This window comes from Vigna unguiculata, chromosome 3, assembly GCF_037176805.1.
Source record: "Vigna unguiculata cultivar grain cowpea cultivar isolate G323 ecotype 2 chromosome 3, ASM3717680v1, whole genome shotgun sequence".
In the NCBI taxonomy this organism is placed as follows: domain Eukaryota; kingdom Viridiplantae; phylum Streptophyta; class Magnoliopsida; order Fabales; family Fabaceae; genus Vigna; species Vigna unguiculata.
The window spans coordinates 44,389,320-44,533,498 of NC_140794.1; the positions used below are offsets into that span (position 1 = coordinate 44,389,320).

General features: G+C 30.9%; 10 protein-coding genes across 15 annotated transcripts; 5 read left to right on the top strand and 5 right to left on the bottom strand.

Annotated features, from left to right (window-relative positions):
- Nucleotides 1-1,122: 1,122 nt before the first annotated feature.
- LOC114178330 (kinesin-like protein KIN-14E) lies at nucleotides 1,123-10,925 on the bottom strand. 2 transcript variants are annotated; one of them, XM_085671409.1, is made up of 24 exons: nucleotides 10,740-10,925; nucleotides 10,079-10,299; nucleotides 9,467-9,539; nucleotides 9,158-9,289; nucleotides 8,841-9,079; nucleotides 8,393-8,720; nucleotides 6,508-6,607; nucleotides 6,239-6,420; nucleotides 6,008-6,123; nucleotides 5,799-5,901; nucleotides 5,462-5,614; nucleotides 5,201-5,347; nucleotides 4,911-5,117; nucleotides 4,466-4,630; nucleotides 4,288-4,398; nucleotides 4,027-4,167; nucleotides 3,758-3,952; nucleotides 3,509-3,635; nucleotides 3,224-3,426; nucleotides 2,955-3,137; nucleotides 2,618-2,713; nucleotides 2,157-2,354; nucleotides 1,613-1,884; nucleotides 1,123-1,519 (listed from the first exon to the last, which is right to left on the bottom strand). In XM_085671409.1, the coding sequence occupies exons 2-24, from the start codon at nucleotides 10,234-10,236 to the stop codon at nucleotides 1,333-1,335; spliced, it is 3,816 nt and encodes a 1,271-aa protein (XP_085527535.1). In that variant the 5' UTR covers nucleotides 10,237-10,299; nucleotides 10,740-10,925; the 3' UTR covers nucleotides 1,123-1,332. The 2 variants fall into 2 exon arrangements, with proteins under 2 accessions (XP_085527535.1, XP_085527536.1); XM_085671410.1 differs by having other exon boundaries at nucleotides 4,288-4,395; nucleotides 10,740-10,924.
- A 17,700-nt stretch (nucleotides 10,926-28,625) lies between these two features.
- LOC114175891 (coiled-coil protein) lies at nucleotides 28,626-29,423 on the top strand. Its single transcript, XM_028060736.2, has one exon. It carries the CDS (start codon nucleotides 28,680-28,682, stop codon nucleotides 29,256-29,258), a length of 579 nt encoding a protein of 192 aa, XP_027916537.1. The 5' UTR covers nucleotides 28,626-28,679; the 3' UTR covers nucleotides 29,259-29,423.
- A 121-nt stretch (nucleotides 29,424-29,544) lies between these two features.
- On the top strand, nucleotides 29,545-34,294 carry LOC114175397 (WAT1-related protein At3g45870-like). Its single transcript, XM_085671596.1, has 5 exons — nucleotides 29,545-29,747; nucleotides 30,501-30,563; nucleotides 30,665-30,777; nucleotides 30,925-32,769; nucleotides 33,109-34,294. The coding sequence occupies exons 1-4, from the start codon at nucleotides 29,557-29,559 to the stop codon at nucleotides 30,936-30,938; spliced, it is 381 nt and encodes a 126-aa protein (XP_085527722.1). The 5' UTR covers nucleotides 29,545-29,556; the 3' UTR covers nucleotides 30,939-32,769; nucleotides 33,109-34,294.
- A 6,442-nt stretch (nucleotides 34,295-40,736) lies between these two features.
- Nucleotides 40,737-46,588, bottom strand: LOC114179955 (Phospholipid/glycerol acyltransferase family protein). The gene is made up of 5 exons (XM_028066474.2): nucleotides 46,212-46,588; nucleotides 45,999-46,126; nucleotides 45,318-45,403; nucleotides 43,524-43,661; nucleotides 40,737-41,366 (listed from the first exon to the last, which is right to left on the bottom strand). Exons 1-5 carry the CDS (start codon nucleotides 46,418-46,420, stop codon nucleotides 41,085-41,087), a joined length of 843 nt encoding a protein of 280 aa, XP_027922275.1. The 5' UTR covers nucleotides 46,421-46,588; the 3' UTR covers nucleotides 40,737-41,084.
- Nucleotides 46,589-49,473: 2,885 nt separating this feature from the next.
- On the top strand, nucleotides 49,474-57,410 carry LOC114178762 (Pentatricopeptide repeat (PPR) superfamily protein). 2 transcript variants are annotated; one of them, XM_028064839.2, is made up of 4 exons: nucleotides 49,474-49,742; nucleotides 50,384-50,474; nucleotides 53,601-53,857; nucleotides 54,557-57,410. In XM_028064839.2, exon 4 carries the CDS (start codon nucleotides 54,601-54,603, stop codon nucleotides 57,028-57,030), a length of 2,430 nt encoding a protein of 809 aa, XP_027920640.1. In that variant the 5' UTR covers nucleotides 49,474-49,742; nucleotides 50,384-50,474; nucleotides 53,601-53,857; nucleotides 54,557-54,600; the 3' UTR covers nucleotides 57,031-57,410. The 2 variants fall into 2 exon arrangements, with proteins under 2 accessions (XP_027920640.1, XP_027920641.1); XM_028064840.2 differs by having other exon boundaries at nucleotides 54,667-57,410.
- A 695-nt stretch (nucleotides 57,411-58,105) lies between these two features.
- Nucleotides 58,106-65,167, bottom strand: LOC114178763 (putative apyrase 7). Of its 3 annotated transcripts, none has more exons than XM_028064843.2 (3): nucleotides 63,123-65,167; nucleotides 58,885-59,215; nucleotides 58,106-58,573 (listed from the first exon to the last, which is right to left on the bottom strand). In XM_028064843.2, exons 1-2 carry the CDS (start codon nucleotides 64,942-64,944, stop codon nucleotides 58,908-58,910), a joined length of 2,130 nt encoding a protein of 709 aa, XP_027920644.1. In that variant the 5' UTR covers nucleotides 64,945-65,167; the 3' UTR covers nucleotides 58,106-58,573; nucleotides 58,885-58,907. The 3 variants fall into 3 exon arrangements, with proteins under 3 accessions (XP_027920644.1, XP_027920643.1, XP_085526348.1); XM_028064842.2 differs by having other exon boundaries at nucleotides 58,106-58,581; nucleotides 63,123-65,166; XM_085670222.1 differs by lacking the exon at nucleotides 58,106-58,573 and having other exon boundaries at nucleotides 58,631-59,215.
- Nucleotides 65,168-75,259: 10,092 nt separating this feature from the next.
- LOC114176073 (WAT1-related protein At4g19185-like) lies at nucleotides 75,260-85,912 on the bottom strand. Of its 2 annotated transcripts, none has more exons than XM_028060983.2 (7): nucleotides 85,664-85,912; nucleotides 79,159-79,221; nucleotides 78,941-79,057; nucleotides 78,508-78,793; nucleotides 75,954-76,109; nucleotides 75,690-75,841; nucleotides 75,260-75,561 (listed from the first exon to the last, which is right to left on the bottom strand). In XM_028060983.2, the coding sequence occupies exons 1-7, from the start codon at nucleotides 85,852-85,854 to the stop codon at nucleotides 75,399-75,401; spliced, it is 1,128 nt and encodes a 375-aa protein (XP_027916784.1). In that variant the 5' UTR covers nucleotides 85,855-85,912; the 3' UTR covers nucleotides 75,260-75,398. The 2 variants fall into 2 exon arrangements, with proteins under 2 accessions (XP_027916784.1, XP_027916783.1); XM_028060982.2 differs by lacking the exon at nucleotides 85,664-85,912 and adding an exon at nucleotides 79,993-80,409.
- An 18,660-nt stretch (nucleotides 85,913-104,572) lies between these two features.
- On the top strand, nucleotides 104,573-107,667 carry LOC114176662 (ABC transporter G family member 14-like). The gene is made up of 5 exons (XM_028061771.1): nucleotides 104,573-104,826; nucleotides 104,938-105,730; nucleotides 105,944-106,123; nucleotides 106,221-106,408; nucleotides 106,865-107,667. The coding sequence occupies exons 1-5, from the start codon at nucleotides 104,689-104,691 to the stop codon at nucleotides 107,507-107,509; spliced, it is 1,944 nt and encodes a 647-aa protein (XP_027917572.1). The 5' UTR covers nucleotides 104,573-104,688; the 3' UTR covers nucleotides 107,510-107,667.
- A 7,802-nt stretch (nucleotides 107,668-115,469) lies between these two features.
- On the top strand, nucleotides 115,470-117,367 carry LOC114178970 (uncharacterized). Its single transcript, XM_028065137.1, has 3 exons — nucleotides 115,470-115,699; nucleotides 116,016-116,286; nucleotides 116,877-117,367. The coding sequence occupies exons 2-3, from the start codon at nucleotides 116,034-116,036 to the stop codon at nucleotides 117,170-117,172; spliced, it is 549 nt and encodes a 182-aa protein (XP_027920938.1). The 5' UTR covers nucleotides 115,470-115,699; nucleotides 116,016-116,033; the 3' UTR covers nucleotides 117,173-117,367.
- A 992-nt stretch (nucleotides 117,368-118,359) lies between these two features.
- Nucleotides 118,360-124,721, bottom strand: LOC114178944 (arabinosyltransferase XEG113-like). The gene is made up of 13 exons (XM_028065099.2): nucleotides 124,284-124,721; nucleotides 123,588-123,884; nucleotides 123,259-123,464; nucleotides 122,756-122,861; nucleotides 121,859-122,115; nucleotides 121,566-121,701; nucleotides 121,211-121,305; nucleotides 121,070-121,123; nucleotides 119,784-119,897; nucleotides 119,458-119,556; nucleotides 119,244-119,366; nucleotides 118,973-119,059; nucleotides 118,360-118,883 (listed from the first exon to the last, which is right to left on the bottom strand). Exons 1-13 carry the CDS (start codon nucleotides 124,453-124,455, stop codon nucleotides 118,716-118,718), a joined length of 1,914 nt encoding a protein of 637 aa, XP_027920900.1. The 5' UTR covers nucleotides 124,456-124,721; the 3' UTR covers nucleotides 118,360-118,715.
- Between the last annotated feature and the right edge of the window lie 19,458 nt (nucleotides 124,722-144,179).

Below are 144,179 nucleotides of genomic sequence, written 5' to 3' on the forward strand. Positions count from 1 at the left end.
TCTGAATATATTTTGTTCACCAAAAATTAGTTTAAACTAGGGATGGCAAAGCGAGCCAGTCTAGCCCGTTTTGGCTCGTCCAGCGTTTTGGCCCGCAAAGTGTGGATCGGGTTAGCTCACACCGCAGGCTGACCAGCATTTGTGATTAGCAAAATATTTTTTTTTTGTGATGAGTAAAATAAAAACTTTTTTTAATTTTTTCATAATAATTTATATTCATTTCCTATCGAAATAATTTCAGTTTGTCTAACTAATCAAAGACAAACATTAGCAACGAAGATTATAGCTAAAGTACAATAATCACATACACCTTATAAGACAAATACAAATTTATTAACCTAAAATCATTATCTAATATATAATTATTATACATAACAATAATAATAATAATAATAATAAGAACTTACAAAAAATAGCATGATGAATTATGTGATAACTAAAAAAAAGAAGAATATTTAATTTTGTTAACATGCTAGCAGGTCAACTTACCTCGCCACACTTTTAACACACTCAGGCTTGTACTTGACAACGGGTTCAACATCACATTCCGCATTTTTTTCTGCGTGTTTGTGGCTCACTCCAAATTACCATCCTAATTTAAATCTCTCTCCAAATCTTTCCTTCCGAAAAAATTTATTAGACTCAAATATAACATATTATTAAACCCTCGTCTTGATAGCTCCTCTCAGTGACTAACATATTTCACTTAAGCAAAGTTGACATGCCTTCACGGCTTCACTTAAGGGATAGTTTCTTTTATATCTTGTTTGTAACATAATCAAATATTTAGGTTTAACCTAATTCTAACTATTTAATCTAACTTTTAAGAAATCATCAAAATTACTTCATTTATCAACAAAATACTATAAAAATATTTTTATGACAATAAAAATATCAAATATATAATTACAGTTAAATAATTAGAGTTAAATAGATAAAGCCGTAAACATTATATTGTATAAAATTGTTGAATGATATGAAAATATTGTAATTATCAGTATGAGGTGATATAAAAGAAGGCAGAAAATAACAGAAATGCAGAGGTGTAAAACAATGTAGTTCCCATTTAAGAACTCGAGAAAAATGGGGTTTGGTATTGAATCTTAACCAAAAACTGGTGCATTTTGAAGGTAACAAATATTCATTTAGAATAGTGAATATAGTTGTATGTGTATGAGTCGAAAGTATTAATACTATGTACATAAATTTCATCTATACAACCTACATGACTCCTCTAAAAAGATATACAAATTGATCATGGGAAATGATCGTTATGCATTCCAAAAGAAAACAGAGACACTATTCTCAATCCAATCTTTTGTGTGTGATCCTTTACCTATTGCCACTACCATTTTCTTTAGTTGGCCTTTCATCTTGAATTTCTTCTAAGTCTTCAAACTCAGGTCCTTTACCAGCTTGCTGTTTCCAATATGCAACCAACTTCTTCAGCCTTGCTATCTCCTTTGAAGAAACATTCTTGCTGGGGTCATTCACAATGGATCTGACTCGGGATGCATACCTAAAATAAGCATACAAGAATAGTGTTAGAAAAAAGAACAAGAGAAACATGAGTAAAATGAAAAATAATGGAAGAAAATGACAAAGAACATACATGAGAGAGTTATGTGTCTCATCCAAATTTGATTCTGCTGGAGAAACATTCACAAACATTAGAGTTTTGGCATTACCACCAAGTGAATCACTCATCAACATGGTTAACTTGTGATTCCTGTATGGTGTGTGTTGACCACCAGAAGACAAAGCACTGATAACATCTGCAAGTGCTGATAATGACTTGTTAATGCTTTGAGCTTCCTTCAGCTGACTCCCCGTAGAACCTGACTTTTTCACTCGTTCTGAACCAGCAAGATCCACAAAACTCAGCTGCATATTGAATTCCACATAAATAAGTAAAGCACTAGTTACAAGCACCAATGGCCAAATGCCCCACTAGAACCACGAAAATTTGTTTGATAACAATAGTTTTTGAAAACTGTAATAGAAATAATATCACTAAACTATTTTCGTTTTCTAATTTCATTCCTTTGCATCCTTCCCTCTTGATTTAGAATAGTGGAGAAGAGTATTTAAATAAAGATCATCTCTTTCTATGTCTTCTACTTTTTCAAGTCCAATTCCTGAAAAATGATATATACCTTTCCCCTTGCAACTGACTGACTTTGAAGGTTGGTACTTTCAATTACAATTGATAGAATGAGATGAGATCTTGAACTTTCATCATTCATTTGGGTTCCTGATATATGTCGCCGCTCAGATCCTCTTTGTATTATGGTATTCAATTCTTCAATTGTAGAAATTGACATAACTGTCACATTTTCCACAACTACCATTCCCTAATCATCAAAATAAAACAGTTACGATTGTTACTTTGAGATGTTTCCAAGCACGCTACCTGGACAATTGTTAGAAATAATGGCTAAATGGAATGTGAATTTTTTTAAACATAACCATTGGTCAGTAAATTTTCTTACTGAGCAATCAAAATCAAGCAAACATATAAGCACCTTTATATCCTTCTTAATAACCGGTTTTAAATATAATCCAAACAATAAAATTTCTAGAAGCTGAAATTAGCAATGACAACAGAGATGGTTACCGTCGAATCCTTCTTGATATCCAATTTTAAATGTTTTCCATTCTTTGGTGCCAAAAGATCTATGAGGGTATCTTGATACAATTCCACCATGTATGTCTGCATTAGTGGCATCAGAAGTCAGCATATGAGATAATAAGCAAAGTTTTGCAGAAATCTTAGACAAAGACAATACAAAAAGCCAGTGAAAACACTTTTACACCAACGATGCATTTAAATTAAACTCTAATCATTTACACGTTTGAAATATTTATTTGTACACTGACTAGAGTTAATGACAACAATTCTAAACGTAAAAAGATGAAAAAATTTTAGTTATCTCCATTGTAGAAATGTTTACCTTCAAGGAAAATGAGTACTTGTTATTATCTCTTCTTAAAATTCTAAAAAGTTCTGCAATTGCACGAGGGGTAAGCCCAGGGTTGTTGTCTGATCCATAGATTGTAAATGTCTTTCCAGAGCCGGTTTGACCATAAGCAAATATGCAAACATTATAACCATCTACAGCAGATTGCACCAAATACTGCATTGCAAATAAAAGAAAAATTGGTGATGAGTTTAAGTTATACATGTTTCCACAAGAAGAAATGACAATGATGTATGACTTGCCTTTGTATCCTCAAATACACTTTCTTGAGTTGCAACAGCATCAAAAACACGGTCATATATGTACTGCTTTGGCTTGTCATCTTTCCATGGATATTCCACTGTAAACTCATCTACTGCAGTGAGAGCTTTTCTTTCTTTCTCAGCGATCTCTTTCTCATTGAGAGGCCTTAGTCGACAGTAAACTCTAATCTTGCCTTTCATGTCTGAAATAATTGACAGTTGTTTGTAAGTCAATATAAATTCATATAAACTTAATTCCAAATATAAAGAGTTTCTATCACCCACCTTCTATTACATTAAAATAGCGCTTCCTTAAAACTTGTTCTTCCTTATAAAGTGTTTCCATTTCAGCTAATTGAGCTCCTTGCATTTTCAGTATGGCAGCTGTCTGTTCATTCTTTCTGTCAATATCCTGAATCATAAAACATGATCATATATTTTAAATTCACAATGAAGTGGAAATAAAGAAAACATTGAAACTCTGTTGGTATACAAATGGAGCAGTGAAATTAATGAATTAAAAGTATTTCAAACCTCTTTCATTTCTCTCAATTCTTCTAGTTCCTTCAAATTATTTTGCATTGAAACCAACTCAGAGTCCTTGGCTGAAATAGTTGCCTTAGCAGCCAATAATTCTTGTCTACACCCTTCTAGCTTTCTTTCAAGCTCGTATGCTTCAGACTTAACAGCTTTGCGTTCTTGCTCAAGTTTCCATTGAAGGGAACTAATCTGCAATACAACAACCACCGTCATCTAAAATTGATGATTTTTTTTAACAGCAATTTAAATTTTTTTTATGCTACCTCTCCGGCATTCCTCTTTTCAAGGGCAGACAAATTCTGTTCCAAAATCATTATTTCATTTTTCAAGCTTTTGATAGTCTCATTGGCTGCAAACAGCTCATATTTACAAACTTTTAGCTCATCTTCAAGCTTTTGAGTCACCTATTGGTACCATAGAAAGCCCATAGTTAATGTTTATACATCAACAATAAATAAAATCAGCAATGTTTATCAGAAAGATAGCTTTGAAGGCATGAATTACAGTTTCGTAGAATATCTTACTTGTCTACTTCCAGCATCAGCAAGATCCTTTTTGGCAGTTTTCTCTATCACCGCATTATTTAACTTGGCCATCCTGGATTCCATATTCCTTTTGTCTAGAATAGCAGCCTGCTAGATTGAACAATCAGTAAGACACATTGATCAATAACTTAGAGAGAAAAGATCAATTAATCTCTACCTGTAGTTCCTTATCTTTTGCATTGCATAATGATCTAAGTCTATCACGGTCACGTGTAACAGAATCTAGATTTTGCTTATCAGCTTTTAGGGATTCTTTCAAGCCATCCAATTCTTCTTGCATTTTCTCTTCTTGTCTTTGCTTCACACGTAATTCTTCAAGCAACTATTCAAGAACATTAAAGATTATCATTATTACCCCCGAAAGCATGTATTAGACATCGAATATGAAATGAAAATAAAACTTTTCCATTTATCTTCAGAACTTTAATCAGGTGCAAGCTTCTTTATTTTCTACCCAAAGGCAACCAGTATGAAAGAGAAGCAAATAGATTTATTTACTATGCAACAAGCCATAGAAACTGTCCTCTAGGTTTATTAGTTTAGTTTGGTGTTTGTTGTGAACCTGCACAGCACATTATATCATAAACTACGTTTAGACATACTTGATCAGCATTTTTCTGAGATTCTTCAATTAGTTTTGACAAGTCTTGGACACGCTTCTCATATAATTCCATATTTGGAGGTTTAGAAGAATTATTAGGAATAGCTCCATTCAAAGAACCAGCACCAGCAGCAGATCGTGCTTTCGAATAGCGGCGCAGCATTACATCATTTATATGAGTCTGAAGAGCTACACAAATTTCCTCTCCCTACAACAAGGAAATAAAATAGTGAGGGAAAATAATTCTAGATCAATTAGGTCTTGCGTGACATCAACAAAGGTGTTATATACCTGCTTGGTTTCAAACTGGAATATGTGGAGAACTCCTGCAACTCTCATTTTAAAAAAGACCGCAGTATTGCTGCTCCCAAATTGCATTATGTCTCTCAACTCAGCCGAGTGCAAATATTCCTTAGGAACTGGGCGGAAAAAATGAATCTACAGCCAATTGATTGAGAAAAAGCACACAATTAAAAGCACAATCAAATTCTTAATAACTGTACTAGTAAATTAAATAATAGAGTTAACTAGCTTCTTTTTTGTGTATCATACCCCTCTTTTATTAATTCCCAAAATTATCCGACCAGGTAAGAGTCCAATAGGGTCATCAATCTTGCGAACATTGAAGAAAACAGAATTTCCATAAGGAAGTGCTCTCAATATACGCAGAAATTGTTGCCGCGCATCATCTTTTGTCAGATTTTCCTATTAAAAGAGAAGAAAATCTTACATAAGTGGATATAAAGTATATGCTTGAAGAAAATATGAAAAATTATTTTAAAAACTAGCACAAAAGTGTATAACTAACAATACAAATTAAAAATTGACTTTCTCATAGTTGTCACTGGATGAAGATCAAAGACAAAATAAATAGATGGTTTTCTCATACCAACGAACGATAACGAGAAATAATGTCATACTCCCATTCCCGTTTTGCTCGTGTCATTGAAATCTGTCTTGGCAGGAAACGCTCAAGAAGTGAATTCCAGTCACTAAGAAATGCAGCAACTCCATCAGTGTCAACAAGGATATAGGATATAGAATTTGACAACTTCACTCACAAAACACTATTACAAATGCACACTGAAAATCACTTACGTGCATGATTCTGGTGTGCTAAGAAAACCAATCTCAGCCAAGATTTGTAGAGCAGAAAGCTGAGCGGCATCATCTCTTCCAATAGGGTAATTGCCCAAAATATAATCATGTTGCAGCTGTAGAGAACGTCCAGCATCAGCAAATCTATAACTTAAAGGTAATTGCAGCCTCGTACAAAAACTAGGTATACTTGTCATCACACATATAAGGTTTCATTACAAAAAGACATACTTGTACGTAAGACAATTGCACAAACATTGGTTCTGTCACAGCTTCATCTGACTCCCGAAATAACTTTTTCTTGAATATCAATTTACAGTGCAAGATTTCTCCTTTACTTCGATCCTTCGCAACTTTGAATTCTGCCAGCAGATCCCCAATATATTTGTTCTCATCTAACCCAATGTACTCCTCTGAGTAACAAAGAAAGGAGCCGTCAGATTACTGAGCTCAGTTAGATTATAACATAACAAAAACAAGTGAGAGGAAAAAAGACATGCCATTCCCAACATCAGGTGCTTTGGAGCCAGTAACAACTTTACGACATTCAAATAGACTAAAGCTGGAGTATGCTGATAGTTTAATGAGCCCTGCAAGTTCCTGAAGTAAATATGTTGAGTAAGGAAAAAAATTATATAAACTTAATAGTGTAAACACAAGTTTTTGAGGGTATGCAGAACTTCAATCCTAACCAGATAAACAGATGCTATATAGCACAAAATACGAAAAAAAGCAGAGCACATATCCATTAAACAATTTAAAGTGACATCATAATTAATGAATACCGCTGAAAAAAGAATCTCTTCTCATTGATAAAATCTGAATTAAAATTCACCAAATAAAATGAAACCCGTGCTCAATTAACAATAAAACTAATCCGTATTGTAAATAAGTAACTTTTACTGATGAGCCACACAATCCAAGAAAATGAAGAACGTTTCCCAACTTAATCAACATAAGGTACCTAGTCACATAATTTATTAGTGATTAAAGATTCCGTTTGTCTATTTTTTCCTCCAAAGGAAACATATCATATTAATCACTGCCGACAGAGGTGGTCATCAATTAGCAAGACCCGACTCTTAAAACTAACATTTTTAGTACCATTCTCAACTTAATCCTAAGAAATAAAAGGGATTTTCATACACCATATAGTTTATTTACTTCAACAAATTAGAAGAAAGGCTATTTGTGCATTTTAATGGTACTAATTATGATATCCATAAAAGGACAAGTGAATCATAGAGAAGCAACAAACAAGCACTAGCCCAAAGCTTTGATTCATCTAACTGAATGCAAACACCAATGTAAAATATTAAGTTAGAGAAAAGTAACAAGTAACAATCACGGGCGGGCTTATTTATTTGTTTTATTGACTGATACATTCTTGAAAATTTAAACCTCAAAAACTGTTAATTGAATCAATGAATCCTTCATCTGAAGCTAAGAGAAAGAAGAAAACAAAATATTTACTGGTTGTCATCCACCACCCTTATGAAATTTGAGCCGTAAGTGCCAACATAAAGGTAGTTTTATAGTTCATGTAATGCTGAACATCTAAAAACTTATACCCTTTTTGCTAGCTCAAGGTGTACAGCAACTGAAAGTTTTAGATCGACAATGTTTGAAATTACATGCATTCGGATTTCCTATTGAATATATTCCATCCAAAACAGTGTTTGGCTGGAGGTAAATAGAGGGGAGGGAAAGGGGAAGTTTTTTTTATACTTTTCTTGTTTGGTTCAACTTTGATAGAGGACGGAAATGGTGGGGAGCAAAATCTCTCCCCATCCCATTTTTGCTCCCTTTCAATTCAATATTGGAGGGGTTTGGAAGGGAGGGGAAAAGATTTAAAACATTTTAAATATAGTGACGAAAAATAACCTTATTTATATTTTGAAATCTAAAATTTTAAGGAAATAAAAGTAAATTAACTTTTAAAATCCCTCCCCTCCACTGAACCAAACACAATACCTAAATATTTTCTTGAACCTCTCCTTATCAATTTCCTTAAGCCATTCTCAGTCCTTTATCTATTTCGCATTCTGTAATTTCGAATATTCCATAATATATACTATACAATGACATTAGTTGAAATGCATGCAAATGCAAACAGAAGCAGATAGGAGTTAATGTCACATTTCAAGTTGTTGACTGAATGAAACCAAAGCCTATATAGAAAAGGAATGAAATTGATCTACCTTCATTAGATTTATCAGATTCTGTAAAGAGACTAAATTTTTCTCCAATCACTTTCAATCAAAGTATTTATCTATTCAAATTTCACCTTGATTTTCAATCTTCAATAGCATTTTATTACAAGGCATATTTACGCCAGTTAGGAAAGTATGCAAATGAAAAGAGATGTGTGAGAGTCTGAAGAACCTGAACAGCATCAGAAACTGTGGTTGACATGTCATATGCAATTTCTTCAAATGTTTCATCTAGAAAGAACACTATTGTTGTAAGCTTTCTCCCGGTCAACAGAGCTTCAATCTCCTCACGCCCAGGAATTATATGTCTGGGACCAGCCTTGACAGAATGCTTCAAAGCATTTAATGAATTTAATGCAAGGACTTGGATCTCGGAATCAGTAGCCACACCATTTGCTACGTTATGAATGTATTCTGATAGGTAACTGCTAATGTCTTTACTAGGAGACATTGAGGATGCACATAAATACATCAGCTCCCAAGCTTTAATCAAGTATTGCCTAATTTTGAGAAAAAAATGTTAATCACTAGCACAAAAATCACAGATGATATATCTCCAATGATTAAATGCCCAAAAAGACGAAGCATGTCATTCAATACTGAATCTAAAAGTTTCAAACCTCTCAGGGTTATTTCTTGTCTGCTTTGATATCTGAACAAAAAGTTCATCTCGTAGTTCTGGTCGTTTCAAATTTTGCTTGTATAGTTTCCCTACAAGTTCAACCCGTTCATCTAAGCTTATAGGAGTTACTCGATCAGATGCATCAATTCCCATGTATTTCAAAATTATTTGGAATAATTTTGTCGCCCGGCTTACTAAATCAACATTTAACTTGAGCAATGATGTTGGAATTGGATCCTGCAAAAAAGTTTGAGTTTTTGCTCTTCATACCACACATAGTTCGAGAAAACTAGTATTTGATTGAATGTCAATTACCTTTTGAAAACTCAACATATCCTCAAATGTAACTTTTTCTCGAACTTGAGGACCTACAGATCTTTTAGAAAAAAATCCACGTTTCCCAGCGGATTGAATTTGCTTCTGCATCAATTTTAAAAATCCATCCACCTATGACAAACATCAGAAACAGAAACATGGCTATATCAAATGCTCACGCACCAAAGCAAAAACTATAAACCATCAGTAGTTCAGGTAATTAGCTAGATTGAGACACAAAACTAGCAGGGAAGCTATAAAACTTCTAAGCACTTATATATGTATAAATTAAAATATAAATTATCTCACCTGGAATCTGTTGATCAAGGGTACAGCTCCAGCGAGCTCTGCAGGAACAGCCATTGAAGTAGTTGATGGCGTGCTACAACAAACAAATCAATACCAAGTTACAAAATGGATAATGCTGCAAACGGAAAATTCTCTTTCTTGACATAAAAGTAAGCACTCAGTTCAAGAGGCAAAAGAAAAAAAAAAAAACATGTTGCAAGGAGAGGAGTAAAAGATTGATCATTATCAAGAAGAACAGAATTCAACTATATAATGTTTTGAATGAATACAATGAAGGTCCATAAGTGCTTTGCCTAGAAGAGTTGATATAAAGTTTCAAGCAAGTACGAGTTGCAAATTCAAAAGTATTATCAAAATGTTGCAGACGAACCAAAAAGTGAAATAAGATTTTACGGGTTAACAAGTAAAATTTGTTTTCGATTTAAACCATAATTATTTTGCATCAAATTACAGTTTACCGAAGAAGAAAGATATGTGAGATTCCGATACATACCCAATAATTCAAAGAGAAAATAAACTAGATTTTGAGTCCAAATTAAGTTTTATCATCCTTTTAAAGAAAAAAAAAATCCAATTTTTCAATATATCTTCAAAAGAAAGGATGATACTTACGGTGGGGCAAAATTGGAGCTATCACTATCATAGTCATCAACATTGATAACAGCGGCACCGTTGTGTGCAGGGGTATCATCATTGCCATTGCTAGAGCCAAAGGAATATCTGCTTGACCTACCGTTTGGAACCATAGATGGGGGCACATCAGTGATCATCTTGCTTTCAGATTATCTTAAATCAACAAATTTTGTTCTCCTTTCCCCCTTCAAGCTCTTTCACTGAATAATACAAAGATCCGAACATAAGTCAGAACAACACACAATTAACTAAAAATAACAGCAACCATTTCAGCCATGCTGGTATGTAAGAATTCAAACTCAAAAAGAAAGAGAATAAGGGTCGTGATTGTTCTTGAAAACTGAAAAATCTTCTTCAAAGAAGAAAGGACAAAGCACAATGGAATCATCAGACCCATTTATCAAATTGGGCAAATTCACAAGAAAGAAGAAGGGAAAAGATAAACAGAGGCAGGAATGAAAAAGCTTCAAGCATCAAAGATAAGATCCACGAAAGTAACAAACTTCAAAAAACCAAACACCCATTTGCAGCAACATCCTTGCATTGACCAAAAAATGAGGGGGGAGAGGGATGAAAGCACCCCAGAAACTGAGCTGTGAAATTTTTTTGAAAAATGGAAAATTTAAAATAAAAAGGCAACCTTTGTGACAGCAATGAAGTGTCTGAGTTACAAAAACATCGGTGTCTTGTGTCTGAAAAAAAAAAAAAAAAAAAAAAAAAAGAGGTTGTGTGTAGCAGCAAACTCGCAATGAATGGAAGAGAGAGATGAGAGAGTGAGTAGAATTTGGTTACATGAGAGGAGAGAAGGCAATGTGGCAAAGTGAGTTTTTGGTGAAGGTTGAGGGAAGTCACGAGTGCATTATATGTGATGTGCGAAAAGGCTTTGAAAAAATCACTCATAAAAATTTCTCCTACTTTTCCTTCTCTTTCCTTTATCGCTAAGAATAAAATGGAGTTTGAGAAGAGCATCATTGTTATTCTTTCTTTACTCATTTTTTCAAAATGTTGAATTAGTTAACTTTTAACACTCCTGTCTGTTGGAGACAATACGACCCAACGGTAATACGTCCAAATGCAAAGCTTCAACCCTCTTTCCTTATTTATTTTACACATAAATAAATAATTGTACAAAATGGTATTTTTTTACTTTTCTATATTTATATGTTTACATGTATAAATATAAAGTTGTTTATATAAATTAATTTATACAAAACTATTAAATATTATATTTAGAAAATTAAATATAGTACAGATATTAGGGTTAAAATATAAAAAAAAATTACAAAAATAATATTTAAAACCATGTACAAAATGCATCCTCGCTGTAAGATAGAGATGGAATCGGATTAAGATTAATTATATTCAAAGAATATGATTTTTTTTTCTAATCTTTATTCCATTTAAAAGCGAACATGCTCGTGTCCATGCGTAATTGTCTTTTTTTTAATTTTAAATATTAATTAAATAATTTTTTATATAAAAAATACAAATCACAACGCTAAAAATATGATATTGTCAATTATTAACCGCGGAAATAATTTTTTCAATAAAATATTAAAAAAAATTATAATTGTAAAAATATTAAATAAAAATATCAGTATATATTCATACCTAATTTAAAGAATTATATATTACTATAATTATATCTTGTTTAATTAATAAAAAATTATCGTAAAAATTAGAATGAGTTCAAATATTATCTAAAAGAATTATAATAAATATTCATCTAAGTTTGTATATTAACGAGGGAAGTTTGACCGAGAATTACGAAATTTTAAGAGTATTATGGATGTTTGAAATTATTAAGAGATGCATTTGATGCGAATTTAATTTAATTGGGATGTGGAATTATAAAATTCTAAGAATATTATGAAGGTTGGAAAATTATTAGGAGTGATAAAAATATGAGAGATATCATATATATATATATATATATATATATATAAAAGAGGTGTTATATGGAAGAATTTATTATTTTATTTTATTCATATATATATATATAGTAAATATTCGTTTAGTTCTTATCTCGTCTAAATTCGTACTTAAAAAGAAAAAAAATTTGGATTAATAATTGTGACTTTATTTTTAGAAAAAATAACGTGAAGTCATCTGACAACTATTCTTTATTTGTTCACGTGCGATTGTTGATCTACCATTTTGTAAACTACAATGAAAAAAGAAAAACACACTCTTAACTTAATTTAACTTATCGATAAGCAATATTTCACATGGAGCGGTTTAGATTGTTTTATGACCTTTGTGTTTTGTATCTTCTTCATTGCTCATCATTTGCAATGAGGCTAATTATTTTTTTAGTTGCTTTTTTAGAAAATATAAGGTTTATTATATGACCAATTGTTGAAAATATTTACTTAATATATTTTTTATTTAAATTAGTTTTTAGGAAATATTTTTTGTTTTTAAAAATATATATATTTCTGTTTTTAAAAATATCTTTTAATTTGAGAAATATATTTTATAATCTCTAACATTCTCAACACCCATAATATTTCATACTATAATTATATGACTCTTAATATTTTATATTGTAATTATATTACTCTTAGAATTTCATAAGTCAGCATCTCGAGCATCAAATTCTCCAAATCAAAATGCACACTTAAACCAATGTTTACTGTATAACAAAATGTAGCAAAATATAAAATAAAATATTTAAATCTTGATTTCCTTTCTAAAGACTAAAAAAGATATTAAGTAAATAGTATCATAATGAGTCATATAATAAATCCCAAAAGAGATTGAGCAAATGTTGAATGAGGTCGCCTTACACGAGTCTACTATTAAATCTGATGAAAATGAATTTGAAATTGGTACCGATGAAGTCGAAGTTGACAAATGCGATGTTATATTCCAATCATTAGGAAGTATTATTGAACTTGATATCAATATGAGCGAGTTGAAAGATTCTTTTTCACCATTCATCCGATTTTACAAAAGGGCCAATCGATAATCACACGTGAATCGAATTGAAAATAATTGTTAAATGACTTTATGTGGATTTTTTTAAAATAAAGTTATAAAATTATTGATGCAAACATTTATTTTCCAAATGTGAGATGTGAACTTAAATAACTGTGGACTTAAATGAATATCTATTCTATTTATTATCATACTAAAATATAAACAATTTTAAATTAATAACACTCTCACTTGTAAACCTTATCATCTAATCTGAACGACATGTTTATATATTGAGTTTGGGTAATTTAGTTAACGAATTCTCAACAAATCTAATGTAATATAATATTAATGTTAAAATAATAACTATTTAGTTCTTCCTATATATCATGTATGCATCATAAATCCTAATAGAAATTAAAGGAGAACCAAAATTATAGTTATGTATTGAAATGATGTGGAATTTGGATATATGCGACTAAAAAAGACATGTACTATGCAAGAAGCACACAGTTTAATATTATCTTCGGTTATAGTTTTTTTTTTTTTATTATTATTATTTATTATTATTATTATTATTAACATAAATTAATATGTTAATTGCTAAACTCCATTGTTTATTTAGTATATTATCGAGAGTACAACTATTTTAGGACAATTATATAAAAAAGGTAAGTTTATTATTTTCATAAATGTATTTGTATAAATCTTAAACTAAACAAGTTTAGAAAGAAATTAGAAAAAAAAAATTATCAATCATATCAATGTTTCGAATTATCCGCACATCACGAATATTCTTCCCAATCACATTTTTTATCCATAAAACTTGAATTTGAAACATTATTTAAGATGACCAATGTCATTACCTGTTTTATAAAAAAAAAGTAGTATCTCATCATATACGTAATAATTAGGTACTTCCATTTTTATGAGCCAATTTATAAAATTTTAATTAAGAATTAGTTTTTGTTTGGATTGAAGTGAGCGTGAGAGGAAAAAAAATAAGAAAAAGTTAGGGTAAGAAAATTATACAGTCTAAACTAAAGAAAAATTAGTACATTTAAATAAAAAATTTGTTGTAAATGTGGTTAAGATGACTGAAAAAGAAGTTAATTTTTAATTTTTATTTTAATATAACAAATATGAATGCAAATATTAAAAAATTACAAGTAAATCAAGTTGAAGATATATAATCAATTATGTTTGGCAGCAATTTGAAGACATCTTCATTTTTAAATACATAATACTAGTTCGAATTTATTTGTTTAACAAAATAAAAAATATGTAACTTATATTCATGAGATTAGGTCTTAAATTAAGTTAAATTTAACTCAACTCATTTCATTTACACAAAAATATATATACATCTATTTAAAAATATTGTCTGCAGTAAATTATATATTATACCATAAAATATAAAATAATAAAAAATTCAGTTCTTAACATATTTAAATCTTTCGATACAGCCGTGCTCTACTTCTTTTACACCTTAGAAAGACGAGAAAAAACTGAGACAAGTCATTTCGATATTATGAGCTAATAATAAGAAAAGAGTTTGCAGCAAAACAGTAAAAATCATTGTGCCATTGTATATGATGTTGTTCTTTCTTCGGTTAAATATTATTTTATTAATCATAGCACTGTTATATCTTACTATTGTTTTTATTTTGCTTTTTGTAAACTTAAAATAATACAGACACAAATACAAAAAAAGTATTTGTGTTTCTCCTAATATATATAAAAGTTTATATAGTGAAAATAGTGAATAAAATGTGCTTTCAGAGTTTTAATTTCATTTTCTTGAATTTGTGACCGCGAAATAAACAAAATGTTAAAAAGCTGTAAACTCTAATTCTTTTCTCGTTAAACATGTTTAAATATTAATTAATTTTAAAAATAAAAAATAATTGATTAATATAATAATTAATTTATATATTAAATGATAAATTAAAATTCTTAATATATAAAATAGGTTTTATTATAAAAAAAATTAAATTATAAATTAATTTCTAATATTAACCATCAAAGTTTTTATTATAAAAAAAATAATCTTTAAATTAGCGATGATTAATTATTTTTTATCTTTTAAGTTCATTTTTATTTAGACATTTTATTGCAGTGATATAGGTACTATAAATATAAAGTGATTGTTTTACACATATTTTTGATCTTTTTTATTTGAATTTATGTTTCTTTTGTTTATTTCTGTTTATTTTTCTTCTATATGTAATTATTTAAGTATTTTTATAGTAATAAAGCAATTAATAAAAGATAAATTTCATAATAAAAAAGTTAAAAATGTAAAGAATTTTTTTAATACATGAAATTCAAAAAATTCAAGTAAAGTGTGAGATTTATATTTCTCTTATTTATTTGTATATTTTTTATATGAATTTATTTATGTAATTCTATATGACATAATAATTAGTAAAGAAAAAAATTTCATCATAGAAAAATTAAAATATAAAGAACTCTTTAAATTCCGGAAATATTTTCAAATTTTGTCATTTCATATTCTATAATTTTTTTAAAATTCAAATTACAAAAACTTTTGTGGTAAATATCTTTTAAAAAAGTCAAAAAGAAAATTCTGACAAACTCCATAAGTATTTTTATTTAAAAAATATTTTTAAATTTCAATTGAGTTACGATCTGTAGAAAAGACTAATGTAGCTAACATTTCACTTTCACACTCTAAACTAATGTCACAATCAAATATATATATATATATATATATATATATATATATATATATATATATATATATATATATATATATATATACATATATATATATATATATATTTATTGTAATCCCTTCTCTTATCTTATATTCTGTATTTGCTTATGATGTACGTCTTCTATTCTACTACTTACCCAACTGGTTAATCAACTCTCTTTTTCACTATTATCAACATTTTTCAACATGTATACTAATATTTAATTTTATAAATTATTAAATTTTAATTATACTGAACCCAAGTTATGCTATACCTAGTATTATATCATTTTTGGTGTCATTGTTAAAAAAATAAAAAAAGTTAAATATATTTTTTGTCCCTCAAATTTTAGTGAATTTTAGAATTAGTCTATCTTTGAAATTTGATATCAATTTAGTCCTTCATTTTTATAAATGCGTGAATTTAGTTCTTTTTACCAAATTTTGTTAAGTTTATTTAACATTTTAAACGCATCTTATAATAATATTAGAGTTAATATTGAAACGAAAATGTGTCAAACGGTGTAAACAATTAATATACTATCATGAACTATGCTTGAAACGTTAAATAAACTTAATAAAATTTAGTTAAAAAAACTAAATTCACGTATTTTTAAAAAATAAAAGACTAAATTAATAAAAAAAAATTAAAAAGAGACTAATTTTAAATTTTACTAAAACTCAAAAAATAAAAACAGATTTAATTCAATAAAAAAATAAATTAAGACTTGAGTGCGCAATCCATCGGAAAGAGCAAGGACAAAGATAAACCAGAAATCATGTGTACATAATTTGAAGCAGCTAACATTGGACCCACAACTTTTTGTCCCTCCAAACATTTAAGAAAAAACACATCCATTCCAATTCCAAATCATGCTAGATTTTTATTTGTGTTAATTTTTTTATATTTTCAAGGACACTATTTTAATATTTTAAAATATACCAAAATGGTTTTTAAAATACCAATGGGTCCCACTATAAAAACCCTAATTCTTTTACCAGCACTTATTTATCCCTCTCAATGTGCCTGTCATGTCAGCTTTGTTTCAAATCTCCTTTCAATTTTAAATTCTAACTTCTCTGACGTTGAAAGCTTCAAATTTTAAGTCAATTCTCATTTTTAATTGGCGGTTAAAAATACCTAATTTTCTTAAAATGTTTTTTTCTTCTGAATCCAGTAATACATAAGAATACCTGCATATTTTTCTATTTTCATATCACTCAGAATGCAAAATTATTAATTTTGGGATAAGTGACAGTGACAATCACACAACCTATCCAACTGTCGCATAAACTTTTTATTCCACAAAATTATATAAAAGAAAGAAAAAAAAAATCATACCATAACTTTTTTGTAACATTACACATGAGTTAATTGTGTTGTGGGGTTATGCGTGAGGTACTCAAAAATAATTATTGAAGAGTAACCAGTCCTCAGCATACCATAACTAACAATAAATGTCTTTCCAAACAAAATATATATATATAAACAAAATAAAACAAAAACCTGTTTATTCACAAACATGTAATTAACTTATGTAGATGTGTTAATCTTATAGGTTGACATATTTGATTTATTTTTTAATGTGCTGTTAATTAATTTTTTATATTAAAATATAATAATATTATATGGGGTTAAATATATTTGTAATTCTTAAAAAATCTAAAATTAGGATTTGTTTATGTTTCAAATTGTGTATTTATTTTATTTTTAATTTTGGAACAATTTTTTTATACCAATTCAAGCGTGTAGAACTTAAATTACACTTTTTGTTTTGCGAGAAAATTCCTTTTTCGCAATCAAATTCAATTTTTTTTCCACCAATCCCTCATTAATAGTATCAATTAGTTAACAGCTCAGCAACTACATCACTATTTACTCTTAATAATAAATGAAACATTAATACTTTTCCACATCCCAACAGCTAGCTTTTAGAAAACATATTTCAATTTTTTTTTCTTATAATCCCTAATCTTATATTCCCAAGCATTTATTTACGAAGTAGTCTTAGTTATACCCTATAGTAGTGACTGAAATGGTTAATCTACTACAATTTCTCATTGAATAATAGTAATGTTATAATAAAAGTGATGCATTGGTGCATAGAAGAAAGAGAATTGAAGTTGACTCATTCAGAAAAAGAAAGAACCAAAATGCATGCAAACACACAAAAAACAAGATTTGGAAGAGAGAGGAAAAAGATGGGTTTAATTAATGTGGATTTATAAGATTCACGAGAATGGTGACTTTGAATATTTCATAGGCATTGTGCAATGTTTGTTTAATTGTTTTTCCATTTTTTTTTCGTAGGTTTGAGAGTTTATGAAAAGCAAGCTTTGAAGTTACTTCAGTCCAACAACCAGAAGAGTGCTAGGTAGAAGAGTTTGCATTGGCAATTAAGAGAAGCGTGAGAAAGTTGGGTAGTCTTGAATTGAGTGGACCAATTGCAAAATGAGCGTAAAAAGAAGCTAAACTTGATTCAAATAATCACTGGTTGTTAGGAAACCCAACTTTAGTCTTTTGGTAACAACTTTCACAATTTTATATTGTTTAGAGATAAGTAAGATTAACAATGTTCAAGTAAAAGAATCTATAAATATAATTTAGAGATTTTAGATTGAAGATGAAGTGTACTCTTTAAAAGCATAAGTTTTTATAACCAACTCATACATTAAAGTAATAATGCTTTTAAAATTGAAGAACAAAGAGAAACCTAAAAAATAGAGTTAGGGTGCAAGATGATATCTCTAAATCGATGATCACAATTGTCAAAATGAAGATCCATGTGTTGTGAATCTATTGTCACAATTTCAGTCTAATCTAACGTTTAATGAATGAAGCGGGAACGATCATTTTCATGGAACAATCATCAACAAAAGTAACAAAGTGCACCACTTAATAACTTTAACTTCAATGAACCACAAACATTGAGGGATGATACTTCTTAAAGGATATACTTGGATTTGTTTACTAGTTATGTAATTACATTTTTCTAACTTGTGTTTGTTAATCTCAAAAGCACATCCTTTTTTAACTAAACACATCTTCAGGAATTTTTTGAGTTTTCTTTGTATTTTTTTATCTTTTAATTAAATATAGAAAATAATCATTTATATAATGAGGATTAAATGTAACATTAATATGGAATGTAAAAGGTCTTGTATAACTCATCCTATAAATTGATACACTTGTTTTATATATATATATATATATATATATATATATATATATATATATATATATATATATATATATATATATACACACTAGTGCTAAAAGTGTCCCTTAACTAGTGTCCTCAATGCTTATCACAAATTGTTTTTTTAATAAAATTTGTTTGATATATGGAGAGAAGACTAGAAGAGAATTTTGAGGAGAGAAGAAAGAAAGAAAAGAAAGAGCAAATATATAAAGATAAAAAGAAAATGTTTCATGAATATTGAAAAAGACATGCTCAGTAAAAACATAAAAAATAAAATTAATGAAGGAAAAAAATTAAAAACAATGAGTTGACAGAGAGAAAACAATTAAAGAAAAGGAGTGGAGAGAAAAAAAAATGGAAGAGAAGGAGTTGAGAGAGAAAGAAATGGAAGAGAAGAAGTTGAGAGAAAAAGAAATTGAAGAAAATGTATCAAGAGAAAAAGAATTGACAGGAAAAAAATCAAAAAAAAAATATAGAACAAGAAAAAAAGAGAAAGAATAGTGATAAAGATGGTGTTTTTATGTCAGATATTATTATTTTGTCTATTCAACAATTTGAGGAAAAAACATTTGGTGAGAAGTTGCAACGTCCTACTATTTAGTCTCTTAATTAATAGTTGTGTACACATACTCTAATATTAGATCAAAAGAACTGATAAAATGATGATTTTTTATCCTGGTATTATGTTTATGTGGGAAGGAGTGTACTCATGATATTCGAGGACGAACATGTCTTTTGATTTTTTTTAATTTTTATCTTTTAAATAAATATAGAAAATAATGTTGGTTTATGAAAAATAAAAGCAATAAACTCTGATTATAATAAATTAAGCAGTTCCTAATACTATAAAGAATTTGATTGTGGAAGGTACCTTATGGTTGGATTGAGAACAAAATATGGAGAAAGATGATACCTTGTCTTCCAACTCTAGAGCACCAAAAGGTTCTTTCTAGATTTTCTCTCTTGATGGGAGAGAGAGAAAGGAGCAGGAATAATGCATAAAGTAGTGTGTTCACATACGAGGACCATAATCCCCTTATGTAACTGCTATCAATTACTTACTTAATCTCAAATATTCCTAATTTGGCCCTTTCATCAAATTAGAATATTGTTGGCATCTACACATTTAATATATCACAACATATATATGCTTTTAACTATAGAATTAATTAATTAGATCACTTAAATACTCTGGTTAATAATATAATGGCCATAACACATTTAATTATTATAATATATATATATATATATATATATATATATATATATATATGACCCAAAATTGCTAACAAATAATCATTCACAAAATGAGGATTAAATGCAACATTAATGGATATGTGAGTATTAAATATTAGTTATGGAGAATCAATGTAGAATGTAAAGGGTCTTGTCTGATTCATCCTATGAAAGGATGGTTAAAATACTTTTTGGTCCTCTAATATACAAAATTCAATTATATCATTAGTTTTTATTTAGTTCAATTTAATTGTCTAGTTTTAAAAAAAATGATCAAATTATCTTTTTTTTTCGTTAGATTAGTGTTACATCCTTAAAATTAACACATTAAATCACTTCACCTAAAAAGGCTAAATACTCAAATTAATTTTATTTTGTAGGTGGAGTGATTTAATGTACAAGTTATAAAGGAAATTTAACATTCAATGTAATGAAGAACTGCCTAATTGAATCATTTTTTAACATTAGAGAACTAAATTATACCAAATGAAAATTAGGGATTGAATTTTTTATAAAAATTAGATGACCAAATTAGGATTTTAACCTAAAAAGATATACTTGTAATACAAATAAGATATATATGAATTTTTTCAGAAATTGAGTTTTCTTCTAGTGAGAGTTGTAAGGAGTTCTGATGTAGAAGAACCTCAATTTTGATCTTATATGGATAACTTGTGGTGATACTCATGAGTTATCACTCACCTTCTCATCTCTTTTGATTTCTTGAATGTGATGTCAATATCATTTTAGAAATTGAATATCATAACAATCCTCATTTGGTTTTTTATCAGAAGACTACTCTCCACTTAGATTAAGTGAGATAAAATAAGTTTGGCTAATTTAAAATTTTTAAATACATAATGAAAAGTATATATATATATATATATATATACCTTGCTAAAAAAAATCAAAGAATCCCACCATACTTTATTTATAACTCCAAATCCTTTTAGAAGATTTATATAACTTTTTTGAAAAACCTGGAATTTTGCTTAATTTATTAATTCATCGAACACTTAACTTTTCAACGCACTCAAAAATTTAATTCACTTGGAATTTCACAAAAATGCCTAAAGTTTAACTCAACAATTTGTCCAAATATTCAATTTACCATAATTCACTTGGCAACTAATACACTGGTACCTTGAATAACTCATATCTAATCACAAGTTAAGCACAACAATCTAACATAAACACATCAATTTCAAATATTTTACCAAATTATCACCATTCAAAATCAAAAAGAAAATATCTTCACAACATACAACAAGCATATTAGCAACTACTCAGTTTTTTTAAGTTTTAGATTCATCAATCATGTTTACTATAAGCTTTCATCAATCATAAGTATCCCTTTTAAATTAATTCACATAAAATACAAGTTCTTACAACTATGTTTGATGTTTGATGGTTTCATCAAGTTGTTTGAGACCTATTTACATCTGGATATAAATATTTTCATATCAGTCATTTTAAAACTGATGCAAATTTACATTTTATATTGATTTCTGTTGTCAAATTTATGATTGGATTCAAAATTATGGTCATGAATGTGTATGTCCTCTATAAGGCCCATTAAAATTGTTTTATTCCTTCCTGCCCTAAATTAAAGGGTTGCCCCTTGTGAGTGGGCCTAAGGGCAGACCCAACAGATACAACCAACCTAAGTCTACCCTAACTCTCATTTTTTTCCTCACTTCAGAGAACCTTGAGCCGCAGCCGTCTCCCGCTCAATTAGGGTTTGGTGTTACCTTGGTCAAGCGAGTCAAACCAATATTTCCTCTTCACGTAAGTATCTTTCCCCCCACTATGCTTGTTATTTTTTTGCTACTGTTACTCCGGGTAGCTCATGTCTCTGCTGCCTTTCCCTTTTCCAGCTCCTTAAGTCGTCCCTGAGCTAGCATCAGAGCTGCTGTGCTAAATCAGTTTGGTCTATGAGTCTTCTGCTAAACCCTTCCAGGTAAGGGAAGCTAGAACCCTCCTAATTGTTTGGGGTGATTGTGGTTATTTGGGTTGGTCTCGTGATTGATTGAGTTTTGCATGCTGTTATGGATGTATGAAATGGTTGGATCATTGTTTGGGTATGCCAATATGTTTGCTGCAGGTGAAAACAGTGGCGATAACTGATAAACTCGCCCAAGCAAGCATGTCTCGCCTAGGCGAGATTAACAGGGGCTCACCTAAGTTATTTTCCACGAATGGTTGCCAAGGCGACCCACTACGTTTTTGAGCGAGCGAACGTCTCGCTTAGGCGAGGAGAGTCTCGCCTAAGCGAGAATGCGTGCAAGGCCACTGTATTGGAAGTCGAGCTCTCGCCTAGGCGAGAGTCCGTCTCGCCTGAGCGAGACCTTTCTGCCTGAGCGAGAAGCTGGGCGAGAATGTGGTTGGCCCTGATGTTTTCCTTGATCTCAAATGTTGACAATATGCTTGTATGGGTATTATCTTTAAGAATATGAATCGAATGACCTTTATGAATGGGATGATGTATGAGTTGTGATTCATGAGTTTTAACATGATGTGAGTATGATGTTTGTATGAGATGATTCATGGAATTGTAATGATGAGTTTGGTATGAGTTCGACATGAGACATGAAAGGGTTGGTATCAATGTGGCATGGTAATGATATGAGATGGAGTTCCATATTCATGGTTCGAGAATAATGAGTTGGTATGGTTTGGCTGGGAATACGAAAGAGGTGAATTATGAGGAACTTGTATGTGATGTATATGTATATATGTGTGTATGCATGCTAAATCCGTTTGATTGATTAAGAATGATTGGTCTGTATTAGTGCGTAATTCTTTGGAGTCTCTAGGTGGGACTTTCAGGGTCGCGCTTCAATGGTCGGGACGTAATCTCATGGCCCTTGTTAGTGGGGGTCCATGGTGGTGCCCCATCTATATGGTTTGGTAAGGATTCAAGGTAAGGTTGCATCCTGACGCTCTAAGGAGTCAGTTAGTCTCACTTAGAGCGGACTGACTCCAACTGACTCCTGTGGTGAGAGTAGCAAGAGGCTTGAAACTCATTAAGGGTTAACCTTGTGTGTGAGGGAAATTGATTCATTATAACACTTGTAACACTTAGCTCATGGGTGAGCAGCTCGGGGGTGAACAGAGGTATCCACCACAAGTGCAAGCATCCGCTGAATCCGACCAGGCTATATGTATCTGGATGAGTCAAGTTGAGTCTTAGTGTATTGCTTGAAAGGTCATAACATGCTTGGGTGGTAAATGTATATTGTATATGTATATTGAACTATGATGGTACATTTGATTGCATGATAAAAATATTGTTGGCTCTAGCTTATCCTTTTCTTGTTGGTTGCTTTGTATGTTGTTCTTCTACCTTTGCGATGATCATCAATTTATTGATGGGAGCAGATGTGAGAGGTAACCGTGGTCAACAGGGGAGAGACGATTCCGCTGCTTAGTCTTCTTGGGCTATCTTTAGGGCTACGGTCCATGTACTTGTCCGTCTTTATATTTTTCTATGACTTCAGTAAACTGTTTAACATGTTTCCTTTATTTATGATGACATTGTGGTGTACTTTAGGTTGTAAGGCGTTATGATTAATTATAATTGTGTGACGCTTCTTTTAATTACACTCATTAATTAAATGAGAGGTTACATCTTCACCTAATAAATAAGTGTTCATTATTTATGAATTCATAAAAATATTTTTCTTGTGACATTTTTTATTTGTTTCACTGATTGTGATTTTGAAAAAGGATTTTTCAAGTGGACCTAGTTGTAGGGTTAAAAAAAAAAATATTCAAGATTCTTGTAAGGGTTTAAGGCAATTGCATGAGTATATTTGTCATTAGCCCAATATCATATTGGTTTAGTAAATTGATTCCTTAAAGAATACTCTAATGTAATTTTAAGATCACAAGAGGTCCCAGGATTAAAAGAAATTGGAAAAACCAATTAACACATTCTTAATTAACTGTCTTTTCCCATTTCTTTTTGGTCCATAAACTAATATTCTTAACAAAGTTTTTCAACCAATATTCTCACTTTTGCAAGTCAACTAAACCTAAGTATTATTTCAAAAGCATTTCTAGATTTCATTGCTATAAACTATTACAAACAATTTTTAGTATCAACAGGTGCACAAATTATCTAAAAAAAACAAATACAGAATAATTTAACTTATTTTTGTCAATAAATTTTAAAAAGGCAAACCATGCTAAAAAGAAACAAAAAAGAAACTGATATTTCCTAATATACAAGATTGTGAATATATCATGTCAATTCAAGGTGTGACAAATACTGACCTAACTCTGTAGTTTCAAGTTGCAAAATGCATAAACAAAAGAAGCTATGCTCTTTATTGAGCCACGTCAAACTAATAAAATTAGGAAAATGATTTATTTACGTAGAACCTATTTATAAGAAAAATGATAGATTTATAGATTCTTGTTTTATGAACACTTTCATAATTCTAATTCTACTCTTTATGATATTATTAACTTACTTTTTAATAATAATTGCTATATTGTTTTTTTTAAACTGTCATGAATTTTATTTTCTTTTTTATGACTTAATTATGTTTTGGATTTTTGATAAATTTTGAAATTTTTACTTGATTTCTTATTAAATTTTAATTTTTGTGGTCTACTGAGTCTTCGAAATTTTAAAAATTTTCAATTGAGTTCGTACCGTTAAATTATAGGTTAAATATATTTTTTATACCTTAACTTCCAATAAAAAAATAGAAATAGTCCCTTTTTGAAACTTTTGTCGGCCTAATTTAGTCTCCTTACCTTAAAATTGCGTAAATTTAGTCATTTTACTTAGATTTTATTAAATTTATTTAATATTTCAAATGTATTTCATAATAGTTTCTTAGCTAATATTGAAATGATAATGGTTCAAACTATGTAAACAAACTCAAATACCATTATGAAATGTGTTTGAAACGTTAAATAAACTTAACAAAAATTGGTTAGTTAGGTTGAATGAATAATTCACGCAGTTCTCAAGTTTGGAGGACTACATTGGGTCCAAGTTTTGAGGAGAAATTAATTCCAATTTTCTTTTATGGTCAAGGTACATAGAACAAATTTAACACGTATATAATGTGACAATTATCTTGCACTATCATTCCGGTCGCATATCGCCACATAATACATTGTTGCAAAGTACCATAATGACAAACTAGATCTCTCTCAAGGATTTGTTGTTATATTTACCTAAAATTATTCTTAAAATAATAAAAATTATAAATTTATAAAATATAAAATTAAAAAATACAACATTACAAAATAAAACATATAATTATAAAATAATGAAATATAAAATAAAAATATATAATTTTATGATTTTAAAATTTCAAAATTTTAAAAATTTTAAAATTTAAAATTTAATGATTTTATAATTTTATAATTTAGTAATTTTTTGATTTATAATTATATCATTTTATAATTATATCATTTTATAATTTTATAATTTTATAATTTTATATAAAAAGATATAGGTATAAATCATAAAATTACGAAAATTATAAAATTTTTAAAATCATAAAATTATATATTTTTATTTTATATTTCATACTTTTATAAATTTATAACTTATAATTTATATGTTGTTATATTATATATATATATATATATATATATATATATATATATTTTAATTTTATATTTTATTTTGTAACTTTTTAATTTTTATTACCTTTAGAAATAGTTTTAAGTAGATAAGAAGCAAATAGTTGGAGGAGATCTTGTCTCGTCATTATCGTAATCTGTAACTATGTATTATACAATACAAAATAATTGTCACATCATATTGATATCAAAAAATTCTAAAAGAAGAAACTTAGTTGAAAAATTTTAAGATCTTCAAAACTCGATATATCACAAAAATTTATTAGGAACTTAATTAAAAAGTTCACAACAATCCAAAATCCAAAACACAATGGAGTCTTCTTTTGTTTTTTTCTCTTTTATCATGTTTATAGTTTATACTTGATTCTCTTTTTTTTTTAACACATTTTATAATTTAATTTTATCTTTTATAATATTATTAACCATCTTTTTAATAATATTATTAACTGAGTTTTAATAGTAATTGTTGTGACATCCCATTTTAATAGATTACACTACTAAATAAAGTATCACACAGTTATAATAACGAGAAGCACTCAGATGAACAAAAACGATAGAAAAGTTAATTGTTACAGTCATCCAGAAATATACTGTGAAAACAAATTTAGGCATACCACCATGCCATAGGCAACCTAATAGAAAGTTAACAGTTCTAAAAAGGCGATGCTCCTCTAGAGCATGAGGTTACAAAAGGCACTTAAGACCATAGACCAACCCTGAGAATCACATAGACAGATCCCCTAAGCTGCACCACTGCCACCACCGGGCCTACTCCCAGAATTTCCTCCATCTGCTCCCACCAAGGGTGATCATCGCAAAAGAGAAAACACCACAAACACAAAACAGAAATGCAAGGGTAAGCTAGTGTAATTTAATTTTTATCATGATACAACGAACAAATACTTAAATATACTTTAGCATGCAACACAACAGGCACAGAACATCATGTTATAGCAAACAAGCAGGACACTATGACTCAATTATCCGGATAATTATACTAAGATCGGATTCACTGGACGCTTACACTTGTGGTGGCCTCTACTGCTCTGCAGAGCCATTGCCAATGGGTTTCACCCTACCACGCACAAGGTTAGCCTTTAAACGTCTAAGGCCATTATCCTGCCATAGACTAGGGCCTCCCGCTACTCTCACCACTTGGGTCAGTTTGCTCTACATGAGACTCATTGACCCTTTAGAGTTTCGGGATGCGGTCCTTACTTGAATCCATATCTCAATATACACACTACACGCCACCATAAAGTCTCCCCACGAGACTCATGGAATTACGCCTATTTCACACCAATCTCATGGTTCGTATCTCGTAACCACCACTTGTTATCCCAACATTCATTTCTCATGCATATTCTCAACCAACCAAACAAAATTTCATATATTACTCATGCTAACACACAGATTTCAGTGCATACAACTCATGAAATCACACCATAACCCTGCATGTTCGAGAGAAGTAGCCACACCCAAGGTAAATAGGAATCCAAAAACATAAAACCACACTATTCTCGCCTGGGCTAGAAGACCTCGCCTAAGCTGCAGCGACTGTCTCGCTTAAGCTAGGCCTTCTCGCCTAGGCGAGACCTGGAACAGTGGCACTCTGCGAGTCCTCGCTTGGGCGAGTCCAGCTCGCCTGGGCGAGATTGTCATTCGCCCAAAAATATAAAACCCCTCGCCTAAACGAGGAGGCAAGCAGAGTACACTGGCTTTCCTCAAGTACTCGCTTGGGCGAGCCATTCTCGCCTGAGCGAGACAACGCATCGCTCAAAACAAGCTTTGGTCGCCTGAGCGAGATGCTCGAGCAGCACCAGGGCAAGCTCTCTGCTATTCTCGCCTGAGCGAAACAAGCTCGTTTAGGCGAGAATACCAGTCTCCCCCACTGTTTCACACATGCAACACCACAAACAGACATATCCACACCACACAGTTCATTACCATACAAGCACCGCACTTTTAAACCATCTCATTCACGAAATAAGGCACAAATATATGGAAAAGCACTAAAATTTTACAAAACAGAAAAGACTAACTCCCCTTACCTTTTCTAGACTCGAGAAAAAGAACAGCAACCCAAGGAATGCAACCTGGCACAACAGCTCTACGGACCACAATGGTGAGCTGAAACGGAAACCCCAAAACCCACAACGAGAGTTAGAAATGGAACCCTAACCGCAACAAAACGCCAACTGGAAAAAGGTGGAAGGAGAGAAAGGAAAGACTATAATAGATCCGGGGTACTTACCAGAGAAGAAGAGCTTAGCTTGAAGATGGAGTTTTCTCTGTGCCCTAGCAGAGCTCCTTGCTTGAGTTGTGGGATGGAGAGGAGGGTTGTTTCTGAAAAGGTGACAAGAGTCAAATGAGACAACCAAGTGGGGTATGGGGTCCTACTGTAGGGCTGGCCTTGGACTTCCGAAAAGGCCAGGCCCAGAACTCTATAACACTGGAAAAAGAGGCTTACAATATTGATTTTTTTTAAGAAACTGCCATAAATTTTGTTTTGTTTTGTTTTATTATATTTATAATTTTTACACTAATATTCATGTATTTCTTACTACTATTTTTAATATTTTTTAAAACTTTAAAAATCAGCATTTGTTTGTGCTAATTTACGGTAATGAAAGTAAAACTAACATCAAATAGTTATCAAAATTAGTTAATTTTTTTATTAGTAGTCATAGATCGTTTGTATTAAAAGATAAATTAAACAATATGAGCTAATTTTCATCTCCATCAAATTATTTTATTTATTATTTGAATTAACTTTTTTTTTTTAACTTCATTTTGACCTTTTAAGTATAGTGAACTATAGTATAAATAGTGAGGAGAAAGCCAAGTATATTATAAACCCTAAAATCCATTAGGGTTTCGTAAACCTAGACTCATGGCCTGCACAATCGACTTTCGCTGCCTCGATGAGGGTTTCGGCGGCAAAACCTACAAGCGCAAGAGGGAGCAGCAGTCCCAAACGCACACTGATGACGTCATCACCGGCAAAGATGGCGTTTCTCTCATGGACACCGACGAGACCGTCCCGCCTCCGGCGAAGCGATCGGCGCTAACGTCGTCGGAGAATCCGGACAAGCCTGTGTACGGTCAGCCGAGCTACGACGGCGTGATTGCCGGTAAGGTATCCGGTCGGAAGTGGAAACAGGTGCGGCAGCGGAGGGCTTCGGCGACGCAGGTGAGCCGGAAAGGGACGACTTTCGAGCAGAGGGAGAGGGAGAAGATGATTAAGAAGGCGTACAAAGAGAGGATGATGGAGCTGAAGGAGGAGATTCGGTTGAACAAGGTGGAGAAGCGGAAGAAAAGAGAGGAAAGGGAGAAGAAGAAGAAAGAGAATATTCTCAAATCTGGAACCAAGTTCCAGAAGATTACCAACCCTAACACCTTGAAGAAGATTGCCAAATCGAAAAACCGGAAGCAGCTTAGGGTTGTTCCTGATGAATTGCTCAAGAAATAGATATCTGTATTTGATTTTTGTTTTTATTTAAGTTTTAATATATTGTTTTTTGGTGGAAAATTATTTAGTATTAATGCGTACTATGAGTGATTAATTAAGAATGCAAAATTGGGGCTCTTCCTGCCGCAATCAACAATGGCAATATAGTTTACTTCTATTACTTAATTTCGTTTGTGGCATCCATTTTCAACTTCAACGATTTCAGTTCAATTTTAATCAAACCCCAATCTTGAGCGTCAACTGTGTTCCTCTGTAGAGAGATTTGTATTGTAACCAAATAAATTGTAAGCTGATAATAATGGCAGCAGTGTCAGGTGGTGAGATTTGGAAGGCCCACACGGCCATGGCAATGGTGCAGTTATTCAACGGAGGCTATCACGTCATCACCAAAGTCGCCCTTAACGTTGGCATCAACCAAATCGTGTTCTGCGTCTTCCGCGATATCATTGCCCTCGCCATTCTCGCTCCCCTAGCTTTTATCCGTGAAAAGTACCTACTTTTCTTTCTCTCTCTCACACACACACGCTTCCAATGTGCAAGGGGAAGTGAATTGATTACTTTGCTTGTTATTTTCAACGCTTCGAATGTATCATTGGTTGTGTGTTCTACTGGTTCCCCGTTTATACGTCTGTCATCAATTCTACTTTTCTTTCATTACTTATTTTGTTAGGTGGGGAGCCGGCAGTACCATTTCTAATATCATCTCTGTAATCCACTTGCGACTATTGGTCAAAACTCATTGGAAACTACAAAGTTGCCCGTGAATTTCATTAATAAGAAGTGAAGTTCAAAAAACTGTAACTTTTCATAAATTTATACTGATAATAATAAAGGGTGTGTTATTTGTATCCCCACCCAATTGTCAATGTTATTGGTGTCTCTCTGTTTAATTGGATCAAATTGTACAGTTATGTATGCCTAAAATTTAGACCTATCTTCCATCTAGAGTTATAGTTTATAGTATGTTTCAGTAATTAACTAATAACCAAGGGTTATCATGATCGAGGTTTATTTGTTAACATCTCAAGTTTGATTCTGGAAATGCTCATACTTATGGTCAATTTTTTGCCTAGATGACATCTAATTTTATTATACTTTCTATGCTCTTTTAACTGTGCTATACTGCTATGTATTCAAACTTTAGAAATGAAATTTTAACTTGCTACGCTGTTTTATACCCATTTCTTATCGTCATTGCTTTACTGCTAATGCATCGTCATCCTAATCATGTCTGGTTTGTAGGCATACACGGCCACTAATAACTAAACGCCTTCTCATGTCATTCTTCTTTCTTGGATTAACTGGGTAACGTTCTGGATATAGTGACATATTCTCTGTATTGGTTATACGTGAACAATATTGTTTTATTCATGCAATGGTAATTCGGCTTCTTTGTTCATGTTTAGCATATTTGGCAACCATCTTTTGTTTCTTATTGGCTTAAGCTATACTAATCCAACTTATGCTGCTGCGGTTCAGCCAGCCCCGGTCTTTACTTTTCTATTGGTTGTGATGATGGGTCAGTTTCTCCACGTGTATTTTTTCAATTTATCTTTTTCTAGGACACACAATTCCCCACTATTGTTGCATTGAAATCTATACATTAGTTAAATCAAGATACACCAGTACATAGAGTAATGTGCACCTGATAAACTTGTTCATGCAGTACAGAAAGAGTGAACTTGCTAAGATATGAAGGTTTGGCCAAGGTTGGAGGAACTTTCTCTATTGTTTTAGGTGTTGTACTGATGGTTTTGTATCGTGATCCGGCATTGATAGGATATTCAGGAACAGACTTTGTAAAACAGTGAAATAAGTGCCAAAGGAAAACCAGAGCTTCTGGATGGTTAATTGGTTGTTTACTGGATCTCGGATTTGATCAATTTCATCTTGGAGTTTTGTGCTTCATAGGGAATTGCATGTGCATGGTTGCTTTTTTAACCATTCAGGTTCATCTCCTTTTTATATTCTTCAAATGATTGTTGACTACAGGAAGCATTAAGAAAAAAACTGGTAGTGATCACTGTCATATCTTGTCTCTATTAAGTGATACTTGTTTGTAGTGTCAATTCCATGCATTATACACGACATTATTCTCTAATAGTGTATGGAGTGAACCAGATGGTTCATCTGGAAAACCTGTGAGTGATCCTCTAAGCCATTTATGTTTAGAGATCTGGTCCAATTTTCAGGATCAACCTGGTGATACTGTCTTGACTTTGTTCAATCCTCTAGACCCGTTTTCATCTTATTAGCAGCGTGCAGCAACACCACGACAGTTGTGGAGACTGCTGGTGAGAATTGGTTCCTTACGTTGAGACCTTTGAAACGGATGTGAAAATTGAGTTTGATTGAAGAAGACAATCAAGCTTGGATGACAACTGAAAAAGTGGTTTTCGAAAGTAAATGAATGAATCAAAATAGTAGAGCGATGTGATGAAAAAAAATTGAATAAAAAAATGAGGTTGAGTTATTGGAATGGTAAGATACGAACAAGAACCAACATGACTAGATTCTTCATAAACAAGAACAAAGAGTATTTATTTTGTCAGAATTTTGTAAATATACTAAATGTGGATAGTATTTCATTTTTATGAAGATGTTGGTGGTGGTAGGGTCATGCATTCGCAATGCCTTGTCTTGTCCTTGAAAAATGGTGATTGAGTGTTCCTTGTTTCTTTTAAGAGGTTACCCCGTGGGTTTCTTGGGAACTGCGTCTCACATTGAGTCTCACATTGAAGTACAGGATTCTAGTATGGGGTTTATAAGGCCTCAGGATCTCTAACTATAACAACTACGTTTTGGAGTACAGTATGGTTCTCGAAAGTTCTGATCAATTTGTATCAAATCCTTCCACCATGTCTCTCTTTTGCTGGTGAGCTACATAAATGATGACACTGCCATTGCAGTGTTTGCCTTGGACTAGTCAAAGGGCTAGTGCACAGGCAGGGCAAGAAACATTGTGAGATTTAGGATCCATTGCAAGTTATTGGACTTGAGTCCTACATTGGAAGTATGGGATTCTATTATGGTGTCTGTGAGATCTTGAGCTCTCTAACTAGAACTGCTAGTTTTTCCTTAACAATCTCAATAAAAACTCCCCTTTCATCATCTCCATTAAAAATATTGTGAATTCACACATTTTTCATTATTGGATGCCTTCCCAAAGTTGTCATGCTTTCTGTCACACTGAATAATTTACTGCCAGAAAAGCCGCTCTTCAAGTTATGTCATTTAAAGTTTTTTGTTGATTAGATTAGCCCTGCTTACTCTGGTAATTGTTTTAACAATTTTACAATATTAGGTTCTATTATATGTGAAAAATGTGTAAATTATTGTTGTGAATTGTTTCCAGGCTCCACTATTAAAAAAGTATCCTGCAAACCTGTCTGTCACCGCTTATTCATACTTATTTGGAGCTATTTTGATGGTAACTACATCATTCTTTGCAACTAACGAGTTAACTGATTGGAGATTGACACAGTCTGAAACTATTGCTGTTATTTATGCAGTGAGTCACTAGAACTTCAATTCAACTTTCAATATTATGAGCCATTATTAGTTATCTCTGGTAATTTTAGTTCACCTTTTTTATTCGTCATTTGTGTGGTATCATTCCTGAACACCTCAAATTCCATTTTTTTAATGGTGTTTTGAGTATGTGGTTGTTTTTATGAGAGACATGAAAGTAATACTACAAGTCCTGTTTGTTCCAGAATTTTAGAAATAACTGATCTTCATTTATTTAATTTTGCTAAACATTGAACGATGTTTATATGAAGTTTTAATAAATATCTTGGGAGGATTTTTAGCATGTAGAGTGTTACAGGTGTTTCCCTTCTTTGTTCAGGGATTTATCGCATCTGCCCTTAATTATGGACTGATAACATGGTGCAACAAGATATTGGGGCCAGCCATGGTTGCTCTTTATAACCCCATTCAACCAGGAGCTTATGCTCTCATGTTGGAGTTGAAAGGGAAATAATTTAATCGGGAGAAGTAGAGATGGCAAATAAACCCGTCCCCGTGGGTATTGCCCGAACCCGTCCCCGTTTTGACGGGGAATCCCCGCATTGACTGTGTATGGATATGGGTATGGGGAATCCCCGACTTTTTCAGTTGGGTATGGGGATGGGTATGGGGATGTACATATACCCGCCATAATACCCGTCCCCGCCATATCTTCATTCTCGTTTAAATTATCAAAATATTCACAATTAATCAAGTAACCTATATATATATATATATTCTATTTTTTATTTCTTTTAATTATTTCATTTGTCATTAAACTCATTCTCATCTCCAATATATTTTTTATCTTATCATAACCTTTATGTAATTATGTTAAAATAATGTATGTTAATAAAAAAAATTATGCCTTACATTTGAATATTTATATTATTTTTTAATATTTTTATTTATTATAAATTTTCCTTTCACATGAGAATGTTTATACTCTCAATTTAAGGTAATATAAAAAAAATTCTTTACTTATTATTATTATTATTATTAATTTTTGTTTAATTTGAAGAACTCTTTTGTTTCATTAAAGTAATTTTCGTTATTTTTCAACCATTAAGTATATATGTTGATATTTGAAAAGTTTTCTTAGTTCTCTGAGATATTTTTCGTCTTATCATACCTTAGTTATACATTTGATTTCCTTTGTGTGATTTTTTTCGATAGTCTCTCAAATTATTTCTAAAACACACATTTGTTAGTTTTTTAATATTTTTATTTATTGTTTTTATTTTCATCATGTAGAATAATATATCATAATGTAATTGTTTCACTTTAAATTCTGTTTGAAGTGGTTAAAATTATATATATATATATATATATATATAATGATATTTAGGAATAGTATATGATAATTCACTACAAGAAAAAATGAAATGGTGACTGATTTAGTCAGTAACCCATATCAGTCACTATTTTTCGTCATTGGTGGTAGTAGTTGATTTATTGTCTAAATTAGTGACTGATTCAATGATCGAATCGGTACTTGATTTAGTGACCAATTTAATTACTAATTTATTTGTAATTTAATGATAATTTTTTTGGTCACTAATGATATTTCTATTTATTTTTAATCACTTCAAACATAATTTAATAATTAGTTCTCTAAGGTTTTTTTCATTTTATCATACCTTAATTATACATTTGATTTCCTTTGTGCGATTTCTTTCGATAGTCTCTCAAATTATTTCTAAAACACACATTTGTTAGTTTTTTAATATTTTTATTTATTGTTTATTTTCATCATGTAGAATAAAATATTTCGATATATTCTATCTAATTATTTGTTATTTTATAACTCACTATTAATCATACTGTAATTTTTTTTACTTTAATTGTATAAATAACTTTTATTTACTACAATATAAAAATTTAATGTAATTTCTATGAATATTTTTTTGTCACTATGCAACATATATTGAAGTTCAAAAGATACAAAATCTATGTCAAAATTTTATTATTATGTTTATTATTTGTTTTTTGTGTTATTTTGATCAAGTGATGTATTATAACTTTTTATTAGTGTATAAAAAAGAGATTCATTATAATTTAAAAAATTGAAGTAAACAAATATTTAAAATATATTTTAATTTGAATATTTGTTCTTTGTGTCATTTTGATCAAGTGATATATTATAACTTTTATTAGTGCATAAAAAAGAGATTCATTAGAATTTAAAAAATTGAAGTAAACAAACATTTAAAATATATTTTAATTTGAATATTTGTTTTCCTTTTATACTTTTTTGAAATATTTTTTAATTTTATCAACTAAGTTCATTAATGTTGTAGTTTGCAAATTTAATAAATGTTTTGGTTCACATGAAATTTTATTTGGTATTCTAATATAAAATATAAACAATTATAATTTATTTTAATGTATTTGGCATCGAAGAAAATCCTCCTAATATTGAATATTTCATAATATTATGTTTTCTTTACCGTAATTTTTTTCTTTTATAAAAATTAATATTGAAGTAGTTAGAACATGGGTACGGGTATGGGTACGAGATTATACCCGTTACCCGGTGGGGATGGGGATGGGAAAAAAGTTTGATACCCGTTGGGTTTGGGTATGGGGATGGGGATGAATTTTTTATGCGGGGATGGGTATGGGATAGTGAAACCCGTCCCCGCCCCGCCCCGTTGCCATCCCTAGGGAGAAGGAAAAAACAGAGCAAGTTAAAGTGTACAGTATAATGAGACTGATGTGAAGAAAATGCTCATTTGATTCAACGTAGCAGCAGTACATTTATAATAAAAGAATAAAACTGACAGTAACCACATAACCATGATTTCAGGAAACGTGAATAACAGACATACTTGCACCTAAAGTTTAGGAAGACCTATTGACTAATTAAAAAATTAAACAACGATCTGCAGTTACAAAAAGCAGATATTTAACACTCCTCCTTGCTTTAGGAACTGCTGCACACTCCAATTCTTTTTCTCAATAATTCAAATTTGCTGATAGGCAAAGGCTTTGTAAACATGTCAGCCAACTGATCTTCAGACTTGCAGTAAACTAAGTTCACTTCTCCATTTTGCTGCATCTCCCTCAAAAAATAGAGCTTGATGTTGAAATGTTTTGTTTTCCCATGGCATACTGGATTATTTGCAATTGCAATTGCTGCTTGGTTGTCAACCAAAACCTCAATTTTATTTTTCTGCTGAAAGTGTAAATCATATAGAATCTTTTTCAGCCATAAAACTTGATTTACAGTAGCTGTTGCTGCTATGAATTCAACCTCTGCAGTGGATTGTGCTACAATCTCTTGCTTCTTTGTGCACCATGAGAAAACTCCTGAACCTAAGTTGAAACAATACCCTGAAGTGCTTTTCATGTCATCATAAGATCCAGCCCAATCACTTAATATTCTTTTTGCTGCTCTTAAATGCACCTCACTAGCACAATGCATAAATCGAGATAAGAAACTTACAACAAATATAATGTCTGGCCTTGTTGCAGTTAGGTACATTAGACATCCAATCAAGCTCCTGTAGTATCCTTCATCAACTTTATCAGCACCATCTTCGTTGATGAATTTCTCTCTTTGATTCATTGGTGTGCTAACTGCTTTACATTCATCCATTTGAAATTTCCTCAATATTTCCTTTGCATATTTTCTTTTTGCATATTTTCTTTGGCAAATGAACACTTGATTTTCACCTTGTTTGATCTCAATTCCAAGAAAATAGGTCATGAGACCAAGATCTGTCATTTCAAATGCTTGCACCATTTCTTGCTTGAATTCGTCAATCAACTTTGTGTCATCTCCAGTTACTAAAAGATCATCAATATAGTGAAACTATGAGAAAACTATTTCCCTTATCTTTTACATAGAGAGTGAATTCAGATAAGCTTTTTGTAAAGCCTATGCTTAATAGGTGATCATTTATTTTACTGTACCAGGCCTTTGGAGCTTGCTTTAGGCCATATAGGGCCTTTCTTAGTAGATAAACTTTATCTTCTTCACCATGCTTCACGAATCCCTCTGGTTGCTCCACATATATTTCTTCTTCTAGAACTCCATTTAAAAATGTTGATTTGACATCCAACTAGAATATTTTCCAGCCCTTTTGCGCAGCTATAGTTAACACCAATCTGATTGTATCTAATCTAAACACAGGAGCAAAAGTGTCAGAATAATAAACACCAAAGATTTGTGCATACCCTTTAACCACGAGTCTGGCCTTGTATTTGTTGATTGAGCTATCTGCATTAAGCTTTATTTTGAAAACCCATTTGACTCCAATGACTTTTCTGTTTTCAGGCTTGTCAACCAACTCCCACGTTTTGTTTTTTTTTGAATCATAGACATCTCCTCCTCCATTGCATTTTTCCATTTTGGGAGTCTTAGTGCTTCCTCACAGCTAGCAGGTTCACAAATGGCTACATTGCATCTTTGATAGATGTCAAACAATAGCCTAGTTCCTCTGATTGGAGGATCATCTTCCAATTCATCTTGCAATAGTTATGTGGTTTGTTCTCCATGATGATTATCTTCTATAATTGGAAAGAATTCTGTTGTGCTTTGTGAGTTCTTCCAATCCCATTTCTGACCTTCGTTGAAATGTACATCTCTAGTGATAGTCATTTTTCCAGTTTGAGGATGATACACTTTGTAGGCTTTCGAAACAGAACTGTAACCCACAAAGATGCCTGGAGTAGCCTTCTTATCAAGTTTATCACGCTTAACCTGAGGAATATATACAAAACAGACACAACCAAATACTTTAAGGAAGGTTAGAAAAGGTTTATACCTATACCAAGCCTCAAATGGAGTTTTATCTTTCAAGGCCTTGGTTGGAAGCCGATTTTGCAAGAGAACTGTTGTATTAGCCGCTTCTGCCCAAAATGTTTTAGGCAGCTCCTTCTCATGCAACATGCATCTAGCCATCTCCATCACAGATTTGTTTCTCCTTTCACTTACCCTATTTTGTTGAGGAGTGTAAGGAGCTGTCAATTGATGCGCAATTCCTGCTTCTTCACAAAAATAGATTAAATTTTGTTGATGTATACTCCTTCCCATTGTCTGATCTTAGAAATTGAATCTTGTAGCCACTTTGAGTTTCCACCATTTTCTTGAACTTCATAAATACTCCAAGATGATTTGGGAAAAGACTGTTTTGTTTACCAAATTGACAAGCATTACAATTTGAAAGATTTTCAGAAAGTGTTGGTACACCTGAAAACATGTCATTCTTCTGTATTTTCAACATTCTTTCAAGATGACAATGACCTAGTCTCTTGTGCCAGAGTTCTGTGAGATTGGCTTGAGTGTAATAGGCTACATTCTTCTCCTCTGTTGGATCAAATGAGAAGCTTTTACCTCTCATTTTAACCCTTAGAACCTCCCGGCCAACAATGTCAGAGATAAGGCAGCTTTGATGTTCAAAGGACACTTTAAATCCCTTTTCCATCAACTGTCCTACACTTAGCAAATTTTGATCAATGTCAGGTACATAAAGAACATCGGAGATTATTTTTGTACCTGAGCTCGTTGAAATTGCTACAATTCCTTTTCCTTTTGCAGAAATATAGTCACCATTTCCTATTTCGACCTTTGAGACTTTAGTAGGCTTCAAGTGCTTGAATAGAGTTTTGTCATACGACATATGGTTGGTACAACCACTGTCAATCAACCAACATTCATAGTTACTCTTTGCTGAAAAAATTGAAGCAGAGAAAATATGATCTTTGTCATCTTGCTCAACAACTTGGGCATTGACTTCATGTTGTTTGCTTCCATAAATTACAGCTTCATGTCCAAGCTGATTACACTTGTTGCATTTTGCATCTGGTCTTTTCCAACACCTGAATGGTGAATGACCCAATTTTTCGCAGTGCTTACAAGGTGGGTAATTTTTCTTTTTGACCTTGCCTTTGTATGTAGTGTTTTCTTTTGTTTATGCTTCTTGAAGTTTTTCTTTCCACTGTGATGCTTTGCCGGTAACGCACCTTCAACCACTTGATCTTGTCTCATAAGCCTTCGTTGCTCTTGGGCCTGCAAGGCATGTAACACCTCTGCCAAGGTAATCTTGGACAGATCCTTTGTGCTTTCTAGGGTGGTTATGGATGCCTCATACCTTTCTGGCACAGTTACAAGAATTTTTTCGATAATTCTGCAATCCAAAAAATTTGTGCCAAGTAATCTTACCTTGTTAACAATGCCAAGCAATCTGTTTGAGTACTCTTTAATGGTCTCAGACTCCTTCATCTTTTGAAGTTCAAATTCTCTCATCATGTTCAACACTTGCATACCTCGAATCCTTTCATCCCCTGCATACTCCTTCTTTAGATACTCCCATATTTCTTTTGCTGTTTTTAAGGTCATGATTCGAGTAAAGAGGGTTGCCGAAACACCAGCAAAGAGACATGATTTCGCCTTTGCTTTCCAAGTTTTCTTCTCCTTGTAACTTTTCATCTGGGTCATGGTGGGATTTTCGGGCAGCGGAAGGATTTCGTAATCTTCTTCAATGGCTTTCCAAAGATCCAAAGCCTCTAGGTAAGCCCCCATTTTTCGCCCAGGCATCGTAGTTCTCTCCGTCAAAGACCAGAGGTGCTACTTGGGAGAAATTTGATTCAGCGTCCATTGTTTCACAGGCCCGTAAGAAAACAGCTCTGATACCAGATTGTTGGAGTTGAAAGGGAAATAATTTAATCGGGAGAAGGAAAAAACAGAGCAAGGTAAAGTGTACAGTATAATGAGACTGATGTGAAGAAAAGGCTCATTTTATTCAACGTAGCAACAGTACATTTATAATAAAAAAATAAAACTGACAGTAACCACATAACCATGATTTCAGGAAACGTGAATAACATACATACTTGCACCTAAAGTTTAGGAAGACCTGTTGAGTAATTAAAAAATCAAAAACAACGATCTGCAGTTAAAGAAAGCAGATATTTAACATCTCCTATCCAGAATTTTTCTTGGAAGTCATATTTACATGGGAAGGTATACGAAGCTTGTTTAAACTTATGAAATTGATTTACGATTCTTATACAGTGTCTTTTATTTATTAAAGTAAGCTTGTTTTGTAGTTAATTGAAATAAGTTTTTATTTGTTTATTGATGAAATCAGCATTGTAGGGGAATCTTTGATCATTATTGGTTTGTATGCGGTTACTTGGGCGTCTTACAGAGAAAGACACGCAGCTACAGCACTTATTTCTCATGATAAGAATTCTTATAGAGTTTACATTTTTTTCAGGCCCCTCCATCTCCCCTAAGCCTTCAGATTAACGCAATGTAAAAACTTCTCTCATAATTCTTTCTTCTTTTTATTTATATATAGTGTTTTCAACAATTCAGAGAATCAACATTACATTTTTTTTACCAGATTACAACTTAAAATCATTTCATCAGAATTGTTTTTATCAATAAATTTAAATCACCATTAGAGGTCGGATTACAAAGAAAAAGATGAACAAGTGTGGTTATTGTATTTTGAACGGGTCAATTCAACGTTTATTGGAGCAAATTCATTCCAATAAACCAAATTATTAGTTTGGGCTTATTGCAAATATTTCCTGCTCCTCCATATCTTCATCCTGCACTCATGAATATACAATTTTTCATTTTGTCTGTTTTGAATTGTGCAATCTAAAAATAAATAAAAAATGATTTTGAGATTATAATTTGAAAAGTTTATAAAATATAAAATTTGAAAGTTAATTTAGAATTCTTTTTAAAAAAAAAATCAGTTTGAAAGTTAAAATTAATTTTTGGATTGTATGATTGGATGTCATTCCAAATCATTAGTTCCTGAAGGCCCTACTGTTGTATAACAAAATTTCGAATTTCTTTAAAGCAGAACGATACTGTCTGCCCTTGTTTTCCGGTCTTAGCAGTAAATTTATTAGCCAAAGAGAAAATGATGGTGGGGACAACACAAGAAGGAAGCAAACCAAATAGGACCAGCACCATGTGGACAAATAAATACGAACACATCATATCAAATCAAACCATGGATTAGGATACAGTGCATTACAGAAACAAATGTCCTAGGTGATAATGACACTACTAAAATGCCGAGGATCAAAGTCCATGCATGTTATTATACGGAACCAAAAGTTACCATGGACTCCAAATTTTTATTCTTAGAATGAAACTATGGATTTTGAAATACAAGCCCATCTAATTCTGGGCTGTACATCTACCTTACAAAACTTGTCTATATTCTATTGAATGAATGAAACTTAATTTTAAGAAGCCGAATAGTTCTCGCTCAACCATCAATTACAACAACAAAGAATGATTAAATATCTAAAACACCTTAATCTATGACTCAAACTTACCTATCACTTCAGAAGACTTTTACCAAAACACCTTAATCTCTCCATTGCACCGTGGATTTGCTCTGAAATTGTGGCGTAGAAACATCTTTGTGCTGCTTCATCCAAACCATCACAAGTGCTGGGCCATCCAACAGTTGGGACTGACTCACTACGAGATTGGGAAATAGCCTTTTGCCTCATTGCTGGAAGGTCAAGTTCAATTGGATCGCCAACAATAATGTCAATTTTCTTATTCCACAACGGCAAAGGAGGTCGTCTACCAAACATATATTTCTCTGGCATCACCTAGAAATATAACCAGAACCCAGCATAAGCATACAACATAAAACATAATAACTGTTCAATTATTAAACTAGCAAGAACTATATAGACCAAAACCATGAGGAAAGTAAACCATGAGGAAGCTTGCCTATTTACTATTGGGACAAAAGACACAGCAATGTAAAAACTGTATAATAAAATAATTGCTGAAAGCAGTCTGTCAGAAATCTACAAAATCATTCAAATTTACAAATATGTATCACTAGTAATAATAAGACAGTTGCTTGATGCAGATCCAGTCTCCCGTAATGCAGAGATATTATTAGTGTCTTTCCGGCCAATATAATATTAAATTATGAAAATTTATCAATTATAGAAGGAATACAGAAATCTTCAACTTTATGAATTCTCACGACTTTAAACATAGCTATCAATCTTCATACAGTGGCGGTGTAGCAGCTGGCCCCAAAAATGCTATGCACATGATGTTCATCTATGGCCCCTGAAGACCGAACTATCGCCAATAGGTGGGACTGAATCCATTCTAGCCTAGCCCAAGAGACCAAAAGGTGAAGAAGATTACTTCCTTGCCCAACCTCTTTGGATTTATACCATGGGGGGCCGTTTATATCGTATTGAACAGAGAATAACAGGCTCATTTAAGTCTGAACTGATGGGAAACACTCTGCGACTTCCCAAATTTTGCGTAGTGCTTTATTGGTTGTAGAGTGGGCATCAAGGTGATAAAGGTTCTAGTGGTAAGGGAATCAGCACTTGGGCAAACAAGACATTAAAAGCAAAAACAGTAGATAAAAAAACTCAAAAATGATTTTATTGGGAGGAATTAACAATAAAGAGGCAGCAGTCTTGATGTGCCCAGAAAGCTAAAAGAAGAAAAGAGAACTAGACAGCTCTGGGTGGATAAGTAGAAACACCAAAACCTAAAGAAACCTAGTTGCATTCCTGCCGCACTCTAGAAATGGAGAACTGATAGTTATAAGAATGCAGTTAATTCACCACTAAGTAAGCACCCTTACTTTGGGTACAACTGCAATAAGCAATCTGAATAAACTACATGATACATCAAGCCTTAAGCAAAACATATGCATAGATAACAACAAAAGTAAACAAAATGATATAACTTAAAGTTTCAAATATTTAACAATAGTCACTTAACTATCATTCAGATGCTGGAGAACACAGGAACATTGCCAAAAAGAGACGCAAAGTGGCCACAAACAGAGACAATGTGTCTGAACCCAAAAGAGGTTACAGTCACACAACAAAGTTGCAGTTGCTAGAAAACTACTTTAGAGAAGACTTTATTTCGGTGATGGGGATGGGCGAGCTTCAAAGTTTAGAGAAAAATAGTGCGGGGAAACAGAGGTCACACTGGAGGGAAAGTAGGGAAAATCCTAAATTTTCAAACGTCAGAAAAGGGGGTGAAATTTCATTTTTACCTGAAAAATGGCATTGAAACAGGGCCAGAATGGGGACTTTTACCACCCATTGGCATTGTGCTGCAGTAGCATTGCATGAAAATTTGTGATGTCTGAAATTTCAGCACTGATCCCAAAACACTTTATGAAAGTTTTGTAGCAGACAAGGACCGCTACATGCTGCTACAGCACTATAACACCACTATTGCAAGTGATCAAGACAATAACTACAATTTTATGTATAAATACTTTTCTCTTGCTAATGATAATACAAGAATGCTTATATAATCAATAGGAGCAATTTATAAATATAGTCTAGTGAGAGCGTAGAGATGGAAGCAAGCATGAGAAAAGAAGTCTTGGACAGAGCAAACATAGAATGTGTAGATGTATAATTAGAGGGTGACAAGTCATGTTCTCCATTTATTTTTAACAATCACTTAGTCCTTGAAACATTGATGAATGCTCACTGCTATCTTCATAGTTCCAGTTCAATGGTTACTTTGCAACATATTCGCTAGTAATATAAAAACTGTTTTCCTAGCAAGAAAGTGTTGTTCATCTGGAGGATATAAATGCTTCAATCCCAAATATGTCTAACAACTGGAGACAGCTTATGACAGAGGCTTTTTTATTCCAACAGACTAGATAAATTGACAGTGCTGCAACTTTGGTAGAAAACATAGCTAGAAGTGTAGTAGGATATGTAATTTACAGGGAAAGCAGAGAAGTCCTGACTTACCTCATGAAAACCATGATGGACAATTGGCAATACAATCGGAGTTATACGTGCTCGAGCAATTAGACTAGCAGTTCCCCATTTCAACCGCCTTATAGGTGCCTCTTCTTGATTCACCTTTCCTTCTGGAAAAGTATGTAACTGCCATGACAAATTCATAAATGACATATTAGTTTTACTTCAGTAAAAAGAACTCCCCATTTGGGTGTGAAAGAGAGTGTGCCGGCATTTACATAATTAAAGCACAGTTTTAAAGAACTTCTGAACTAGTTCTCTTATGACTTTGGTATACCAATTTACAGTATTAACCTTATACATAATTGCATGTAAAAATTAAGTAAAACAGGTTCTGTTGATGATTGGTTTTTTGTTTTTCTTCTCTGCACAAAATAGAAAAGAAAGCTTATGTTTAATTTGGCTTAAAAGAAAATGTTTCATAATAAATGTTTTCCCTAAATCAGAGGCACAAGCATCTTTAGGCTTTTGTGACTTTATATTCATAAAAGTAAACACTCATTCTGAACACTGCTTACCAGAAATGAGGATCGGTGTTAATAATAAAATAAAAAGAAAAACAAGCACCGGCTTCCATCAACCAGTACTGATTTACAGTGACCCAGTTGGAAAATCAAGTAAATAGGAATATTCATCCCCTTTCTTACTCCTCCATCCCCTTCTTCAAATCAGCTAAAAAATGCATCAAGAATAGCATGAAAAGAAATAAGTCAATTTGCAGTCTAGAGCATTTCTTATGTGCTACAGCAGAGAATGGTTCCTGAAGCTTTGGTGATCCAGGAAATCACCAACAAGAAGTAGGTTTGGTTTAAGATTTGATCTTCAATGAAACAACTGAAAACTTCAATAGAAAAATAATCATAGAAGATAAAAAAGAAAATTAAAAGCTTTTCTCAATCCAGAAAACATCTACACAACCTTAGAATTCCTAACTCCTAAACCATTACTATTATTATTATTATCATGAATAAAATAATTTCTACCCTGTATATATGCATGTTCAAGGAAACATTAACTTCCTGTATATTGAAATTACAAGTTGCCGTCATGATTGCAGTGGGGATACTGCATTGCAGGCAAAAGCCAGCTGCAATTAATGTGATAAAACCCACACAAAATTTGGACCTGCCGATTATATGAAGGAAATTTCACCACAATACCAAACCTATCTAAACAAACTATCTTGGGATTTTGTTTTGATAAATCTGCAAGTCACTCGTCATAGGAAGCTGAATCACAAGTCACAACAACAATGGCCATCATGCAACAAAATAATATGCATGTAGAGCTTTATGTAAAGACAGACAGATATTTGTTGTGTTTTATGCAAGCTTCAGAGCATAAAAGGGTTAAAGAAGAAAAAAGAACAGAAAAGTATACATAGCTACTTCCTAACACTTTGCAAGAGAACAATCTTTACACCCTTTCTCCTCTAACTAACCTCCCAGTATAATTGTTCCCATTCTGCTATGGCATTTGGGTGCTATTCAGTAACTAACTCCCTATAGCCATCTCAACTACTTTCTTTGGCATTCTGTGTATACCATCTAAACATTTGAACCACAAGAGAATTGGTCCACCATCTGTCATTTAGGATCATGAATAACCATGACTTGGAAAGTTTGTAATCCATTTAAAATCATCATCCAAAATAATAAGAGTACAATAACAATCCTAGAAGGTCGTAATAACCAATAACTTAACATAAACTACCCAAAATATCATATAAAAGTGTTAAGTTTGAAAGGGAGGAAAGGAAAGTACTAAATGTTACATAGATACCCATTCTCCATCATTTAAACGCTCAAGAGCTTCATTCATGTGCTCTTGATAAATACCACCACCTCTTGTAATAGGTATGCATTTCCCTGTGCAAGTTACCATGTTAGAAACAGCAAAACAACCGTTTTTTTTTTCATAAAAAAAGCTAGATGGTGGTAAAGTATCACATTAACCTTCCAATTAATCCAAAAACTTTGTTAGCCTAGTGAAGTGATTGGGACTTAATTCAATGCAATTAAAGTACGGACAACAAGGCTATTTCTTCATACACCCTGAAAACTCACCTGCACCCCCAGTTTTAGATTCCTTAATACCCTTTCCGGAATGTAAAAAATGGTTGCATGTGAGTTTTGTGGAGTGTAAAAAGTTAAATCCAAACAACATACCAAAGGACTTCAACAGAGTCACCACAATTCGATTAGGCAGGGACTTTTAAATATCCAGCGATTATATTCGTTGATAAAACAAATTCGATATATTCAACAGTGCGTTCACCAATTTTGTTTTTCTTTTCTTTGTCAATTAAAAAAAAATTGATCAAATATACAAAGATTGGGGAAATGACAATAGCCTTTCAATGCAAGAGCAGCCCAGAAGAAATAAGAATTCAATAAATTGTCAATTAGCAGATGTCATTGTTACAGAAACACAATAAATAGGAAGTGAAATTAGTAAACTTACCAACCCGAAAAATATAGGAATAGAGGGCATTCCTGAAGCATATATCTTCGGCAGCAAGAACCCATCGAGCCAACTTAGTATCAAAGATGGGAAAACCCCTAAAACCCCACATAGCCGGATCATCCAAACTGCACCATTTGCATTCACAGATAAACATAAAAAATTAAAAAAACCGAAAGAGAAAAGAAAAAAATGAAGAGAGTGTGTGCTGACGTGGACATGTGATTGCTAACGGTGATGAGTGGGACACGGCGGGGTCTGGAGCGGACGAGGCGGAGGAGGGTGTCGGCGTTGTGAACGGAGGTGGTGTTGAGAACAGACGACACCGTTTTGGCGAAGGCGCCCACCACCGCAATCACAAGTTTTCTGGGAATGCCTCCGAAGTGCTCCGGCCTCGCCGCCCACTCCATGGTGCGTGACATTTTACGTTACCAAGAATTGAAATTGATATAGCAAAATGTCTCTTAGCTAATTTCTTGTTTTTTCATGGAACCTAATCAAAGAATTGACCCTTAGTTGAATTTTCTTTTTCTTTCGATTTTTCTGTCATTAATGATGATACATAACTTGTAATGGCTGAAGTGTTAATGTAATTAACTGTGTTAACTCTCGAGAACAAGAAAATTGGTTTTAGATCTGAAGTACAAATGGATCCATCTTAAATTGGACTTTATTAATTATTTCACCAGTAAGGTTATCTTTATAGTTTCTTAGATATACTTTACGAATACTAATTTTTTGGTAGTTAACAGCAAAATATATATATATATATATATATATATATATATATATATATAAACGAAAAAGTAAATTGTGTATTATTGAGTATATATAAAATGTTACAAAAAATATATGTCATATATATATATAAACAAAACTAATTATGAGAGTTATAAATAAATTCGCCTAAAACATGAATTTATGCTAAAATTTCCTTCAACTCACAATATTACAACTAAATGGATTGAGAGTTTATCAAATAAAAAATAAAAAGCGAAAGCATAGAAAAAACTGTTGCTATTTGGTAAATATATTTGTAATCTGTAAAGCCGAAAGAATAAATGGTAGAGATAGAGTACCAAGTTGAAGATGGTGACCAATAAAATGATAATTTGTTTCAATATGCTTGATTTGCTCATGAAAAATAAAGTTGCGAACAATACAAATAGCACTTTTATCGTCATAATGTAAAGGCGTAAGATCTTTCAAATAGGCACATATATGTAAGTAACCAACACAACCAAATAACCTCATAGGTAGTCAAAATCATAGCGCAATACTCAGTTTTTATGGACAATCGAGATGTAACATGTGTTTCTTATTCTTTCATGATATAAGTGAATCACAAAAAAAAATCATTCCGTAGTGAATTTTTCGATCATTAGGATTACCATTCCAATCTGCATCACAGTAGGAATGCAAGTTTAATAACAATGTAGAAAAAAAACAAAGAGAGACTGAAACTAAGTGCCCCGAAGATACATGAGATGAACTTTGTGGGAGCTGAAATAAACTTACTAACAAGAACAACATGTGAATGTTTAGACAAGTGAAAGTAAGATAAACCAGAGTCTCAACAATAGTTTAATATAAAGTAAAATTAGTTAAAGGAACACCATCATATGGAGAATATCGTACACTTGTCTCAAGAGGAATATAAACACAGTCTTGTTATCAGTAAGCCAATCACACTCAAATAAGTCACTAATATACTTGGATTGAGACATAAGATAACCTTTGGGAAAAGAAGTCACCTTAGTACCAAAAAGTAATGAAGTACACTCAAATCTTTCATAGCAAAACGATGGGATAATGCAGCTTTTAAATATGCAATTCCATTGAAATCATCACCGGTAATAATCATATCATTAACATATAAGGATAACAAAATATGTTATGTATTGGTTTTCCTAACAATTAATGCAGAATTATGATTATTAGCAACAAAACCAAGAGAGACAAACAATTATTGTACAAAACTTTTGAAACCAAGCACGAGGTACTTGTTTAAGATCATAGAGAGCTTTTTGAAGTTTGCAAACTCACCAGATTTTGTGAAAGACACCCGGTGGTGGAATCATCTAAACTTCCTCATGTAGATCTCCATTCAAAGAGACATTCTTTATATCCATTTAAAAAATCTTCCATTGAAAGATAGAAGCAATAACAGTCAAGGTACGAACCGTAATCATTTTTGTCATAGGAGCAAATATTTCCTCATAATCTATGCCATATTTTTGTGTATATCCTTTAGCAACAAATTTAGCTTTATATCTTTAACGAGATCTAATAAAATATTTTAGATAAAGTTTCAAAAAATGACTAATTTAAATTTTTAATAAAAGTTAAGAAAAAAAATTTTAATCTTTTATTCTAACATAGGATTTAGGCTCCTCCTCTCCACACATTCAAAAATGTGTCTTAAACTTGATGAATGTTACTTCTACTCAGCTATGTTCGAATAATTAAGCTTCCATTAACGCATTTCATATCTTGTGTAATTATTTTGAGAATGTGTAGACAACAAATAATTATCTTTTTTTAATTTTAAAATACAGCATTCGATAACGGTGTATCGAAATATATTAAGTTCTATACTAATCATACTACAAATTGTTTTTAAGGAAAATTTGTAAAAGTTACGTGTCTAACCGCCGAAGTCCATTAAAAAAATAACTATTCCCTATATCTAAAAAATTCACCTTGTAACTTCTCAAATACTTATAAATATTCATACATAACTATGGTTATTTTTTATTTTAAATGAGATTGTTAAAAGAAATTCTTTAAAATATCAACTTAAATAAAAAATAATCTTAAATTATAATTCAAATAAAATTACACTACCAATTATAAATTTAATCTCTTTAAAATAATTTAATTATATATTTCTAAATAAAAAAACATACATTTATAAATTAAACTATAAACAATTTGTACTTATTATTTTTTTCTCATCAACAACTTTACTTCAGTAACTTAATTATTAGAATAGTGTTTAAATAAAAAATTACCAACAACAAATAAAAAATATTTACTAGTTGAACACGACAATATATCACCACTCATATTTTTCAAACATTATGCCATTCTGCTATTATTTGTGACATTTTTCATTATAAAAATTAATAGGAAATAATTTTTGAGCTAAAAGCTCAGTTTTTTTTTATTAAAATGAAGCCTTTGAGTCCGGATGATGTATACTGATGAAAGTGTTTAGAAATAAACTTTTTTTTTTCTTATAATGAAAATATAGAGTAAATATTACCATAAATTTTTATATTAGTTTATACATAAACTTATTTTATTTATCTTTTACTGTAGTATTTATATAGAAGTTTCTTCAAACATATATAATATATATTATCGAATATTTATTAAACTTAAAAATGTATTAATTTTTTTAAATTCATTTTACAAATTTTAATTATTAAATAAAATGCTTAAATTGTGTTAGAATATCAACGTGTTAAACTGAAGGAGTACAATGGCAGTGGTGCGGCTGTGCCTAAACCTACCTATTCCTCATAAACTGTTACTTCTGCTTCCTCTTCGCTCTGCTTCGCCCAGCGCATCCCTATGCCTCAAGCTCTCCCTCTCATCTCATTTACTTCTTGAGATACATATTCGCACCTAGACCACCTTCATTCCTCAGTTCATAACAGGGACCACTGTGTGCTATTTGGGACTATCGTATGGTGTGTTGGAGCGCGCATGTCACCTGTTCGACACATTGACTGCGAGGTACTTTCAAACTCATTTCTCCTCTTATTTCGGTAATGCTCTTCTTTATAGATTTTCTTTTAGGCAACAAAACAAAGCAATTTGAAAACGGAAAACGGCAAATTAATACGCGTCAACATTATTTATTATAATAGACCTGTTTATTATTAATACTGATAATTCGGTTCTCAGGATTGAATGTTCAATCTGAAATAGTGTCACTAATCTTGGAAATTTTCAGTCGTTGTTTTTTTTCTTGAATTTTTTTTTTCTAAACTCTTTATCCTTTTTCATTAATATTTGAAAAAAAAATGAAAAATCTTACAGGAATTCGGCTATTGGAGCCTGAATTCTGAATGGGTTCGGGATGGTTTTGAATTCTTTATAGGATTTTTTATGTTGTAACCTGTTGTCTTTTTTAAAATATGTTGATTTATAGGAATTTTGATATTTTTAAATATATTAAAGATTAGTGATGCTATGCAAATTTAGTCTCCCGAAAATTGAATTTTCAGCGTAAATAGTAAACTGGTATCATCTGGTAAACAGTGTTGGGGCATATTCATTTGCAAAAAATTTTCTTTTGAAATGTCCGTATTCATCTGCAAGAAAATCTATACATGTATATGTTTATTTATTTGGTTATTTTTATTGTGTTCTAGGAAGGTGCAACTTTTGTTTTAATTGTCACAAATGACGACGTGAATTTCTTGGATGAAAGGACCAAAGATTGCAGGGAATGAAAGTTTAAAGGTTTGAAATGAAGGAAACTCAGCTTCTTGATTTGTCATGCCTATATGTTCAATATAATATGGCTTGTGCTTTGGGATTATTTAGTTTCAGGATTGAAACAAAAATTATGGATTTCATAAAACGAAATATTGAACATAGATTCGGAAAGTTGTGAATTCTAGGATAGGAGCCTAAGAAAATCGCCTAATAAAATAGAGTTCAGTTTTTACATATGTTCTGCATAAAGAGTTGTACACAGTCAATTAATGGAAAATTATAGAACTTTTTAAAACAGTAGTCATAATGTCTAGTTGTAAGAAAACCTTCACCATGCATATTAATTAAAATCATTTCATAGCAGCTAAATCAAAATAGTCCTTCGAACATCACCAAGAATGTATCTAATGTCTAGTTGTGTGAAAGGAATAAGTTCTTTAGGTGTAAATACAAGGACATAGGATAAAAAATTTGCGTTCACCCACCCTTCTGTAAATGAAGCTCTGGTGTGATCTTGGCTGGTGCAGTAAGTCATTTTACTGGTTGTAATCTTAAGAGGTTTCCTACGCAACTATCTATGATGGCAAACAAAGAAAAATCAAAGGGACAAGTTGGAATGTTTTTCTGCTTTCTCTTTTGAGCGGCTTTTCCCCCCTTCTGATTTAGTTCTTCCTCCTTTGGTTCTTCCTAATGCGGGCTATTGCCGATATCATTTGGGAGTAGCCCCGTCTCTTTTGTCTTGTTTTTCTTAGTTCTTTTCAAATAAATTCACAAGCATTTATTGGATTTGTTCATATTTTAAGTGATTTCTTATAGATAGATATGAGACGTTTGGTTAAGAATCTATAAATTAAGATAGCTTTTGTTTTGATAGATCTGAACCTCTTACTTGTAGTTTTCTTGTCTTGATTTTGTGTTTTGTCCTTACACAATTGTAAAAGACCTTTACACGTGTTTTGTAATGAGAATGGAATGTGTTTTACACATCTTGTAATGATGAATGAAAAGCAATACAGAGCTGAGGTGTACCTAAAAACATTCTTAAATACAAAATCTTACTACCTAAACTTTAAATTTTAGATCTTTAGTCCCTCGAATTTAGTGTGTGAAAACTAAAACCATATTTTGAAGGATTAAATTTCTTTTTTTTAAAATTTGGGAATCAAAACACTAATTGTTTCTACATTTCAAGGAATAAAAATATAATTAAACTTTTTTTTTCTCTTAACCTTGGATTTATTATTAGGAATTTATGGTGTGCGAACAGGTATATAGAGGAACGCAGATCTAGGGAAGAATCTACGTCCAAGTACACCTATATCCTATTTTGATGGTTAGTCTAGTAGGTTTGCCCGTGGATTTTTGGTAAAAGACCAGAGAAAAAAATCAGTTAAAAATTAAAGAATTTTATTAAGAAAAAATCAACATAGAATGAATACTTAACCTGCACCGAAGAGAATCGGACAAATGGTTCAGTTAGATGCTCACTTGATATGAAACACACCCCGAACCTAACGCCTTTCTATTTTCTGATTCCTGGGTGCAACATTTTAAGAGACTGTTTTGATGAAGTTAGAGATCCACTCTACCAATCCTATATTTTATGTAATAGATATAATAAACTCATCTCTACAAAGAAATAGAGTTAATTACATTTTAGTATTAGAATTTACCGACAATATAACTTTTTCATTTATCTAAATATGAATTATCATAGATAATTAGATTATAAATTTTTGTACATGTTTAGCATAACTTATAATTCGGTAGGAGTGTAAATTTATTCTGTTGACAAGCTCATTTGAATCTTTCTAGGAACTATACTTGTTAAAATTTCGTTGAAGTCTTGCATTCAAACTCGAGTCATAAATTGTATAATACAAATTTTCTATAAATTGTCAATGCATTAAAATTAAAGTCATAATAATTACATTTTTGAAGCAGCGATCATTGTATTACTAATTAACCATGCTTAATGTTACATTAAGTAGGAATCATGAATACTGCTACTCATCGTAGTGTGCTCCCCCTGTCAGATTCAGTCTAAATTGTTTTGTGCAGAAGATTCTTGATATACGAATAATTCTTATTTTTATTTTACTACAAATTTTACTAAGTTGAAGATGAATAAACAATTTTCTAAATGTAAAACAATTTCAAAAATATTCACAAAGATAGAGTTGGCTATCAATAAAATCAATGCTATATATGTTTTGGGATTAGAACATCTATAGCAATTCTAAACGTAATGAATGCTGTGTGCTGTATAAACATTCAAGCGGATGGCTTTGCTTCATATTGAAAGTAGCATAACGTCTTTAGGAAGAAAAGGGGTAAATAAGTAGGTTGCAGGGTGAAACTGGATTCAATAGCTTATTTGACTTATAAGATGTGAGCATTGTACTATATTACAACTTTTCTAAGAGATTTAACTTTTAGAGCTTCCCCAGTAACAAGTCCTCTTTGAAACATGGAGAGATTCTCTGTAGTAATGGAGGTTTAGTAGTCTAAAAAATGGTACGAGAACAGTCACAAATGAATTGATCTCAGCAGTTTGAATATATTCTCTCTGGCACACTTTGATGCTTCATTCATAATGAAAAGGCTTATGGTCACCGGAAAAGTGTACAGACAGCAGAACATGGACCCTCAGTAGCCACTAAAGGAGAGTGGTTAGGAATGATGGTATCAGAACTTGTTTGTTGTGCTATGCATCTCGTGGAAGAAATCAGTTTAGAAGTGTGATCCAGAAGATGTAAATTAGAATGGAATTAAACAATCTTGCCAACTCTTCTTTAGCTCCCTTGGTCATCTCCATGACAAAAACTGAAAGGCTGGGACATGTATCAATGTTCTACAATTTGCATGGAATTGTGAAGAAGTGTCATTACAGATGACAATTGACATGATGTTCAGGCAATGCCCAGAAAATTTTCATGAGCAATCCAATTTAATTTGTTGCTCGTGAACAACAGCATTATTTACAAACATAAGAGAAATGCGTGGAAATCTTAATTAGTATGGTTAAGAAATTTGTATCAATAACTTCAAATTTGTGTATCTCCTTTCCATTATTTGAAGAATATTTCCTATAATCTTCAGTTTAAGATATGATGCGTTTAATGTAAACTACTTTATATTCTTCCACAGGTAGTTTTTGATTCTCTAAGGAAGTTTCATGGCAAGGAATTTAGGCAGCTACTATCAGGAGAATATACTCAAATGGCTGGTCGTGCTGGCAGAAGAGGACTTGACAAGATTGGTACTGTTATTCTGTATGTCGTGATGAACTCCCAGAAGAGAGTGATTTAAAGCGTGTTATTGTTGGAAGTGCAACTAAACTTGAATCTCAATTTTGGCTAACCTATATTATGATTGTACATCTTCTTCGGGTTGAGGAATTAAAGGTGCACATGACAATCCAAGTCTTTTATTTAAAATGTTATAGTAATGATGGTGAAGATACCTATAATTAGTAGTGTTCACAAAAAGAATTTTAGTTTGCTTCTTTCTCCACCCCATGTTTTCTTCTCCACCGCATAACATTAGTGAAATGCTTTAATACTTTTTATTAAATATATATTAAAGACCCAAATCTTCTCCTTCTCATAGCTGGTCATGCCCTGCACCTCCTGGCCATCTCCTTCACCCCTCCCTTTAGACTGAAATAATTTATTTGGATAAAGTAATTAAAAAGAACCAAATAAATTATTTCACTAATGTTATGGGGGCGGAGAAAGAAGCATCTTAAAATTCTTTTTGAATGCTTTATTTTTATAAGCCAAAAACAGAATATTGTAAATTCAAAACAAACAAGTTTTTTGAAGAAAATTTATCTAAATCTTTAATATTTTGTTATTCATAAAAATTTTGTGATATTATAGATTTTTTTTTTTCAGTGAAAGGATATCAACAGCTCGAAAGATAAAAAGTCCAATCCTTTAGAGTTTAGTAAATTTAATTTGAAACAGTTGATGGAATTAATACATTTGAGTTTGAAAGATGTTCTTTTATTACTATAAAATTTGATTTCCTAAAAGTTTAAAGTTTAAACATTCAATTAATTTTACACCGGAAAGTTCAATACATCTTTACAATCTCTGCAGAATTTGGCGCAAAGAACGAGCTTTCCATTTTCCGTTTGTCTTCCATGAATTACATCAAAGCATGTACGAGGAAAAAGGGAAATTTGACATTTCAAAAACGACACTTTCAGGTCGATGCTTCCATCATCAAGACAGGCTTCGATCCTAACACGTATCGTTTGAACTTCCAAGTAAAGAGTCATCTCCTACATGGGGATTTGGTTGCAGCACGCAAACTGTTCGACGAAATTCCTCACAAGAACATCATCTCCACCAACACTATGATCACGGGTTACTTAAACTCTGGCAATCTTTCCACTGCTAGGAGCTTGTTTGACGGCATGGTCGAACGCTCGGTTGTTACCTGGACAATGCTCATTGGTGGCTACGCTCAGAACAATAAGTTCCGCGAAGCTTTCGGTCTCTTCGCTGATATGTGTAGGCACGGCATGATTCCGGATCATGTCACCTTGACGACTCTCTTATCTGGGTTCACTGAGTTTGATAGTGTCAATGAAGTCGAACAAGTGCATGCCCATGTTGTCAAAATGGGGTATGATTCCACCCTCACGGTTTGCAACTCGTTGCTTGATTCTTACTGTAAGACTCGTAGCCTTGGTTTGGCTTGTCACCTCTTCAAGCATATGCCAGAGAAAGATAATGTAACTTTCAATGTGTTGTTGACGGGGTACTCCAAAGAGGGCTTCAATCATGATGCTATCAATCTGTTTTTCAAGATGCAGAATTTGGGGTTCAAGCCTACGGACTTTACTTTTGCTGCGGTTTTAACTGCAGGCATACAGTTGGATGATATAGAATTTGGCCAACAAGTTCACAGTTTTGTGGTGAAGTGTAACTTTGTGTGGAATGTGTTTGTGGCTAATGCTTTGCTTGATTTCTACTCGAAGCATGACCGTGTTGTTGAAGTGAGGAAGCTTTTTTATGAGATGCCGGAGGTGGATGGTATCTCTTACAATGTGATCATCACGAGTTGTGCATGGAATGAAAGAGTGGAGGAATCGCTTGAACTTTTCAGGGAGTTACAGTTTACAAGATTTGATCGGCGGCAATTCCCATTTGCAACCTTGTTGAGCATTGCTGCAAATGCTTTGAACCTGGAAATGGGTAGGCAAATCCATTCCCAGGCTATTGTAACAGATGCCATTTCAGAAATTCTGGTTGGGAATTCTTTGGTTGACATGTATGCTAAATGTGACAAATTTGGGGAAGCAAATAGGATTTTTGCTGATCTGGCTCATCAAAGTTCAGTTCCATGGACAGCCCTGATCTCCGGTTATGTTCAGAAGGGGCTCCATGAAGACGGCCTAAAGCTATTTATTGAGATGCAAAGAGCCAAAATACGTGCTGACTCAGCCACTTACGCCAGTATCTTAAGAGCCTGCGCAAATCTAGCTTCACTGACACTGGGAAAACAGTTACACTCGCATATCATCAGATCTGGATGCATTTCAAATGTATTTTCTGGGAGTGCACTGGTTGACATGTATGCAAAATGTGGATCCATAAAAGAAGCACTTCATATGTTTCAAGAGATGCCTACAAGGAACTGTGTCTCTTGGAATGCACTGATTTCAGCTTATGCACAAAACGGAGACGGTGCCCATGCTCTTAGATCATTTGAACAAATGGTTCATTCAGGTCTGCAACCAAATTCGGTTAGCTTCCTTAGCATTTTGTGTGCCTGCAGCCACTGTGGTCTAGTTGAAGAAGGATTACAATACTTCAACTCCATGACTCAAGTGTATAAATTTGTACCCAAAAAAGAGCATTACGCATCAATGGTTGATATGCTATGTCGCAGTGGACGATTTGATGAGGCTGAGAAATTGATGGCTCGGATGCCGTTTGAACCAGATGAGATAATGTGGACATCGATTCTCAACTCATGCAGGATCCATAAGAATCAAGAGATGGCAAAGAGAGCAGCAGATCAACTATTCAATATGAAGATCCTTAGAGATGCTGCTCCATATGTTAGCCTTTCCAATATATATGCAGCAGCTGGTGAATGGGAGAATGTGGGAAAGGTGAAGAAGGCCATGAGAGAGCGAGGGGTCAGAAAGGTCCCAGCATACAGTTGGGTTGAAATTCAACAGAGGACTCATGTTTTCTCAGCGAATGACATGTCTCACCCACAGATGAAAGAGATAACAAGGATGCTTGATGAGTTGGAAGAGCAAATGGAGAAACAAGGGTATAAACCTGACTCAAACTGTGCGCTGCACAATGTGGATGAGGAAGTCAAGGTAGAGTCCCTTAAGTATCACAGTGAACGCATTGCCATTGCGTTTGCACTTATTAGCACCCCAAAAGGGTCACCCATATTGGTGATGAAGAACCTACGAGCTTGTAACGATTGCCACGCTGCCATCAAGGTAATCTCCAAGATAGTAAACCGGGAAATCACAGTCAGGGATTCAAGTAGATTCCATCATTTCAGAGATGGATCTTGCTCCTGTAAGGACTACTGGTAATTTGCCTTTATTTCATCTACATATTCATCAATTTTACTTACAAAGAAAAGGCATTAACCTTGACAAAGAGTTCGTGTCCATTGTGAAATTCATCTTCATTTATACCCTTGTTTATTTATACCAATTTTCTACCCTACTGGTTATAGGAGAAAACATACTATTCCTTCCAAGCAAGAAAAAAAAAAATCCTTGATAGAGTTTGCTTCCACTATCATATCACACATTTTTCTGTTTTTATTTGTACCATTATTTATACCAAGAGAAACATGATTTCACACAACAAATTGTCTCACAAATTACTCATCCAGAAATTGGTGTCTCTTTAATAGTCCATTACATTATAATAAAAGACAATCTTATTCATAGCTTTCTAATTTGAATGCTCAGCCTGTTTTTGTTGGGAATTCACAGTAGAGCTTTACACAATACTCCTCCAGCGTATTCTGAAATCTAGTTGCATTTATCACTGGCAATAATATTTCCCATAGATTACTTTTTATTAAAAAGTTAACTTTTACTATTTATTAATGTAGTTCAAATATGTATTTGTATATATTTCCCTAATTAATGTCATATAAGCCATTTGCAGTTTGACTATATCTTTGATTTGACAAATCTTTCACATAAATGAGGGCACTATTCAAAATTTCAAATATAGAGAAAATTATGCTGTGGTGTTTATAGATCTATAATTTTTTTTGATTTTGGTTTCGTTGCATTTGTTTATATATAGATATTAATTTGTTTTGTGCAGAAGATTGTTTTCTTTTGAGGGATCTGTGCAGAAGATTCTTGATATACGAATAATTTTTATTTTTATTTTACTACAAATTTTACTAAGTTGAAGATGAATAAACAATTTTCTAAATGTAAAATAATTTCAAAAATATTCACAAAGATAGAGTTGGCTATCAATAAAATCAATGCTATTTGTTTTGGGATTAGAACGTCTATAGCAATTCTAAACGTAATGAATGCTGTATGCTGTATAAACATTCAAGGGGATGGCTTTGCTTCATATGGAAAGTAGCATAACGTCTTTAGGAAGAAAAGGGAGTAGGTCGCAAGGTGAAACTGGACTCAATAGCTTATTTGACATATAAGATGTGAGCATTGTACTATATTACAACTTTTCTAAGAGATTTAACTTTTAGAGCTTCCCCAGTCAAAAGTCCTCTTTGAAACATGGGGATATTCTCTGTAGTAATGGAGGTTTATTAGTGTCTAAAAAATGATACGAGAGCAGTCACAAATGAATTGATCTCAGCAGTTTGAATATATTCTCTCTGGCACACTTTGATGCTTCATTCATAATGAAAAGGCTTATGGTCACCGGAAAAGTGTACAGACAGCAGAACATGGACCCTCAGTAGCCACTAAAGGAGAGTGGTTAGGAATGATGGTATCAGAACTTGTTTGTTGTGCTATGCATCTCGTGGAAGAAATCAGTTTAGAAGTGTGATCCAGAAGATGTAAATTAGAATGGAATTAAACAATCTTGCCAACTCTTCTTTAGCTCCCTTGGTCATCTCCATGACAAAAACTGAAATGCTGGGACATGTATCAATGTTTTACAATTTGTTGTCCATGAACAACAGCATTTACAAACATAAGAGAAATGCGTGGAAATCATAATTAGTATGGTTAAGAAATTTGTATCCATAGCTTCAAAAATATAGAAAGGACAATCAACAAAAAAGAATATGCATGTGTGTGCCTTACTATAATTTACCTATAACTATTCTTATGTTACAAAAAAGAATTCCTATGAAGAATTGGTAGATAAACCAAAAGGAAAAAATGTTTTGTTTTATGAAAACTGTAACTTTGAAGAAGATATCAGTGTAAGCATACCAAAGTTTTCAGCAGATCACCCCTTAAACCTTCACCATATGCGTCTCAGCCAATGAAGAATGCAGGTCCTCTCGAGATTGAGATCTCCTACTCTGCAGACGCGTCTGACTTCTGTGGGATGACCAGAACGCCCCTATACTACTGCTGTCAACCTGCAACTGCCCTAAATTGTTTGAAGAATAACTATGCAAGAAATTACCAGCTGATGGATGAAAGGGAGACTCCATCAGCTGGATGTTGTCACTGTTATCACCAAGACCCTGCCCCAGGTTAGATGGTCTACCCTGTGAATCTGCGGCTCTTGGGCTGAGTGGGGTTTTTATTCTATCCCCTGCAATACCATAGGTACATACAATCACTTCAAAGCTCGCTCAATCACAAAGAATTATCACCAACACAGTACACAGGCTACACAGACATTCAAAATATCCAAAACCAGAATCTTAACAATCATTTGTAAAGAATCGGAAACCAAGCTCAGCATCTGTGGAAGTACATGATGCACGGTTGTGACAATTGCAAATGCTACATAACTAGAACATATAGTAGTATAAATTACAGTTTTTCAATCAATATCATTTACGGAGGGACTGTTCAGTACATAAGTTTATATCCATAGCATCTACCAAAGATTTACTCCAAAGATTAATAACACAGATTATTCACTTCAAGGACTCCCAAATCAACTTGCGAAGCATTATACTTTTCCCTATTATAATAACTCACAAAATAATACTAGTATACTAGAGTATCATCTTTTTTTGTGTTTTATGCTGATTTTTTCAGAGTTAAAATAGTAAATTGATTTTTACATAATAACTGTCGTTGAAGTGTCTAGTTATGATTAAGCCTAGTGTCCAAGTCATGTAGCTGACAAGAAAAAGAAGTAATCAGGCGTGCGATGGTGTTGGAAGCATTATGACACTCCAACATCTCATGGAGGAGCAAAGAAGCATCAACACCGACATGGCTAATGTGTAAAACATACAGCACCGCATAGTATATATAGTATGTATATATATATATATATATATATATATATATATATATATATATATATATATATATATAGTATTTATAAATTCATTCAGAATTTAACTGAGAATATTCATATATTCATCACCTAAGATATCAACCTTTATAAAAACAATATTAAAAAGGAACAAGAGATCATTTCACAATGCAACTCTTGCAAAAAATTCCAAGATAAAAGATGAAACATGTCATAATATTTCATCATATAAGAATGAGTCTCACGAAAATAAATGCATAATCATAATATTTCTTGTTGTCCCTAACATTAAAAGATATAATCTAGATTTGGTGTCCTCCTCGATCATCATCTTTGAAAAACAGAGCCTCTAGTTCCAGTTCATCAAGTGACAAATTAGCAGCTTCACAATTATACACAAGTTTCTAATGTCGTGGTATAACTTCATAAATACAGTAAAAAGGAGTTGGCTTTATAACTAAAAAACCAAAACATTTTATTAGTGCCTTGTAGTAGAAAGCACAAACAGGGGAATAAGCACAATGAATGACATGCCCCTGTTTTGCCAAACCATCGGATACTAAAAAACAAAAAGGATAAGAAGAAGGAAGCAAATCTAAAGGCCACGGCACAATAAGCCACACAGAGGATGCGGCACGAGTTGACAATGAAGCAAACAGCCACCAACAGCGCATTCACTAGAGAAGGAGGATGGATGAAGGAGAAGAACAGAGCACTGCGGAACTAATGAAGAAGGATTTTGTCCCTAAATTGTTTCCTATTTTTTGACTTAATCAACACAATCTCAATGAAAAATAAGATAAGATTTTAAATTTAAGTTGACAATTCAGAAAAAATGGCCTCGCTACAGTTGGATCTTGACAGATGCATCCAACGTGAGTCGAAGAAGTTTAGGATGTTTTGGGCAGCGTTTATGTCAGACAGTGTGACACGCCCTTCATATGTTTTTCAGTGCAGGATTAGTTCACAGCGTACTCAACAAAATAAAAATGATCAGAGACTGGTGAGCAAGTTGTCAATCACAAATCAGAACAGCGCATATCAGCAGACCTGCATGACAAGAGACGAGTATGCAGGCAGGTACACAGATCAGAAGAGGGTGCCTGCGAGCACTCGGTCTGCCAGAAAAACACCAGGCATGACAAAAAAAACTGCCAACGAGCAGGGGTCCAAGGGTTGCTTGTGTTTGTATGGAACAGAAATCAGTGTTGGCGTTGAATGAGGAAGGTTTGAAACCCTATAGGAATCTTCAGATAAAATAAAAAAGAAGCATCATGAAAGCATATGGACTGGAAAACTCAGAAAAAGGGGCAAAGATGATCTTTCATCCCTGTGCTCCAATAGTTGCTACAATTTTCCATAATATTGGGGCAGCAAACGTGGACACACAACACAAAAACATGAGGTGATTAACTTCTTGTAGGGACAATCTAGAAAGGTTGGGGCAATGTTCTTCTCAGATGAGGGATCAAGTAAAGATATCAAAAGTTCTTGAATTTGAGCTAGGCTTAACTCAGCTCAAAAAGCTATCTCATGACAATCATACAAGAATTGTCCAAGCCATTGTAAACTATACTCTAGTCATATTTATAGTTGATGTGGGATATCAACACATCTCACACTTAGGATTAACATTTGGAGAATGGATATTGTAGGATTGAATTTTTCTATATTGCCCTGGGAAAACCCAAAAACCAGGTAGATTGCACTGGGAAAGCAGTAGGAACGGGTGGTTAGATTTCTTTTTTGGATAATTAAGTGTAGCTCAATATTGGATCCAGGCTCTAATATCATCTTGCATTCGACCTAAGCCTAATTCAACCCCAAAGCTAATTCATGAGGTGAGGATTGCCTAAGCCTTTATAAGCTCTACTTAGTAGCCATATCTATGATCAATACAGAATTTCAAGAAAAGGCAATTTTGTTTCACATACTAGAATGCTAAGGTGCATAAAGCATAATTGGATTTGCATTAATCTATGTTAACCTGAAAAGGAAGAAAACTTAACACAAATGTCTATTCTTAACAGTCAATTATCAAGTGTACACCCCATCCACAAGATAATCATACCAAGAATCATACTATGAAAATCTGATAAAGATAATTCATGCATAAAACACATTTTGTTTCTACATGTTTGTTTAAGTTGCAGAAATTTCATGCTATTATGTTAAATACATTTATGGTGTCATCAGAAATTATCAAGTCGCAAAAATGGGGTCCATAACGCTAACAAGGAAGAATGCTATAAGATTCATCTATTTTGTTGCGTTTTCACAAAAAATAACCTAATTATGTTTCCTAAGCACAAGCATGGACTCTAATATAGGCACAAGGCACAACAAGAACATGGACATAACTCCAACTCAATTAAGGTCCAAAATATAGTACGCTAGCAAAGTGCATCTGTATGTCTAGTGAAACTAAGCATAACCAACAGAACAAAATATTTAAATTGATAATTAAGATTTGATTGAAAATACGCCTCACAAAATATTTTTAGCTGAATGTTCAAAAAATAGAACATCTAGATTTTGTATAATACTAGCATCATAAAAAGTCTATCCATAAGAAGATGTGGACTGACTCCATACAAACGTCCAAGCTATTCAGATGCTGGCTTAAGTGTCTGAGCCAAAAAAAATATGTTTTTACTTAGATGCCTAACGAAGAAAGTCGGTTTTGGGTCAGAGAGAGGTTAGTGTCAAAAATATGTCGAACACTCTGACACCTCGAGCAGGAGAAATGCATGTCAGATTATTAAGAGAAAAAAAAAAGGCATTTAGGTCAAGAGACTGTGAATTTGCTGTTTAGTGATACCAGATAAAAGAGGAGAATAATTAGCAAAGGAATCAATAGGTTGTGGAAGTTCTGAAGAAACATTAATTGCTACCTTCTTTGACTTGTACCTGGATGGAATTTGTGCTTAAGAATGGTAATTTGATCCATCAAGAATGAAGGAAATGAGAACCCAAAAAGGGCTCTCATTTGGATGGATATAATACGGACTGGATGTTCAAGAATGGCAGAAGAAGCAATGACCAAAGAAGGAAAAAGAAGAAGATGATCGTGGAACAGGTGTGAAGAAGAGAAAACTACCAAAATCAATCTGAAACTATATGAATGTGCTTTCTTCCATGTGTTCAACTTATTTGTATTGTAAGTGCAGAAAATGAATTTATTGGATCATCAAAAAATCAGATATCAGTCGTGCAATTAGCTTACCAGAATTGATAGGACTCCACCGCTGAAACCGAAATGGAGATGGGATATTAAGGACAGATGCACTGGACCCACTGTTATGCCTGAAAAGTGGAAGATATTGTCTCCGGAAAAATCTTGGCATCCAATTGACAACCCATGATAAAGCACAAAGCAGAATAATAAACGAAAGTATCAAGATGGGAACAAGAAAAGGTATATTCATCTTCATCTGAAGCAAGCCAAAACCACGAAGGCCAAACCTAACAGAATACGCCCTCCCAGCTTCCAACAAAGCCACTCCAAGTGTCCAAGTGATACCTCCAGAACCAACAGTTATACTCTTATCAGTAATGTGCAAACCCTCTCTAAGCAACGATGCAATATACGGTGCCCGAAAGCAGTACTGCTCAATAAAGGGCTGAGGAGCAACACTGTTCTTGGCAACATCCCATCTCTTATCACAGAATTCCCTACCCTTCTCCAACACATCCTCAAGCGTGGCCTCTGAACTCAAGTTGAAAAACCTATAGACCACAAAAAATCCAGAAATCACATAAAAGTGACCCATAGGGCGAGTCAAGTTATCACGAAGAGCACAGGGTTGAATCTCACAATCCAGCCCAGGACTAACATCACTCCATTCAGACAAATTCACAGCAACCTTGGCCAGCGCGCTACACTCCTGCCAGTTGGGCACGCCAACAAGAGTCACCGTGGTCTTCAATCCTTCCTTCTTCTCCAACACATTCTCATTCCCCTCAACCTTAGGACTCTCCCCTCCTTTCTCCAAAGCAGCACAATGCGAGCACGTGTAGCGCTCCTTGTACCCAGACTGCAAACACGGATGCTTAACCTCCACATCCCCCTTCACAGCATCCGCAACACTATGCCCAAACTCCTTGAAAACACGCGCAACAGACTTATCAAAGGCCTCATTCAGGCCATAACCAGCAAGAGAATACGCAGTCAAATGATGGTTCACAGACCCAATCCTAACATACAAACTAGTCTCACTATTGAAATCCTGTTGATTATAACCCTCAAACGTCACCTGCAAAGAAGAACCGCCCAAATCAAGAGCACCGTAGGTTTCCTTACGGGGCTTAACCCCGATATTGCCACTGTCATAATTAAGCGCAATCCAGCCAAAGTAAGCTTCCTCAGTGCCGGAAATGATCTTCACCCAATTCCTCCGACACACAAAAGGCGAACCTTTCAGAACCTTCCACGCATTATCGAGCAGCCACTTGGAGTCATCGAAGGGGAGTCTCCGGACCCCGGCGGTGGCGTAGAGGAACAAGGAAGTGGAACTGTGGGAAGCTTCTGGAATCTGAGTCTGCGCCCATACTAGAAGCGGATTGAGCGCGGTTTTCAAACCGGTTACGTTGCGGACGAGTTTATCGAGGCCCGGTTCGGTCTCCATCCGGTCGTAGGCGCGACCACTGGCGGGGTTCTTGCGGAGGCCGTCTTTTAGGGATTGGATGGCGATGGGGAGGTTAGTGGAGTGCGGTTGTTGGACTTCGGCCTTGTAGACGTAGACACGTGTCCCGGTGCTGCCGGAGTCGAGAACGACGTAGTATTTGGGGGAGGCTTGGTGGGAGTAGAAGGTGTAGAGAAGGATAAAGATGAGGAGGAGGAGGAAGGCCACGATCGCGATCGGAGCGATGCATTTGCGGCGAACCGGGTTCGGGAGCTGGAGCGGTTTGGTCTTGGAGAAACTTGCGTTGAGGGCATCTCGGAGAAGGCCATGTTCCGGGTCGATGTTCCGGTACGAGGATAGATCCTGGAGGGAGGCGGAGATTCGGAGGTTGTTCTTCACGCCCTGGAGTTTGCCAAAGACCATGTCTCTGGGACGGTGTTGAATTGGATCTGGTTGGGTCGGGTCGGGCTTATTGGTGCATGTTGGTTGAGTTGAATGAGATCGGAGTGAAGAATTAGTTGTGTCGGGTAGTGTCAGTTTGAAGATGAAAGTGCAGTGAAGACGGAAATAGAATATACGCAGATCTCTGCATAGAACTGCGTCGTTGGTGAGTGCAAAACACACACCACAACAACCAAAACTGGTTTTTTCTTCCTCTTTCTTTTCTTAGTTTTGGCGTTTACTTTACTTGTTGGGCCCTATGGGCTTAACTGCCCCCACTTCAAGGCCCATTTGTGTGATCCATTTTATAGGTATGTGTTGTTGATGTTGAAACAACTTGTTTTGGTTTTTCTCGGTATTTTTGGTCTGAATTTAAGGATATTTATTATGTATGTATATGAAAGCTTAAGGCAGACTCAGAAGACTGAGTCAAAGCATTATTATGTGAAAGAGTAAAACAACGTTTTCATCATAGGTTTCAACCATTAAAACATCGATTCCAAGGGACTTTGGGTCTTTCGAATACAATAAAAAATGTAAGAAAAATAAATCAATTGTATTTGAATGTAATAAGACAATAATGAAAGAAGACATGTATAGGAAAAGGTGGCAAATTAATGATTATAAGTTACCATTTTTATATCGTGTCGTGTGCTAAAGTTTTTTTGTTTGAAAGTTTGTTGAAACATGATATTTAGTAATGGTTTTATTTTGTTTCATTGATAGCCAAATGCGTCCAGTAATAGTTAGTTGTACTTTTTGGTCCCCAATGATTCAACAATTACCAATTTAATCATTAATGAAGTGTTTGGGAAAGTTTAATAAATAGTGTAGTCCATTAAAGTAAAATACTCATTAAAATGTTATAAATATGTTATTATCAATTGATTACCTTATTATTTACGGAACTAGCTTCAGGATCTATTCACATACACATTCACTTCCCAAACAGTAAAAGTTGTATAAAGTACATTTCTTTTGTATGGATGAAAAAAGAAAAACGTGTATAAAGTGTTTCTGTAAAAATAATTGCCAAAAGGTGAAAAAAAAAAATGTAAGAGTGAAATGTATTAATTAAAAAAACGGTAAGTGATTACTTTCGCTTACTTTTAAAAAGATATATATTATAGTTTACATGTTTGTTTGAATGTTTAAAATAAATAAAAGTTAAAAACATCTTAAAATTTGTTTATTTTGACATTCTACTGTAAATTGCTCATCGTGAAACACAATGGGGATTTAATGAATATTGTTTACATAATTACTCTTATCTTTTAAGATTTTATTGATTAATAATGTTCGGAAACCATAAAATAACTAACGTGTCCATAAACGAGCTGTATAGCAGGATAAAATGAGAAAATTATGTATAAAAAATATTAAGAATTGATTTTAAGTAATACATAAGATATAAATAATTATAACAGTTATGCGAATTTTTTGACATGTTTTTGTCGAGAAAAAAAATTACAAAGTGTTACAAATCATTAAAACAGTTTGTGTAAAAAATGTTTTGGAAACATTACATTTAAATCATTTTTATCCATTACATGTTAGTTTAAATATAAAAGTTCAACAGTTATATTTATTATAAAAAAAAATTAAAAGCTGAATTAATTGTGTAACATTCTGATTAATAGTATAAACTACTAAAACAATATATTTCATATTTAATAATCCTTAACAACCAATAACTAATATCATATGATATATCTGTTAAGAATTAATTGACGAATTAATTCTATTAGTGACTCATTTGAAATATTATATGATGGGCCCAATTGTGATTTAATAAAATATAAATATTTATTGGTTATTATTATGGGAATTGATAATGAAATAAGAAAAAAAGATAAAGATAAAATAAAACCAACTTGATGGACGTTGGTTTATAAAAAGAATTGGAGTTCTATCTCTGGTCATAAGGTTCTTTTCACTGTAACCCATCAAGAACGTGTGAGAAGAGAAAGAGAGGCAAAGAGATAGATTGGGAAACGGTGATTGAAGAGCACACAAGATTACAAATTTGAAGAACGCATATTCACAGGATCTCTCATGGATCAAGGTTAGTGCTCTATTATGTTTTATCGAGTAAGAATCATAAATCTTAAAGATCCTTAATTAGTTTTGCATGTGGTATCAGAGCCAGGTTGTAGGATTTATGATTTTCCCTAATGTTATAAGCCCTAATTTAATTTTATGAATGATGATGATGCCATGGATCAAGTGCATCCGTTGCTGCCATTAAAATGCCATTAATTAGAATTTATGCGTGCGCGTGCTTTACTGTAATGGAGAGTTTTGTTTTTAATTGGAATAAAGGAATGAATGAAAGTTAAGAACTGTAAGTTAAGAACTGTTACCTGTGCAAATAATATGGCATTGATTGAAAATAAAAAACCGTTACTGTTGAAATGAAGCAAAGTGAATGACATATTGTTAATTGTGTGAATCGTGTACAATTGGAAGTTTCAGTTTTCCAATTTTGGTTTTTCTCCTGACTCACGAACACGAATGTAAATGGGTTGTAGTTTATTAAGATTAAAGTCTAATGTTTTTATTGGATTATGTTATCAATAAAATTAATATTAATTATTTTTATCTATATAATAATTAATAATTTTATTTTAATTTGTAATAATATTTATGTTTGTTATTGTTAAATTAAAATTAATGAAGATGCTATATAAAGTTTATAGCAATTAAATATTTATTTATTTATTTGAAATCAAGTATGATAAATTTTGTTAGTCACCAAAGTGGCCAAAATTTTAAAGTTTATATGATTTCAAATTATTAATGTTTTTTATTTTAATTACCCATAATATGGATGCTAAATTATGAATAATTAAATTTATGGGTTAATTAAAATTCATTAATTATAAGACATTTAAGGATCGTCCAAAGGTTGATTAATTGTTCTCATAATTAATGAACATGATTGTAGATAATTTTGTATGCGTCACTAGTTTTATTTATATACCCAAAGGTAGTAGGTGATTCTAGTTGATGCATATTTTAATTATCAATAATGTTATAATATGATTAGCATCATTATGTTTATGTTTGTGTATTAGTGGATCTCCCAAAGGAGAACATTAGTATGCATAGAATGATTGTTTATATCTGAATCTGTTTTTACGTTTAGTTTTATGACTCAAAGCATTAATGTTAGGCATGTGTTAATTGCAGTCTTTGTTCCGGTATCTTTACATGCGCATGCTTCGTCTGTTCCAGTCTTTAATGGGTTGAGTTTCCCTGACTGAAGTGAGCAAGTCCAATTTCACTTAGGTGTGTTGGATCTTGATCTAGCTCTTCTAGTTGAAAAGTCGCCTGCTATCACGGATGCTAGTAGCAATGAAGAGAAAGCCCATTATAAAGCCTGGGTAAGATCAAATAGACTTAGCTTAATGTTTATGAGAATGAGCATAGCAAGTAATATAAAGTCAGCTCTTCCCAAAACTGATGACGCAAAAGAATTTATGAAATTTGTGGAAGAGCGCTCCCAAACTGCTGATAAGTCTCTCGCTGGGACACTGATGAGTACGTTGACCACTATGAAGTTTGACGGTTCGCGTACTATGCATGAGCATGTGATCGAGATGACAAATATCGCAGCAAGACTCAAGTCTTTAGGAATGGCAGTGGATGAAGGTTTTCTCGTACAGTTCATTCTGAACTCATTACCGTCTGAATATAGTCCGTTCCAGATGAACTATAACACCATGAAAGACAAGTGGAATGTGCATGAATTGCACAGTATGCTAGTTCAGGAGGAGACCCGACTGAAGAATTTAGGAAGCCACTCTATTCAGTATGTGAAGAATCAAGGAGCTGTTGGAAAGAAAGTTGCTAAGAAACATGGAAAGGGTAAAGGACCACTAAAGATTGACGAGTCCTCAACCAAAATCCATAAGAAAAATGACAAATGTCATTTCTGCGGAAAGTCTGGACATTTCCAGAAGGACTGCATAAAGCGTAAGGCTTGGTTCGAAAAGAAAGGTGAGCATAATGCTTACGTATGTTTTGAATCAAACTTAACTGAAGTTCCCCATAATACGTGGTGGATTGATTCTGGATGTACGACTCATGTTTCTAATGTGATGTAGGGATTTCTTACAACCCGAACCATAAACCCAAATGAGAAGTTTGTCTTCATGGGCAATAAAGAGAAAGTTCCAGTGGAAGCGGTCGGGACTTATCGTCTAATCCTCGACACTAGATATCACTTAGACCTTATGGATACTTTTTATGTACCTAGTATCACTAGAAATTTAATTTCTTTGTCTAAGCTTGATATTGCTGGATATTCTTTTAAGTTTGGGAATGGTTGTTTCAGTTTGTTTAAGCGTACTTTTATGATTGGATCTCGTACACTTTATGATGGTTTATATAAATTGAATTTAGATAATTTATATGTTGAAACTCTTATGACTTTGCATCACAATGTTGGCACTAAACGTAGTTTAGTGGATGAACGATCTGCTTACTTGTGGCATAAACGTTTGGGACATATTTCCAAAGAAAGAATGCAAAGATTAGTAAAGAATGAAATCCTTCCGGATTTAGATTTTACTGATCTGAATGTGTGTGTGGATTGTATTAAAGGCAAACAAACTAAACACACAAAGAAAGGAGCCATGAGAAGCACTCAGCTTCTTGAAATCATACACACCGATATATGTGGTCCGTTTGATGTAAATTCTTTTAATAAAGAGAAGTACTTCATCACCTTTATTGATGATTTTTCGCGTTATGGACATGTCTATCTACTGCATGAGAAATCTCAGTCAGTAAATGTCTTGGAAGTTTATATAAGTGAAGTGGAAAGGCAATTAGACAGAAAGGTGAAAATCGTAAGGTCTGATAGAGGTGGTGAGTATTATGGAAGATATGATGAAAGTGGACAACACCCTGGTCCGTTCGCTAAGTTCCTTGAGAAACGTGGTATTTGTGCTCAAGACACAATGCCAGGCACACCACAACAAAATGGTGTATCAGAAAGGCGTAATCGAACCTTAATGAATATGGTTAGGAGTATGTTAAGTAATTCATGTTTACCTGTATCATTGTGGATGTATGCTTTAAAGACTGCCATGTATTTGTTGAACAAGGTTCCTAGTAAAGTTGTTTAAAAGACTCCTTTTGAGTTATGGACGAATAGGAAACCCAGTTTGAGACACCTGCATGTTTGGGGTTGTCAGGCAGAAGTAAGAATATACAATCCGCAAGAAAAGAAACTGGATGAAAGAACAATCAGTGGATTTTTCATTGGTTATCCAGAAAAATCAAAGGGGTATATGTTTTATTGTCCTACCCATAGTACTAGAATCGTTGAAACTGGAAATGCTTGGTTCATTGAAAATGGTGAAACCAGTGGGAGTGAAGCTTCACGAAATATGGAGATTAAGGAAGTTAGAGTACAAGTTCCTATAACTAGTACTTCTTTATCAAGAGTTGTTGTTCCACATGTTGTAGAAACTCACAACAATCAAGAAGAACAACAAATTAATGATCCCGAGGTTAATAATGAACCGATAGTAGAACAACCACAAGAAATAATATTAAGAAGATCTCACAGAGATAGAAAGTCTGCTATTTCGAATGATTATGTGGTTTATCTACAAGAGTCAGAAAATGACTTAAGCATTGATAATGATCCAATTTCTTTTTCAGAAGCTATTAATGGTGATAATTCTGATAAGTGGTTAGATGCCATGAAAGATGAGCTTAAATCAATGGCACATAATGACGTATGGGACCTTGTGGAATTGCCAGAAGGATGCAAAAGAGTTGGGTGTAAATGGGTCTTTAAGACTAAGCGTGACTCTCAAGGCAATATTGAACGTTACAAGGCCCGTCTTGTTGCCAAAGGTTTTACTCAGAAAGATGGCATTGACTATAAGGAAACATTTTTGCCTGTTTCTAAGAAAGATTCTTTTAGAATTATCATGGCATTAGTAGCTCATTATGATCTTGAGTTGCATCAAATGGATGTTAAAACTGCTTTTCTGAATGGGGATTTAGAAGAGGATGTCTATATGGACCAACCGGTGGGGTTCGCTGAAGAAGGAAAGGAGCACATGGTGTGTAAACTTAAGAGATCAATATATGGACTTAAACAAGCTTCTCGGCAATGGTATCTTAAGTTCAATGATACTATTGTGTCCTTTGGATTTAAGGAAAACACCGTTGATCGGTGTATATATCTGAAGGTCAGTGGGAGTAAGTTTATATTTCTGATTCTGTATGTTGATGATATCTTGCTTGCGACTAATGATCTTGGTCTATTAAGTGAGACTAAGAGGTTTCTCTCTAATAACTTTGAAATGAAAGATATGGGTGAGGCATACTATGTGATTGGAATAGAAATATTCCGTGATAGATCACAAGGACTATTAGGTTTGTCTCAGAATGCATATATTAATAAAGTTTTAGAGAGATTCAAAATGGATAAATGTTCAGCATCTCCTGTTCCAATACAGAAAGGAGACAAGTTTAGTCTCATGCAATGTCCAAAGAATGATTTGGAACGGAAACAGATGGAAAATATCCCTTATGCATCTGTTGTTGGGAGTTTGATGTATGCTCAAACCTGTACGAGACCAGATATTAGCTTTGCAGTTGGTATGCTTGGTAGATACCAAAGTAATCCAGGTATGGAGCATTGAAAAGCTGCAAAGAAAGTTTTAAGATACCTACAAGGAACAAAGAATCACATGCTTACTTATAGAAAATCTGATCACCTTGAGGTGATAGGTTATATAGATTCAGACTTTGCCGGCTGTGTGGATACAAGAAAGTCTACATTTGGTTATGTGTATCTTTTAGCCGGAGGAGCGATTTCATGGAAAAGTGCGAAGCAGTCTGTCATTGCTGCATCCACCATGGAAGCTGAATTTGTGGCATGCTTTGAGGCCACAGTTCAGGCTAATTGGTTGCGGAACTTTATTTCAGGACTTGGAGTAGTCGACAGTATTTCCAAGCCGCTGAAAATTTATTGTGATAATTCCGCAGCAGTCTTCTTTTCTAAAAACGACAAGTATTCTAAAGGTGCTAAACATATGGAGTTGAAATACTTTGCCGTTAAAGAAGAAGTTCAGAAACGTAAAGTGTCAATAGAACATATTAGCACAGATCTTATGATTGCTGACCCTTTAATAAAAGGGTTACCGCCCAAATTGTATGCTGGTCATGTAAATGATATGGGCATTATGTCTACTAGTGAATGTTAAATGTTGAATGTTAATGTTTTTAATGTTTATGTGACACTTTGAGCTCCCTAATGTATAAATTTCTGAAATATGTGTTTTCTTCTTTATGTTTATGCATGCAAATTATGATGAAGAAAACAAATTATGTTATGTTATTGCTTTGTAAAATGACATTATGTTTGAACCCATTATGGACTTCTCATTTTTTAAGGTCGTGTTAAGGAGAAAGGGATGATATAATAGTACATGGAAGGGATCATGTCGATCAAATGATGTGTGACCGCCATGACTCTTATTATTTCTGTATCTTTAATTATGAATAATGATGGAACCAATTTATGCAAGATCTTTTATTGCGCATTATGTTTATGTATTAAATCACATAATGTTATGACATCATATGAGTCAAGTGGGAGAATGTTAGAATTAATTGACGAATTAATTCTATTAGTGACTCATTTGAAATATTATGATGGGCCCAATTGTGATTTAATAAAATATAAATACTTATTGGTTATTATTATGGGAATTGATAATGAAATAAAAAAAAGATAAAGATAAAATAAAACCAACTTGATGGACGTTGGTTTATAAAAAGAATTGGGGTTCTGTCTCTGGTCATAAGGTTCTTTTCACTGTAACCCATCAAGAACGTGTGAGAAGAGAAAGAAAGGCAAAGAGATAGATTGGGAAACGGTGATTGAAGAGCACACAAGATTACAAATTTGAAGAACGCATATTCACAGGATCTCTCATGGATCAAGGTTAGTGCTTTATTATGTTTTATCGAGTGAGAATCATAAATCTTAAAGATCCTTAATTAGTTTTACAATATCATCATAATTACTCAAAAGATATAACCATATTAATATAGGATATTAGTTCCAAGGACCTATAGACTACAATATTAACTCCAAAATCTATACATGACAAAAAGGAAATAATAAAAACACTGAAAGACTAAGTTGTTCATCAACAAGGGATGCCTCTAACTTTGCATCTCTATTTGTTCACTCCAATTAAGGTGATAATTGCAAAAGAAGAAAATAAACACAACATCTCTATTTGTTCACTCCAATTAAGGTGATAATTTCAAAAGAAGAAAATAAACACATATCAGAACAACACAACAAAAGGATAAGCTTATTTGCAAAAAAAGCTTTCATATAATAGAATTTAAGTTAAAATCACATAAATTTCATTCATAAAGACAAATACGTTACAAGTAAAGACCATACGAGACTCAATTATCTGGATACATGTATTGATGTTAGATTTTGGCAAGTTATGCACTTGTGGTGGTCTTTATTGTTCTATATAGTCATTGTCAATGAGTTTTCCTACCAGTTAATCCCTTTACGTCTTAGGTCAAGGTAAAACCCTTAGACTATGATCTCTTGCTACTCTCACCACATATCATCCTCCTCTACATGAGCCTAGATGATTATTACAATGTTAGGATAACCTTCAATATTGAATCTGACATCAATGAATACACTAAACAAAATTCAACAAATTTATGGATGTCCAAACCACCTTCATACGGACATGATGTTCTATCTACACCTAAGAACAACACAAAAGCGATTAGGTCACACCAAAAGGACCATTGGTTAACAAAGACTAGATGGTTATTACAGTGTTAGGATAACCTTCAATATTGAATCCGACATCAATGAATACACTAAACAAAATTCAACAAATTTATGGATGTCCAAACCACCTTCATATGGACATGATGTTCTATCTACACCTAAGAACAACACAAAAACGATTAGGTCACACCAAAAGGACCATTGGTTAACAGAGACTCCTAAAAAATGCTCAAAGAACACATGCAAATCAAAAATAATGCACACAAGAAGAAGTTAGATTTGACCTAGGAACGAGCTACTCTATTAAGGAAACCAATCAATTAGATTAGAAGATCTTGTTGATTGGACTACTCATACAATTCTTGATTTTCAAAGAGATGATCACAAATTGAGATAATATAGGAATAAGTGAGAAAACTCTAGAAAAAATGATTTCTAGAGATGTAATATATTTTAAAATAATTAAATTCATTTATAAAATTTATATTTATACACGTTAATATTAAAATACTTTAGTTTCACTATCTAAAAACACTATCAATTCTAAAATATTATTTTCTATATTCTTACAAGTTAACTATTTTGTGAAAAATAATTACTATAAATAATTTATAAAATTGAAAATATTTCCGGAGTTTCGTTAAAAACATGTAGTTTTTGTTGTAATATTAGTTTGGTAGAAAACTACTCCGAATATTTAATATAATTATATCCTAACAAAATTTTGTACATTGATATACTCTATATTTATTTGCTTTTCTAAATCATGGCGAAGGAAACAATTAGCAATCACTCTTTTTGGGTCAACCAACACCTTATCTATCTCTCAATTACAAGTCCATCCACACAGAGATTGCTCGTGCTTTTACAACTTTAAACTAAGCCATATTTTTGTTCTCTAATCTTCATGAACCTTACCCCATAAATATTAAAATTCCTGTTTTATCCCTTTTTAAATTGTACAGTCTAAAAGTAAAAAATAATTTTCAAATTATATAATCTAAAAACTATTTTTTCTTAACATTCTTCAACTTCTCAAAGTCATTTTTTATTTTCGAATGATAAATTTGAAAATTGAAAATGACATCCAAATCGTACAATCCAAAAAATAATTTTAACTTTCGAACTGATTTTTTTTAAAGAATTCTAAACATAAAAAACAACTTTCAAAATTTATATTTTATAAAATTTTCAAACTATAATCTCAAAATCATTTTTCATTTATTTTTAAATTGCACAATTGAAAACAGACAAAATGAAAAATTTTATATTCATGAGTGCAGGATGAAGAATAATTTGGAGGAATAGGAAATATTTGCAATAAGTCCAAACTAATAATTTGGTTTATTGGAATAAATTTGGAAAAATAAACGTTAAATTGAGCCGTACACAATTTATTTTAATAAGCCTATTATTCTTACAAAATACAATAACCACACTTGTTCATCTTTTTTCTTTGTAATCCGATCTCCAATGGTGATTTAAATATATCGATAAAAACAATTGTGATGAAAGGATTTGAAGTTGTAACCTAGTAAAAAAATTGAACGTTGATTCTCTGAGTTCTTGAAAACACTATATATAAATAAAAAGAAGAAAGAATTATGAGAGAAGTTTTTACATTCCGTTAATCTGAAGACTTAGGGGAGATGGTGGAGGGACCTGAAAAAATGTTAACTCTAAAAGAATTCTTATCAGGAGAAATAAGTGCAGCAGCTGCGTGTCTTTCTCTGTAAGACGCCCAAGTAACCGCATACAAACCAATAATGATCAAAGATCCCCCTACAATGCTGTTGTCATCAATAAACAAATAAAAACTTATTTCAATAAACTACAAAACAAGCTTACTTTTAATAAACAAAAAACAGTTTATAGGAATCGTAAATCAATTTCTTAAGTTTAAACAAGCATCGTATACCTTCCCATGTAAATAGGACTTCCAAGAAAAATTCTGGATAGGAGAGCAGAAGCTCCTGGTTGAAGTGGGTTATAAAGAGCAACCATGGCTGGCCCCAATATCTTGTTGCACCATGTTATCAGTCCATAATTAAGGGCAGATGCGATAAATCCCTGGACAAACAAGGGAAACACCTGTAACACTCTACATGCTAAAAATCCTCCTAAGAGACAACTAATAATGGCTCATAATATTGAAAGTTGATTTGAAGTTCTAGCGACTCACTGCATAAATAACAGCAATAGTTTCAGACTGTGTCAATCTCCAGTCAGTTGACTCGTTAGTTGCAAAGAATGATGTAGTTACCATCAAAACAGCTCCAAAGAAGTATGAATAAGCGGTGACAGACAGGTTTGCAGGATACTTTTTTAATAGTGGAGCCTGGAAACAATTCACAACAATAATTAACACATTTTTCACATATAATAGAACCTAATATCGTAAAATTGTTAAAACAATTAGCAGAGTAAGCAGGGCTAATCTAATCACCTAAAAACTTTAAATGACATAACTTGAAGAGCGGCTTTTCTGGCAGTAAATTATTCAGTGTGACAGAAAGCATGACAACTTTGGGAAGGCATCCAATAATGAAAAATGTGTGAATTCACAATATTTTTAATTGAGATGGTGAAAGGGAAGTTTTTATTGACATTGTTAAGGAAAAACTAGCAGTTCTAGTTAGAGAGCCCAAGATCTCACAGACACCATAATAGAATTCCATACTTCCAATGTAGGACTCAAGTTCAATAACTTGCAATGGATCCTAAATCTCACAATGTTTCTTGCCCTGCCTGTGCACTAGCCCTTTGACTAGTCCTAGACAAACACTGCAATGGCAGTGTCATCATTTATGTGGCTCACCAGCAAATGAGAGACATGGTGGAAGGATTTGATACAAATTGATCAGAACTTTCGAGAACCATACTGTACTCCAAAAGGTAGTTGTTGTAGTTAGAGATCCTGAGGCCTTATAAACCCCATACTAGAATCCTGTACTTCAATGTGAAACTCAAGTGTCATACCTGGAAACTGGATCCTAACAAGTATAATCCCATTTTGTTAGAGAGAAGAGCTGCCCACAATTTTATTTCCAAAAAAATTGTGGCATGCATGGGTTAGCAAGTTACGGATACCAAATATAAAAGGATTAAACTTGGTGATGGTTATAAGGCAGTTGCTCAAGGCTCAAGTAGCATCGTTAAACTTGAGGTGGTGGTAGCTTTTTTTTTTTTCTTATATGGATGGTATAGAGGTCTTACATGACTGGCTACAATTGGGGAAACATTGGTTGATTGCGAAGTTTCAACTTAATGGGGGAAGAGGGTCAACTTCTGCGGGGGGACGTGGGGAGGTAAAGATATCATTTGATTACACTAAATAAGGAGATACGATATAATTTGACAGAGAAATGTCTTATTAAATATTTTTCATTAAAAGATATTGATTTTGTTCGTTAGAATTGTATTTCTTCTTCATTATAAATAAGAATAATCATGTGTGTATACAACACACATAATTCATTATTTTCCTTAGTTTTTCTCTTCTCAACAACATGGTATTAGAATGATACTATCCCATGTGACTTGTTTTGCACACTAATCCTTTCAACACTATCCAACATGCAACTTTTCAAAAGTTTACTTCAGTTAGAAATCTCACATCGTCATACATGTTGACTATACATGTCGACTATGTGAGATTCAGTTAGATTTAAAGTTCATTTTCTAATATGACATTAAATCTTATCCTAACTAATTTTATTGGACTTATCATATTATTGCTATCGAACCACCTATAAATATCTAGTTTATGCTCAAGATGTCTATTTCTCGACTTAAAGTTCATTTTCTAATAACTTTGAAAGCTTAAATGAATGGTTGAATGAATATTCCTTTCAACAGAGGTGAATTTTGCTAGTAGTAGCCCCAGGTAAGGTGTTTCTGCTAAGGAGATTAGTACAAAAAGCACTCGTTGTATAAGTTTCTGTTGACAACATATGCTGCAGTTTCCAAGAAACCCACGGGGTTACCTCTTAAAAGAAACAAGGAACACTCAATCACCATTTTTCAAGGACAAGACAAGGCATTGCGAATGCATGACCCTACCACCACTCACATCTTCATAAAAATGAAATACAATCCACCATGTAGTTTATTTGCAAAATTCTAACAAAATTAATAAATACTCTTTGTTCTTGTTTATGAAGAACCTAGTCATGTTGGTTCTTGTTCGTATCTTACCATTCCAATAACTCAACCTCATTTTTTGATTCACTTTTTTTTCATCACATCGCTCTACTATTTTGATTCATTCATTTACTTTCGAAAACCACATTTTCAGTTGTCATCCAAGATTGATTTTCTTGTTCAATCAAACTCAACTGTCACATCCGTTTCAAAGTTCTCAACGTAAGGAACCACTTCTCACCAGCAGTCTCCACAACTGTCGTGGTGTTGCTGCATGCTGCTAATAAGATGAAAACAGGTCTAGATGATTGAACAAAGTCAAGACAGTATCACCAGGCTGATCCTGAAAATTGGACCAGATCTCTAAACATAAATGGCTTAGGGGATCACTCAGAGGTTTTCCAGATGAACCATCTGGTTCACTCCATACACTATGACTATTAGAATAATGCCATGTGTATAATGCATGGAATTGGCACTTAACAAACAAGTATCAGTTAATAGAGACAAGAAATGACAGTGATCACTACCAGTTTTTTCTTAATGCTTCCTGTAGTCAACAATCATTTGAAGAATATAAAAAGGAGACGAACCTGAATGGTTAGAAAAGCAGCCATGCACATGCAATTCCCTATGAAGCACAAAACTCCGAGATGAAATTGATCAACTCCGAGATCCAGTAAACCACCAATTAACCATCCAGAAGGCTCTGGTTGACCTTTGGCACTTATTTCACTGTGTGTTACAAAGTCTGTTTCTGAATATCCTATCAATGCCGGACCACGATACAATACCATCAGAACAGCACCTAAAACACAGGAGAAAGTTCCTCCAACCTTGGCCAAACCTTCATATCTTAGCAAGTTCACTCTTTCTGTACTGCATGAATAAGTTTATCAGGTGCACGTTGCTCTATATACTGGTGTATCTTGATTTAATTAATGTATAAATTTCAATGCAACAATAGTGGGGAATTGTGTGTCCTAGAAAAAGATAAATTGACAAAATACACGTGGAGAAACTGACCCCATCATCACAGCCAATAGAAAAGTAAAGACCGGAGTGGCTGGCTGAACCGCAGCAGCATAAGTTGGATTAGTATAGCTTAAGCCAATAAGAAACAAAAGATGGTTGCCAAATATCCTGAACATGAACAAAGAAGCCAAATTACCATTCCATGAATAAAACAATATTGTTCACACATAACCAATACAGAGAATATGTCACTATATCCAGAACCTTACCCAGTTAATCCAAGAAAGAAGAATGACATGAGAAGGCGTTTAGTTATTGGTGGCCGTGTATGCCTACAAACCAGACATGATTAGGATGACGATGGATTAGAAGTAAAGCAATGGCGATGAGAAATGGGTATAAAACAGTGTAGCAAGTTAAAATTTCATTTCTAAAGTTTGAATACATAGCAGTATAGCACAGTTAAATGAGCAAAGAAAGTATAATAAAATTAGATTAGGCAAAAAATTGACCATAAGTGTGAGCATTTCCAGAATCAAACTTGAGATGTTAACAAATAAACCTCGATCATGATAACCCTTTGGTTATTAGTTAATTACTGAAGCATACTATAACCGATAACTCTAGATGGAAGATAGGTCTAAATTTTAGGCATACATAACTGTACAATTTGATCCAATTAAACACAGAGAGACACCAATAACACTGACAATTGGGTGGGGACACCAATAACACACCATTTATTATTATCAGTATAAATTTATGAAAAATTACAGTTTCTTGAATTTCACTTCTTATTAATGAAATTCACCGGCAACTTTGTAGTTTCCAATGAGTTTTGACCAATAGTCGCAAGTGGATTACAGAGATGATGTTAGAAATGGTACTGCCGGCTCCCCACCTAACAAAATAAGAAGTAATGAAAGAAAAGTAGAATTGATGACAGACGTATAAACGGGGAACCAATAGAACACACAACCAATGATACATTCGAAGCGTTGAAAACAACAAACAAAGTAATCAATTCACTTCCCCTTGCACATTCGAAGCGTGTGTGTTTGTGTGTGTGAGAGAGAGAGAGAGAGAGAAAGAAAGGTAGGTACTTTTCACGGATAAAAGCTAGGGGAGCGAGAATGGCGAGGGCAATGATATCGCGGAAGACGCAGAACACGATTTGGTTGATGCCAACGTTAAGGGCGACTTTGGTGATGACGTGATAGCCTCCGTTGAATAACTGCACCATTGCCATGGCCGTGTGGGCCTTCCAAATCTCACCCCCTGACACTGCTGCCATTATTATTAGCTTACAATTTATTTGATTACAATACAAATCTCTCTACAGAGGGACACAGTTGACGTTCAAGATTGGGGTTTGATTGAAACTGAATAGAAAGCGTTGAAGTTGAAAATGGATGCCACAAACGAAATTAAGTAATAGAAGTAAACTATGTTGCCATTGTTGATTGCTGCGGAAAGAGCCCCAATCTCTAACCAATCCCGTTTCGACCCCATTTTCTCTGTTATTCTGGTCTAAATCAATTTTCCATGACCAGTAGTACAGTTTTTTTATGGTAATAAATATTAAAATTAATTATTATAATCATTATCAACTTATTGTGATATTTATTATACTAATTATTAAATAAAAATATTATTAAAATTATCATAAGATTTTTGACAGTTACAAAAATAAATTATATGTATTGATAATATAGATTATTATTTTAATTTGTAAATGTGAAGTTCAGAAAGCGAAAAGAAAAGTTAATGAATTTTTAATATTTAATTTAAATAATTTAACGCAACACGTTAAGGAAGAGTTATTTACATAAAATTAAATTTGTAGTGTCTATTACAAAATTAAAAAAAATATTTAGAATAAACTTAAAATAGAAGGTATGTGGTATTTATAAACGAGATGGAGTATAATATAAGGATGGATTAATGCAAACTTAAATTTAAATGTCTATTTAAGGAGAAAAAGTTGTAAAAGGTTAAATATAATTTTTAGAAAAAGGAGTTAATTTTTTTTACTTTTCAGTATTAAATTTTAAAATATATTAATTTTTTTAATATATATTTTTAAATGTCAAAATTAATATAATTTTAAAGTTTAATAAAGTTTAAAAAAAAACATAAAAAGTCCAATACAATATTTAACTTTAGAATTAAATTTTTTTTGTCCTGAATATTAGAATTAATTTATCTTTAAATTTTTGATTCATCCAATTTAGTCTTTCAATTTTAAAACTTTGTAAACTTAGTTATTTTAACTAAATGCTATTAATTTTATTTAATGTTTTAAACACGTCTTATGATAATATTTGAGTTGTTTACATTGTTTGACACATCTTTACTTTCATTTTAGCTTATAAACGTTTTTTAAATCTCAAATAAACTTAATAAAATTTGATTAAAAGGATTGAATCCACGTATCTCTAACATATGACACTAAATTGATCCAAAATTTTAAAAAATTATTAATTTTACTATAAATAGCTACTTACATTCACATCCAAGTAAAACTAAGAACAAACCTATTAAATGTAATGTGCACTGATAATCAACCTAACATACATTGGCTATAGTTTAAATTATCAACAAACATAAAAGTTAAGCAGAAGAGTTAGAGAAGCACACATCAACCATTAATCACTATGGCCCATATCCAGTCTTGAGCTATATATGCTTAAAACCTTCTCCGGTGTCTTGACCGTTTTTATAGAAAAATAACACCTTCACAAACAAAAATGTTCTCATGCTAATAAGTTGGAAAAATAAAGTTAGTTTAATAATATTTAAAAAAAAGTAAGAGAAATTGTGGGTTTAATTCCTTCCTTAAAAAAAAGTAACAACTAATTGACAAAAAAAAAGTAACAACTAATATTCTTCAATATACTTATTTCCTTTATGGTTAGAGTATTTGGTATTCGTCATTAAAAAATGTTGCATATTGCTTACAGTGCTAACACACCCCCATACTTAGAACATTGTCCTCTTGGGCAGAGGAAAACAAAACAGAGTCTAAGCACAAGGGGTTATCACCCTATCAATCACAAGGTAAATCTCAATTCACTCTCTCACCACATAATCCTTCTACTTTACGTGAGTGTGAGTGATTATTAGAGTTCATAATATCTTTCTTATCATCAACATTCCACATGTTATCTGAGAATAATTATCATCCCATTTTGCAGTGTTTTGCCTTTCTAAAAGTTTAGTTTTAGTCACTACAACAAAAATGACTTTAGACAACGACATAAAATTATGATATAAATTATAAAAACCGTGGTCTAAAGATTAGACCACAATTTTTTAGGCGTGGTATAGGTGAGTGTAGCTATAGGTAATAGACAACGGTTTTTAGTATGACAATATTTTTAAAACCGTTGCTTAAAATTCTTACAATAGACAACAATTTTACATGTTGATTTTATACTTTACCTATGTTTTTAGACCACATTTTTACTAGTTTTGCCCACATAGTTTAAAGCAACAATTATATAATCATGGACTTTCATTATATTCATACATCATTTATAAAAATGTTGTTTATTATATGTTTATGCTACATTTATTTAGTCGTTGTCTATTTTAGTGTGGTCTAAATTATAAATTGTTGTAGTGAGTTTAAAAAAATGTGTTTGTGTCTTTAATTAATTAGTTTTAGTTGATTGTCTAGAAAAATAGTGTTTTTATTAAAAAGTGTTTAAAAGGCGAGTTTTAATAGCATTTTGTTCAGTTTAGTTTGTCCTTGTTAGATCTCCCTTTTTAATAAAACATTGTTTGCCAGGAAGTCCTTTACTTTTGTTGAAATTGCATGAGAACCCCTAATCCAATTTTTTTCTTTTTACAGGGAGGCCCCTAGTCAACTTTGAGTTTAGAAATCAACACAGGTGCATGCTTCCTTAGAATTCTATATTAAATGCATAATCTGGATAACGAGTCAACAGTTAGTTAAGTGTTTAATTGAGTGAAAACTCTGAGTTAATGCTTGTTTTTTGCATGTATGTGTTTCTTGGTGATGTACTTATATAACTATATTTATGATTTATGTATCAATGCTTAAATACACTAACGTACCCTTCTTTCTTTTTGTGTTTGTTTCCTTGTTGTGTTTTTCATTTTGCAATGATCACCAAATATTGGTGTGAGCAGATGCGGAGACCCCATAGTAATCATCAAGACAATGAAGATGTTGCTGTATAGGTTAGACATGTTGGTTATTGCTCTTGTGAGCAATTTTTGAAAAACTGGTCTTATGTAACCCCTTTGAACAATCTTGTGTCAATTTGTTTTATGTTTTAAGACATGTTTATGGCATTGTTTTGTGCTCATGATACTTCTGTTTTAAGTATATTTTGGGATAACTGTAATGATTAAATTATAATATACTTTTTGCTATTTGCTCTACTTTATTATGATATATGATGTTTTATTTATTAAAATTATTCTATATCAAAATCATAGAAGATGTTATAAATTCATTTCTACGGCTCTTATTTATACATTTTATTTAATTTTATTATTTCCAATTTAAAAACTTTAATTAATGTAAAAAGTTTAACTGAGAATGTAAATTAATAACACGAGGCGGTGTGTAAAAAGAAACACAATGACAAATCAATAAATATAATAATTTTTTTACGACGATTACATGAAAACTGTTGTTCAAAATCGAAAATAAAGATGATTCCATGTTCAACTATAGTTAAAAGTCAAAAAGAAAAAAAAAACAATAAATATTGAGAGGATCATTAAAAGCCAGAAATAAAAAAGAAACAACGACGATTAGTCATAGAATTGTGGTTGTTTGTGTTATTATATGTTTCGTTTTCCACTTTCTCTTTCCTTCTTGTGTGTCACTCATCTCCTTTCACATAAACGTTTTTTCTTCTCTTTCAATTTGTTCTCTCCTTTCCCACCATTCTTCGACCGCCTCTGTGGTTGTTTCATACCGACAAAGACTTCAACAAAAACGCCAACAAAGAATCCACAAACTCACACCTCTCTGTGTTATCGTTACTTGCCCGCTAGTTTCTATGACTATATGTTTTCACCTTCCCCTCATCGCCACCCTCATCAACTGTCGACCCTCCCTCCTGCAATTGCCGCCTCCATCTTTGAATTGTTGCCCCTCTCCTTTCCATTGTGTGTTAGTTTTCCATTTTTTTTTAAATTCTCATTTATTTTTTTATTATATTTATTCAATTGTAAATTAGATAGAATTTGAAGTTATATTATATTGTGTCTATTATATTAGAATATATTCTAAAATATTAGAAAATTTTTGTTGTCTTTTTGTTTTTCAAACAATGACAAGGATCAAGATCTAATTTAAAGTTTATCTCCACTAACTTCGATTTCCTTAACATTGATTATAAGCTACAATATGCTATTCTGGAACATAATACAAGGATCAAGATCTTATTTAAAGTTTATTTAACATCAAGTCAAAACAACACTTCCTACATGGACCAAGCTGCCTAATTATTAGGAAGTATATGACAATTTTATAGATTTGTTTTTTCGAATAAAACTCCTTTGAAAAGAAAACACAACTTACACAAATAAATTAGTATCAAATATTACGTACCTACCTATTCACTGCATCAGACTAAAAACAGACTCATAAAGCTGATTTTGTGAGGCACAATGGTTTTCTGATAAGATAAAACAGGTCGGAATTCGACGTATATATAAAATTAATTTAAAATATGTATATAAACTGTTAAAGCATATTAATTTATATTATTAAAAAGTTTGTACTATTATATTTAATTTAAAAATTATTAATTAATTTTTATCATTTTACATAGAATTTAAAAAGTAATCATTATTAAATTAAATAAATGTTAAAAAATAAATAAACGTAAAGTATTAATATTAAATTTAAGTTTTTAACTTAAAATTATTAATAAAATTAATAGTTATTTTATTTTATTTTTAATGGTATATAGTATAACTATAAAAAAAATTATTATTATTATTAATTGAAAAAAATCGTAAATGACTATTATTATTAATTAAAATTTACTATTGTTACTAATTTTATAAATTAGCATTAATTAGAAAAAAATATTAGATTTATTAATATATATATATATATATATATATATATGTATATATATATATGTATATATATATATATATATATATATATATATATATATATTCATAAATATATTACAAAAGTGAAATTATAAATTTATTGTCATCAACAGACTCATTTGAAAATTCTTTTGGAAAATAATTTATTAGAAAAAATAATTCTAAATCTATATTTCCTTTTCTATCAAGATAAGTGTATACGGATTACTCGGGAGCTCAACTCATCTAACTGAATTTAAATTTGCTATAGAGTATTGGATTGATTGAATTTACTTTGACTAATCCAATTAGTTTTGAGTTACAATAAAGTTTAACGAGTTCTTGATTGGATTAATCTTATTCAGCCATACCTACAATTAGTAATAAAATAATTGATATGGTAATTTAAAAAATGTGTAATGCTATCTATGACAGGCAATTAAAAAAAAAAGGCAACAGAATAGTCTAACAAATTTCACTGGAGTTGGTGGAAATGGATCATCACAGGTATTATGATAATGCACACATCTAACGATTCGATTTGAGAGAAGAATAATCGACGATTTTGTTGTTGTTATCGATCACTCCGAAACGAAAATTGAAGCAAATAGTGGAATATGAAATCGCAATCAGTTTCAGATGTTGAAATGCATAAAAAAAGTGAGTGAGATGGAGAAGAAGAACCTTTCGTGGATATAAGCGATGGGAGCGAGAATGAGGAAGGCGATGAGATCGCGGAAGACGCAGTAGACGATTTGGTTGATCCCAACGTCAAGAACCAATTTGGAGATAACGTGATAGCCTCCGCTCAACACCTGCACCATCACCAACGACGTGTGTGCTTTCCATATTTTACTTCCTGAAACTGTTTCCATTATCACAAAATTCTGGGTTTGAAACTCCGTTGATGGATGCACAAATATCTATAAATAATAAACTAATTAATTAATTAAATAATGAAATAAAAGTAAATAGCGTTGTCATTTCTGTTTCTGAGGCGGCCGAAACATAGCTCAGTTCCGTGTCTGCACGGTTGCACCACCTATTCTTCTAACAACTTTTCTTTATTTGTATAATTATATTTTTATTCTATTATTACTATAGTGGTATATTAAAAATACAAGTCTTTCAAAATTTAGTAAATAAAATAAAATTTAAATATAAAGTTCTTCTGTCCAAAAATCACTAAAAATAAATTAACTTAAACCGATATGCATGAGTGAAATTCGTGATGACCAAAAGGTATTTTTAATTTAATGAATATGTTGACAATATATTTGCAGTTTAATTACACATATTTATTGATGACGGTAAGTATCATAGTATCTAATATAATGTGTATACATATTGTGTTGTTAGGAATATTTATTTTAATTCTTTTTAATTATTAAAAGATGGGAATACAATTATAAATGAAATTTTTGTTTTTATATTTGTATTCAAAGTTACTTTTAGAATACATTAGTTTATTTATATGAATATTTTATTATGTAATTTTATTGGTAGGTATTATACTTTGAATTAATTTTTTATTTTAATTTATTTTAGTTACTCTTATTTAAAATTTCAAAAATATAAATCAAGCATATTAATGGACATTTGTGAGTTTCAATTGATATAAAAGAATGCAGATACTTAATAAATAATAAATAGGAGATGAATCTTTTATTACACAATATATTGAATAAGCAGCGTAAATGGAAATATATTTAGTGCTAATAAATGTAGTGTCCACCTGCCTAATTTTATGTTGACAATTATTCAAATTTATTAATAAATAGAATTCAATTATTTTTTTCAGTTGACTTTTATATATGAATTTTTCTTTTACTTTAGTTGTTCTTACAAGGTTTGATTTTATAAAACTATTCACGGGAACAGTCGAAGTTTCGAATCTAATGTTGGTATTTTCGATTTCCGATTCATTCACACTTCAAAGTTAGTTAACCCAGTTTTCACAGCTTCATTCGCTACGAGTCCAATTAAAAATGAATGAGTCTAATCTAACTTACTTATTTTATAGTGAGTTATAAATTTCACAACCCGGCTCAATCAATTAGGGATTGGTGGATTAAGTGGATTGATTCACCAATCTACATAAAAAAGAAAAAAATATTTATTTATTTTTAAGTATTCAAATATTTGAATAATTTTTTAAGTAACTCATGATATGACAATCATAGTAAAATCAAGAACCAATATATGATATCCAAGAAAGTGTTTATATAGTCTAAGAAAACATGACTAAAAATTACATAATTTTTCTCATATTATTCAACAAAATATAAATGAAAAAACTACACACTTTTGTCATGCTAATTTAAAAAAATTGTTTATAAAACAGTTATTTGAGTAATTTATTATAAAGATAATAATTAAAGATTAAAGTAGTGTATATAACTTTTGTCAACTCACCTTTAACTCGTTTAACCTGTGAGTTAAGTGAGTCGGATTGAGTTCAACCCACTTTAAAAAAAAAAAAACTTAATTTTTTCAACATAACATGACTCAAACTCATGATGAGTCAAATTGCCTGGAGTTCAAACTCATTTTGACATCTCTAATTTTTAATGAAATAAGTGTAATGATACTTTATGTTAAAGTTAGTGTTTAAAAAATAAAATAATATTTATTTGAGATATTCAACTATTTATACTATCTCTATTTCGTTCATAATTCTGATACCCTTACCTCAAACAAAACCGGAAATGAGATATAATGAGTCTTGAAAGAAAATTTCTCAAGCTATTCTCCATTAGGCATACTGTAAGGTGTTTAGTACCGATTGATGTTAACAAATTTTGTCTCTATTTTACTTTTTAAGGAGAATAATATTTTGACAATTGATAATTTTCTCTTATAACATGAGATATATTTTTTAAGTGATTTTAAAATAAAAAATAGAAAAATGAAAAATTACTTAGAAGATGTTACCTAACATTATAAGAAAAAATGGTTAAAATTTAATAGTCAAAATTATTTTCCATTTTTTAAACACTTGAAAAGTTAGAATTTGTAGATATAGCAATGAACATTATGTGCATTCAATTCTTCAATTGGGAATTAGCTTTTTAATTGATTTAAAGAATTGAAATTATGATAACACCTCACAGTCTAGTCAAAGAATGCAAATTATAATTATAGTCTCCCGATATTTATATGGGTGGTTCAATTCGCATTAGAGAAAAGGATTAGAATCAAATTTGTAGTCAAAACAGAAAAGAAAATTAGGGTAAGAGAATAACAAAAATGCGCGTGACAATAATAAAAGCCTTTCCAAGCTGGGTCTTTCTTCCTAACCTCCAAGCATTTCTTTTGCACTTCCAAATTTTTTTTAAATTCTCCACATACCTTTTGACCATTTAAGAAAATTCACGGACATGACACCTCCAAAAATGCTTCCAAAAGTTAAAATATATGACTTCCGAAAATCAAAATATTACCGGAAGTCGACTTCCGAAAGTCAAAAATCATTACCGGAAATCGACTTCCAGAAATAAAAAAACATTACCGGAAGTCGACTTCCAAAAATCAAAAAACATTATGGAAGTCGACTTCCGTAAGTAAAATTAAATTAATTTTAAATATTTTTAATTTTTTTTAAAATTTGTATTTTCTAAGTTTTATTTTATTTCAATTTTTGAAAAACACGTATTAAAAATTATAAAACATATAAATTTTAAAAAAAATTACTTTAAAAAATAAAAAAATATTAAATAAAAAATTGAAAAATAATTTAAATTAAAATAAGACAACTTTTAAAGTTTAAAAAAATGAAAAAAAAAATATAAATTTATATATATATATATATATATATATTTCTTTTTTTTCTCATTTTTCTAAACTTTAAAGTTTTGTTATTTTAAACATTTTAAAATTTTTTCAATTATATATTTTTTTATATTTTTAAATTTAAATTTATTTTTATATAATTTATTAAAAATATAATAAAAATAAAAAACAAATAAAAAATCATATTTAAAATAATATATATAAATAATATATAAATAATAACATTTAAAATTTAAAAAAAACGAATATATATATATATATATATTTATATTGTATATATATTTTCTTTTTTATTTTTTTTTAATTTAAAGTTTTATTATTTTAAAATAAATTTAAATATTAAATAAAATTAAATGAAGCAGAATTTTTTTTTATTTTTTTGTTTTTTTAATTTAAAGTTTAATATTATTTTAATTTTACTTATATTTATATTTATATTTATTTTTTATTATATTAAATAAAAATAAAATTATATATATAGATATTAATATTTTTTATATTTTAAGAAATATGAAAACATAAAAAATAAATATAATAATAAACTAAAAAAATTATTAAAAGTTAAAAAATATAAATTCTAAAAGGAATTAAAAATATTAAAAAAAAAAATTTACCTTGGAGAATTTTTCTTTCACTTCCCGGAAGTCAAATATTTTTTTGACTTTCGGAAGTCGACTTCCGGTGATACATTTTGACTTCCGAAAATCGACTTCCGGTGATATATTTTGACTTCCAGAAGTCATATATTTTGACTTCCGGAAGTCGACATAATTTTGGGGGTGTGGTGTCTGCGGATTTTCTTAAATGGTCAAAGGGTTTTTTGAGAATTTAAAAAAAGTTTGGAGGTGTAGAAGAAATTTTGGTGGTGCAGGAAGAAAGACCCTTCCAAGCTCAGTTCACATGGCATGTTAAAAGCTCAAAGCCCAAACACTGATACCGAGTCTCACAATTTTCATATGGGTAAAATAATTGTGGCTTTTGCTTCCTGCACCCCCTATCACTCTCTTTCTGCACTCAATCATGTTATTTAACTCCTGTATTGTCCTTTAGTTTTAGTTTTATTTGAAAGTTGTCAGCGAAGAAACTTCACATTGAAAAATATATTCAGTGCGTGTAATTTTGAATATATTTTTTTTTTCTATTTTATATTTTCCAATGTATATTATAGACTATAAATTTTTACATTTTGTATTATTTATTCTAAAATAAAAAAATACAAAATATTTTTGAATTTATATATTAAAACAAATAATTTAAAATGTAAGTTTTTATATTTTAGAATGTAGAATTTGAAATACAAAATTTCTATTTTGGAATGTATATTATAAAATATTTTTAAATTATATATTTTGAAACTCAAAATGAAAATTCTAAATTAAAAGATAAAATAAAATTTTCAAGTATATTGAAATGCTGGGATGAAATTATGGAGGTGCAGAAATAATCAACCAAAATAAGATTTTAAAATTATATGCGTTCCTTCATCCATATTAGTATGACTAAGTTCAGGGTCTATCTTCAAAAAACATGATGTGACTGAGAGCAAATCAAATACTTTATGCAAAAGGATTACATACAATGCAATATCTAAAGTTCTTATGCAAATATTTTTTTAAGTGCAAAAAATGACTACTGCAAACTACTTATCATACTCTGAATGTAAGAGGCTTCACAAAGAAAGGTACCAATTAAGTTGACATTGAGGTAAAATGTACATAAACAAACTAAATATATGTACTTGTCAATTACATTATAATGTTCGAGATTGCATTGTAATGAAATTATCTTTAAATGCCTATAATACAATCAATATGTAAAAATATTTCAACATCAACACAAACATTACTTCTACGAAAATCAGCATATGCATTATTGTTGGTTTTAAGTGAGAATTTACTAAAATTCAATATTGAATAATTTGAAAAAAAAAAACTATTATAATATATTAGTAGAGAGTTGAGTTAAGTTTTGTCACTATAACTCAATAAATCTTATGAGAAGACTTGGATATTATGTGTCATTGCAAATTTTGCCACATAAACCGCATGATTTCAAATTTTGTCAAAAAAAACTTATATGAAAATTTTGATGTTTTTATCAGAAAGTTATACGAGAAAGTTTGACTTTTTTTTAAAAAAAAAATTACATGTTAAATAATAATACTTTTATATTGAGTACCGGTGAAGGTAGATAGAAATAAAAACGAAGTTTGAATAAATTTTATTATCTTATTTATTCAAAGTAAAGATCGCATCACATATCCAATAGGTGTAAAATTGTTTGTCAGATAACATGTATATTGATACTCTTGTTCCTAATTGTTTTCGTACTATTTTAATATCAATTAATAAATTTTTTAAAACATAACAAATCATGGTAAAAAAAATGTGTTATTATCAAATATTCAATATTAAAATGACGTATTCTTATTTTTTCATTATCAAATTTTTAAAAAAAAAATATAATGATATAAATTTCAAATAACAGTACCAAATAAAAATTTGATAAAAGTGAAAGATACGAAAAATGTATAATTAAGGATATGATAAAATAGAAAGTACATTGAAAATTTGAAAAAAAAAACTTTACAGAAATCGAACTAATCAAACTGTTGATAGAGACAATGAAAATTATTTTAGCAAGGATCAAAGACAATAAAATAAAATAAATTTTTTATATTATTTAGAACATGAAGGGTTTATACAATTAAAAACTTAAAATTTAGAGTCAAATATTCTGATGTAAAAAAAATAATAAATAAAATGTTAAAAAGTGTAGAAATAATCACACGTGAGACCTAAACATTATTTACTTCATTAAAATTGATAATATGAATTTTATACGGTATTCTAATATAAAATGTAAACAATTATAATTTATTTCAAATACTTTGATATCGAAGAAGCAATCATCCACCTAATATTGAATATTTGATAATATTATATTTCCTTTACAGTAATTTTTTATTATTTTATAAAAATTAATTAAAATTAATATTGACATAGTAAGAAAACATGTACAAGTATGAGTATGAGATTATACTCGTTACCTGGTGAGGATGAAGATGAGACAAAAGTTTGATACCCATTAAGTTTGGGTATGGGGATGTTGATGATTTTTTTTCTACGAAAATGTGTATGAGATAGCGAAACTTGTCCCTCTCCCTAGTTTGAAGGTTAAAATTAGGAAAAAATATGTTTTTGCCCTCAAGTTTGACCTAAATTCGGAAGTGGTCCCTAGTTGAAATTTGATCACTGTTTGATTCCTGTACTTACAAAATAATTGTTTTTAGTTCCTATTTTTGAACGGCGTTACAAATAACAAACATCGTGCCACATGTTATTTAATTTGTTGTATAGAAAAAAAACTAGCATCGGCTAAGCGGATGCTTTTCAAGAAAACTGAAAAAAAAAAGTTTTTGATCATTGAAGTTTGAATTTAATTTAAAAATGATCCTTAGTTGAAACTTGGTCACTGTTTAGTTCTTCTACATTGAATAACAATTATATAATAATAATATTATACTAATAATAATAATATATAATTATTAATAATATTAAAATAAATAATAATATTATAACTATTATTGATATTAATAATAATAATTATATAATAATATATTAGTAATAATATAAATAATAAATAATAATATTAATATATTAATAATACTATTATTTATTATTAATATTATTATTAATAATATATAATAATTAATCATATTATTATTTATTATTAAGAACATATAATAATAATTATAATAATAATAATTATTATTATATTATTATTAATAATATTATTATTTCTTTCTAATATTTTTTTAATATTAGTAATATTAGTAATTAATAAGATTATATATTATTAATAATATATTTATATTACTGATATATAACTATTAATAGTATTATTAATATTATTATTAATATATTAGTATTATTAATTATTATTAATATATGATAATATTATTATTAATAATTATATAATAATAATAATATTATTATATAATGTTATTATTATTAATAGTAGTATTTTTATTATATTTTAACAATGATTTTGCATGTGTAGAGGCCAAATAGTGATCAAGTTTCAACCATTGACCATTTTCAAATTAAATTCAAATTTTAGGGACCAAAAACATTTTTTTTCTAGTTTTTGTGAAAAGCGTCGGCCAAGACCGACCGACGTAAGTATTTTTGATAAAAAGATTAAATAACACGTGGCACGCCGTTTGTTATTTGTAATGCCGTACAAAAATAGGAACTAAAAACAATCATTTTGAAAGTATAGGGACCAAACAGTGACCAAGTTTCGACCAAGGATCATTTCCAAATTTAGGTCAAATTTGAGGGATAAAAACATATTTTTACCTGAAAAATATTACCTTTATAAATGAGATTCGAAAAATACAAATATTGCTTATTTATACATCTACTATGTTCTTAAGAAAAGTGAAAGGAAGAAATGAATAAGCCACTTCTTTATTGTTAACGTATGTACAAATAATAAAATTACGAGTAAGAACTAATATGTGAAGAGTTACAGAATTTTATGGTTTAAGATAAATTTGAATCAATGATGAAAAAAAAAAAGTGTTTCAAAGCATGTTGATATCAATTTTTAAAAAATGGCTACTTTTATTTGTTGGAGATATACAATGCATCGATACTTCAATTTGGGTGACATATTTGTACTCGATATTTTACCGATACTTATTAATGTAATTTATAAAGCAATAATACTTTTATGATGACAATAATTTAAATTTTTTTATGTTCACAACTTTAATACATATGGTTTTAATTTGGATTTACACAATAACAATCATATATTTATCATGTTTTTAAGAATTATATTCTACATTTCTCGATATGCATATATCACATATCGTATCATATTATTATTTTCAAAATAAACATTTCGACATATCGAATACGTTTGGTATCCAATACACGTATCATAACTGTGCATCATAGTTCGAGATCTTACATTAACTATATATAAGATGAATTTACTATATATAAGTGAGTACAAATCTTACCTTACAAGTCGATTTTTGAGGTTGAGTAAGACTTGAAGTTAACTTTTTAATATGGTATCAAAGTTATGAGTTAGATTTATACTAACAAGATTTATTGTTTGTTAGGCCTAATGTTCTACATGTTATCATAAGTTTTGTTTTCTTGTTGGATTTATCGTGTCACTCGCTATTAAACTACAAATTAATTTCTAGTCTCACACACGAGATATATATGTTCGATATGAGGTGAGAGAGACGTGATATACTTTTTCTTTGATATACTAGGGGAAGATATGAATTGTACCCAAAAACCATAACATGATATACAACATCATTGAATCCACATGTAGGATAAGGTTTGTACGCGCCATCGATATCTGGGAAAGATAATTACACTGCTCACAACAAAGCTAATGAATCTTAATAGCCAAAATGAAATCATTTAAAGTGAGGTTATTAAAATTCGGAGTTGAATGAGTAGAGAATTATGCTATAGGTCATTAGGGGCTGCGAATGCAATTATGGGATGAATTAAGATATGGAAAGCTGCGCAATCTTTCTTTCCAATGGCCAAATATCATGTCATGTGCCACCCCACTCATGAACTACTTGCAAGTTTTACTTTTTCTATCTCTCTCTCTTTTTCAATAGCTATAGCACACTGACATTGAATATAATGGACGTTAACATCTCCAAGATTCGTGAATGAAATGTTGTGCATACCAATTGATTAATTGATCAATGATAGCCAAAATCAAAACATTCCCTTTGGCATGGGTGGTGGTGGAGGAGGATCCAAATCACCTCATTCCAACAACAACAATAGCAAAAAGAAGGGAAAAGAAAAAGGAAAATCCGAGGAGGAAACATTTGAATAAGATGAAACAAAACGCACACGCGTGTTTCTGTGGGTTCTACTTTGTGAAACTTTTGCAGTGGTACCTGGGATTTGCCCCTCATTATTATCTGGTGTGAGTCCCTTTAGTTATTATCTTCTCCTTCATTCCACACATGCATGGGCCAAGTGAAGGTGTGCTAAACATGTGTAATACACGTTCAAAAAGAGGGCAAGTAGATTGGTGAGGGCACGTGAACACGTCTATCAAATATCTATTGCTCCAACATTACAGGGACCAAATGTCACAACATATATCTCTCTCTCCCGATTCACATTAATCCAAGTACCATAATGCATCAGTTTGTGCCTCCATCGATTGCATCTGTTGAACATAACTCAACGCACTACACAAACATACCACTATCCCTTTCCTCTCCTCAACTTTACCATTGTACGATAGTGCCCCATGTTCATCAACCTCCATTATAAAATACCAGTTCCTTTTCTCCTCTTTATATGCATCATTAATGGTTAACTTTGTCAAGAGATCTCACATTAACCAAAGATAAGGTCATTTCATATTATATAAGTGGATTCAAACCTCAATTTACAAGCTAATTTTGTGAGGTTAGACTAGATTTAAAATTCATTTCTTAACGATGATATCAGAGTTACGAGTAAGTAGAGTCTATCCTAACAAAATTTTAATATATATATAGATATTGCAAATTTCATTTGTTGTTTGTTGTACTTAAATCTCATTAGTGTTTTATCACTGTAGTTATCTATTTGGGAAGATTCATATTTCACCAGAAACGCTTCTAGACAAATTTAAATCGTCTTTATATCTCACTTGAAATTGTCTATAATTTTCTAATTTTTGTACTGAGCTGGTTCAACTCTTAAGATTTCATTATTCATGAATAAATGAATGCTCTGAAATTGTTAAGCGACATCTTGTATTCTAATATTCTACAAATCTCATTGCCAATTAGTGATGTGTAGTCCTCACAAAGCTGATTAACTTACTATCACATTATTTGATTATATCTATTTGTATATATATATATATATATATATTGAAATTGCAGTTGAGACTATTAATTAAATGAATTTAAGAGTTTGAAAGAGTTTAGTGGTGGTGCAATGAGCTTGGGTTGGCCCCGTCATTTGCATTATTAAAGAAAGTGGGTGTTCTTTAGCCACTACATATATAAATTACTAGATCTCCACGAAACCTATCATAAACGATGTAACCCTTAAAAGGGACGCTTTCATTAATTTCACCCTAAGCATCGATCGATATTTTTCGCAATAGATAACTCCACTTATGTTATCAATAATCTTTTTTTATTATTATGATATACTTATTTAATGATTGTATTAGTTGTTAAAGTATATGTTTTTTTTCATATTTGCGAACTTTTTCATGTGAAGCATTAAATTGGTCGCACGTGCCAAGAGTCTTCATTGAACTGGCACGTTTGACCATAGAAGAGACAAAATATAAAGTATGTATATATTATGTGATAGAATTTTAAAGATATATATTAAGATCATTGCTGATAGATTTAATATGATTGAACTGGCGAGTAGATTCTGTGAAATTATCAAGAAGAAAAAAAAATCCACTTGTCACAATCATGGGCTTCAGGTTTCAACTTCCACTATAGAATTATACCATTGCGCTTAAAAGAATTTATCATCTTTCTATATAAAGCAGTAATAATAATGGGTGTAAGACCAATTTTTTTAAAGTTAAATGAAAAATTATAAAATAAATCAAGAATTAAATTTTTCATATTTTAAGTTGAGAAGTCATATTATATATAACTAGTTATATTTATTTATTTAAAAAATTTATTTTTCTGAACTTAACTTTTGTGTGAAATTTTTTTATAAGTTTCTTGATTTACTTATTCTTTTTCTAGATCTGTTCGCGAATTTTATTTGGAGTTTGTTAAATTTAGTCAATCAAATTTTCAATTAGAATAATTTCATTAAAATAATTATTATTTGTATGGTATATTGTGTGTATGAAGTTGAAATGGTAAGTAAGTGTATGTGTAATTTTATAAAAAAGGAAGAAGATAATTAGAGTAGTTAAGTTTGTAGTGATATTGTTTTACTTTTGAATGGAATATTTAGAAGTTAATTAGTTTTTATAAACCTATATTTGTGTTTATAAAGGAGTTTTGAAGTGAGTGGTAAATGGTAAGAAAACTATAATTAAATTCATAATTTAAAGTTGAGATGGATTGCGAATACTAAGATGCAGTAAATGAATTAGTAGAAAATTTATTGTATTTTACAATGTATTGTTTTAATGAATTAAAATATCTATTCGAACCCTTGAATTTGATAAGAAAATTGAATTGAATATATTGTAGTTATGTTGATGAATAAATATTTATACATGATTATATTATTGGTATTGAAGTATTCATGATGCTATAAAGGAGATTATTTTGTGTGATGTTTATAAGGAGGATTAGATAGGGCTTCTAATTGAGCATTCATGAGTAAAGTTGATATAAAATGTTAAAAATATATTATTGAATAAACTAAATATTTATGTTTATAAAATGAGAAAAAAAATTAGGTCACCACAAGAAAACTATCAAATAGTGACCAATTTTATGAAAAAAAATATATTTAGAAACCAATTTCTTAATTAAAGACTAACATAGAGATCAATTTAGACACAAATTATAATTTTTTGAAACTATCTTAGTTATCAATAATTTTTAGTTTATAAATTGATATCTAAATTGGTCACTATAATGATTAATTATTTTTAGTGGCTAAAATTAATCATTAATCAAGGATTTACTTATAGTGGGTCATGTCACTTTGATGAAAATATTGTCCAAAAAATAACATTAAATGCATGAATCATATTGAGTTTGACTCACATTAAATTTCTTTTAATAAAACTTATGAAAGCCTACTTTATCAAAGCAAAAAAGAGACCAAGAAAATATAAGTTGATATATTTTAAATCATGAAGAGAAAGTAAAAAATAACCTTTTAAATCAATAACAAGAAATAAAGTTGTCCTTTTATAAACATCATCACTCAATGTTATTCTAAAATTATGTGTATATATATATATATATATATATATATATATATATATATATATATATATATGTATATATGTATATATATATATATATATATATACATATATATATATATATATATATATATAAGAATACAAAATATTTGGTCCATAAAAAAAGTAAAAGACAAACTTTGCTTGCCTACCTTATGAAATGAGTGTTGGTATGTTTGGCAAGAGTCTAGATGAAGAATGATAAATAAATGAAAGTTCTCTCTTATGATGTTAGGGATTGGGGAGGTGGAATATTAGAAGATTGTGGTAATTTGGTGAGGAGGCAAAACATTATTTTTGTTGTTGTGCTTAACGTTTGTATATATGTTTATAAACTAAATGACATGAAATAAGAAACCACAAATAAATCAAATGTTATTGTTGTTCAAATATGTTTTGGTTGTCTTCAGGATAGATGTCCTTTATTGAAAAAATATATATTATATAATTTTATTATATATTACAAGAAAATTCTTAAATAATGACAGATTTTAGTGACTAAAAATAATTAATTATTATACTGATCAATTTAGATATTAATTTATAAACTAAAAATTATTGATAATTAAAATAGTTTAAAAAAATTATAATTGGTCTCAAAATTCGTAACAAAAATATTTTTTTATAATGAATTGATCTCTAAATTGAACACTAACATTAGTTATCAAAATTTTGATTACCAAAGAAATTAATTTCTAAATTGACCTCTAATTAGAAAATTGGTTTCTAAATTAGTCTCCAAACATATTTTGGTGACTAAAATTAATTGTTATTTAAAAAATTTATTATCGTGTATATTATACATTAATTAAATTAAAAAATAAAATATAATTAAATATTATCTTCCAACCCACATTCAGATAACCTCATTTAATTCATACTCACTTAATAATTCAATAAAAATTAGCTAATTATTTAAATAAATATATATTAATGAGTAATTGATTTTAAAATAATACAACTAATTCGATAAATTTGACATGTGGGTTTTGATCAATTTGTTTGTGAAGTGCATCTTGGCTGCGACTTTGACACTCGAAGCGTACTACACATGTATTTTTCATAGGGAAACAAAAATTGGTGGTGAAACATGATAGCTATTATCTGAAGTCCAAAAAATTCTCGGTGAAAGGTACAACACAATACACTTCCATATCCATATTCTTCCACAATAGTAGAGTCTTAATTTATGTCAGGGATTAGACCTAGTCAAATGGCATAAGTAGTGAATCAATTTAGTTATCCATCATATTGCAACAAGAGAATAATACTAGTTTCTAGAATTTAACGGATTGATGTTAAATTAAACACCAAACCTCCCCGTTCAAAAGAGAGTTGTAGATGACATGTGTCTTATAAATGGATGTTTCTTTTATAGCTAATTACTTTTACATGAATTGTAATTCATCTTAAAAGGAAATGTTTGTCTGACTCTCTGATAAGAAAACTTTTGAATAAGTACACATTTGAATTAAACACTAAGACTAACCATTGACTTTCGAAATAGGATTCATCAAGTAAATACAATATTAATGATATATGAACATACCAAATAAGAGATTAATACAATTTTCAACCTAGAACCTTAAGATAATGAATTTATAAGTCTTTTTTCTTAGGATTAAATATGTTTTAGTCCTTAAATTTGGACGCTAAATTGAAATCCAACTTTATCCTAAACTTTAACATAATTTGGTTCTAAAACTTTAAAAATGAATAAATATAGTCATTCTAACTCAACAACATGAAATTTTTTTGATGTGTTAAAGGCGTTTTAGATTGACGTTTGAGTTGTTTATACTATTTGACATGTTTTAATTCAAATGTCAGTCTAAAACACGATTTAGCATGTAAGAAAATGTTAATGCTATAGGTTAAAATAACTATATTTATTCATTTTAAAAGTTTGATAACTGAAATATATCAAAATTTAGGACATACCAAATTCTAATTTCGCGTTTAAATTTAAGACTAAAAACATATTTAACTATTTTTCTTATACTCAACTTTCTCATTTAAACTTAGTGTTTAACTTAAACCGGCATTTATATTACCAACATGAATCTTATAAAGTAACCCCTTTGAAATCTTGATGTAAAAAGGACATCACACATCGAAAATCATCCGTATTCCACATTATATGGTTCTCAACATTTATTTGTTTGAGGTTGGAATTAATGGTCTTGACTAGATTATAGGTTAGGATATTAGATATACCCTAACCTCAACAAAACAAAGAGAACCCGTGGGTGTGGTGATAGAAGATAAAAATATGGAAGTAAGAGAATATGATGAAAAGAAAAAGGTTGTTGAATAGTGGAAGAAAAGGAGGAAATCGCTCTAATGATGCATCTATAATTAATACACAAGTTGATATAATAATGGAAAATACATTTGCGCACTTAGCATCATCAATAACCCTGCAAAAAGTAAGGATGAATTAATTAATTAATTAATTTTATGGACAGAAATGGGAATCTTATTCATAAATTTATGCCTTCAATCATTCTTTCTTCCCCTATTCAGCTAACTTCCATACTAAAAATGTAAAATAAAAGAGGGAATGAAAAAGGTAGAAGAGAGGAATAGTATAGTGTAGAGCTTGGGCGGTGTAGCATCTTATTTATTTCCCTTTTGTGTTTGGAAGGAATGTTGAAAATTATAGATCATAGCACGTAACTCTTAAGGGGATATATAATAAGAATCGCATATCTATATCAGAAAAAGCAGCATCGTTAAGTTCTTCTTCACATCTTACAAAGTCTCTATACATTATTAGTATATAATATCCACGGATCCGACCACTACTTTACTGTTGGAAAGCTTTTTGCATATCAAGTTTTTCAGAAATAATCAAATTGTTTATGCCGTAACTCAAAATGGAAATGCTGTGTTAAACATGTGCTTTTTCCTGTCTTCTTCACTCTTTCGAATTTCTCTTCCTCCCTGTTATATATTATCTATTTTAATGTATTATAAGGTCTCAAATTGATTTCGTAGTGATATACTTAAAATTTGATTTAGTAAAAGCGTTCTCAATATGAAGTTGCTTGAGATGTTTGTTTGGAAAATCAGTATTAAAGGAGTGAAGCTGAAATTTAACTTAATATTAAATTAACTTAGTAGAGTGAAATTTGTCTCTTTATATACAATATTTTGAGATCTTGGATACATATTTTGGAACAAGAATATTAAACATGAAAATTGAGGTAGATCTACGATATAGGAGACTACCAAACTCGATTAAGTAGATAAACCTTTAATGCATTATTAGAAAATTCTTAAATAGCAATCAATTTTAGAGATAAAAAATAATTGGTCACTACTAGGATATCAACGGAGCGGGTAGAATACGGGTAGTAGTTCCCCCATACCCTATCTGTTGGATAAATATCTACTCCGTACCTCGTACGCATATTCGTCAGGTATTCGTTATGCAGATACCCACATGATTTTTTAATATCCACATATATCCATGGGTACCTGCGGATATTTACAAAAAAATAAAATAAATATTTAACAACATATTTTAATCGTAAATTTAAATAAAAAAATACATAACATTCATAAATTATAAACAAAGACCACATAACTCATTTAAATAGTGTTGAATGACAGTTTACAAATAAATGATTTTTTTTAAAACTAATTGATAAAATAATAACTCATTTAAAATTAATATGTTAATATTTTAATCATATTTTTTTATTGTTTTAATTTAAATTAGAGTATAGTGATTACGAGTATCCACGAGTACGAATACTATGATACCCGTACTTGCCCCGTTAATATGCGAGTATTAAAAATACCCGTACCCGTTACCCGCAGGTATCCATTTACAATATCCTTTTTTACCCGTTGCGGGTTTTATCTGCGGATACCCTCGAATACGGATTATTTTGACATTCCTGGTCACTATAGTGATTAATTTAGATACTAATTTATAAATTACAAATTTTTGGTCTTTAAGATAATAATTATTATTATTATGAATACAAAATTATAATTAGTTTGTGAATTAGACTTCAAATTAGTGACCAATTTAGATACTAATTTCTTTGGTAATTAAAACTTTGATAGTTAATGTTCATGACCAATTTAGAGTCTAATTGGTTACTAAATATAATTGTTTATTCATAATAATGACCATTCTAGAGACCAATAATTTTTTAGTTTATAAATTAGTATCTAAATTAGTGACTATAGTGGTCAATTATTTCTTATGTCTAAAATTTATTGTTATTTAAAGATTTTTCTATAGTGATAACTCTTGGTAATACATTGAAATTTAAACATAACTAAACTTCATTAAATTTAATAAAACAAGTTTTGTCCCTCTTGGAAGTTCTACACTGGCTAGGGATAAGGTGATTTCGTATATAAGTAGGTACAAACCTTATCTTACAAGTCAATTTTGTGAGATTGAGTTAGGTTTAAAGTTCACTTCTTGGCATAGTATCAAAATCATGAGTAGAGTCTATCCTAGCAAAATTTGTTATTTGTTGGATGTATTTTCCACCCACTATTAGGTCCTTATCGGAGCACCCATTGATATCTAGTCTTACGCTTGAGATGTATATACCTCCTCTACACGAGGGGATGTGTTGGAAGTCTCACATTAACTACAAACAAAGTGATTTCATATTATACATGTGAGTGCAAGCCTTACTTTATTACGAACATGTTTTGTGGAATTGAGTTACATTTAACTTCACCTCTTAACTGTCACAATTTATAAATTAAATTTAAAGTTATTTTTCAATTACTATACGGTGTAAATTGAATTGATATTTGTTAACCCTTTGGCTAAATCGCGTTTTAGGTGATAATTCTTTACTATTCTCTTTCTTTATTTACTTCTTATATCAATTATACTACAATTTCTTTTTCATCGTCATAATTTTGTGTGTAGAACAGGAGGTTTTTGAAACAAAACTTGTGGGGGAAAGAAGAGGTGAAGAGAAGAGTAATAGGAACGAGGAATAGGAGAAAGTGTGTGGTCTCTTTCTCTTTCTCTAAAGCGCCGCGATTACCTATCTTTGATTTTTTAAAATTTCGTACCAAAGTTTTGGTACCTACCTAATAATACATAGTAAAGCTGTTTAATTTTAATTATTATTATTTTTTTTAATGAATGGCTACCACACATAGTAAAGAGGGAGAGAGAATATAATGCTTTTAGACACTGTTTGGCCATATTATCAGCTCAAAAGCACAAAGGAAAAGACAAAATCATGGTATGTAGTAAGACATAACGAATCATCATCACCATCACCATGTGTGTGAGAATTCAAAATCTAATTTCTTAAACATTGGTTTTTCAAAAAGGGTTTTAGTACTTTAGTTCCATTACTATTTATATGCAACTGTGCTGGTGTAGCAGTGGAAAATGACAAACCAACCACACACGTCACAGTCTCCAATTAAAATTTTCTCTCCCTCAATTTTCACTCACAGTATGTATGTAGCAATGTTCTCTGTGCCTATTCCACCACAGAAAAACCTCAGAATGGTTAAGGAATTATTAGGCAGATACCAAAATGCATGATAATTATTCAAATGCAATAGGTATCGAGAATAACAAAGGTAATTTCACCCTACTTTATTTCGAACCAGAATGAATTCAATAATATTTGACATTCTTCTCATACAATAAAGTCTTAATAGTCAAGTTCTACAACCATAAATTTTCCTTTAACTAAAAGTTAATCCAGATTCTACTTCTCACATCTTTTACTGTTACCAAATTGTTTATTCCAACTCATTGTAATCTTCACCTCTCAATTAAGCTGTCAAGTTTCATAACTTTTTCATAAACTAAAAATCTTGATTATTAAAGATTCATCCCAACTAACATGCAATACTTTATAGTGACATTTTGTTTTCTTTATTTAGAAAACATGTTTAGTCTTTATATTTTAAAAGTAACTAAACATATGAACAAGTATAATCTTTTTAGTTATTAGACGTATATTCTTATATTTACTCTGTGATTTATACTCACTAAACAACAAGGAAGATTGAAAGAGAAGGAAGTGGTGGGTGAATAAAGAAGACTTATCCTCAGAAGAGATATTATGTCTTGTAAGATAAATTCGATTATTGGAAGAAGATAATATGTGTTTATTTTGGACTTCAAAGTAGTGGAATAGCCAAAAAGTTTTAATAGAGAAGATATTATAAAGTTTGGCCCCACTTATTACATTATAAAATTTTATTAATAAGAAGGACACAGAGATACCAAAGTTTTTTGCATGCATGTCTCTTTAAGAGAACTATTATGTTAATACTCAAAAACTATTTTGTAACTGAAATGTTGTAATTAAAAAAAACATTATAACATTTCAATCATATTTATCATGTGTTATATGCGTTCTTTTGACATTTGTGTAGTCTCCAAATCACTGTTCCTTAGGCACCTTGTCACTGTACGTATAAATGATGTCTTTAATATTAATGGAGCATGTTGCGCTAAAGTGGTAGTTATAATAATACTCAGCGACTTGTCTTAGTTTCAGAAATATTATATGCACCCTTGCTCAGCAAGGAAAGCAGATTAAAAGAAAACTGTGATACGATGTAATAAAGGTGACTTGAGGAAAAACGTTTGGTTATTGCTACACTCCCTCTCTCTTTACAAAAGATAAAACGAGAAAAAGCAAACAAGACCGAGATCATAAGCAATGGTTCAGAATTCATAGTTTTTAGGTGTGAATGGTTCTGTTGGAATAATTCTGAGATTAAATGGTGGTGGACTCCACCATTCATGCGAGTCCTGAAACAGTATCATAGTTAGTGCACAGTAACATCTTAGCTTGTGCTGTATATATATATATAGAGAGAGAGAGATGTGTTCTTCTCATCCACAACAAGAAGCAAAGTTAAAAGGAGCTTCTTAACTTCTCTCACACCACCAAAACATTACAAACCTCTCACTTTCTTTAGCCATGACAGAACTCAGACCAGACCACAGCAACAGTCACCCTCAGGAAGGACCCCCCAAGATCACGACCGAGACTGTCCTTCCCATACAAACAAACGACCAATCTTTTCTTAAACTCGCCATGTACCCCATAACTTTGAAGGTCATTCATTCATTCCCTTAGTATATACCATTACATTGATTCTACACCATTCATGTGGGGCATTATTATTTAACTTCTTTTTGGCATATTTGTTCCGTTTTCCATTTGCAGTTTGAGGAGTTGGTGTACAAGGTTAAAGTGGAGCAGAAGGGTATGTGTTCGGGGAGCACAGGGAGTTCTAGAGAGAAGACCATACTGAAAGGAGTCACGGGTATGGTTTTTCCGGGAGAAATAATGGCTATGTTGGGGCCTTCTGGGAGTGGCAAAACCACACTTCTCACAGCACTTGGAGGAAGGCTTAGTGGAAAACTTTCTGGAAAGGTCACGTACAACAACCAGCCTTTTTCAGGAGCCATGAAAAGAAGAACAGGTTTTGTGGCTCAGGATGATGTGTTATACCCTCATCTCACTGTCACTGAAACTCTACTCTTCACAGCACTTCTCAGGCTCCCCAACACCTTGACCAAGGAAGAAAAAGTTCAGCATGTAGAGCATGTTATCAGTGAGCTAGGACTTAGCAGGTGCAGGGGTAGCATGATTGGAGGGCCTCTATTCAGAGGGATATCAGGAGGGGAGAGAAAAAGGGTGAGCATAGGCCAAGAAATGTTGATCAATCCAAGCCTGTTGCTGCTGGATGAACCCACTTCTGGTTTGGACTCTACCACAGCACAAAGGATCATAACCACAATCAAACGCTTGGCTAGTGGAGGAAGAACTGTTGTCACCACCATTCATCAACCCTCCAGTCGCCTCTATCACATGTTTGATAAAGTGGTCTTGCTCTCTGAAGGATCCCCCATCTACTATGGCCCAGCTTCAACTGCAATGGCCTACTTTTCTTCTGTTGGTTTTTCCACATCCATGATTGTCAATCCTGCTGACTTGTTGCTTGATCTTGCCAATGGTAATGTTCTTTCGTTTCAATTCAATCCAATCCAATCACTGTTTTACATTTTATTGTGGATTAAATTATTAGTAGTAGAACTAAATTTTATATATGTGTATATAATATTGTAGAACTTTCAATTGTCTAAGTTTAATGAATTGACTTGTTTGAAGAGAACCAGATTCGTGTGTTGTTAAATACATACAGAGTTTTGACAATGAGAAACTGCAGGAATTGCTCCGGAGTCCTCCAAGCTTGCAAGTGAACAAAGTGAAAGCCAGGAGGCAGAAAATAAGTTGGTTAGAGAAGCCTTAATCTCTGCTTATGAGAAAAATATAGCTACTAAGCTGAAAGATGAGTTATGCAGCTTGGAAGTGAATAACTACGAAGTCATTAGGAATGGTTCCACAAGTAAGTGTTCTAACTTATCAGTGAAAAACATTCAGAGGCATATGCTTCAAATGTTAATTTGGTTAGATAAGTCTTATTTGTTGCTGAATTGATGCAGGAAATCACATAAAACCGGAGCGGTGGTGCACAAGTTGGTGGCATCAGTTCAAAGTGCTGTTGCAAAGGGGGCTGAAGGAGAGAAGGTTTGAAGCCTTCAACAGGCTGAGAATTTTCCAAGTCATAAGTGTCGCTTTCCTTGGAGGACTTCTGTGGTGGCACACCCCAGAATCACACATTGGAGACCGGGTAAGAGTTCTTTTAAGTTCAGTAACTTGATCATTATTGATTACTAAGAACAGAACATCATCAACTAACTCAAGTGCTGTTAACATATCATTGGTCCTTTATTTTCAGAGTAATCTTTCCTTTCCACATTCAGGAAACATTGTATTCATGTCCAAATCACATCATTTCAGACCAATAATAAAATGTTTCTTCCCCTCAAGTCTAAAATATGATTTAAGTTCTTTTGTCTTCATGTTGGCGTTTAGCGTCAATTTTTATCACGTTTGTTGTTGAAACAAAATTCTATATCTGATGGAAGAGTAACATAAATATCTCAGCAACTTCATCTAACTAAGGGATTTGTTGATACAAAGAATCTTGCAATAAATAATATGTTTGAAGTGGAATAAGACTATTGTTATTATTGTTGTTACTTAAAATCATTGGATCTGAATGGAGGTGTATTTGAGAATGCAGATAGCCCTGCTGTTTTTCTTCTCTGTCTTCTGGGGATTCTACCCTCTCTACAATGCTGTTTTCACATTTCCACAAGAGAGAAGAATGCTGATCAAGGAACGTTCATCTGGGATGTACCGTCTCTCATCCTACTTTCTAGCAAGAACAGTAGGAGACTTGCCAATAGAGCTTGCACTGCCAACTGCATTTGTGTTCATAATCTATTGGATGGGAGGGCTTAATCCTCATCCAGTGACCTTTCTCCTTTCCCTCCTAGTGGTCCTTTACAGTGTCCTTGTCTCTCAAAGCCTTGGCTTAGCCCTTGGTGCCCTTTTGATGGAGGTCAAACAGGCCACTACATTAGCTTCTGTGACAACCCTTGTGTTCCTCATTGCTGGAGGCTACTATATACAACAGATTCCACCCTTCATAGAGTGGCTCAAGTACCTGAGCTATAGCTATTACTGTTACAAGCTTCTTGTTGGTGTGCAGTACCTGGATGATGATTATTATGAGTGCTCAAAAGGGGTGTTGTGCAAGGTTGGAGAATTTGGTCCAATCAAATCAGTGGGTTTGAATCACTTGTGGGTGGATGTGTCTATAATGGCCATGATGTTGGTAGGTTACAGACTAGTTGCTTATTTAGCACTGCAGAGAGTGAGGTAGAGTTAATTAACGTTTGGCTGAGCTACTGTTATACACATAACAACAGAACTTGGAAGAGTTTTGTCCTAATTCAACTAAGCCTGGAATAACACTAGAATATTGTACTTCATCTTATGGGACTTATGTAATGAAATTTTGATAAACTTTTTGAGTTGGAACTTGGAGTGTATTTTCTATGCACTAATGGTGTTAAAGATTTAGAAAGTGAATGAATCAGAAATCATGATCGGTAGGACTGTTATCTTACATGCCAAATTGAGATCAGATAATTACTTTAGAATAAAACTTAGTGCCTGAAAACAAGGGATAAGTCATAAGATAAGAGGCAAAGATAAGAACATATGCATTTAATCTGCAGGATAGGTCAAGGATTGCGACCAGACGCTAGGGTTCAGCAACTCTACTGTTGATCATTATTAGGCTTTTGAAACCAAATTGTTGTTTCATATTTTCCTGCATAAACTACATGAGAGAATAATAATTATCAGAATAATATTTCTCCCCACTTCACAAACACATATTTCTAATTTCTAATGGAACGAAAGAAAACCTTGAAACAGTTCAGAACCATTTTCTGCTGAAAATTTCTTTGGTGAGAAAGTTGGAGGTATGAGTATAGCTACGAAAATGGAGGCAACCAATCCAAATATGCGGAAATGATATGAAGATTTGGAGCTTGATCATTGTTATGATTAAGCGTAGTTAATGCACATAATGAAAAGTCAAATTAAATAATTGGCGATTGAGTTTGAAAGTGGGAGCATGACCACGTTTTAAGAATCTAAATACCCAAGCATAGTGCACTTTCCACTCTAATATCGTATTAATGTCCTTTTCGCAATATAATTAACAAAAAAAGTTAAAATATGTTTTTTTTTTATTTGTAATTAATTCTGTCCCATTAAATATGCAACTCTTGTCGCTTCCTTATGCTGCCACGTGGACAATGAAATTAATAAATAAACTATTTGTCGATAGTATCAGCATCATATTGAATAAAAAAAAAAGGTAACCATTAGATATCGCGACATAACATTGAACTATCTTTTTACAAAGTACAAAAAATTACATAAAATTTATAAATATTTCAAAAATAAAATGACATAATATTGATAAAAAAATATTTATTTCAATAAAACATGAAATTTAATGTTAGGTAAAAGAATAATTCTTTTATATATACGGTTGTTAAGATTACTTCAAGAATAACTTTAAAATATTTTATTATTTTTACCTTATATTTTCGTGTAATCTAACCACTACATGTGAATCATGTTATATAAATATATATATATATATATATATAAAGATAATTTAATTATTTTGCTTAAACGATGTGCTAAGAAAGTTGGAAACATGATTATATCTATGAAAGTTGAAGCCAACCAATCCAATGGAGAATAATGGATTGGAAGCTTAATCATCGTTACGATGATGATTAAGCTTTGTTAATGCACATGATAAAAATTCAAACTCAAATAATTAGTGAATAAGTTGAAAAGTGGGTGGATGGCCAATATGTAATAAGAATCTAAGTACGGAAGAATAGTACATTTTCCACTATAAATTACTTTTCAAAGATAGATAATTCATTGTATTCATGTCTTTAAAAAAAAAAAAAAACTATTTCCAAAATTTAGTGTTAAAAATTGTTTTGAACTTTTGTCACATCAGTCCAACTAGGGTTATAACATTAGGGCTATTTGTTTAAATATAATAGAGGAAAATAAATTCATTTACTCAACACATGAATAAAAACTGTAAAAAATAAATTATACAACTCTCCTAGAAATAAAACATACATGAAAAAAATAACCTTTTTTAACCTTATAAGTAATAGATAATATATATACATATTTTTACTATATTAATGAATTCCTGAAAATATAGAAAAAAAAATCCATGAAACAAACTCTTAGGAAACTTTACTTGCCATCTTTATAAACTTGGTGTTATTATTTTTTGAAAATATTTTTAAATTGGTGTAAAGTGTGGACTAAATGAGTGGTTGTTGGTATTTTATTTTTAACAAAAAAAAAAAATTGAACGTAGATGGAAAAAAAAATTCTCTTTGTTTACAGTGTTTTATTAAAAATTTAATTACAAAAAATGTAATATTATTTTTAACTAATGAAATTATCTAAATCAAAATAAAAAATTTTAAAGTGAAGAGTATAAAATATACAATATTTTAATTGTATCACAATTCATACTTCCCAAAGAAAAAGAAAAAAAATTATCCTACGTGTTATCCACCACTGCAGTACAAAGAGGATAAAACACTTATATGAATTTCAAACTACATTTTTAAATTTGATTTATATAAAATAAAGAAAAAAAATTATTGGTTCCATTGTTAAAATATTGGAAGTGAAACTTAGAATAGGTGTGTTAACGTTGTCCCATTTGACTCTGAGCAGGTCCATCTCCTTGCTCCTCCGTCCAAAATGAAGAAAAAGCAAAGCATAAAAAGAAGTTTTATTATATTCTTAGGAATATTGACTTTTCGCTGTTCACTTTTAAAATGTCGCAAACAAGAACACTCATCTTCTGCAATATTGGCGTAGCATTTGTGTTGAGATACAGAAGTTCTATTGAGGATTTTTTTAGAACTTGAAGTTTACGTAAAAATCTAAGAATGAAGTTACTTCAAACGTATCCATCATTATCCTCAGGTAAAGATTATCATATATGTTCCAAGATCAAGTATCCGAATCCAAGTTTGTTCACAAAACATTAACTGGAAACGAGATATTCTGTAAAATCTAGAATTCTATCACGGTTTTGATCTTAATAAATGCTTAAGAGAGTTAGAATATGAAAAAGTGTCAATATCTTTTATGACTTTAAGTTTATCAAAATACTTTGTTAAGATATATTTTATTTTAAACTCATAGTTTCATCCCAATTTTTTAGAAGACATCTTAAAAGAATGAAAAAAAGAAGAAGTGTATTTATATTATTCTTAATTTTGACTTCTAAGCACCGGCGGATCATACAAGAGAGGGGCCCCCAATTGTTTTAAAAAAAATTAAATTATATATATATATATATATATATATATATATATATTCAAAATTTCAATTATTTTTGAAAATTACTAAATTATAAACTGTGTATATTGAGAATTGATAAAAGTTAAATTAAATATTTTTTATTTTTTTTATAAAGCATAACATTTAATTTTAATAAACAATAAAACATAAAATCAAATACAATAAATAATAAAATATTTAGTAAGATATTTTTTATTTTTTTTTCATTATCTTTTAATTTTTTTTTTATAAATTGTATTTATCTCATTGTCTCACATGTTTTCTTTTTGTTTCTAAAGAAAATAGGGAAAATAGACACAAACTCATTATTTTTTTCTATCATTTCTAATTTTTTCTCTTCTATTCTTGGAAAAAAAATTAATTCTCTCTTGTCTCACTTGATACACTTAAATATTAATTTAATAGTTAGTATTATTTTTTTATTGCATGAACATTTGGTATATTCATTTTTTATGAGTATAGAAAAAAAATATATACTATGTGTTTTTTCCATAGTATATTGATGAAGAGATTAATTTAAAATTTTAACCCCAACATTTTATTGTTAATGTTCATAACCATTCAAATTTTAAAAAAATTATCAACTATTTTTGAATAATGTCAATCCTTGCCAAGAACAAATAAGTCAATAACATTACTTAATTGATAGTTTAATTCATCTTATCTTAACTCTTCTTGTTTTTACATCTAAATAGACATATCATTCTCTGCAATGAAAATTATCAAAACAAGATTACGAAATAAAATGAAAGATGAATTTCTTGCCAACAATATTGTTATTTGCATTGAAAAGGAATAACTGAAAATTTTAATTATGATTCAACTATTGATAAATTCAAAAATTTTAAGCGAATTGTTTTGACTCTCCCAAAATTCTCAACCAAGATCGGTTACTGCTTCTAAGTGATATAAGATTATAGAATAGATCGAAACAACACCAATACAAACAATCAAATTATTGTAAAATAGCTTAAACAAATTCACCACAAATTGTGTGGCATATAAACAAAAATGAGAAACTCAAAAAAGATTATCATAAGATCTCGAACGAACAAACAGTCTAAAGCAAAAGAGAAGATTTTAGTGAGTTAGGGTGTTCTAATATTCCTCAGGGTATTATTGGAATGATCTATTTTCTTGGTCGGTAATAACACAGAAAAAACATATGAATTGTGGATAGAATCAGTGCAGAAGGAGTGAAAGGACATACAATCCCAACCATAACATGAATGGACTTGATTAGTTATGAAACAAATGATATCAATGACTGAAAAGATAAATAACTAAAAACCGAAATAATTAGGGGCAATATGCCATCAATGTGACAAAAAATGTTGATGGGAATTTAGTTCATAGGTTGTCTAACACTCATGAAAACCAAGAAGAAAGCATCGAATAATTCGGGATCGTGTGAGAGGGACCTGAATTAGAGGAGTTTGATGTATGTGAGTCTGGGGAGTGAATGTTACCTATTGTACGTACAAATGCATATATTAAAAATAATTGACATATAGTTGCTCCAAGGGGTGTATATAGTATGATAGGTGTTCCATCCATCAAAACAAAAATTATATTCTTTTTCACAAATTCCTAACACCTGCGCCACTCGTCCAGATATCACACCATGTCTTTAACAGGCTTTTGTAAATTGATTTCATAATGTTCTCATCTACAATTTTGTAAATTAGTTAGAAAGTTTTATATTATTAATAAATAAATAAAATTGTAGGTGAGATTGTATTATGAACAAAAATATATATGCTTTTAGTTTGATGATAAACTACCAACTAAGTTTCTAATTTTAATGTACAACATTCATTTAAATGTAATACTTTGTCACGTACAATCTAGATTACTTTGCACTTATGTTTTTTTCTCGCTTCACAATTGTCTATAATGTCTAAGAAGATATAACTTGGTTTTTTTTATTTCATTTTTTAATTTGAAAAGTTGTTCACAACTTTCACCAAATCTCCTTTCAACTTTAAAATATAATTTCTTAACATTTTCTTGAATATAGATTTTCCAAACCTTCTGATTTTTTAACCATTATATTTGATCTATCTCACTTGCTTAGATAAGTCTTGACCGATACTTTTTTGAAATCAAAATAATATATTCAAAATTTATATATTTAATTATTGTCATTAATACAATAAAAAAGAATACATAATTTAATATAAAGATAATTATGAAAGAAGTCACACATATTGAAAGGATTATTCTTTTCTTGAGATTCTTAAACTCATTAATAATCAGAACTAAATTTTACTATTTCTTTGTCAATGTAAATAACCATATTGTTGGCAAAAATCTTAAGAGAGACTCCTCTGAATGAACAGTGAAATCATTATTATCATGATTCAGAATATGTAAATAAGTTGAATATATCATATTTTCATCTTCACGACTAACTTATCTTTTATCAGTTTAACAAAAATGATTCTACTAAATAATTTATCATAATCTAACCTAAAATTGAGAAACTTAAATACTAAAAGAAAAATTTATAATAATCAAGCCACTATTAAAAACACAGTACAATATTTTTTCTTCTATATTCATACAAAATAAATATATAAAGACTCATGAAATAAAAAATTTAATTATTAAACTAATATTTCACCATCAACAGTGGCGGAGTTCTTTAGGGGCAGGGAGGGCCCCCCCAAGATTTTTATTTTATATATATATATATATATATATATATATATATAAATATATTTATATTTTTTTAAATTTTTTAAATTATAGGAATATATATTAGAAATTAATAAAAATTAATTTTTTATTTTTTATTTTTTTATTTAAACATAAAATTTATGTAAATACATAATAAAATATAAAATTAAATATAATAAAAAATTAAAATATTTAGGTTTAATTTTTCTTTTGACTCCTAATTTTATTTAAAAATTGAGAGTAGGATTAAGTTAATTATACCAACAAAGCAAATCATCCATATTAAGAGTTTCAATTTTAATGAAAAGATCATTGGTATGTTTTGAGGAATTTAACGAAATTTACCATACAAGACGATCAGTTTTTCAAAAATTGAGACCAAATTCAGACTAAAAAAAAGTTGGAGGACGAACTTAACATTTTTAAATGAAAGCATGAATGAAAAGAGTAATTAAACCAAATATTTATTAACCTAATTTTTATTTTCCTTTTCATTGTCTTTTTAGTTTTTCACAAATTGTAATAATCTCTCACTCTCATAAGTTTTCTTTTTGTTTTTAAAGAAAAAAAAAAGTTAGACATAAACTCATTATATTTCTCATTTATCCTCTTCCTTTCCTGTCTTTTGTCTTATTTGATAATGAAAACATTATTATTTTTTATCTAATGAGCTTTTTGTATATTCTTTTTTTTTATGAATATAGAAAAAAAAATAGTGTATTATGTATTAAGAATAATGAATATATTTTTCTTTTAATAATTACATGTCTCAATTTTTTATTAGATTATGATCAATTATTTTTTAGTATTATTTTAAAAAAATATGTTGATAAAGAATGAAAGAATAAATTAATCGTTTAAGAGTGATGAAAAGAAAATTATTGACTAAAAGAAGATAGATTCTACCTCTTCACATATTTTAAAGCATTATACTAATGATAGAAAATGTTCAGTTAGAGAAGTCATTTTTTGAAGTATTATACTAATGATCGAATTTAATTATATCAAAATTATATTACTTTGGCCCCTCTGATAATTTTAGTCAAGATCTGCCACTGACTATCAAATAAGTTAGATAAGAGAGTTACTTTTTTTTTTCAAGAATGGAAGAGAATTAATAAGAAATGAAAAAAAAATGAATATTTTCCCCTTTAGAAACAATGAAAAAACATGTGAGAGTAACATAAGAGAATAATATATAAAAAAAAACTCAGAAGGTAATAAGGGTTAAAATAAAAAATATGAATACATTTTCTTTTTATTTTTTGTTAAATTTAATTTTGTATTTTTTATTTATTAACATGTTTTATAAAATAAATAAATATATAATTTAATTCTCGTCAATTCTAAATATATTAACATAATTTAAATAATTTAAAATTTTTTGACTATATTAATTTTAAAAAAATTCAAAATTTGGCCATTATATATAATTTAACAATTTTAAATTTTTTGTTACATAAAATTTAAAAAAATTTAAATTTTTTTAGGAACCATAACCATCCCTATCTCCTCTTAACATCCGCCGCTGCTCACTTGTTATTTTTGAATTTTTATCTCAATTTGAGTTATGCAAACTTGAATGTCGCCTAATAAATATAAACATCTTACTAGTTACTCTCACGTATTAACATACATAGTTCTTACTTCACTCGTGATCACCTATATCAACTATGTTCCAATAATTTCCCACAAGACTTCATTGTAATTTTGGTTTATATCATAATTTTAGTTTATATTTTTTTTCCACAATTTATCTCTTAATTTTTAACTGTCACTAATTTTGTTTCTTAAATTTTTTTAACAGAATTTTAATATTTTAATTTTAAATTATTTAATTTTCAATTCAATAGTCTTTAACTCTATTTACCGGGTGGGGGAAAATATATGAATATAATATGATGTAGCTCTTAACTTATTTTAGTGTGAATTAGCTACATTTGATCAAATCAAACTATTGAAGTTTTCCGGCCAACAACAATATAATTTTATTTTATTTTGGTGCTTCTTTATCTTAATCAGAAACAGTCCATGAAAGTAAAAGAAATTGCACAGTGGAAAGCAAATAGATATATCTAAATATTATTCTACCAATAACATTTTCATGAAAATTAATTGTTATTTTCTTAAGATCTAAGGCAACTCGAAGTTTGAAGAAGGAAAAAATGAAAACAATGGAAGAAAAAAAATCTGCGAAGCTACCGAGAAGATAAAAACACAATACCTTGAGCAATTAGGGTCTTCCACGTGGCATTCTGCACTGATGACAATGTCCCTGTTAATGACGCGTAAGAAAACGTTACGCGTTTTTTGGTTACCCTTCGTCTAAGCATTCAATTCAATTGTCAATACAAAAGCTGCTACTACTACAAGATCCCCAATTTCTCACACTTTTCATCCATTTCTATAGATATTTCTGAAGTACTACATCGAATTCTGCAAATTCGAAGAGGTGAGTTCCCTAATTGTTCACAATTATCAATTTTCAATTGTATAGTTTCTTAATCTCTAGGTGTAACTCTTCATGATGAAATCCTTGAATTATGTTAAGGTGATGATATGTAGATGTAGTCCTCTTTTGTCAGTGTTTTCCATGTTTGATCATTTCGATCACTGATGCTGACCAACACAAATTTCATTCATCATTGATATTCATCCAACTTTTTGAAACTTTAGTGCTGGATGGTTTGGATTGGAGATTCCGATTTTGGGTTTCTTTGATTTGACCTGACTGTGTTAGCATGATTTCTAATCAATCTCACCATCAGGGTCTTGGATTCTGAAAGATGGGAGGTGGCAAGGACAAGCATGATGAATCTGACAAAGGAATTTTTTCAAACCTTGCTCATGGGGTAGCTAATGCATCACATGGTGGACATGGGTACCCACCTGGGGCTTACCCACCCCCACCTGGGGCATACCCTCCACATCAAGGGTACCCTCCACAACAAGGCTATCCTCCAGCAGGGTACCCTCCTGGTGCCTACCCTCCTGCTGGTTACCCACCAGCTGGTTATCCTGCTTCATCACATGCTCCTGGTACATTGCCTTTTGTATTATTGTTTTTTCTTCATCACATCTTTAAGTCACTGATCATTATTTATCACAATGTATTTGTAGAACTTGTGATGATGCCTACACACAACTAGTGTCTTTTAGAGTAACATGAATGTTCTATCATGTCTTAAGTGAAAAAGTAGGGATATACTTACTTATACTGTCTTCTAGAATTGCATATTCCACCATCAAATATACTTACTATCGATTTTCAATCCAAGAGTCACTTACTTTAAATGAAGGGTAGATTACATTCTTTTTTTCTTACTTTGGTATATCTTCTCTTCAACCAAGGAGACAAATCCATACAAAGTTACTGAATGTTATGCTGCAGAAGCAAACTCATGGTTGAGAAATATTTAGTTAAATTGGAGTAGATTACATTATTGTTTGAATTCTAAACACTACTTAAGCAAATTTTTTATGTAATGTATGGTTTGGCTGTTTATTACTGTATTTCAAGCTTTTCGAAGTTGTCTTCAATTGTAATTTGATTACTGCATTGGTTATTGAAAAAGTTTTGTGGTGGTTCCTTGGAAATTTTCAATGAAGTTGTGTATTTATGTGAGCAGGGCAACATGGACATGGGCATGGCGGTATGGGAGCAATGCTTGCTGGGGGTGTAGCCGCTGCTGGTGCTGCTTACGGTGCTCACCATGTCGCTCATGGTTCTCATGGGTCTCATGGCCACTATGCACATGGTGGTCACATGCCCCATGGAAAATTCAAGCAGCAGGGACACGGGAAGTTCAAGCAGCATGGACATGGGAAGTTCAAGCATGGAAAACATGGTGGGAAGTTCAAGCATGGAAAAGGAAAACATGGAAAGTTTGGCAAGCATGGTGGTGGGTTCAAGAAGTGGAAGTGATGATTGTATATGCTAAACCGTGACCCTAGAATGCTGCTCTGTGTAGAGCTTTTTGCTTTTGCTTTATAATAAACCATACTTGGGATGATGATGTAACCAATCCATCTACGAAACTATGATTATACCTGGTTTCTTCTTTTGTTTTTTTCTTTTTCTTTTTACTCCTATTAATATTGTTGGCATTTTATGACTTAATACTCATGTGTTGTTTAAGAGTCTAGAAATTAACGTTTAAGATAACTTACATACCGGTTCTTTTTTCAACTCTTTAAAATGCTTTTTAATAATAAATTAAGAAATTTTAGCTTCTAAAGCAGGTGATAGATCTTAGATGTTATGTCAACAAAAATTTAAGATTATTGATATAACCAATACATAATCAATTAACATCGTTTAGATGGATTGTTTTTTGTATTTTTAAGTAAAATATGAAATTAATCAAATAAACAATTGAATTGAAAGAAATATTATAGATTTAGGTAAATTAAAAATTATCAGACACAAATAAATTTCCATAGTTGATTAAGAACACGGAATTTAAAATATAAAAAAACGTCACTTTAAAAATTAGTCCCATGGGATAATACAATTTATGTATTTCCCTTAAAAGGAGTTTAAGTTATACCAATTATCAAATTTTGCGAGTGAAATTGAACTAAAGGTAACATCTAAATACTTGAGAAAATCAAGTAAATTTTTTATCTTAATCTTTTATTATTATTATGCAAGAGCAAGATTTACTCCCGTCGCTTTTAAATAGAAAATGTCTCCCCGTGTGTACTTAACCCATTAATATATTTACACATCTTTTACAAAAAGTATCTTTAAATGTCAGTAATATAATAATATTAGTATTTTTCCAAATATTAATAAAAATATTTAAATAAAAGTCAAACTAAATATATTATTTTAAAACTTGAAATTAATCATGTTAGTCATTGAAATATTTGATTAATCATGTTGAATAAAATGAATTATATCGCTCCCCAAACAGTATATTTTTAAATTGTGTCACGACTATATAGTCACACTACAAAAAGTTGTCGCTGAAAGAAAAAATACATAGACAAAATAATGCCTAGTCTGTTCTTTTAATGACGGGAATGACTTAACAAAAACAAAATTACTAAGCATTGATCATTGGACAGCAGAAAAACAAACATTACTTATTTCAGTTCAAAACAAAATAATGTAGAAAAGAAGTTAAATTGAATGTCTCCAGTATTTAATTACAGCCAATACAATAATAACAACAAGAACATCACAGACCAAAATGTGAAGCCTCTGAGAAATTTATGGGCCTCCATTACTCCAGGTTCAATCTTAGTAACATGGTACAAACCAAAAAAATCTTAAATGTTACAAGAACCAATTGTCTAGTCTCTATGAATATCTTACATCCTCAGTATGGATACAGATTCCTCAGTTGTATACATTCTTGGTTTTGACAATTAGCTGGAAACAAAATCTCCTTTGGATTTATGTCTCTTATTTCCCCCATCCATTGCAGCAGTGTCATAATAAACACAAATATATGTTAATCTTACCAAGGGGGATGATCATCCTGAGAAGTTTGAGGAGGAATTGCTTTCCATCCTGGTTTCTCATCCCAGTACATATCATAATATATGTGGCCAAGGCTTTGATCTGGCACACAGCACCATATGCCCACATACCTCTTAACACGATTTCTGAACTTATCTTCCCTTTCCTGGAAAATCAATGCATGGTATCAGCTTTGTTAGTTTGGGTTACCTCAAAAAAGTAAAACTTCATGTGGAAAAAGAAAAATGTCTTCACCTTGTCAGTGAAACCTCTGAAAGCATCTTGCACTGAAGAGAACTTGATCACTTTTATATCCTTGAATGATGAGAATACTTTCATAAACTGTAAGTGCATGTAGAAACAACCGTGTTAAATGGATAGATTTGATAATATGAAATATGATCATTTGGACATTCTATGTAATCATATCAGTGTAGTTTATAGGGTTGATTTAGAAAAATTTTAACAGAAGTGGGTTTTAAATGGATAGATATGATAATAGATATAATGACATATAATCAGATACCGTTTCTTCATTGCTGTGCTTTGGAAATTTAAGTACTCCCCCTACACTGGTGGTGTCATTTGAGACATCACAGCCTTGGGTTCCTTGTTTACAGAGCTGAACATCAAGCCATGATTTTTTTACCTGAACTCATGAACCAAGGTAAAATAGGTTTAAACAAAGTGATATAAATCAAGAATCATGGCTTAAAATGGATGTAATTGACTTTTATTACCTCTGATGGCAGAGAGGGGTTATCAAGTATTGAGTACTCTCTAAAATCTATTTGAGGACCAAACTCTTCTTCAGAGAGCTTTTTCAGCATGACATTGACCTACAGTAGAATGCATTTACATAGCAGCATTAGGAAGTGACGTATAAAATGTTCTACTCCCACCAGAGGCTATTCACGTTCATTCAATATCATGCAGCATACACTGACACTAATTATAATATCTCTGTCAAATGAATTTCAATTCATTTCAAAGGTTAACCTGTTCATCCAAATCCATTTGGCAAATGAACAGTAAAATAATAAGGAATCACTTAAACAGGAAATACCTCAAATACATGGTCCAAAGGACAGAGAAAAGGTTGTCTAGTCATGGACCCTTCCAAAATACCAGGATGGCCATACCATAGCCGATCAATCCTGCACCATAGTGGAGGCATCACCTAAACAAAAAAAGAATCTAATTTAAGATAGACATATAGAATTTCTCAAGTAAAAATAGCAACAAAAAATGAAACCATCGATTATAAAAACCAAGACTACCCACAGTAGCTAATTCACCTTAGCCAGGTGCATATTTCAACTAAAACTGTCTTATCAGAAAACATTTTCAACTAAAACTGAAATGCAAAACCAGATACATAATTCAACATGTTAGCTCATAGTGCAACGTATTTCAATATTATATTTTGGATAGCAGCTTTTCCAGGAATGTTACTAATTAGAAGGGGGAGAGAAGAATCCAGTAACAGAATGATGCTAGCAGTTATTTTCCACTTACTGAATAATTGGAAATAAAAATATTAACAAACGGGAAGGAAAAGCACCTAGGAATCATGGAAAATATTTGATATTAAATTCTGTAATAATAGCTATAAATTATACTGACGACTTTACCAATAATGGCAATGAAAATCGAGCATCTTCAACTCAATCAAAATATGACAAAATACAGTTATAATCTAAGTTGTAGACTAGATTTTGGTAAAATGCTAGCAGCGTCTTTGTTTATAATTTGTTAATTTACATTTGAGAGCAATAATCAGAAAATGTAACTCCCTAGAATAGTGATGAGACACTATACAAACCTGCCTTCTTAGCTATCCTAAACATCAATTCCCCATGAATACAAACAACTTTCAAGAATCTAGAACAGTAGAACATATGAATATCTATGCAAAAATATAATGGGACACCAAGTAGAAACTAGTGCTCATCACAATAATGATTGTATGTGACATGAATGTATGTTTTCAATATGCAACACATCATAAATTTGTGGAAGTATAGAACATAAATCTGATTTACATGTTTTTTGTTTATATTAAATAACAACAATCTTATCCCACTAGGTGAGGTTAGTTACATAAATCGCATGATGCCACACTTTTGGTCTATGTTAAGCAAATAACGAAGTTACATTGCCCAGCATATTAAAGTAACAAGCTCTTTGTTAAGTCCAATATAAATAAGAATCTATTGGACTGTAAAACATATTTATTAAGCAGTAGCCCATAAAAACTGAGTGTAGTCCATCTTTCATCTAAATGTTAGTGGTTTATCACTTAATAGGATTCATAAAGAAGAGTGTAGGAACCCAAAAATTAGTTCTTACCAGTGTTCTGTTCAAAAGGGAAGCAATTGCAAGTGCTGTCCTGATCTGTTTAATCTGAAAAAAAAAATGTGCAACACATATTACAACACACAAATAATTTGCTTAAAATGTAAAAACAAGTTCAGGTCGATACATACATACTTGGTAATTGACAAGAGTAAAATGTGATTCAACATTGTGCTCCCCACTTAGCATCAAGCTTTTTGGAATATATGGCTTAAATGACAACAACCCCCCTGCAAAAGTTCATTTAAAAATCATGTTGCAGTAATTTAATGAAACAGAGTTGACTAATCAATCAGAAGGGGAAACTGTAACAATTCCTTCATATGCCAAAGCATAACACTTTCCAAATTCAGCATCACAGTATGATGCTAACTTAAATGCAGATAGAGTAAAGACAAATAGTGAAATGAGTATATTTTACACAAGTGCATTCAAAAATATTAAGTGAAGGTCTGCGTGCAAAATTGAATGAGGAACAACAACTAATCACCAGGAGGATTATAGTATTCTGGTGGATCAAGGAAGAGCATGGCTTCTCGTAGACGATGTCGCTTTCCTTCAGTTCCACCATATTGAAATGTTGTGTGCACTGCATATGGATCCAACCTTAGTTGTTGGTACATAGCCTGCAACCGTAATATGTAAATTAAATAGAAAGGTACAGAAATTTTTCTATAGTCCTCAAGGTATTTAGTTGTGAAGAAGAAAACAACGGTATAGCACATAAAAAATCGGAATTAAGTACTTCAAACAGTTGAAAATTGTTAGTTGGACGAACCCTACCTGGACAAAATATGTATGTCCACTACAGAAGATACTCGCAGGCAAAATCCCCATCTTCAGTTTTCCATCAAAAGCATAAACAAGCCTACTTTCGTCATCAACAGATGGACCTAACTGTTTGTGAAGAATATCATTAAACCCATTCTGATCCCATATCTTGTCATCAGCTAGAAGCATTTCCTTCCATTGCTTTGCCAATTTTTTTGCAGACTCTGTAGGTCTCCAATGGAAAATTCCAATGTTGTAGGCACCACTAACTATTAAAGGTGATAAAAATATCATCAACACAGTCAAAATAACAAGTGAAACATGTATAATACATGAGTGATAGAGAGAAGCAATAAGTAAGAGCAAGGGATCGGTTACACTGATTCTAAAACAACATAACCAGGGAGAGAAAAACTTGCTTCAAATTATGCCATTTAATTTTATAAGTTGGTTAAGAGGAAGAACATGTTACACAATGTGTGCTTCCATCAAAATGATTTTATCTTTATGAACAGGGAAGACCAATAACAATAACAAGGGGAGAATTTCCGAGTAGTAACCTGTCAATAGTTGTGTTAAATTCAATATGCTTACTTCAAATCTAAAGTCATGCCAAACTTATGGAAAACAAGACACTCTAAAGTCTAAAGTGATGCCTCGGAACTGTTTTTATTGACATAAAAGGTGACTATCAATCAAAAAAGAATAATTTGCATGTCCATAGATGCCCTTTGACTGGCAAATGCTTGGTTACATGATCAATACAACAACAACAAAGCCTTATCCACCAGGTGAGGTGGGCCATATAGAGCGCACGACACCATTAAACACAGTTACATTGCAGCAAAAAACTACGATAAAGAAACAACATAACTATAGTAAAAATAATGACAGTAAGTTATTATTCACCTTCTTGCCAAACTTCCAAGCTATCATCAACAACCGTTGGTATAACTTGATCACTTGAAGTCAAAATGTCTGCTTCTGGATAACGAGCAAGATATGGAAGTGGGTTCTGTTTAATAATAACACAATTGATGAACATACGTAATGTGAATAAATTACAACAATCACATCATTGGCTTGGAGATATTGTAAAAGATGATTGTACTTAATGAATGTACAAGGTTATAAGAAAACATAATAATTACATGGAAAAATGGAGGTAGATGATAAAAGCAAATGATACTAGGGGAATTATTGAATTTAAATGCCGTAACCGGCTCCAAAAGAAACTGAACAAAATCTCTTATAACTATATTTCATTCATTAAGGAGAAAGAAAGTGTCCTAACTAACAGAATTTTACGGCTTCACTTGGATCATTAATCAAAATCTAAGATAGCATATGAACCATTCTTATAATTAAAACAAATTGACTCATGAAAGAATCTATATAAAAATGAATATTACCTTCAACCAAACCATGTCAGTATCACACATCAACAGCTCAAATCCATAAGGAAGAATTGAGTCTATCAAAATAACTTTTTCTCTCCCCATTTTATGAAATGTTGGAGACCCCCATCCAACATCTACTGTGCTCATATGGCTGCCCATGTCAAAAACCGGTATCCCTTTCCAATACAGTGCCTCCAATAATTTGGTGTCCATTGCACCTAAGCAGCAGGTTTCAAAACTCAAACAATCAATGGTACAAAATAGAGGAAATGCATTTGTATCAAAACACCATCAGTGCATTTACAAGACAGATATAACAAGACTTAAACATAGCTGCTCACCAACAAGAAAATTAGAAACTTCCAGATTTCTCAATTGTTTAACCCACGTCAGAATAAAATCCATGAACGCGTAGTTACCAAAGGTCACAATTACCACATTATCTTTCACCCTTTGCTGAACCAGCGCCTTCGTCAGCCGGAAATCCGACAATGGTGGCATCCTTTTATTGGTCGGTGGAACATCCCATATAGACCTAGGCCGTTCATTTTGTGCCCCTGAGAAAGGTGTGGGCACAATAGGCACCATAGCTGACCGAGAAATATTTAGTGTTTGATCCGTAACACGAGTATCCTCACCTACAAAGCCATTACCAACTAGGTTTTAATATCTAACACATACATAATCGAAGAAAGCACGACTTTATATACATAAAAAGTGTCCTACACAGGCACCACCTTTAAACTGTCAATAGAATTCACATCTCACATACACAAAACATGTATCTCAACTTTACTTTTCTAACAAGAATTATGCACTTCCAGAAGAACAAGACAAGATTTAAGGATTTATCCGATGCTCCAAAACCCAAACACCTTCTAACATCCCACCACCACTACCCTTCTCTTCTATAACATAAAAAAGTAAATGTCATTTATCTAAGCAATAACAGCGATAATAGTTTAAATGGGCATTTGAAAATGAAACTAAAACTAGTGTGGAACAAGAAAAGGCGAGATTTTTATGGAAACACATACTCGAAATTGAAGAGAGCCATGCAGAAGATTGAACAGCAGATGGGTTGCTGGAGTATATAGCGGAGAAGACGTAGAAGGAGGAAACCACGATGCCAACGATGACAACAGTGTAGATCGTGAGGAACAGAGGCTTCGAATTAGCCACTTCTTCACACCCTTTTCTCCATGCCATCTTTAGCAATCAATTTTTCACAAATCAACAACAAAACATCGCCATCTTTCCCTGCTTCAGAACAAGAAGTAGAAGGTGCTGGTGAAAAAGAAACGGATTAAAAATCAAGATTTGATTCTCGTTGAGAAAGTGAGAGATGGAAGAAAGAAAGTTGATTGTTGGGTTCAGAATGGCACTTCCAAATTCTGTGAATGAGTAATGGTCAACTCATTCTGCTAATCTATTCAACATGACAGCATTTCTTTTGTTTTGTTATTTTGTAATTGTCTCTACGTGATCCAAATTCCAGACTTCTTTAATTACTCTATAATTACATGAATTTTGATTTTGGATCTGTTGACTTTTTTCCCTTTTGATCACAACTTTTGATCCCTTTCTCATTCAAAAAATCACAAAGGTGATATAAGAAGAATTTTGATAGAAAAATTTCATTCAAGATTGAAGTTTTGATTTAAAGCATGTTGCATTAGTATCACCTTAGTACTTCTTTTAACATTTTAAAAATTAAATTATTTATTTAATCCCTATAGTTTATTTATGTTTTTATAAAGAAAATGTGTATTTTAATCCTTATATTAAAAAAACTATAAATTACTGTCGTCCATATTTTCTAGATTAAATGTTAATTTATGTTTTTGTAATTTTAGGTTCCAACACATTAAGTTTTAAAAGTCTTAATATAGTATTTTATATTTAAAAGATGCTAACTTCATTTTTTTTAACAAAATATTAAATAATAGATTAATAGAGTTTATTTGTCTATTAGTTAACCTAGTTAAAAATTTTACTTAACAAATACTAACATAAACATTTTTAAAACATAAATAATGATACTTTTAAACAAACAACTATCTAAAATTAATGCAAATTAATGCAAACTAGATGATGAGTGGAGTTGGTAATTTAGTTTATTAATTAGTTTTTGTTACTTTCCTTCGATTCATTAAGTTGATAAGTTACACAAGGTGTAACCAATTTATTTATTAACTATTTCTTTTAAAATTAAAAGAATTTTTATTATATTATTTGAAATACATAAATATGTAATTATCATCTGAAGTATCATATTTTCTAATATTCGTTATTAATCAGATATCAGTTAAATTTATAATATATATAAATCTTATTTTACAAACTAATTTTATAAGATTGACTTAGATTTAAAATATATTTTTTAATATGATATTAGAGTTATGAGTTAAAATTTATTATAACAAAGTTTATTGTTTGTTAAGTCTATTTCCTATCAAACCATTGTGATACCACCTATTAATGTTAATTCTCAGGCTCAAAATTATATATATTTGTGAGATGAGGGTGTTGGAAGTCTCACATGAATTACAAATAAAGTAAATGTATGGATATAAATAGACGTAAACCTTATCTTATAAGTTGATGATATTGTGAAATTGAATTCGGTTTAAACGTCACTTATTAATGATAATTTAAATTTTTTTAATTTATTTAATCAAACACATTATTAATAAAATATTTACATATACTAAATAGAAAATTAATAAATTATTAAAAAGAAATTAGCATAGCATATTTCAGTCCATGACGGTGTTTTGTGTTTTGGGTAAGTCAAATTAAAATGAGTGAGAATATCAAGTAAGTTTCAAGTGTAATTTTAATTACGTTTAGTGACTTAAATTTACTAAGAGAATAAAAGAATAAATAAATATCTAGTATAAGTATGAAATTGAGAGCGGATTATATATAAAAATGTAATTATATTCATATAGGCATAAGTTATTTTATGTTTGTTTGAGACATAGGCCCATTCAGTTAGAGTAGAATTGGTTGACAACATAATACCTATTCATAATTCATCCAAGGATTACTTATGCATCAAGGTTCTTAAATACTATTTCATTCCAATGACTCCAAATATTTCACTCTATTACAAAGCACGTATTAGTCTGTCTTTAGTTACTTTTCTCATTTAATCATCTTACAACATTTTGTTGGAGATGTTTAAGTTTTTATTTTCTAATAATCTAATTTATAATTTTGTTTATTATCATTCAAAAAAAATTGAATTTCTTCGTTCAAAACAAATTGAATTTCAAAAGAAGAAAGATTTACATTCAAATTTGAATTATTATTAATTTAACATTTAGTGTATATATAATATTTATTAGTATATAAAAAATATATTTTATTAGAATTTAGATAAAGATAGTAAAAAGACATTTGAAATATTTTAAAACTTGAATATTTGTTTTTTTATAGTTTTAAAAAATATTTTTTAACTTTATCAACTTTGATTTTAAAAAATTAATAAATGTTTTGGTTAAACTTCATCACAACCAAATAATAGTTTATATATATATTTTTTTTTGTAATTGTTATTTAGTATTCTGATTTGAAACTTATACAATTATAATCTCTTTCAAAATATTTGATACTGAAAAAATGAATATATGTTCTTTCGATGTTGTAACTCGACTCACTAACTGATGTCACATGTAACAGATGTTGAATATTTGATAATATCATATTTTCTTTATCGTTATTTTTATTTTTTATAAAAAATAATTGACTATATAAAGAGGGATAAGAAAAGAATTTTATACCAATTGAGAATAAGAAGGGAGATATAAATAAATTTTTACTTCAAAAATGAAAATGCTCATTTATGTCCTAATGTAAATTGTTTCTCTATAAATCAAACAATGTGTGATTGTGCGTAATCATATCTTCACGATGAAATTGCGATTGTTATGCATAATTTTAACTTTTTTTTTTCTTGTGTTAAATTACTTAGTTACTTAGTTTTCGTTTGTTTATTTATTGACATTTTATTAATTATTTTCGTAATTTTTTATAAATATTTTCATAACTAGTTTTACTAATATGTTTTTAATTGCGTTAGTAATATTTTATTTAAATGTTTAATAGTTATTTATTTATCTTGTTTATGTTTTAGTAGCTTGTGCTACATATTTTAATAATTAGTTTTATTAATTTGTTATTAATATTTATTTAAATGCTTTATTATTAATTTGTGTTGTTTATGTTTAGTAATATGTTTAAATAGATAGGGCTTTAAGGTGACTTGAAGTTTACATCGTATATGCAACATCCTCTACATATTGTAATAAAAATCAAATATATTTTCTTTGTTTAAAAAAAAACTAATTAAATCTCCAAAACATATTGGTGTAGACTTAATATTTATAATAATAAAACAAGATACGGAAACATGTGCTAATGATTTCCTCATTTCATTAATCTCTTCGTTTGCTCAGGTATTAATTCCTAGATATGTATGAAAATTTGATATATATATATATATATATATATATATATATATATATATAAATGTAGGAATAACTTTTCTTATATTTGTTGATGAGATATGGTGCATAATTAGCAAATGAGAAAAGATAACATAAGGGTAAATGTGTCATTTGAAGTAACAAAAAGGGAAAGCTTATTAATATAAATAAATAGGAGAAAGCCAAGCCTTTTGTTAGTTTTCTTCCACAAGATAAAGAGTCTTCTTCTTCTACTATTTCAGTAGTTTCTTTATGAACTTTCATAATTGAAAAATACTAACTTTTCTCATAAATTAGATGATTTTTAGATTAAATAACCCATGCACATATTTTGAATTGTATACTCTAAAATTTTAAAATATATTTAGAATCTATAATAATATTTTAAATTGTATAACATATTATGCATTTTCATAATTTAGAATATGTTTTCAGTAGTCAAAATTCAAAATACGTTGGCGATCCGATGACAATACAAAATATATTTCTAAATTTAAAAATATTTAATTATAGTATAATTCAAAATATATTTTTGAATGGTGTCATCCCAAAATGTTTCCAAACTATGAACGGTTAGAACTATATGGGTGCTAAAAGAAAATATCCCAAAAGAAAAAAAAGCTCAACTTTCTGGGCTTTAACGAGCTTCTGTTAGGACAAAGGTAAGGCCCATTAAATAAGCTCTCATGTTTTTGTTAGTTTCTAATAAACAAAGGGTTGGAATTTCATATAATATGCTGACTTCAGTAGGAGATAACACGGTAATAATATGCTGGATTTCATATATCATTCCATTTTCTATGGTGCTTTTCTTTTATTTTCTCCTTATATACTTTGGGTAAATCATATTTACTTCCACCTCCACCATATATTCTTCTTCCATCTCCATCTTCTTCTTCAATATTCACTCTAAAAAACATTCAAAAGTATCTGTTAAAACAAATAAAAAAATCACAATAACATAAAGTATAAGAAAGAAGACCAGGATCAATGAGAAAAAAATGTGGAACGTAAGTTATGGATTTCATAATTCGTGTGCATTTTGAAGTACAATCCATAAAGCAAAATTATATTCTAGATCGTACAATCTAAAATATAAATTTGTATTACAAATTATACAACGCGAAATATAAATTTATATTAAGGATTATACAATTTAAAATATGTACGAATTATATGATTTAGAATATCTACGGATTACATAATTTAAAATATTTACAAATTATATAATCTAAAATTATAATTACAATAGAAATATAATAGGAACTTTAAAAACTATGGGAGAACAGGAAGAAAATACGGGGTGCAAAAAGAAATTTCTGAAGACAAGTTATTTCCCCTATCTTTAGACAGGCCTTGTGTCAAGAAAAAAAAATAAAGGCCATGTATCAATCTAAGAGTGATGCTTATAGTTTTGGGGTGTCATTGCTTTGGTTCTTTAACCCAAAATCAAGGGTTTGTGAAGATAAACTTGCGAATAAATATTTTTAAAAGATTTTCTTTATAAATTAAAATTAATTTATATGTAGATAATTTTCTTCGCAAATACTCTTTTTATAATAAGAGAGCAAATATAAAATAAATCTTAGAGTATGTTAAAAGTAACTTGTGGATAACTTAAAAACCCATTTTTTCTTAAGTTAAATTATTATAAAAGAGCATTTACAAAATACTGTAGTTAACTTTAGTTCTTGAAAAAAAAAGTTATTTTATTATTTTTTTCTTAAAAGTTTTTGTATAAGAATTTATCACCTAATTTATTATAGACATATGATTTATTAATCCAAGATGTTAATATAAAATAAAATGGAAGATTTAGATAAAGAATATTTTATTTATCTTATATACGAAGAGTAGGTAAATCCCCAATCAAAGATAAAATTAAATTACAAAACTTGTCATCATAACCTTAAAACCTAATATTCTTTACACATTTAAAATTTAAATTATAATACTTTTATTCTTCAAAAACGAAATTACGAGCTTGCTATTCATTCAATCACCGAATTCACTGTTTACCCTAAGTTTTAATTAAAAGTTTGGCATCGTCAAGTTTTTCAATTGAAAAGAGACCATAATTCAACCACTTGTGATTAAAATACCACTTTTATGTCTAATTTCAAAAGTAGGCCTCCAAATCTGAAATAGCAAGTTGGAGCTTGGTATTTTGAAAGGAAGCAACATAAAATTGAAAAACATGGATCAAATTGTGGCTCTTCATCAATATGATGATGTTACATTTGCTTACAACCTTAGTCCTCACAACTTAGTCTACTAAATGTTTATAAATAGCTCGTAAGTCAAACTCAAACAAGTTGCTTGAACATGCATAAAAAAATGATCAAGAGTTATCTGCTACCCATTATTCATTATAAAATAATTCAGGTGCCCATTAGCTAGTACTAAGATATATTTTAATATTGTGTATTCTATTTCTCTTTCTTAATCCTTTTTATGCTGACTATATTTACACGGAATCTAAGATTTTTAATTGTTTTAAACGGCACGTGATCCAAGGTCATATATATATATATATATATATATATATATATATATATATATATATATATGAAGTAAAATTTTTCATACGAAAAAAATATTAATTTTCATATCACACAAAATCTGATATCAAAGTGTGTTTTTCTAGATTAGTTATAAAATGGCATCGATCTAAAAAACTAATAAATTATTTGGTGAAAAATATTTTTATCCTTGCTTTCTTGTTTCTTGTATTTGTTGATGAAAGACGTAACATTAATTCTTTTGCCGTACTAAAAATTTTCATATATGTGAGATTTTTTTATAAATTTGTTAAAAAAATTTATAAAAATAAATTTTTTATTATTATTCTTTTTAAGAATTTTAATTGAAAAATATTTTTTTTGATAATTATTTTCAACAAAATTATAAAATATGTAAGTATTTTTTACAAAATTTGTTATGAAAATTTTTTTATATAAAATATTTTGCAAAAAAAAAATCGGCAATAATTTACTAGAATATGTCACAACAAAATTTATAAGTATTTTGTAAAGGATAAAATAAATGCTAACCTTAAACTTAACAGAATAAATCGCACATGTATACTATTCAGGTTTCATGTTGCACTCTCTTTTACCAAATAAACACGTTAAAAACTGTAATAAAAGTATTTACTATACCACAATTTAAAATTTGAGTGAAGCTGGAAATCCAGAATATTATACAAGTGGATTTGAATACTATAAAAACCCTAGCTGGCCAGTCACATACTAAACCCTAGATTGTTAAATAGTTTATGGAACAATAGAAGAGTCATGCACTGCTACCAAGCACCAATGAAGTCAGTTAAGCATGGTTGACAACTTTTTTATGAAACAATTAACTATTAAGCACGACATATATAGTGTTGTATACAAAATTCAACCGTTCATGCATCATCATGAATAAAAGGAGGTGAGATTTAATGTTAATTGGATTGTTATTAGTTGGATTGTTATTAGCAACTAACTGTTATATAATTATGTTTAAAAGCGCTTAATCTGAGACCCACCTTCGTGGTGCCTTCTTGGAGAGTTTGAATACAGTGTAGTATGGTTGCTTAACCTAGTGATCACCGACATCACTAGCATATTATAATACCATTCAATTTATTTAAGTTTAATTAGTCGGATGGTACTCACTCTCATTTGGATGTATCAGTTTGGTATCTGTTTTAAAAATATGTAAACTGAATCCCAACTTTTGAAGATATGTCTCAGGGAAAAATTATTAATGTCGTTAATGGTATTTATATTTAGAATGACTTACAAAATTAAGTAGTAATATTTATATTAAAATTTAGTAATTTTGTAAGTCATTTTAAATATCAATACCTTTAATGGTCTTAATAATTTTTTTCTGAAAGGGACCTAATTGACACATTTTTTCAAAAGTTGAGACTCATTGATATCTTTTTAAAAGCGGATATCAAACTAACACATATGAACAAAAATGGATAACTAATTAAACCATTTATTTATTATATATAACTTATGTTTGGAAATTTTATATTTAATTTAATTTATAATAATGATATATAAGATGCAATATATATCTTATATATATATTGTAATTTACTTTTTTGTCTAGTTGATATAAAAATTTTAACATATTTCTATCACACTAAGATATGAATATTTTAGTGAGTTAAAGTGAGTTAAATTGACTCTAAATAAACATAAATTAATAAAAATAACAATATTAAATATTGAGTGAGCCAAACCAATATTAAAAAATAATTTTATTAATATAAATATCGGTTTAACCGATGCTAAGTAAAATAAATAAATAAAAAATAAAAAATCAATGAAAGAGTGGGTAAAGACCGCATTAAACTAACACAAGTTAATAAAAATATAATAATATTAAACATTATTTGGACAAAGCCGACATTATAAAATAAATTTTTATTAAAAATGTGTGTGCATCGGTGAGAAGGAATACAAACTCTAGATTAATTTGATCAAAAGATGGAAAGAATTAAGACAAAAGGGACATTCACGCATTGTGAACAAGTAGCTAAAATCACCAAACAGAGAAACTCACTCACGTTTCCTCACTGAAATGTCTTCCTTTGTTGGACTTGCTTTTAGTTAGGAGTGGGCATGCATCGGATTTTTAATGATCCAATCCACATCGTTTTAGATTCAAATAATTAGATTTTATTTTCAACTCAAATCCATTTTTTTAGTAAAATTAGTTTGGATTTTTTTAAAATTCAGATCCAAATATTTGGATCAAGATTTAAATCCAGTCCAAATATATGGATCAAGTTCAAAATTTAGAATTCATTTTTTATAAAAGAAATTTAAATTGAATTTTCTAAAACTAACATGACTCAGTACGTACAGGTCGTCAGGCATGACTCGTCTGAGTCGTCAGGCCGACCCATCCTAGTCCATCTGAGTCTTCGGGCCCGCCGTGCCCGTTTAGGTCATCGGGCCCGCCGTGCTCGTTCGGGTCATCAGGCCCACCTAGCCTGTTCGGTTCTTTGGGTCTGCTTGGCATGTTCAGTTCTTTGGGCCCATTTGGCCCCTTCGGGTCTTCAAGCCCGCCTAGCTCGTTTGGGTCTTTGGGCCCATCTAGCTCGTTAGGATCTTCGGGCTCGCTTGGCCTGTTCAGGTCATTGGGCCTGCCTGACCCGTTTGGGTCATCGGCCCCACTTGGCCCGTTCGGGTCATCGGGCTCACCCGAATTTTCCTTGTCGTTGGGCCCGTTCGGGTCATCGAGCTCTCCCAAATTCTCCGGGTCGTTGGGCCCGATCGACTCGTCCGGTTTGTCGGGCCCTCCTAGCCCTTTCATATCTTTAGGCCTGCCCAACCTCTTATGGTCGTCGGGTCTGCTCGGTCCGTACAAGTCATCGACCAAGGACCGTCTGAGTCTAAATTTAGCCTAGTCCATCTCAACCTTTAGCTTAACCCAACTAAAAATCTAAACTTAAAATTTGGATTGGATTTTTGGGATTATCCATATTTGAAAATCTTAATTTATAGAATGGATGTCCAATCCATAAAATATATAAGATGTAGATTAGATTGAAATCCAAATCCATTAAATGGATTTTAAATGGATTGAATTTTTAATAAAATGAATTTTAAATGGATTGGATCAAAGCAAGAGTGGATTGGATCAAGAAAATTAGATTTTTTTTGTCCACCCCTAGTTTTAGTAGGTACTTTCTGTTTCCATGTTTTTCTCTTTAATTTTGTTTAATTTGCGGAAAAGTCTTGGATGTATATTTAATTATCATCCATCAAGAATTGGCCCAAATATATTTGAAAACTTGATCCACATATTCTCCAGCCTCATTAAACCCTTGATATTCATGTATAGTAGAAATTAATTTAAATTGATGCACGTGTGTGGTAGTTGCATTAATTTCCATAATTAGTGAATACATTTATTATTACTATTATTAGGTATGTTGGAGAATGAGATTATAGAGGGTGGAGAGTTTTGCGACCATGATGGCGACACTTTGTAGTTTTGTAGTTGTTGGTCGTCCAACGGAGAAGTAGGAGGGTTGTTGAAATTAGTTTGAGATCATTGAAAATTATTTCGGAATCATACTATGTATTTTTGAGAAAGGGTGTGTGTAATGAAGTTTTTAATATGAAAAAAATATGGAAATATCATTAGATGATACACATTTCCAAAATACTTTGTCTTCTTCAACACTCCTATTATCCAAAACTAAGTTCAATATTTTTTTTGATTGTTTTAATTTTTCATATACATATTGAATTAGCTTCTACTTCTGTTTTGTTTACTCTATTGTAAGTATAAATTAGTAGATTCTTTCGAATTTGGAGTCTCCATTTCTATAACTTCAAAACCAACATATATTTTGTTGAATTTGGAGTTTCTAGTATTTTGTACAATAGTTAAAGCAACTTTTTTTTTTATATATATATTTTTGTGTATAAACCTATACGGATTTAGTTCTCTTAGTTTTAGTTTGGACTTTTATAATTAAATTTACGGACCTAATTAGAACCAATATTTAGACCCTTGTGTGCAAGTTCCTATATAAACTAAGTGAGCTTTAATCAGAGAGATATAATTCATTTGTTTAATTTTTCAAACTTTATAAATTGTTCCTTTTACTAACTCTTATTATTTCAAGAAATACAAAACATGACATTTGAATTTTGTAGCAGCCATTTAAATTCAAGTTTTCTTTTCTTCTCAGATTTGTATTTTATGACATTAATTTGTGTTTCTGATTTCAAAAATCAAATTAGAAATAATTAAATTTTAATTTGGTAATTTAATACATATTAGATTGAATGATATTTTAATTTGATTTATATATTTTGTTCAATGATGTTTGTTTGATTAAATTAGTTAATTAATCTATTTAATTGTTTCTTCAACTAAATTAGTTAATTGCCACTAACATATTTCAATTTAGCTTGGGTTTTAGTAACTTTGTCCAATTTTGTCTCAACTAAATTGAACTTGACGTGGGTTGTACGACTTAGCCTAATGTAGATCCGAGTTAAGACAATCCAATTGAGTTGGTGGTAATTTGGCCTAACGTGGACTCATTTCAATTTAGCCTTAAGTGGATCTAAGATGACTTTGTTCAACTTGGACCCCGACTTACCTAGATTAATGACTTGACTCATCTCAAGTCAACCTTTCTCAAGTTAACTTGGACCCCTTCACCTTGGCTTGTTTTGGGCTTGTCCCAACTTAACAAGCTATTGGTCAACCCTAATCCAACCTAACATGGCCTGACTCAACTTAGACCTAGACCAACGTATCTTGACCTAAGTTAGACCAAACTCGACCAACTTAACATAATTTTGGCTTGACCTAATTTGACTTGTACACAACATGACTAAGATTAACTTAGGTATGACCTAAGCCAACGTGACTTGAATCTAACTCAACTTAACTTGAGTTTGACCCAATTTAAGGTTGAACCTAATCCAGCCCAACCAACATGGATTTACTTTGACTTAACCTATTCTAATTTTGACCTAACCTAGTTTAATTTTAGTGAGGTTCAATCTCACTTATATTTATTTTGGCCGACCTAATTAACCAAGTCAATTTTACATGAGCTTGACCCAACCTAACACAATCTTATCTTAGTTATGTTTGTCCTAACTTGATATTGTATACCTTAAGATAACTCAAACTCACCGTAATTTTAAAATTTTAAAATGTAAAAAAGTATTCAATTTATATTCAATCTAAACCTAATTAAATGGACTAAAGTTAAAGCCCAAAAACTAAATTCAAATTTGAGATAAATTTATTACAATAAAATTAAAATAATATAAATTCAAAACAATTATAAATTGAATTTAAGATCTGGATTTTTTCTTTTGTATAGTACTCTCAAGAGTATTGTGCTGTAAAAATTCTTTCAATGAAAAATAAAGAGAAATAATGTTTTTTTTTCTTTTGTTTGAATTTCTCTACTATTATTCGAAATCCTGACATGGTAGGAGGAAATAATACTAATAGAAGGATATTAGCATCTTTATGAGAAAAGTAAATTAAATAAAAGGTAATTACCATGAAAGTAATGCATAAAGAAAATTTATGTATTTCAATCCTAAACCGTAAATATACAATGAAAAAATCTTTAAATGAAATACCTTTGACAGTTGTTTCCCTAGCCCCTAAGTATTGTGTGAGATATCGTAGCCAGAACATATTCAAATACTAAATGTGGGACATTAAATATTATATGTTGACAAAAAAATAGACCACTCTATGCTACGCGGAGTAATAAATTATGGATCTTAAGATTCCTCCAACCACAATACACACTTCTTCCAGACAAAAACAGTAGGGTTTATCAGATTGCAAAACAACTACCAACATTCTGGGATTGCCCACTGGTTTTACTTCATTTCCTCCTTCCCACAATGTTCTGGTTTTGTTTAAGCCCATAGGTTACAATCATAGATTACAGCTCAATAATTTGGTGCATTTAACTGCATCCACAATTACACATAAGCATTCATCATGTCTGTGTAATGGACAAATAGGGTTAAGATGGAGAAAGATTCCATTATACAATTTCATTCATTTGCTTTGCATCTAGTCAATTCGTGTTCCAATCTCAACTATATAGTTTTATTGTTATGGGATAAATGATGTGTATGAATTGACTCTTAGTACTCTTCTTTTTTTATTCCGCGAGTTGCACACTGAGAAACACACGCATCATTTGCAAGTGGCTCTAACTCATTTTCACTCTTTGGACCTATTACATTTAATTCCTTATCCCAATGTGTAACATGACCAGCTGGTGTTACAAAACAACTTGTTCAATATATAGAAACTTGTAATTTTGGTGCTTCTACTTCAACATTCAAAACTGGTCAAACATACTATTTAATAAAGAAAAACATTTGTAGCTACTACACACAAACATCATAACTATATTTTTCTTTTTCTTTTTCTTTTCTCGGATGTGGACTTTTTATTGTATTGTAAAAGTGATACGTATGTAAGAAGTACACTATTTTGTATTTAGGTTGGTTGTGGAAGGATCGAGTGCATACCACTAAGTCAAAAATTTATAATCATCAGTTAGAATGTAATCTTTATTTTTTTTTTACTTAAGAATGTAACAGTCCAAACACAATTTGGAATCTAGATCATCTACTGTTTTTTTTTGTGTTGTCCTCTGCTGAGCATTAAAAATACACACTATATTGGTATTTTTAATATCTTTTTAATATATTTTAAAACGTCAAAATTAATGATAATTAGTGTATTATGAAGGTACAATAGAGAAACAACACAAAAAAACTCAACATAAAATCTAAATTCTACAATTTGACCTATGTTACGAGACAATTAATGTTATATATAGCAATTTTTTCTTCCGCATTTATCTCCAAAAGAATCTCATATTTGAATCGTGACTCGGTCCAACAAATCTTCGATGCACAACAAACCCGTAGGTGAAAACATTCATACACTAAAATCAGATAAATATACAAAGTAGCGTGATAATGATTTTTGTTTTTTTTTTGTGAACTTTTTATTTGGTATAATGGTACCTTTTAAAAAAGAAACTCTTTTTCGTTATAAATAAAAGCGTCCAAGTATAATCATGTGTAATTTAGCAGAAATCCAAGAAAAAAGGATATTGGGTGTTAACTGCATCAGCGTGAGTATCACTATCACGTCCTAGAAGTGATTGTCTACTTCATGAGTGGGCTTAGTGGAAAAAGTTTATTTTCTGAATCTATATCCACTTTAAGATCTATTTTACTACGAAAGAAACAAAATGATAGCTGGATTTCCCTGGAAAAAGAAAAAGTGCAAAATAAGGATATGATATTGACTTTAATTTTCCGGCGCCCAGTTGAGGGCTCACTTGGGTGGTATCTATTTTCCCACAAGGCTGTTTTACAATTACAGATAAGAATAAATTCGTAAATGCTTGAATTTATATTTTTATGATCTATCACATGCTAAAAAAGTCTATCATATTTTTAATTGGTTTGTTGTCTAACTTTTCTATGAATTAACTTTTTTGTATGAACTAGACAAGTCTTATTTTGTATATTATTTCAACTACTAAATCTCATACCTTATTTTATAATTTAATAATTTAATAATTTAATAATTTAATATTTTTATAACTCTTTAATTTTAAAAAGACTTAATTATATTTTGAATCTTGATAAATTTGAGAATTTTTAACTTCCTAATAAATATTTGTAGTCTATTGAATCTTTGATATTTTAAAACTTTTCAATTTCCTGTAGTTAAATATTTATTTCAATTTTGTGATGTGATATTTATCTTGCATGGTCGACCTCTTTAAATGTCGCCACATATCGTCACATGATATTTTGTTACAAGAGACCCTCATGACAAGATCTTTCTTAAATATACTATATTTCACGAAAATTGCTTTTAAATTTAATTAAAATTATAAATTTCAAAATAAAATAATAAATTATAAAAATATTAAATATATAACTATTAAATTATGAATTAAAAAATTAAAAAATTACAAAAAAAAATTAAAAAATTACAATTTGATAATTTTTTATTTTCATAATTTCACAATTTCATAATTTTTTAATTTTATAGTTTTATAATTATATAATTTTATACTTTTGTAATTTTATATCTCTATATTTTATAATTCGTAATTATGAAATTATATATTTTTATAATTTTGTATTTAATAATTTTCTAATTACATATTTTATATTTTTATAATTTTGTATTTTTTTTATTTTCTTATCTTTAATTTTATAATTTATAATTTTAACTAAATTTAAAAACAATTTTCGCTAAAGAAAATAAATATTTGGGAAAGGTCTTTGTTATCTTGTAAAAAAATATTATGTGGCAATATTTAAGAAGGATGACAATGCAAGATAACTACCACATTACAAAGTTAACAACAACATTTAACTGTAGGAACTCAATTGAAAATTTTTAAAATTGTAAAGACCCAGTAAATCGTAAAAATCTATTAGGAATTCAATTGAAAATTTTCAAATTTATCATGGACTTAACATAATTAAGCCTTTTAAAAATTCATAATTTTATAATCTTATAGTTTTATAATCTTATAATCTTATACTCTTATAATCTTATAGTTTTATACTACTCTTATAGTCTTATAGTTTTGTAGTCTTATAATCTTGTAATTTTATAATTTTATCTTTTTATGATTCCATAATGTTATCTTATTTTACAATGTTATAATTTTATAATTTTTCATTTTATAAACATTTATAATGTTAATGGATAAAAGGTGAACATACTTTGTTAGCCTATCCACAGTGATCCATACGAAATCAAAATTTTAAATTGATTGTGGCAAGCCAAGTCCAAAATAAATTGCTATAGTATCTCATTTTCAATCAAGTATAGAGAAGGATCATACCATTCCAATTGGATTACGATGTTCTATCTTAGGTTTATAACAAACTAAATATGTTGCTACATATTGTGTTTCTTCTTTCTTTATCTTGGGTCACCAAATTTTTTTTTCGAGATCTTGATACATTATTCTTGTGTGTAAATGTATACTTAATTTACTCATATGTGTTTCTTCTAACATTATCCTTTTTAACCTCCACATCATTAGACACACATTCCTACCACTAAATCTCCAAATTCTCATTGTATCTATGCCTAAAATTCATCCATTCTTTTTTCCTTTCAACATCTTTTTCTTTTGAATGAATTTATCACTTACTTAAGTCACATTGATTTGCCTTTATAAGTCGGTGGTAATATGAATTGAGTTTAATTTCATTCTAAAAATTACTTACTATAATTGACAAATTCATGTCCTAAAGTTTTCTACCAAACTCATTTTCCAAATCATAAATGAGGAGATTTGTAAAATGATGCACGATAAACAAGTTATACAAGTTAAAAAAAATAGAAAAAGTATTTTAGTAATTAAAATATTATGGTTTCTTATATGTTGGTAAATTTAATCACTACAATTTTTTTGAGACAGATTATATAATTATTAGAATCAACATTTTTAATTGCTATATAATTTGTCTTTTTTCATAGTGTAATTACCTACAAATCAGATCAATAGGTAATTACTTACTGATATAACATTTAGGTAATTACCTGTTGATCTGGTTTATAGAAAATTACCTGCTGATCTGGCCCGTAGTTAAGATCCGTATATAATTTGTTCATAGGTAAAATCATAGATAATATATTCATACGTAAAATTCGCAAGTAATTGTTACCTATGAAAGATTTATCCACAAATTTTTGTCGTATATGATCCGAAAGTAAATCATAATTACCTACAGATCTTGGTCGTAGGTAATTGTCTTTTTTTCTTCTAGTGCAAAACCATCATCGTTGGAATTGTTCAAATATGTCCCAATTTTGAGGAGGAATTCCAGCATGAATATGAATACGGGTAATAGTTGATATTTTAAATCGAGTATTGAAATATATATATATATATATATATATATATATATATATATATATATAAAAGAATTATATTAAATAGAACATTTGGATGCTCTAATCCATCCTTGTCTACATACATGTCCATGCTTTAAATTTTTAAAACACTTTTAGTTTGTTAGGTAGGCTAAAGATACTTATTTTCATTATTTTTTTTGGTTATTTGTTTTGCTCCATTTGAAGAACCTTTCTTTGCTTGCATTCTCTCTTTATCGTTCAACTTATTCCATATACAACAAGTTCACTCTAATCCCCATGGTATTTTTACTCTTATATAACAAACTCAATTACACATAAAGCTATCAAAATGGATCACCCGGCCTAGCCCAACTCGGCTTACTTATTAGGAGCCAAAAAAATTTGAACCCAACCCAGTCCACCATGGGTTGGTGAGTTAAATAGGTTGGTTCATTGGCTCACTTAATTAAAAATATATACAATTTTTTTCTTCGATCACAAAAAAAAAACTAAATTATAAGCCTGATTAAAATCTGAATAAACTTCAATGCAATTCAAAATGATGTTAAACTCTAAATACAAACCAAAATCACAAAAATGCAAATTACTATCTAACAACAATTACAAACAACCCAATCCGACCCAAATGCAAATCCCAACATAATAAAAAACACTTGTGTGACTTACCATGGGTTCAACCTGAGTGAGCTAGGTTCTCGGTGGATCGGAAAAAAGATTAACCCGTACTGAAATTTATAAAAAACTTTCAACCCAACCCGGCCCAAACTCGTGGTGGGTCGGGTTGGCCCATGTATTTTAACCCATTTTGACAACTTTAATTACACATTTTTACAATACGAGTATGGATATATATGTTACTGGACGAGAATATGACATGAATTTCATACTTGACCAGGATGAATGAGTATGAATTTTTACTTTGAGAGTAAGAAAATAGTCAAACTCACACGTGTCCCATCTCATTATCATCCTTAATTACAATTTGAATCAAACCAATCATACTTGAATAAAACCATTTTTTGTTAGGAAAACCTATATAGTCCACCACTAGAATATTACTAATATTCTATGTCCCAATCACTCACCCTCCAGCGGAAGCTGCCCAATCACGAGTACTCATTTTCTGCCATTTTCTATACCGTCGTTCTTCTTAACGGGACACGCTTACCTGGAACCCTTACCTGGGACTAACCACATAAGATATTGACACCACTCTCAACCCAAAACCTTAAGGCAATGGGTTTATGGGTCTTTATTCTTATATAGTGCTCTACTTTCTCATTTCTGGTCAATGTGGGACTTAGACTCACACTTGGATTCCTAACATTCTATAGTAATTATTTTGCTTTGTATTAGATTGTCCCCCTTGGACATAAATATATTTGTGATACCTTTTCCTTCATTTTGACTTTGTGTCATAAACTTGTATCCATTAATGACACAATGATAAATATTTTTTTTATGTTTTAGTTAGTGTATGAACTTGTTTTACTTTATATTTTTACGAGATTTAGAACAAACAATATGAAATTTAAATATGTTCTCAATTGAATAAGAATATAATTCTATAGGGTTATATGATTATGAACGTTTACATCTAATAATGAAATAGATAGATGTTCTTGCTAGAACGAGATGTACCTAGAAGCACACAAATCTTCTTACTAGGCTAAGATGTCACAGTAGTCACATGTGTTTGTCTTCCTTCTTCTTTGTACAAGAACCTTCCACTCTACTATGTTGTGGTATCTTCTTCGGGTGTGGCCGAGCTTTCTAAGGTGGGGTGCCTGTAAAGACACTCTGACCTTCAAGTTAGGGAAGTGCAGTTGAGAGAATAATGCAATAATGATTACTGACATACCTCATGAATAATGACTATTTATAGTACCTGTATAGGCCTTGTCCTTCTTGGGCCTAGGTTTCGTAGGTTTACTTGTTTTTATGGTTTCCTAAATATGATTATCCCTAACTCATTCTAATTTAAAAACGTTTTATACTTTAAGTTGATGTTGCTTACGTGGACGCTTATTCATACATCTTTACATTGGCATATTAGGCTAGGTGTATTTATCCTTGGGTCTTTAGTGTACATTGGTCGAGATGTCCTCATCTTTGGATCTTCATTGTACATTGGTCGAGGTATCTTCATCCCTGGGTCTTTAGTAGGTGTTAGTTGAGGTGTCCTTGTCCAACCACTACAATAAACAAACAATCAAAGAATAACATAAAACAAGACAAGAATGTTTAGTATGACCTTGTCGATTACAAGCTGAGAACACACTTTGGCCTTAAAACGAGAACTTATACACAAGATACCGACACAAGTTTGGGTCTGGATCATGTGTAATTAAAAGGTGACCAACAGCTAGGTGATAGGTGACTCACATGTATGAATAGGGAAAGAAGTGAACCATCTCGTATGAAGAAGAAGAAGAAGATAAGAAGAAATAAAGGTTTAAGTCTGGATCATGTGTAATTAGAAACAAGACACATATCATAAAACAAATAAATAATGTGACACACACTTTTAAGTAAAGGAACTAGAGCTAACAAAATCAATAGAAACCAATATTAAAAATGCATTATAATTAGAAACCATAATAATCCTTAAAAAAAAAAAAGTTAAAAGTAGTATCTAAGCCATACAATATTTTATTAATAATAAGATGTTCCTTTTTTTTATCTTAAAACTAACATATAAAAAAACAATTATTTAATTTTTAGACATTTTAAAGAATAAAAACAATTATCTCAAACTAATAAAATATAAAAATAATAATAAACAAAAAGAAAAAGCAAACTTTTTACTACACATAACTAATTCATTAATCACTCGACTCCTTTCCGCCACCAAGCATGGATCTTTTGTACCAGAACGCAGTACGGTGGAAGCTCCAGAACACACCATACCCAACACCGCTCCGATGTGGGAGTTGTGATACATCATCATCAAGCTATAAACTTTTTCATTTGCCTCTTCTTGTTCCTTGAAAATGTCGTTTGCATGCAGATTGTGCAGAAGAAGATTGGTCTGATAATGCGCTGAATATTTTAATGATATATCCAACAGTAATGGGTTCTGGTTCACCCGTGAACCACCCAATGCGGTTGTTCACGCAACAATTGACCGTCAAATTATGCATCGGACAAATAAATTTCTCCAATTCTTCCTCAGCCGAACACTTGTAAAACAAAAATCTTCCGCAACACTCAAAGTATGGAACCAGATAAGATCCGTATCCAATGGTCAGAACTTCTGCCTATGGACAACTTTCAAATCTTCTTTTCAAGATTCACACATTCATTTTATTCATTTTCTTTCTTCAAATTTCTACTTTTCACTTCTCATTCAAATAAAACTTAACTCACTTATAATATTAACAATTTAACTCTTTAAAAGTTAAATTAATGAAACAAAATCTAAAACATCCAAATGACAATGCCAATGTCCCATTTCAAGATCAAAATGGCCTTTTTAAAATAGAGAACGAATCACAAAATTTGGAAAAATAGCTTTACTTTAAAGACATCAATTTTATAAGTACATTTTGACTGAATTATTCCGTAGGGGAATGTGGGTGAGGGTAGTAGCCCGTAGCACGTGGCATCAAATAAACAACTACACATTAGTGCTTAATAACCCAATCAGATTCTATAAATATAACTAATTAAAAAATTGTTTTTAAATAGATTAGGAAGATTGACCACATTTTTTTTATGGTTTTCTACATTAAAATATTTGAACATAAAACTTTAAAATTCAATATTAATTGGTATTTTTTATATGTCACTTTTTTTTTATTCACGTGAAACTTTTAACTCATATCTAAATTACTAATAGTTTAGTTTATTGAAGTTTAATGATTATTAGATGAAAATTAAAATTATATTTTTCTTGTAAAAAATAAAATAAACGGATTTTTAAAACACCATAAACTTATAAACATGTTTTACAAAATTACTTTTTCCTACATTGAAACTGTGACTAAA

Coding starts and splice junctions, on each gene's coding strand:
- LOC114178330 (XM_085671409.1), bottom strand. CDS start 10,236: ATGATCACTGATGTGCCCCCATCTATGGTTCCAAACGGTAGGTCAAGC. Junction 9,540..10,078: donor AGCTCCAATTTTGCCCCACC/GTAAGTATCATC, acceptor TGTTTGTTGTAG/CACGCCATCAACTACTTCAA. Junction 1,520..1,612: donor GAGACACATAACTCTCTCAT/GTATGTTCTTTG, acceptor TGCTTATTTTAG/GTATGCATCCCGAGTCAGAT.
- LOC114175891 (XM_028060736.2), top strand. CDS start 28,680: ATGGCCTGCACAATCGACTTTCGCTGCCTCGATGAGGGTTTCGGCGGC.
- LOC114175397 (XM_085671596.1), top strand. CDS start 29,557: ATGGCAGCAGTGTCAGGTGGTGAGATTTGGAAGGCCCACACGGCCATG. Junction 29,748..30,500: donor CTAGCTTTTATCCGTGAAAA/GTACCTACTTTT, acceptor TCTGGTTTGTAG/GCATACACGGCCACTAATAA. Junction 30,564..30,664: donor TTCTTTCTTGGATTAACTGG/GTAACGTTCTGG, acceptor GTTCATGTTTAG/CATATTTGGCAACCATCTTT.
- LOC114179955 (XM_028066474.2), bottom strand. CDS start 46,420: ATGTCACGCACCATGGAGTGGGCGGCGAGGCCGGAGCACTTCGGAGGC. Junction 46,127..46,211: donor GTTAGCAATCACATGTCCAC/GTCAGCACACAC, acceptor CAAATGGTGCAG/TTTGGATGATCCGGCTATGT. Junction 43,662..45,317: donor GTTTAAATGATGGAGAATGG/GTATCTATGTAA, acceptor TTGTCATGGCAG/TTACATACTTTTCCAGAAGG.
- LOC114178762 (XM_028064839.2), top strand. CDS start 54,601: ATGAATTACATCAAAGCATGTACGAGGAAAAAGGGAAATTTGACATTT.
- LOC114178763 (XM_028064843.2), bottom strand. CDS start 64,944: ATGGTCTTTGGCAAACTCCAGGGCGTGAAGAACAACCTCCGAATCTCC. Junction 59,216..63,122: donor GTGGAGTCCTATCAATTCTG/GTAAGCTAATTG, acceptor ATGGTATTGCAG/GGGATAGAATAAAAACCCCA.
- LOC114176073 (XM_028060983.2), bottom strand. CDS start 85,854: ATGGAAACAGTTTCAGGAAGTAAAATATGGAAAGCACACACGTCGTTG. Junction 76,110..78,507: donor CTGCTTTTCTAACCATTCAG/GTTCGTCTCCTT, acceptor AATTGTTTCCAG/GCTCCACTATTAAAAAAGTA. Junction 75,842..75,953: donor CTATTGCTGTTATTTATGCA/GTGAGTCGCTAG, acceptor TTGTTTGTCCAG/GGATTTATCGCATCTGCCCT.
- LOC114176662 (XM_028061771.1), top strand. CDS start 104,689: ATGACAGAACTCAGACCAGACCACAGCAACAGTCACCCTCAGGAAGGA. Junction 106,124..106,220: donor CATTAGGAATGGTTCCACAA/GTAAGTGTTCTA, acceptor GAATTGATGCAG/GAAATCACATAAAACCGGAG. Junction 106,409..106,864: donor AATCACACATTGGAGACCGG/GTAAGAGTTCTT, acceptor TTGAGAATGCAG/ATAGCCCTGCTGTTTTTCTT.
- LOC114178970 (XM_028065137.1), top strand. CDS start 116,034: ATGGGAGGTGGCAAGGACAAGCATGATGAATCTGACAAAGGAATTTTT. Junction 116,287..116,876: donor TGCTTCATCACATGCTCCTG/GTACATTGCCTT, acceptor TTATGTGAGCAG/GGCAACATGGACATGGGCAT.
- LOC114178944 (XM_028065099.2), bottom strand. CDS start 124,455: ATGGCATGGAGAAAAGGGTGTGAAGAAGTGGCTAATTCGAAGCCTCTG. Junction 123,885..124,283: donor ATGGCTCTCTTCAATTTCGA/GTATGTGTTTCC, acceptor ATGGCTTTGTAG/GTGAGGATACTCGTGTTACG. Junction 119,367..119,457: donor ACCCCTCTCTGCCATCAGAG/GTAATAAAAGTC, acceptor TCATGAGTTCAG/GTAAAAAAATCATGGCTTGA.